We start from the raw sequence: 144179 nt of genomic DNA, 5'->3' as shown, positions 1-144179 counted from the left end.
GCTACAGGGGTACACTGGGGAGAGGAGGAGGGAGCACAGGAGAGAGAGGGAGGGAGAGATGAGAGAGGGAGAGCCAGTCTATGACAGGGTCTCATAAGCAGCGCCTCCCGAGGAGACCTGATCTCCTGCTCACCAACGCTGCCGGGCTTCTTACTCCACAGTTAGCTGCTGGGTCTCTTGTATCAGCGCTACCATTAGGCCTCCCGCTCCACCGCCAGGTCTCCTGTATCCCCGCAGCCTGCATAGAGGCACCGCTGGGACTCTGGCTCTCCACACACTGGTTCCACAGAACCTCCTGCTCCCCAACATGCTGCCGAGTCTGCTGCTCATCCGTGTACAGCGGGAGCCGCTGTCGGATCTCCTGCTCCTCCACGTTCATCCAGCCCCGCCCCCTGGCCTCCTGCTCCACAGCTCACTGGTCGGGGCATCTCCTGCCCTCACCCCCCTGCATACAGACGCTGCCGAGTCCCACCCCTGTGTGCATGTAACCATGTTCCATACAGGCTCAAGCTTGTGTGTCCCCATTATTCCTCAGGCCAGGCCCCAGAGGCGTAGTGAAGGCGGTGCCAGTGGAGCACAAGCTCCAAGCGCAGGAAGCTATCTTGGCGCCGGAGCCGTGCTGGCACCGCCATCTCGCCCGCTGAAGTACTGCCAATTTCTTCTCCCCCTCCGGCTCCCCCGCCGGCTCCCCCGCCGTGTTCGGCGAGATGTGCACAGTGCTGCTATTTAAAAGTCACATCTCCCGCTGGACCGCGCTAGGCAATAGGCGCTTGTGGTCCATCAGCCAATCAACTGGTGGCTGCTGGACCGCGAGCGCCTATTGGCTAGCGCGGTCCAGCGGGAGATGTGACTTTTAAATAGCAGCACCGTGCACATCTCGCCGAACACAGCGGGGAGCCGGGAGCGGGCAGGCGGATTGTACCGCTGCATTGCCGGCTGTGAGTGGGGTGGGGGTGCCACCACACACTGTACCCTGACAGCTGGGGGGACTCCACACTACTCATCCCACCCTCACTCCACACTATCACTCCCTCCCTGCTCTGCACGATCACATCCACCCTCCCTGCTCTGCACAATCGCACAATCACACCCACCCTGCTCTGCACGATCGCACAATCACACCCACCCACCCTGCTCTGCACGATCACACCCACCCTGCTCTGCATTATCACAACCACCCACCCTGCTCTGCACTATAACATCCACCTCCCTCCCTGCTCTGCACTATCACACCCACCCTGCACTGCACTATCACTCCCACCCACCCTGCTCTGCACTATCACTCCTACCCACCCACCCTCCCTGCTCTGCACTATCTCCCTCCCCTCCCCTCCACTATCAATTACTCACACCTACCCTCCCTGCGAGCAATTTCAGTCCCCCTTGGCAACGAGCAATTTCAGTCCCCCTTGGCATTGAGCATGAAGCCCCTGGCATCGAGCATGTAGGCAAGTGCCACTTATGTGTTAAATGTGTAATGGGAATTACGGTTTGTTAAATAGTATGCAATGGGCATTGCAGTGTGTTAGTATGCGATGGGCATTACAATGTGTTCTATAGTATGCCATGGGCATCATGTGTGGCCTTATGTGTAATTGGCGTTATGGCTGTCGCTTTATGTGTAATTAATTGGTATTACAAAGTTTGCTAAAATGTGCAATGGGCCTTACGGTGTGTGGTATAATGTTGGGCCATGCCCACTTTTCACTTCGCAGGAGCCTCACCTACTACAAATTGGGGGGGCGCGAAACATGCCCTTGCTCCGGGCGCCGTGGCACCTAGCTACACCACTGCCAGGCCCTAGTATGTTTGTCACCACATTCCTCCACTAGACAATGTATGTGTCATATATCTATTTCAAACACCTGTGTGCATGTCACCATGTTCCTCCTCCCCCTGGCCCAAGTGTGTATACCTCACCATGTCCCCTCAAGACAGGGACAATTTGACAGCCAATTGAGTGGAGTTTCCTAACCGTAGCGAGACACAGGACTGGTCTGGTGGGGGAACTCCAGGCACATAAATGGGGAACCAGCACCAGCATAAGACAAGAGCTCTGCTGGCAGTGATCAGAGATAATCACTACACATCCATTTATTTATTATTTATATATTTACAGTTTCTTATATAGAGCAGCAAATTCCGTTGCACTTTACAACTGTAGACAGTGATAGAACAAACTGGGTAACAACAGACAGACTTGGAGGTAAGAGGGCCCTGCTGCAAGCTTACAATCTTTAGGGACATAGGAAGGAAACACAAGGACAGGCATCAGTAATAGCATAGCAGTCCCACCAAGTTACAAGTCCAGAAGGGAAGCTATATAATACATAAGTGCCTCAGAAGGTTATGCGTGTAGAACTTAAATATGATAGGCTTGCCTGAAGAGGTGAGTTTTCAGGGAACGCTTGAAGGTTTGGAGGCAAGTGGAGACATCCATCCCTCTGGAGCTTCCTTTGAGAAGACGCGTTACCTGTCCCGAGGGCAAAAAACTTTGTTAAGACCGGCTCTCAGGGCCTTATTCTAGTTCATTCTTTCTGACAAAATCCTTCTTGGACAAAACCATGTGCACTGCAGTGGGGGGGGGGGGGGGGGGGGGAGATTTAAAATGTGCAGAGAGAATGAAATTTGGGTGAGTTATTTTGTTTTTGAAGTAAAACCCCACCCAAATCTCATTCTCTCTGCATATTTTAAATCTGCCCCCCTGCAGTGCACATGGTTTTGCCCATCTAAGAAGGATTTTGTCAGAAAGAATGAACTAGAATAAGGCCCTCAGTTCCCAAACTGCCCTCTTTGAAAATAACCCAATTACAATGTTTTGTACCTGCAGTGTAAATTTTCCAGAGTATTAGTAAACCTACTAATTTAGTAGATAAGAGTGTACCGAGAAATGAACTACAGTAGCCAGACAATTAGGTGCACCTATGGGGCCTACACACAGGCCAATTTGAGGGCATTTTCTAAGCAATCTCACTAGATCGCTTAGAAAATGCCCCTATATTGCTCAGTGTGTGGGGGCCATAGCGATACCTACAGTATTGTCCGGTGCGTCCCTATCGCCCATCGCTGTGTGCTGAGCGATCTTGCTGAAACATTCAGAGTGATCTAACATCGCTCAGAACACTTCTGCAAATCCCCATGTGTAGGCCGCTTTACACAAATAAAGATATACAGTAGTGCAGGTAATGTGCTTGTCAAACTGTACTCATTAATGCAAACTGCCATTATGCTATCATAAGGCTTCGTAATGACCACAATCGAGGCAGTACAGATGGTGTAATGGGTAACATTACTCAGTGGTGTAGCTAGGTGCCACGGCACCAGTTGATTGGCTGCTGGACCGCAAGCGCCTATTGGCTAGCGGTCCAGCAGGAGACATGAATTTTAAATAGCAGCACGTCTCCCAGACACAGCGGGGAGCCGGGAGTGGGCGGGGGAGTGGGAAGGGGAGCGGGTGAGCTGGCGGTGCCGGCACAGCTCCGGCGCCATGCTATCTTCTGGCACCCGGAGCTTGTGCTCCGCCGGCACCGCCCTCGCTCTCCCTCTGGCATTACTGCCCCACAGCACTGAGGTCATGGATTTGATTATCACCATGGCCCTAACTGTGTGCAATTTGTATATTCTCCCCATGCTTGCGCGGCTTTCCGCTTGGTACTCCGGTTTCCTCCAATAGTCGAAAAATATACTGGTAGGTTGTTTGGATCCCAACAGCAAAATTAACCCTAGAATGAACAGCAGGGCCCTCATACCTCCAAGTCTGTCTGTTGTTACCCAGTTCGTTTTAGCTCTGTTTACAATTGTAAAGCGCAACGGAATCTGCTGCGCTATATAAGAAACTGTAAATAAATAAATGTGTGTGTGTACATGTGGTAGGGAATATAGATTGTAAGCTCCACTAGGGCAGGGACTGATGAGAATACTTAAATATTCTCTGTAAAGGGCTGCGGAATATGTGTGCGCTATATAAATAAACTGTTAATAATAATAATAATAATAATAATAATAATAATCTCCAGATCTAAACTCTGAGCTATATTTATTTCCTGCTCCATTATGCTATAATTATTTTTGCTTGCTATTTTCTGCTAATCTTACATCATAAGTTACATAATTGAAATGCTCACTAAATGATTCCAGTTGATTGGTCATTTTACAATCCAATTAAAAAATCTATAGTGTCGGGAAAAGTTACATTTCAGAAAAATTTAAAATCAATCAATGAACAGTAAATAGTACATTCATTTCATATGGAAAAGAGACATCAAGCAAGCCATATGAAATAATTTGTTTATCTTTATTTAATTTCACTAAACTAATCAAAGCATGTTTAAATCTAGTTTGAGGAAGCAGATCTGAGTCACAAAAATGATTGTTCACATTTAATTGCTATGTTTTCTTATAGTAATTCCAACTATCTTTCCTAATGATTTCCTGTATTACGTTTAACAACAGACCGAGTCTGGATTCTGTGTGGTATATAGTATATTTTGTTACATCAGCAGTAATAGTTATGGACCTTTAATGTACAAAAAAAAAAACCATAAGAATATCATGTTAAGATTACAAAAAAAGAAACCTTTAGGAGATAACCTAATGAAAAATAAAAATAGACACTGAACTAATAAGCCTAAAATGGCGCATAAACGATCTACCAACCAGTGGCGGCTCCTGCTATTGGGCTGCAGGACTGCAGCCCCTCCAGTTAAAATCACAACACCAGAGACACAGACAGACAGCACCAGAGCTCCGGTGGTGCGGGCATCCTCCGGAGTTCTGGTGCTGGCTGTCTGTGTCATTTGAAACTTTAAATAATATTGAAGTTATTCAATGTGTGTATTTTACTCTGTACCTGTGTTTGTGTGCATGAGTACATCATTTATTTACAGTAAATGCACACAAACACTGGTACAGAGCAAATCAAACTAATAACCTTCAAATAATTAATGACTGATTGCAACAGAGGTGTCAAACCCAAATTCATCGGGGGCCGCATCAGCAGTTTGGTCACCCTCAAAGGGCCGGTCCCCCAAAAAGTACAAATGACAGAAAACTTGTACAAGGTGTACTTTAAAGCAGTATGAAACAGGACATGCATATAACAATAATGCGATAACAAAAATGGTGGGCCATCAAACACAGAGCTATGCTGCAGAAATGTAATTCCACATCCAGTACTAATTATATTGAGGTGCAGGGTTCAGTGGTAGACAGAGACAGAAGGTACAGAGCTGCCTTAGGGATGCTAGAGGAGGTGACACCATTTTGGGAAAGACATTTTAATGTAGGCTAGCAAGATAGACACGCAGTGACTAGAGGAGAGCATGGCCTGGTGTGTAAATGTCACCCTCAGTGACAGAGATCCCCACGTACAGCGACCGGCCCGAGCTATACACTACTAACCTATTTCAGTCAGCCGCCTCGCACACACGGTTACCGCTACTACCAGCAGTCCAGCACGGATCGCAAGCTGCGTGACGTCCAAGTCCCAGCAACCAACCCCGCAGCTCCGGCGAGAGAGCGAGTGCGCGCGGGGTGGGGGGTGGGTGAGAGGAGGTGGCCTAGGCAGGAGCTGGGACACACTGCCCCTGCGTGCTATCTCCTCGCGCGGGCCACATGACGAGGTCTGGCGGGCGGGATTTGGCCCGCGGGCCTTGTGTTTGACACCAGTGGATTGCAACAAGCAGTACCCAGGAAATTGCAGCCCCCTTCAGTCTAAAGGCAGGAGCCGCCACTGCTACACACTGAAAAATATTTTGACAGTGTAATGTTTTGTTGAATAAAATGCAAATGACTGGATGGACCACAGGGGTCAAACCAGACTGGGGCCCTGGTGTTGTTTGTAGTAGAGCAGAGAATATATATGAACCTATATATATATTCTCTTAACCCCTTCATGACAGAGCCAGTTTGTGCCTTCATGACAGAGCCCTTTTTTTCAAATCTGACATGTCTCACTTAAGTGGGGATAACTTTTTTTTGCTTTTACTTATCCCAGTGATTTTGAGATTGTTTTCTCGTGACACATTGTACTTCAAGTTAGTGGTAAATTTGGGTCGATACAGTCTGTGTTTTTTTGTGAAAAATACCAAAATATCGTGAAAAAATGGAAAATTTAGCAATTTGCAAAATGTTAAATTTTCTGCTTGTGAGACAAATAATCATACCACTCAAAATAGTTAATAACTAACATAGACCATATGTCTACTTTATGTTTCCATCATTATTTCAACTTCCTTTTAATTTTTTTGGACACTAGGAGGCTTACAATATGAATAGCAAATTCTCAAATTTTCAAGAAAATTTCAAACACTGATTTTTTTAGGGATCAGTTCAGTTCTGATGTGACTTTGAGGGACTTGTATGTGAGACACCCCCATAAATGATGCCATTTCAAAAACTGCACCCCTCACAGTATTCAAAACAGCATTTTGGAAGTTTGTTAACCCTTTAGGTATTTCACAGGAATTAAAACAAAGTGTAGGTGAAATTTCAAAATTTCTTTTTTTTTGCAGAGTTTCAATTTTAATACATTTTTCTAACGAATACAGTAGATTTTACTAGAGAAATGTGACTAAAAATTGATTCCCCCAATTCTTTTGTTTTCAAAAATATCCTATATGTGGCCCTAGTGTGCACGTTGACCAAACCACAGGCTTCATAATAGAAGGAGCACCTACTTGATTTTGGAGCCTCCTTTTTATGAGATTTTTTTTTAGGCACCATGTAGGTTTCTAGGCACCATAAGTGCTAAAAGTTAGGAACCTCCCCCACAAGTCACCCCATTTTGCAATCTACACCCCTCAGGGAATTCATCTAGGGGTATAGTGTACATTTCAAACCCCCAGGGGTTTCACCAATTTTGGTACAACTGGGATGTGAAAATGGAAAATTACATTTTTTTACACAAACATGCAGTTCTGGCTCAAAATTTTTCATTTTCACAAGGTATGAAGGAGAAAAAGCACCCCAAAATCTGTGCCCCAATTTCTCCCGAGTACGGCAATGCCTCACATGTGACCAAAAAATACCAGTTGGGTGCATGGCAGGACTCAGAAGGGAAGGAGTGTTTTTTGGATTTTGCAGCACAGATTTTGGTGGAATGAATGGTGGGTGCTATGTTGCACCAATACAGTGGAACCCCCCCACAAGTCACCCCATTTAGCAAAGTACACCCCTCAGGGAATTCATCTAGGGGTATAGTGTACATTTCAAACCCCCAGGGGTTTCACCAATTTTGGTACAACTGGGCTGTGAAAATGAAAAATTACATTTTTTTACACAAACATGCACTTCTGGCTCAAGATTTTTCATTTTCACAAGGAATGAAGGAGACAAAGCACCCCAAAGTCTGTGCCCCAATTTCTCCCGAGTATGGCAATGCCTCACATGTGACCAAAAAATACCAGTTGGGCGCATGGCAGGACTCAGAAGGGAAGGAGTGATTTTTGGATTTTGCAGCTCAGATTCTGGTGGAATTTTGGTGGGTGCTATGTCGCATTAGCAAGACCCCCCAAGCACCAATACAGTGGAACCCCCCCCACAAGTCACCCCATTTTGCAAAGTACACCCCTCAGGGAATTCATCTAGGGGTATAGTGTACATTTCAAACCCCCAGGGGTTTCGCCAATTTTGATACAACTGGGCTGTGCAAATGAAAAATTACATTTTTTTACACAAAAATGCAGTTCTGGCTCAAAATTTTTCATTTTCAGAAGGTATGAAGGAGAAAAAGCACCCCAAAATCTGTGCCCCAATTTCTCCCGAGTACGGCAATGCCTCACATGTGACCAAAAAATACCAGTTGGGTGCATGGCAGGACTCAGAAGGGAAGGAGTGATTTTGGGATTTTGCAGCTCAGATTCTGGTGGAATTTTGGTGGGTGCTATGTCGCATTAGCAAGACCCCCCAAGCACCAATACAGTGGAACCCCCCCACAAGTCACCCCATTTTGCAAAGTACACCCCTCAGGGAATTCATCTAGGGGTATAGTGTACATTTCAAACCCCCAGGGGTTTCACCAATTTTGATACAAGTGGGCAGTGAAAATGAAAAATTACATTTTTTTACACAAAAATGCAGTTCTGGCTCAAAATTTTTCATTTTCAGAAGGTATGAAGGGGAAAAAGCACCCCAAAATCTGTGCCCCAATTTCTCCCGAGTACGGCAATGCCTCACATGTGACCAAAAAATACCAGTTGGGTGCATGGCAGGACTCAGAAGGGAAGGAGTGATTTTTGGATTTTGCAGCTCAGATTCTGGTGGAATTTTGGTGGGTGCTATGTCGCATTAGCAAGACCCCCCAAGCACCAATACAGTGGAACCCCCCACAAGTCACCCCATTTTGCAAAGTACACCCCTCAGGGAATTCATCTAGGGGTATAGTGTACATTTCAAACCCCCAGGGGTTTCACCAATTTTGGTACAAGTGGGCAGTGAAAATGAAAAATTAAATTTTTTTACACAAAAATGCAGTTCTGGCTCAAAATTTTTCATTTTCAGAAGGTATGAAGGAGAAAAAGCACCCCAAAATCTGTGCCCCAATTTCTCCCGAGTACGGCAATGCCTCACATGTGACCAAAAAATACCAGTTGGGTGCATGGCAGGACTCAGAAGGGAAGGAGTGATTTTGGGATTTTGCAGCTCAGATTCTGGTGGAATTTTGGTGGGTGCTATGTCGCATTAGCAAGACCCCCCAAGCACCAATACAGTGGAACCCCCCCACAAGTCACCCCATTTTGCAAAGTACACCCCTCAGGGAATTCATCTAGGGGTATAGTGTACATTTCAAACCCCCAGGGGTTTCACCAATTTTGATACAAGTGGGCAGTGAAAATGAAAAATTACATTTTTCAACACAAAAATGCAGTTCTGGCTCAAAATTTTTCATTTTCAGAAGGTATGAAGGAGAAAAAGCACCCCAAAATCTGTGCCCCAATTTCTCCCGAGTACGGCAATGCCTCACATGTGACCAAAAAATACCAGTTGGGCGCATGGCAGGACTCAGAAGGGAAGGAGTGTTTTTTGGATTTTGCAGCACAGATTTTGGTGGAATGAATGGTGGGTGCTATGTTGCATTACCAATACAGTGGAACCCCCCCACAAGTCAACCCATTTTGCAAAGTACAACCCTCAGGGAATTCATCTAGGGGTATAGTGTACATTTCAAACCCCCAGGGGTTTCACCAATTGTGGTACAACTGGGCTGTGAAAATGAAAAATTACATTTTTTTTTACACAAAAATGCAGTTCTGGCTCAAAACTTTTCATTTTCACAAGGAATGAAGGAGACAAAGCACCCCAAAGTCTGTGCCCCAATTTCTCCCGAGTACGGCAATGCCTCACATGTGACCAAAAAATACCAGTTGGGCGCATGGCAGGACTCAGAAGGGAAGGAGTGTTTTTTGGATTTTGCAGCACAGATTTTGGTGGAATGAATGGTGGGTGCTATGTTGCATTACCAATACAGTGGAACCCCCCCACAAGTCACCCCATTTTGCAAAGTACACCCCTCAGGGAATTCATCTAGGGGTATAGTGTACATTTCAAACCCCCAGGGGTTTCACCAATTTTGATACAAGTGGGCAGTGAAAATGAAAAATTACATTTTTTTACACAAAAATGCAGTTCTGGCTCAAAATTTTTCATTTTCACAAGGAATGAAGGAGACAAAGCACCCCAAAGTCTGTGCCCCAATTTCTCCCGAGTACGGCAATGCCTCACATGTGACCAAAAAATACCAGTTGGGTGCATGGCAGGACTCAGAAGGGAAGGAGTGATTTTTGGATTTTGCAGCTCAGATTCTGGTGGAATGAATGGTGGGTGCTATATGGCATTAGCAAGACCCCCGAAGCACGGTGAAATGATGAACCTAATAATCCATAGATGTGTGGTATATTTTGAAACACTCCTTCATACATAGGCCGGGTTTGTCGGGGCAAGTTTCACAGTGGAAAATAGTTTCCTTTCTTATTCCCTTTTTATAGCAAACTTTGCACCTTTTTTGTGTCCTGCCCTTTCTTGCAGTGGAGGGGATTTCGTTGGGAAAATGCTGCCCTGGTACAATACGGGGGCCAGTACTAGAAGTACTGGGGCCCTCTGCCTGCTGGTTCCCAAATACTAGGCCCTTTATGACTTCCTCTTGAAAGTGCATAAATGTCCCCCTCTGGCCGGTAGAACGGAATAGCACGTAAGCGTTATACAGTGCCATCTGGATGATATACACGGCCAGCTTCTTGTACCAGATATTTGTTTTCCGCAGGGCACTGTACGGCTTCAGTACCTGATCTGAAAGATCCACTCCGCCCATGTACTTATTGTAATCTAGGATACAATTTGGTTTTGAGGTGTGGGTACTGGTACCTCGTACAGGGATGGAGGTGGTACTGTCTCCATGAATTGTTGTCAGTATAAGGACATCCCTCTTGTCCTTATATTTGACCAACAACATATTTTCGGTGCATATTCCCCTGCTTTCACCCCTTCTTAGTACTTGGGCAATGTGCGTTTTGGGGAGGCCTCTTTGGTTCTTGCGCACAGTACCGCAAGCTGCTGTACCTCTTGAACCAAGGGCCTTAAACAGGGGGATGCTGGTGTAAAAGTTATCCACATAGAGGTGATAACCTTTATCCAGGAAGGGGTGCACTAAATCCCAGACAATTTTTCCACTAACACCTACGAGGGAGGGGGGGCATTCTGGCGGTTCAATTCTTGAATCCTTCCCTTCATATACCCTAAACTTGTGGGTGTACCCTGTGGTGCTTTCACACAGCTTATACATTTTTATGCCATACCTTGCCCTCTTACTGGGAAGGTACTGGCGGAATTTAACCCTTCCTTTAAAATGTATAAGGGACTCGTCGATACTAATACATTTATCAGGGATGTATAGCTCTGCAAATTTGGCACTGAAATGATCAATGACCGGCCTGACTTTGAATAGCCTGTCAAAGGTGGGATCATCTCTGGGTGGGCACTGTGCATTATCGGTGTAATGTATAAATTTATGGATTGCCTCAAAACGAGCCCGGGGCATGGCCATACGGTGAAATGGGGTGCTGTACAGAACATCTGTACTCCAATATTGCCTAATTTGTGGCTTTTTTACTATGCCCATATGTAACACCAGACCCCAAAACGTCATCATCTCTACTGCATCTACAGGGGTCCACCTAGCAAATGATGATGTGGGGTTTTGAGCAATAAACTGCTGGGCATATAAATTAGTTTGGTCCACCATTAAATTTATAAAATCATCAGAGAAAAATAATTTGAAAAAGTCAATTTCTCTGAGACCTGTTGAATCAAATTGGATTCCTGGGATGGCCAAAAACTCAGGAACCTGGGGCTCAAAATTGTCTGGTGGTGGGGTCCATACGAGATCAATTATTGGGGGGGGGGGGTCTCAGCTGCTCTACGGGGGCGTCTTTGAGGGGGTCCCTCATCATCAGAGGAGGAAGAGGAGCTTAAGACAAATCCTTCAAATTCCCCGCTTGCCTCACTGGCTGTGTCAGAGTCAGAGGCAAGCATGGCATATGCCTCCTCCACCGAATACATTCTCCTGGATGACTGGGACGACATTTGGGATGACATTTGGGATGCCATTTATATTTTTGTGTTACTGGTAGTGAAATGTTTCAACACGTGTATAGTGTAGGGGGGGTACAAACTTTATTTCAACCCGGGGGGTATGTAGTGTGTAGTGTGTATGTAGTGCAATTTTGATACAAGTGGGCAGTGAAAATGAAAAATTACATTTTTCAACACAAAAATGCAGTTCTGGCTCAAAATTTTTCATTTTCAGAAGGTATGAAGGAGAAAAAGCACCCCAAAATCTGTGCCCCAATTTCTCCCGAGTACGGCAATGCCTCACATGTGACCAAAAAATACCAGTTGGGCGCATGGCAGGACTCAGAAGGGAAGGAGTGTTTTTTGGATTTTGCAGCACAGATTTTGGTGGAATGAATGGTGGGTGCTATGTTGCATTACCAATACAGTGGAACCCCCCCACAAGTCAACCCATTTTGCAAAGTACAACCCTCAGGGAATTCATCTAGGGGTATAGTGTACATTTCAAACCCCCAGGGGTTTCACCAATTGTGGTACAACTGGGCTGTGAAAATGAAAAATTACATTTTTTTTTACACAAAAATGCAGTTCTGGCTCAAAACTTTTCATTTTCACAAGGAATGAAGGAGACAAAGCACCCCAAAGTCTGTGCCCCAATTTCTCCCGAGTACGGCAATGCCTCACATGTGACCAAAAAATACCAGTTGGGCGCATGGCAGGACTCAGAAGGGAAGGAGTGTTTTTTGGATTTTGCAGCACAGATTTTGGTGGAATGAATGGTGGGTGCTATGTTGCATTACCAATACAGTGGAACCCCCCCCACAAGTCACCCCATTTTGCAAAGTACACCCCTCAGGGAATTCATCTAGGGGTATAGTGTACATTTCAAACCCCCAGGGGTTTCACCAATTTTGATACAAGTGGGCAGTGAAAATGAAAAATTACATTTTTTTACACAAAAATGCAGTTCTGGCTCAAAATTTTTCATTTTCACAAGGAATGAAGGAGACAAAGCACCCCAAAGTCTGTGCCCCAATTTCTCCCGAGTACGGCAATGCCTCACATGTGACCAAAAAATACCAGTTGGGTGCATGGCAGGACTCAGAAGGGAAGGAGTGATTTTTGGATTTTGCAGCTCAGATTCTGGTGGAATGAATGGTGGGTGCTATATGGCATTAGCAAGACCCCCGAAGCACGGTGAAATGATGAACCTAATAATCCATAGATGTGTGGTATATTTTGAAACACTCCTTCATACATAGGCCGGGTTTGTCGGGGCAAGTTTCACAGTGGAAAATAGTTTCCTTTCTTATTCCCTTTTTATAGCAAACTTTGCACCTTTTTTGTGTCCTGCCCTTTCTTGCAGTGGAGGGGATTTCGTTGGGAAAATGCTGCCCTGGTACAATACGGGGGCCAGTACTAGAAGTACTGGGGCCCTCTGCCTGCTGGTTCCCAAATACTAGGCCCTTTATGACTTCCTCTTGAAAGTGCATAAATGTCCCCCTCTGGCCGGTAGAACGGAATAGCACGTAAGCGTTATACAGTGCCATCTGGATGATATACACGGCCAGCTTCTTGTACCAGATATTTGTTTTCCGCAGGGCACTGTACGGCTTCAGTACCTGATCTGAAAGATCCACTCCGCCCATGTACTTATTGTAATCTAGGATACAATTTGGTTTTGAGGTGTGGGTACTGGTACCTCGTACAGGGATGGAGGTGGTACTGTCTCCATGAATTGTTGTCAGTATAAGGACATCCCTCTTGTCCTTATATTTGACCAACAACATATTTTCGGTGCATATTCCCCTGCTTTCACCCCTTCTTAGTACTTGGGCAATGTGCGTTTTGGGGAGGCCTCTTTGGTTCTTGCGCACAGTACCGCAAGCTGCTGTACCTCTTGAACCAAGGGCCTTAAACAGGGGGATGCTGGTGTAAAAGTTATCCACATAGAGGTGATAACCTTTATCCAGGAAGGGGTGCACTAAATCCCAGACAATTTTTCCACTAACACCTACGAGGGAGGGGGGGCATTCTGGCGGTTCAATTCTTGAATCCTTCCCTTCATATACCCTAAACTTGTGGGTGTACCCTGTGGTGCTTTCACACAGCTTATACATTTTTATGCCATACCTTGCCCTCTTACTGGGAAGGTACTGGCGGAATTTAACCCTTCCTTTAAAATGTATAAGGGACTCGTCGATACTAATACATTTATCAGGGATGTATAGCTCTGCAAATTTGGCACTGAAATGATCAATGACCGGCCTGACTTTGAATAGCCTGTCAAAGGTGGGATCATCTCTGGGTGGGCACTGTGCATTATCGGTGTAATGTATAAATTTATGGATTGCCTCAAAACGAGCCCGGGGCATGGCCATACGGTGAAATGGGGTGCTGTACAGAACATCTGTACTCCAATATTGCCTAATTTGTGGCTTTTTTACTATGCCCATATGTAACACCAGACCCCAAAACGTCATCATCTCTACTGCATCTACAGGGGTCCACCTAGCAAATGATGATGTGGGGTTTTGAGCAATAAACTGCTGGGCATATAAATTAGTTTGGTCCACCATTAAATTTATAAAATCATCAGAGAAAAATAATTTGAAAAAGTCAATTTCTCTGAGACCTGTTGAATCAAATTGGATTCCTGGGATGGCCAAAAACTCAGGAACCTGGGGCTCAAAATTGTCTGGTGGTGGGGTCCATACGAGATCAATTATTGGGGGGGGGGGTCTCAGCTGCTCTACGGGGGCGTCTTTGAGGGGGTCCCTCATCATCAGAGGAGGAAGAGGAGCTTAAGACAAATCCTTCAAATTCCCCGCTTGCCTCACTGGCTGTGTCAGAGTCAGAGGCAAGCATGGCATATGCCTCCTCCACCGAATACATTCTCCTGGATGACTGGGACGACATTTGGGATGACATTTGGGATGCCATTTATATTTTTGTGTTACTGGTAGTGAAATGTTTCAACACGTGTATAGTGTAGGGGGGGTACAAACTTTATTTCAACCCGGGGGGTATGTAGTGTGTAGTGTGTATGTAGTGCAGAAAAAAAAAAAATACCAAAAAAAAAAAAATTGAAGGGTTAAAAAAAAAAAAAATGGAAGGGGTTAAAAAAAAAATGGAAGGGGTTAAAAAAAAAATGGAAGGGGTTAAAAAAAAAAAAATGGAAGGGGTTAAAAAAAAAAAAAAGGTCCTGCGCCAAAAATTGAGCACAGATGTTGGTCAGTAACGTCCGTCACTGAACAGCGCTCAAAGGCAACAGGAATTTGATCCAAAAAAAAAAAAAAATAGATCAACCCTGTGCCGAAAAAGCTGATCAGTGATGTACGTCACTGATCAGCGCACAGTGGCCACAGGACACACACAAAATCACAGTGTGTGTAAAAAAAAAAAATGTAAAAAAGACCCCACAGCACTCACAAAAAATAAAAAAAGGTGATCAGTGATGCGACACTGATTACCAGTGAGGGGCAGCAGGTGCACAACCTTTGGTGGTACTGACAGGTATATATATAAAAAAAACCTCTGTACCCCCAAAAAGTTGCTGATCACCTCAGATATAGTGATCAGCACAAAAGGCGGGGGCAGCAGACACAAAATTTAGCACTCTCTATCACTCTCTGTCACTATCTCTCTCTATCTCTCTATCTCTCACTATCTATCACTCTATGACACTGCAGCAGCAGCACTGACAGGTATATCTATATATAAAAAAAAACCTGCGCCCCCAAAAAGTTGCTGATCAGTTAATTTATACTGATCAGCACAAAAGGGGGGGCAGCAGTCAGTTATAAAAAAAATATATAGCACAATCTGTCACTATCTCTCTATCTCTCTCTCTCTCTATCTCTCTCTATCTATCTATAGCTCTATCACACTGCAGCAGCACAAAATATAGCACTAGGCCTCTCTATCTCTCTCTATCTCTTTCAGTTATATAAAAAATATATAGCACAATCTGTCACTATCTCTCTCTCTATCTATCTCTCTCTATCTCTCTCTATCTCTCTATCTATAGCTCTATCACACTGCAGCAGCACAAAATATAGCACTAGGCCTCTCTATCTCTCTCTATCTCTCTCTCTCTCTCTCTAACTCTCTCTCTATCTAATAAATCGCAGCAGCACAAGATGTCACAGGATGTCACAAGATGTCACAAGCATAAGCAATATCAATGATCAAGTAAGTATTTTGGATGGGTTCTGGTCAGTATAGGCGGCAGCTGGGCACGGTGACCGCACTGCACGCTATTCCAGACCGGAATGGCGTCTGCAGTGCAGTCACCGTTAGTTTAAACCCCCCTCCATGGCTGTGATTGGTCCGTCGGTCCGACGAACCAATCACGGCCTTTGGGGGCGGGAGGGGTGAGGTGGGGTGACACCAGTGTCACCCTTACACCCCGCGGTGATTGGTGCTGTACTTTACAGCACCAATCACCTCCGATCCCGTGTCACCGGCGAACGTTATTCGCCGGTGACACAGAAAACGCTGTGAATGGCTGTTCACAATGAACAGCCAATCACAGCGATCGCCGACGGGGGGGCGGCATCGCCGCCCCCCCTGGGCATGCACGGACATGTCTGCTGTCAGGGACAGCAGACATCGTCCCTCTGTCACTGCGTCTCTAGACGCAGTGACAGTTTTAAGCCATGACGTATATATACGTCAACGGTCGGGAAGTACTTCCCGGCCATGACGTATATATACGTCAAATGTCGTGAAGGGGTTAATAATCGTCCAAGGTGACATAATATAATTATATTCCCAACTCAGCTGTGTCACAACGGATTGTTGTGGATCCACTGGGGGCGTGGATTCTGACACGGATGCCAATGGTGGAGAAAGAACTGCTGGTCGAATATACTGGCGTCTCATAGGAGTCTCCAAGGAGTTTGGCTATACTCCTAATCAGAGGCGCGGAGTCTAACTGAGTGGCGGTTTTCACCAGGGACCCCCGCAAGGGGATTTGGACTTAGCTGCGTCCACCCAGCAGGTCGCGGCCCTCCAATCAGGAGCCTCCAAGGAGATTAGGATGCTTGCTGGAACAGATGGATATAGCTGTACTCAGGAGACGCTTGAAATAATAATAGAACTTAGGAGACACTTGAAACGTGAACTGAACTCAGAAGGCACTCGGAGGGTTAACAGAACTCAGGAGACACTCGGAGGGTTAACAGAACTCAGGAGACACTCGGAGGGTTAACAGAACTCAGAAGGCACTCGGAGGGTTAACAGAACTCAGAAGGCACTCGGAGGGTTAACAGAACTCAGGAGACACTTGGACGATAAACAGAACTCAGGAGGCACTTGAAGGGTTAACGGAACTCAGGAGACACTTGGAAGGTAAACTGAACTCAGGAGGCACTTGAAGGGTTAACGAAACTCAGGAGACACTTGGAAGGTGAACTGAAATCAGCAGGCACTTGAAGGGTTAACGGAACTCAGGAGGCACTTGGAAGGATAACGAGATGCTTCTGATTGCGAACAGGACTCAGAGAGACCTGGAGCTGTGTACACTCTCACTGGCTGTCAGCAGGACACTGAGCAGAAAGCAGAAGTAGCAGCAGCATTGAAGAATAGGCTGCCTAGCCTTTTATTCCTCCAGGCAGTGATGTCACAGGCCCAACCTCCAATCAGAGGTTATATCAGACCCTGCCCCCTTCTGCCTAATGCCACAAGCAAGATGGCGGCGTCCATCCCAGGAGCCGACTGCAGGAACAGCCGGACCCCCAAAGGATATACCGCCGTCCCTGCCAGTGACACCAAGTCGGGGAAGCGCTGAGTGACGGGTGTAGCACCGCCAGGAGTACAGCGCCCGTGCAGGTGAGTAAAGCACGTGGCACAATGCTCTGCAGAACCGGCGGCCAGGGGACCTGACAAGCTGCCGCATATGTGATCAAATTTGACACAAACTCTCAAAAGATAGAATTCGAAGCTCACTGACCTGATGAACTATTGCTACACAATAACCCATAAACCCTTGTTGCTCCAGACCAGAGCCCTTGAATACCATGATATTACCAGGCTGATACTGCCCTTTACATGCCAACTGGACATCTAGGTGGACCTTTATTCAGTTAACCCATGGTGTCTTTGGTTGGGACGACAACCCAATTAACCCTTCTGTTGCCATTCAGGGCATTATTTGTGTGGATGGCTCTTCATACAAATCAATCTATATAAATATATATATATATATACACATATATATATATATATATATGTGTGTGTGTGTGTGTGCCTATGACATGACATTGACCCCAAATCAGTGTACCATGTTGTACTTAATGCAGATGGTGGCTGTGGAACTTCTAAAATACCACCTCCACACTTTCACTTGAGGCCCTTGGAAAGTGGGCATTGGTGGCAGCGTGGGGTTGGCGGGGAGGCAATAGGTTGAAGTTTGCCTAAGGTGCCAAGAAGCCTTACACCAGCCCTGCATATTATTCATTATCACATTCTCTTGTCTTGTAAATTCAGACATATTAGAGTAGATCATAAATAATGAAATAGAATAAAATAAAATAAAAATCAGATATGTGTATGGATGGCTGGGCGAGCACCAGGGAGGCAAACAAAGAAAACGTCCAGAATTAGTAGACGGCTAAACAGAAAATAGATATATGTGGGGACTTAAGAGGAACAGCGACACCCATACCCCCAATACTAACAGTTACCTGTTCCCAGCAGGAGGCCACCCAAGCGCACTGCCACAATAGGTGCCAGAAACCAGCCTCAGTAGCTGAGCAGCACAACACTTTTATTGGCAAGCTGCTCAATCAGAGGTAATGTCATTCAGGTGCCAACAGGGAGGGGTAAATCTGGTTAGGAAAAAAAACAGTTTGTATCCCAATTGCACACTGAATAAGAAATATACATATAATAATCAGATAATACAGAGATCTTGGTTATGGTAGGGCTGGTCTGCTCCAGGTTAGCACACCCTAACACTTTATTAACATTTATGTTTTTCCCTATCACATTGTATGTATTATTTTAACCACACCTTTACCTCCTTACATAGCACTTATGTGCTTCTTATTAACCCCTACTAATTTTCATTTGTGTGCTGCCCTGGAGTAGTCAGCCTGTGCCGGCATAATGGGGGCCCACACCCCAGACCCACACCCAGTGTTAGGGACCCCCAGTGACAGAGATGCCATGACGTACGGCCTGGGGGCTTAGCCCTATATCTGCAGATATATGCAACCAAGACCTCTGTATTATCTGATTATTATATGTATATTTCTCATTCAGTGTGCAATTGGGATACAAACTGTTTTTTTTTCCTAACCAGATTTACCCCTCCCTGTTGGCACCTGAATGACAGACCTCTGATTGAGCAGCTTGCCAATAAAAGTGTTGTGCAGTTGAGAGAGGCATAGATGGGTCAGCATTAGGAGGGATTGCTGACACCTGAGTGCCATTGGAGAAGCCAGGGGTATCTCCAGGTAAGCTGGCTCTCAGATGTTGTAAGCCATTATCATGTGGCCTTACACTGGGCTATTAGGCCCATAAATTTGTTATTGTGCATGGGATGGGTTTGGGAGTGTGATTCCCTCTTTGTTGGTATGGCTGGCCTGCTCCAGGTTAGCACACCCTAACACTTTATTAACATTTATGTTTTTCCCTATTACATTGTATATATTATTTTAACCACACCTTCACCTCCCTACATAGCACTTATGTGCTTCTTATTAACACCTACTAATTTTCATTTGTGTGCTGCCCTGGAGTAGTCAGCCTGTGCCGGCATATTGGGGGCCCACACCCCAGACCCATACCCAGTGTTAGGGACCCCCAGTGACAGAGATGCCTTGACGTACGGCCTGGGGGCTTAGCCCTATATCTGCAGATATATGCAACCAAGATCTCAGTAGCTGAGCATTTGGAGCAGGCATCCAATGATAGGTTTCCAATTCAATGTAACCTGTTCGGGGTCCAATAAACTCTCTGTACTGTAGGATATACAATTTCTTTAATCATGTTTTATAGCATGCTTGAAATCAATTTAATTACCATATTTCTTATAATTATTGGACTCTATATAATAACTCACCAAATGGTTTATGTCCTTCTTTTAGTTGTAACAAGTAGTATGCTTAGCTTACAGCTGTTTGTCACTGCACTGAATACATCTATAAATCATCATACATTGATGGTAATGGAGAGCCAGCGGGGCCATTCCCAGAGGCGTAAAAATGCCACCACAGACCAAGCAGTGGTGCCCGGTCTCTGCAGATGCCATGCGGCCTGGCCATCCGCCTTGGATGAGACAGATGTTAAAAGTCCTACTGGACTTCTATTGTTTGTCAGGGGAGCACAGCGCATACAAAGCTACCTGGAAGTGCGGATTCTGAGAGTGCTGTGACCATGAAACTCACTGACAATGGGCAAACAAAAGAACCTTGTTAATGAGCATATAACGCCCTGGCAATGAGCATGTAACCCCTGGCAACCAGCAAGAAACCCCTGGCAATGAGCAAGAAACCCCTGGAAATGAGCATGTAACCCCTGGCAATGAGCAAGAAAGCCTTGGCAATGAGCATGTAACCCCTGGCAACCAGCAAGTAAAAAACACTTAAGACTAGTTATCGGGCGCAAATGGACAGATTGTTATAGGGGTATTCCCGATTTTCCAATCAATGACACCCTATAATTTATAATGTTCAACTGTCTATACACCTCAGTAATAATCAAAACAATAAAAATAAAATAATAGATTGCTTTTCCCAAAGAGCAGCTCCCAAATAGTTTACTTGAACCTTGAAAATTGGCTGGATGTTTATCTCTCTTTATCACCCTTGTATTTATCTCTTGTTAAAGCTTAATACATCTGCCCCACTATTTCTTAAAGCAATTAATCATATAGAGAAAACGCTCAGTTAAAAAGCAAACAATCAATTTTGTTCATAAATAAATCATAAACAAAACAATTTTCTAAAAAGCAATTTTCATATACTCTGGTCATAAAAAAATAAAAATGTTTTTGACCTGGTTATACTTTAGTTATCAATGTGAATAACAATCCGTAACATTGACACCAGTCCAGCAATATCCTTAACTAGCAATATATTTGGCCAACATAGTTCTGAATCCATTTTAAATGGAGGGTTCAGGGCCGGCTTAAGGCTTCTCAGCACCCTAGGCAAAACTTCATCCTAATCCCCCCATGCTGCCACCTATACCCACTTCCCAACCCCTTTAGGCATACTTGCCTAACATTCCAGAATGGCAGGGAGGCTGCCAAAATCGGGTGGTCCTTCCAGCTCCATAGGTAGGGTAAGTCCCCTGCTTTCCCTGGAGCCTCCCTTTGACACCCAAAAGAGAGTACAAGGAAGAGTGGCAGCAAAGTAGGGAAGTATGCCTCAAGGGAAAGTACAGAGGTGAGGGCAGAAGTTCCACAGCTGCCCCCTGCATTATGTACAACAAGGCTCTTCATAGACATCCTTGATTTTTGATTGGCAGACTTGGTGGCGCCGGCCCTGGGAGGGATATAGGTTGAAGAGATGGAATAAACATATCCAATAAGTCTTAGATGGTATAGTCAACAGTCTGATGCGGACCAGGGTAGATTAGTCTAACCACAAGTTAAATCTGTTATTGTAGCAGTGCAGATAGCAGACCCAAAATCCATTTGGCAGTACGGCGAAGCTGGCGGGTCAGGGGATTGCCAGCACAGGTGTATGGGCCCCTTTAGGAGTGGTATCCATTGACTGCTGGGAATGCCTGTCCAGTTTTGTAGCTAAGCAGAGTACTACACAGCAGTTCTAGGGTAGTTTTTCTTGCCCCTTTAATTTCATGAACCCAGTTATACAGTATAGATCCTGTATGGCTGTGTGGCTGAGATGGTGTCTCAGTGCTGGTCTGACATTTGTAACAAACTTCACCATGTGTCTGGGGCACTTCTGTATTCATGCAATGCTTTGGTACCTCTTCTGTCACTTATGTGTTGAAGAATCCTTTCTTTATTATAGGGATGTGCACCGGCAACTTTTCGCGTTTTGGGTTTTGAGTTCTGATTACTTTCAGGTTTTGGGTTCTCATAGGTTTTGCCAAAACTCCCCCTCAAGGTTTTGGGTTCTGATTTTTTTATAAAAAGCACAAAAAACGCTAAAATCTCATAATTTTGGTGTTTTTTTTTTGCTCCTTCACTATTATTCACCTCAATAACATTCATTTCCATTTTAGAAGAAAAGAAGGGAAAGACTCTCTCTTTGTTGGGGCACTCTTATAATGAAATTTTAGATTTCAATTGATCAAAGTAGTATTAAAGTATAAGGAAGGGACACACACAAAGGCCCCCCCAAAAAGAAGAACGGTAAGTATTAATTTGGATAATTAGTGCGACATTCGCTTTACATATGTATATGAAAATTTTTAAAATTCTCTTTAATAGTATATTTATTAAAACTAAGCACTAAACACAGACAGACAAAAATACATGTAACATAGAACACTGATGGAGCTTTAATTGGGCTTTGATAGGTAGTGGTAATCAGAATAATTAATTTGATCGGTCCTACGAAGACAAAATATGTTATCTCTAGAAAAGAGAGTCTCTTCAAGGCTCAAGATCAGTATCACACTGAGGTCATAGTCCCCAATCTTGAACTACTTCCCAAAAATGAGCTCAAAAAATAGACGTTCTTAATAGGGATAAGTTTCAAACACACAGAAACAGTAAGAAAAGAAAAGAAGGATTAATGCTGTATTGTGCGGCTTATTGCAGTTAAAGTGACATAGAAAGTATATCTTAATCAAATGATGGGCTTCTGTGCTGGCCCAGGTGTCCACAATGGTGACACGCTATTATCTGGTATAGATTGTCACTTCTTAAATAGTGCCACAATGAACGTCTGCATCAAAACTGTTATTTCTGTATCATACTGTCTGATATACGTCCCTATTAAACAGTCAGTAAAATGTGTATCAAATTATACAGTAAATTAGTAATCACACATCAATCAAAGGATAGCGAAAATATAGTGTACATTTTTAAGTAAATACAATGGAAACACTGTCACCTCTCCCCTAGAGGGTAAGTATACTGATAGTAGAGAAGAAAAGTAAAAATGGAAGAAAAGAGAGAGAAAACCACAATGATGGGGGGCAAGAGATTATGTGGGAGTAGAAAAAGAGAAGAAAGAAAAAAGAGAGGAAAGGGGAGGAATGAGAAAGAGGAGTGTTGCCTCAAAGGTTGACAGTTCACCAACTTTGTATACCTATAGTGTGTCAGGAAGGATGAGTTCTCGCAAAGAGGTCTCCCTCAAATGTTACTTGTCACCACCTGATACACCAGCTGCCATCTGTAATTGATGGGCCTTTGAAGGTATTGTGGGAAGTCAGACCTATGCTCCCTGATTTTGCCCCCTAGGGCTGCTGCTGCCCAGCTATATATACCTATGACCAAAAGGGGGTACAACGATTTCTTTAGAGGGGTCTCCCCCTACTGTGTACTCAGTTGTACCTCAAATTGGTCGGCTTCCTTTAGCAGGTAATGCAAAAAAGGGCTTTTTGAGGTATTGCGGGTGAGCGAGTCCTATTGATAGGGGTTACAGGGAGAGAGGATGGCACAGAAAAAAAAGGAAAAGAAAAGAAGAATTGGGAGAAGAGCAGGAGAGCTGGAAGTACCAGAGAACGATTGTTACCTCAAAGGTGACAAATCACCAACTTTATATACCTACAGAAGGCCAGGAAAGGTGAGTTATCACAGTGAGGTCTCCCCCAAGTGTTACTCGTCACCACCTGGCCTACCAGCTGCCATCTAAGGACGATGGGCCTTATAGGTATTGTGGGCAGTCAAACCTATACTCCCTGACTTAACTCCAAAGGACTGCTGCTGCCCAGCTGTATATACCTATGACCATGAAGTAGTACAACGGTTTCCTTAGTGGGGTCTCCCCCTTCTTGTACTCAGTTATACTTCACCCTGGTCAGCTTCCTTCAGCAACTGGTGCAAGAAGGGCTTTACAGGTATTGCGGGTGAGCGAGTCCTGGTATTTAGGAGTTATAGGGAGAGAGGATAACAAAAAGAAAAAAGAGATATAGAAAATCTCCCAAGACAATAATGGATTGGGATGGTTTAAATTCCCCCGGTTAAGGTTAATATGGTTTTAAATGATGTGTTTCTCAGCTACCTAGCTGAGAGTTATTTGAGAGAGGTGTCTCAGGCGGTATTGTTTCTATATTTCAGAAAGAGGCAAAACAGCACAATATGAAAAGAAAATATGAGAAAAAATAATAATAATATATAATAATAAGTAATAAAAGAAAAAAGGGGTAAATAAGTTGGGGGAGAGGCACAGTGGATACCTATAGTTTCACCCCGGGGATCTGGTCCTAGATCTCCACCGGGTCTGCCGCTGTGACTGGAGGTATGTGAGTCCCTGCTGTCTCAGAATTTACTGATCTCAGGAATGCTGCCGTCAGGTCACTGTATTAGCGGCTACAGAGTCTCAGGATCGTGGTCTCTTTGATGTTATAGATCAGCCGCATAAGTATCAGGATTGGAAGACATCAAACAGATATGCCGGCCGTATTGTAAGTCAGCGTTCCTATCCGCCGCATAGATGTAGTGCTGTGAGTCGGCGTCTCTCATAACACGCCGGATATCTCAGTAAGAGTGTCAGCAGGCAAGCGGGCAAGTGCGCCGGAGTCACCTGTATGCTGTAAAACAGCGTTTCTGTCCAACGGGTGCCGCCGGTCTGCAAGTCTGTCACGAGCGGGATGCACGGGTGTCAATGTCAGGGGGCACTGGGTAGATGCGCTGGTGTCCCCTCTCTGCTGTAAATCAGCGTTGTTCTGTCCACACAAACGATCGTTTCGCCACTGGAGGCTTTCTCAATGTGTAACAGTGAATGAATGTGACGCCCTTAAGTAGCGTCTGGGTCTGTAATTAGTGCTGATTGATCTGCAGCCTAAGAGGGAGTAGAAATTCTCCTTGCTTGTAATGGTAATTGCGGTATGCATATCTATCAGATTACTATGTATGGGTTTATACTATGGAATGAAAATAGAAGAAATGTATAACATGATTATGGAATAATGTAAAGAAATCTGAACAGGGGAAAAGGTCAAATGTCAGAATGACGGGGATGCTACGCTCTGTAATTGGCAGTGCTAGGAGGAAAAACCGGTAATGGATGGAGAATACGGTTTCTTTCTGAGTAGGTCGAAATATAAATAAATAAATAAATAAATATAATAATAATAAGATGGAGAAAGGGGAAAAGTGAAGTTAAGAACAGAAATTACCAGTATTAATTATAAAACTACATAGTTAGTATTTTGCGCGATATATAGGAGAAGTCGACATGAAGAAAAAGATGACACCAACCTATAAATTATAATTCTGAGGGCTATAAATAATAAATATGCCATTACAGACTTGATTGGATAATCTGAAAACGGTCCAAAGGAAGTTAATATAAAACATAAGTACCACATAAAATTTTTGAATATAGTGTTGTTACTAGTGGGGCAAAACGAAGGGTGATGCTGGTCAATAAAGTTTAAATTTATATGATAGAGATAATTACATATGTCGGCTATGTCGTCTACTGTTCTATAAAAGAAAAAGAAAAGAAAGAAATAGAATTTAAACATAGATCGTAATGACTTGGTGCTATCTTAGTAATATCTATTTTTTAAATTTTGCATATGTATGAAAGGTTGATTAGGTTATCAGATATAGGTGATAATAGTGAGTAGTTGAATGAGTGTAAAAAAAAAAAAAAAGGGGGGTGAGGTAGTATTATTATCCTTTGGTGGTAAGAATGTGTACTTACGTGAGTGAAGATTGTTCATAAATTATTTAAAGGGGAAGAAAATGATATATTAATTTCTTGTTTTTTATTTTTTATTTTTTAATTTTTTATTTTTTATTTTTTATTTTTTGGTAGATATAGTGACTAGGAGAAAAAAGATATATAGTGAAACAGGTGAATGGTGAACACTTCTAATATGTAGTGAAAAGAACTGTGAAGGTGTTTTGCCTAGGAAGTGATCTATATGGTGTAGATGCACCATTCTTCAGTAGGTGATCCAAAAAGGTGAGTGAAAGTCCTATCCTAATAGGATGGAGATCTGTGGATGAAAAACTGGTGTGGGCATAAAAGGCCCTAAGAGGGGACCTACCTAACCTACATAAAACTGACTAAGAGGTTTAGAAGGGAAGAAAACGGGAGAAGAGGAAAATGTAAGCAGGGGGATATATTTGGATAAAAGTATAAGAGATGGTTATTAGGTTAGGCTAATGCCTAAAAGAGATGTATTGTAGAAACAGAATTATGATTGGATTATATTATATGGTTCTAGTATGTAAAGAAGGAATTTACTGCAAAAAGGATCCGAATGTGTTGTTTTCATTTAAGCCGTATGGATTTACGGTATTCAATTCGAAAATCCATTTGCATTCCTTCCGTAGGAGCTCTTTTGTTAGATCTCCACCGCGTATTCCCATTCTGATATTCTCCAAACCATAGATTTTAAGTCCCTGTGGGGACCCTCCATGCTTGGTCCGGAAATGCCTTGCTACTGACGTTAGTTTTTTCATTTTCTGGATGTCAGTTTCGGCATTCCGGATATTGCCAACATGTTCCAGGAGTCTTTGTTTTAATTTGCGGCTGGTCATGCCCACATACTTCATATTGCAGGGGCACTCCAAACAATATATTACTCCTGAAGTTTCACAGCTTATGAAGCTCTGAATTTTGAGTGTTTTGCCAAATCTGTTGGTTACCTGGCTTTTTTTGACAATATAACCACATCCTTTGCATTTTCCACATGGGAATGTGCCTGTCACTTTTGGTCTGAATTTGGGATTTCTCTGAAAATGACTTTGTACCAAGTTATCCCTTAGATTTTTTGCTCTCCTCCAACTGAACTGTGGGCCTTTGGAGGTTATAGGGTCGAGGTCTGGGTCCATTTTGAGCACTGGCCAGTGTCGTTGGATGATACCTTGCAAATCTTTCCACTGATCACAATAGTTTGTGATGAATCTAGTGGTTTGTTCTTTTTGGTCTGATTTATTTTTAACAAAGATGAGGTCTTCACGTCTCTTGTTGGTTGCTTGGTATCTGGCCCACTTGACTGACCTTTTGCTGTACCCTCGTTCAATTAATCTGGTGGTCAGCTCGGAGCTCTGTTCCAGGAAGGTTTGGATATTTGAGCAGTTCCTTCTCAACCGTAGGAATTCACCTTTCGGGATGTTTTTAATGGTGGGAGGGAAATGTGCGCTACCTTGGAGTAGGAGGCTGTTTGTAGCTGTCTCCTTTCTGTATAGCTTGGTAAGTAATTGATTGTTCTCTGAGCGATAGATGTTGAGGTCCAGAAAGTTGATTTCATTTTTATCAATACAGTGTGTCAGTTTTAAATTCAGGTCATTCTCATTAAGTCTATTGATGAATTGTAGCAGGCTTGTCCGGTCCCCTTGCCATATGAGCATAATGTCATCTATATACCTGACCCAAGTGATGACTTTACTGGTATATACTTCATTGGCCTCTGAGAAAACATATTCCTTCTCCCACCATCCGAGGAACATGTTAGCATATGTGGGCGCACATGCAGCGCCCATTGCTGTTCCCCGGATCTGCAAGAAATATCGATCGTTAAAGGTGAAACAGTTACGGTTGAGGACAAATTCCAGCAGTTCTAAGAGGAATTCCCCAAAGTCATTGATACCTTCCATTGTTAGAAAATATCTAACTGCTGAGATACCAAGATTGTGGGCGATGCTGGTATACAGGGATTCTACATCCAGCGTGGCCAGCAGCTGATCCTCTTCCAAAATGACATCATGTATCCTGGCCAGGACATCCCTAGTATCCTGTACATAGGATGGTAGTGTGTGTACATGATGTCGGAGATGTTTGTCTATGAAGATGCTGGCTTGTTCTGATATGCCATTGATGCCCGACACTATGGGTCTTCCTGGAGGATTCTGCAGGTTTTTATGCACCTTCGGGAGCATATAGAAGGTCGGGGTTCTGGGATGTTCCGTTTTGAGGAAGGCATGTTCACTTTTTAAGATGGTACCTTTTTTATAGGCTCCGTCAATCAGGCGGTTATACACAATCCTATAGTTGTCAGTTGGATTAAACATCATCTTTGTTAAAAATAAATCAGACCAAAAAGAACAAACCACTAGATTCATCACAAACTATTGTGATCAGTGGAAAGATTTGCAAGGTATCATCCAACGACACTGGCCAGTGCTCAAAATGGACCCAGACCTCGACCCTATAACCTCCAAAGGCCCACAGTTCAGTTGGAGGAGAGCAAAAAATCTAAGGGATAACTTGGTACAAAGTCATTTTCAGAGAAATCCCAAATTCAGACCAAAAGTGACAGGCACATTCCCATGTGGAAAATGCAAAGGATGTGGTTATATTGTCAAAAAAAGCCAGGTAACCAACAGATTTGGCAAAACACTCAAAATTCAGAGCTTCATAAGCTGTGAAACTTCAGGAGTAATATATTGTTTGGAGTGCCCCTGCAATATGAAGTATGTGGGCATGACCAGCCGCAAATTAAAACAAAGACTCCTGGAACATGTTGGCAATATCCGGAATGCCGAAACTGACATCCAGAAAATGAAAAAACTAACGTCAGTAGCAAGGCATTTCCGGACCAAGCATGGAGGGTCCCCACAGGGACTTAAAATCTATGGTTTGGAGAATATCAGAATGGGAATACGCGGTGGAGATCTAACAAAAGAGCTCCTACGGAAGGAATGCAAATGGATTTTCGAATTGAATACCGTAAATCCATACGGCTTAAATGAAAACAACACATTCGGATCCTTTTTGCAGTAAATTCCTTCTTTACATACTAGAACCATATAATATAATCCAATCATAATTCTGTTTCTACAATACATCTCTTTTAGGCATTAGCCTAACCTAATAACCATCTCTTATACTTTTATCCAAATATATCCCCCTGCTTACATTTTCCTCTTCTCCCGTTTTCTTCCCTTCTAAACCTCTTAGTCAGTTTTATGTAGGTTAGGTAGGTCCCCTCTTAGGGCCTTTTATGCCCACACCAGTTTTTCATCCACAGATCTCCATCCTATTAGGATAGGACTTTCACTCACCTTTTTGGATCACCTACTGAAGAATGGTGCATCTACACCATATAGATCACTTCCTAGGCAAAACACCTTCACAGTTCTTTTCACTACATATTAGAAGTGTTCACCATTCACCTGTTTCACTATATATCTTTTTTCTCCTAGTCACTATATCTACCAAAAAATAAAAAATAAAAAATAAAAAATTAAAAAATAAAAAATAAAAAACAAGAAATTAATATATCATTTTCTTCCCCTTTAAATAATTTATGAACAATCTTCACTCACGTAAGTACACATTCTTACCACCAAAGGATAATAATACTACCTCACCCCCCTTTTTTTTTTTTTACACTCATTCAACTACTCACTATTATCACCTATATCTGATAACCTAATCAACCTTTCATACATATGCAAAATTTAAAAAATAGATATTACTAAGATAGCACCAAGTCATTACGATCTATGTTTAAATTCTATTTCTTTCTTTTCTTTTTCTTTTATAGAACAGTAGACGACATAGCCGACATATGTAATTATCTCTATCATATAAATTTAAACTTTATTGACCAGCATCACCCTTCGTTTTGCCCCACTAGTAACAACACTATATTCAAAAATTTTATGTGGTACTTATGTTTTATATTAACTTCCTTTGGACCGTTTTCAGATTATCCAATCAAGTCTGTAATGGCATATTTATTATTTATAGCCCTCAGAATTATAATTTATAGGTTGGTGTCATCTTTTTCTTCATGTCGACTTCTCCTATATATCGCGCAAAATACTAACTATGTAGTTTTATAATTAATACTGGTAATTTCTGTTCTTAACTTCACTTTTCCCCTTTCTCCATCTTATTATTATTATATTTATTTATTTATTTATTTATATTTCGACCTACTCAGAAAGAAACCGTATTCTCCATCCATTACCGGTTTTTCCTCCTAGCACTGCCAATTACAGAGCGTAGCATCCCCGTCATTCTGACATTTGACCTTTTCCCCTGTTCAGATTTCTTTACATTATTCCATAATCATGTTATACATTTCTTCTATTTTCATTCCATAGTATAAACCCATACATAGTAATCTGATAGATATGCATACCGCAATTACCATTACAAGCAAGGAGAATTTCTACTCCCTCTTAGGCTGCAGATCAATCAGCACTAATTACAGACCCAGACGCTACTTAAGGGCGTCACATTCATTCACTGTTACACATTGAGAAAGCCTCCAGTGGCGAAACGATCGTTTGTGTGGACAGAACAACGCTGATTTACAGCAGAGAGGGGACACCAGCGCATCTACCCAGTGCCCCCTGACATTGACACCCGTGCATCCCGCTCGTGACAGACTTGCAGACCGGCAGCACCCGTTGGACAGAAACGCTGTTTTACAGCATACAGGTGACTCCGGCGCACTTGCCCGCTTGCCTGCTGACACTCTTACTGAGATATCCGGCGTGTTATGAGAGACGCCGACTCACAGCACTACATCTATGCGGCGGATAGGAACGCTGACTTACAATACGGCCGGCATATCTGTTTGATGTCTTCCAATCCTGATACTTATGCGGCTGATCTATAACATCAAAGAGACCACGATCCTGAGACTCTGTAGCCGCTAATACAGTGACCTGACGGCAGCATTCCTGAGATCAGTAAATTCTGAGACAGCAGGGACTCACATACCTCCAGTCACAGCGGCAGACCCGGTGGAGATCTAGGACCAGATCCCCGGGGTGAAACTATAGGTATCCACTGTGCCTCTCCCCCAACTTATTTACCCCTTTTTTCTTTTATTACTTATTATTATATATTATTATTATTTTTTCTCATATTTTCTTTTCATATTGTGCTGTTTTGCCTCTTTCTGAAATATAGAAACAATACCGCCTGAGACACCTCTCTCAAATAACTCTCAGCTAGGTAGCTGAGAAACACATCATTTAAAACCATATTAACCTTAACCGGGGGAATTTAAACCATCCCAATCCATTATTGTCTTGGGAGATTTTCTATATCTCTTTTTTCTTTTTGTTATCCTCTCTCCCTATAACTCCTAAATACCAGGACTCGCTCACCCGCAATACCTGTAAAGCCCTTCTTGCACCAGTTGCTGAAGGAAGCTGACCAGGGTGAAGTATAACTGAGTACAAGAAGGGGGAGACCCCACTAAGGAAACCGTTGTACTACTTCATGGTCATAGGTATATACAGCTGGGCAGCAGCAGTCCTTTGGAGTTAAGTCAGGGAGTATAGGTTTGACTGCCCACAATACCTATAAGGCCCATCGTCCTTAGATGGCAGCTGGTAGGCCAGGTGGTGACGAGTAACACTTGGGGGAGACCTCACTGTGATAACTCACCTTTCCTGGCCTTCTGTAGGTATATAAAGTTGGTGATTTGTCACCTTTGAGGTAACAATCGTTCTCTGGTACTTCCAGCTCTCCTGCTCTTCTCCCAATTCTTCTTTTCTTTTCCTTTTTTTTCTGTGCCATCCTCTCTCCCTGTAACCCCTATCAATAGGACTCGCTCACCCGCAATACCTCAAAAAGCCCTTTTTTGCATTACCTGCTAAAGGAAGCCGACCAATTTGAGGTACAACTGAGTACACAGTAGGGGGAGACCCCTCTAAAGAAATCGTTGTACCCCCTTTTGGTCATAGGTATATATAGCTGGGCAGCAGCAGCCCTAGGGGGCAAAATCAGGGAGCATAGGTCTGACTTCCCACAATACCTTCAAAGGCCCATCAATTACAGATGGCAGCTGGTGTATCAGGTGGTGACAAGTAACATTTGAGGGAGACCTCTTTGCGAGAACTCATCCTTCCTGACACACTATAGGTATACAAAGTTGGTGAACTGTCAACCTTTGAGGCAACACTCCTCTTTCTCATTCCTCCCCTTTCCTCTCTTTTTTCTTTCTTCTCTTTTTCTACTCCCACATAATCTCTTGCCCCCCATCATTGTGGTTTTCTCTCTCTTTTCTTCCATTTTTACTTTTCTTCTCTACTATCAGTATACTTACCCTCTAGGGGAGAGGTGACAGTGTTTCCATTGTATTTACTTAAAAATGTACACTATATTTTCGCTATCCTTTGATTGATGTGTGATTACTAATTTACTGTATAATTTGATACACATTTTACTGACTGTTTAATAGGGACGTATATCAGACAGTATGATACAGAAATAACAGTTTTGATGCAGACGTTCATTGTGGCACTATTTAAGAAGTGACAATCTATACCAGATAATAGCGTGTCACCATTGTGGACACCTGGGCCAGCACAGAAGCCCATCATTTGATTAAGATATACTTTCTATGTCACTTTAACTGCAATAAGCCGCACAATACAGCATTAATCCTTCTTTTCTTTTCTTACTGTTTCTGTGTGTTTGAAACTTATCCCTATTAAGAACGTCTATTTTTTTAGCTCATTTTTGGGAAGTAGTTCAAGATTGGGGACTATGACCTCAGTGTGATACTGATCTTGAGCCTTGAAGAGACTCTCTTTTCTAGAGATAACATATTTTGTCTTCGTAGGACCGATCAAATTAATTATTCTGATTACCACTACCTATCAAAGCCCAATTAAAGCTCCATCAGTGTTCTATGTTACATGTATTTTTGTCTGTCTGTGTTTAGTGCTTAGTTTTAATAAATATACTATTAAAGAGAATTTTAAAAATTTTCATATACATATGTAAAGCGAATGTCGCACTAATTATCCAAATTAATACTTACCGTTCTTCTTTTTGGGGGGGCCTTTGTGTGTGTCCCTTCCTTATACTTTAATACTACTTTGATCAATTGAAATCTAAAATTTCATTATAAGAGTGCCCCAACAAAGAGAGAGTCTTTCCCTTCTTTTCTTCTAAAATACTATTAATACTCTCCAGGGAGCACCTCCACTACCTATATTGTTCCGCAAGGACGCTAGTACACTAGCCCGAGTTATTCTTCCTAAACATTGTGGATTATATATACTTTTTTGCTGTTACAGATAATACACGCTAACCTGTGCCTTGGTCTACTCCCAATACCCTTTTCCCCTCAAAGTTAACATTCATTTCCAGTCTATTATGAACACCTCACACCTCACAATATTGTTTTTAGGCCAAAAGGTTGCACCAAGGTAGCTGGATGACTATGATAAGCGACACAAGTGGGCGGCACAAACACTGGACTGATACATCACACTTAATAGCACATCTGGACTGATACGGCACACTTAGCATCACCCCTGGACTGATACTGAACACTTAGGATCACCCCTGGACTGATACGGCACACTTAGCATCACTCCTGGACTAATGCAGCACACTTTGCAGCACCCCATGAATTATACGGCAGACTTGGCTCACCCCTGGAATTATACGGCACACATGCGGGCACCTTTGGACTGATACGGGACATATGGGGGCACCCATGGAATCACATGGCACACATGCAGGCACCCCTGGACTGATACCACACACTTAGCATCACCCTGGACTGATACAGCACACTTAGCAGCACCCCATAAATTATACAGAAGACTTGGCAGCAACCCATGAATTATATGACACACTCGGCTCTCCCCAGGAATTATGCGTCACACATGCGGACACCCCTGACCTGATACAGCACACATGGAATTATACAGCACAGATGGCGGCACTCCAGGACTGATACAGCACACCTGGAATTATATGGCAGACTTCGCAACACCCCTTGAATTATACGGCACTCTTGGCTCACCCCTGGACTGAAACAGCACATTTAACAGCCCTTGCAATAAAATAAAACAACACCTTTTTTCTTTTCATTAAAAAAAGGGCAGCTCCCCTGGTCTGATACAGAACACATGGGGGCACCCCTGGACTGATACGGGACACATGTGGGCACCCCTGGACTGATACGGGACACATGTGGGCACCCACATAATTATACGGCACACATGGGTACACCCCTGGACTGATACGGGACACATGTGGGCACCCCTGGAATTATACGGCACACATGGGGGCACCCCTGGAATTATACGGCACACATGTGGGCACCCCTGGTCTGATACGGGACATACGGGGGCACCCCTGGACTGATACGGGACACTGGGCAGCACAGCTGGACTGATATGGCACACTTAACACCCCTTGCAGGTTAAAATGGGGGCAGCTCCCTTGGACTGATTCGGGACACTGGGCAGCACAGCTGGACTAATTCGGACAGCCCTGTAGTAAAAAAAAAATATATATATATTTTTTTCAAAGAGCCCCTTAGATGTCCCCACAGTAGTCCCATATAACAGCCCCCCTTAGTAGTAGCCTTAGTAATGCCCCCTTAGTAGTTGTAACCTGAATAGTTTTCCACTTAGTAAAGTTTCCCCCTCAGTAGATCCCCCTTAGTAGATGTACAAAAGTTTCTACACCATTAGTTCCTCCTTAGTAAATGTACCTTTAGGTTCCCGATATATAGTTGACCCCCTTTAATTTATGCAGCTTCTATTTGTTCCCCCCCATTAGTTTGTCCCCCCTTAGTTTGCACCGTTCCCCCCCCCCCCCCATACTGTCTGACTTCTACTTGACGAATGAAGATGGCGCCAGAGCTGGGTCTTTTATAGAGATCCGGTCTCGCGAGAATCCGACGCGGGATGATGACGTTTTGGCCTCGTTTTGGACTCTGGAAGATGGCGGGAACCGGCAAGCTCCTCAGATCCAGCCTCGGATAATGTAAAATCGGGGGGTTCGGATCTCTAGGATCCGAACCCGCTCATCCTTACTTTATTATAGTGTCACTGGTGCCTGTTACAACTGAGGGCTTTTAGTACCTAGAGCCTGGGACAATAAACTGTTATGTGAAGCTAAGCCGAGTACTTGTACCTTGTCCAGTGGTTCTAGTGTAGGCAATGTAGGAGGGCAAAACGCATTGGTGCGGTGTCTTTCTTACTGTGCAGGGAGCCCTCTACCTTTTACCTTCAAATACCACTGTTGAGATACTCATCCTGTACCAAGAAGACAGTCACCGGCTGGTGAGCTCCCTACAATCCTGCTCCACTATAGGCTCTGCCTCTTCTGATTCCAAATAGTGTAACTGAATATTGCTGTACAATCAATTGAGCTTATAAACAACAATCACTGCCTACACTAGCAATATCACAGTAGGAGTATTTTCTATTGTGCAAAAAAGGGGAAGCCAACAAATCCCCAGATGTTATCAACCTGGAATACAACAGAAAATTTAAATGAAGGGGAAAAAAATGTGGCGTCCTCACTGATGGGAGGATATGTTCAAAGATAAATAATGCAACCAGTTAGGATGGATCTTACATCTGGAAATGTCAAGTTTTCAAGGTCCAAGGATATCCATGGTAATGTTCTCTACCTCACCATAGGCATATAAAATAAAGGGGAAATGAAAAAATAAACAAATTAACTCAGATTGCCATAATGGAGTTGATTACTTAACATTTGGGTGCCAAGACTAGGCTTGCGTTATTGCCCTGTCCCGGCGGGATACGGTCATTAGGTCTACAGTAACTAGGTCGACAAGCATTGGGTCGACACCACTAGGTCGACATGCAGCAAGGTTGACATGGGTCTATGTCAACATGACATTAGGTCGATACTAGCGTTAGGGCTAGGTCGACAGTCAAAAGGTCGACATGGGGTTTTTCACCGTTTTTTTGAGTCGACACTTGCCGACAGGCGGTATTTCATGCCCTACCATCCACTAGGGCGTGGCGGAAGAATAAAATAGTGTGGCCAGCATAGCGAGGCATCGTGCCTGAAGCATTGCGAGCGAAGTGAGCGATGCAAGGGGATGCATTGCACTTCAAACTGTGTCCATGTTGACCTTGACCTATGTCGACCTTAACCCATGTCAACCTTGCTTGCATGTCGACCTAGTGGTGTCGACCCAATGCTTGTCGACCTAGTTATGGTCGACTAAACGATCCCAACCTGTCCCGGCAGTAACACACAGTCTATCACATTTGCAATAGACATGTTATTAAGCCCAGTGAAGTGATAAAGTATCTGCTAATTTATCACCAGCCAATCAGCTCCTTACTCTCATGGGATGGGGAATGTGAGTGGGAGCACCTTAGTGGTTTTACAATAAAAGCTATTTAAATAGGAAATCCACAAATTTGCCATTAATAAATAGCAAAAGCGGACAAATAAGCATGAGAGTCCACCTTAATATACGGATCAACTTTTAGGGCAGACATGGGATCCCTTCCAAATTCCCCCTTTCCCTTCCCCCAGGTTCTGTCCTCCCACTGCTGCTGATCACCTGGTTCCGGCGTATTGTCGGATCCTTTCCTATAAATGCATGTCGTAATGGATCCGACTTTAATTGAATAGACCCCTGTGTTTAGAAAAAAGGCAGTTATTAGCTCATTGGCTGGTACTTTTATCACTCTCTACTTTAATACTTTTTGAAGCTTAGTACATCTGTCCCAAAATGAGAAAACTCTTCCATTTTCCTCTGCGGCCTGATTCTGTGTAATTCTAATAAATCATATGCAACTGTCTTTGGTCTATTTGTGCTCTCATGAAACCAACAAATTAAACACATCAGGTTATTAAGCTCCAACAACAGCAACTTGGTTAAATAAAGGAAGACGAAATCACGCAGAGGGGACTTGATATGAAAGAGCGGCCAGACTCCGATCTGGTTGCTGTGGTTACCAATAACAAAAATGTCTGAAATGTTGCAATATGTAGTTGATGACCTCTGTCTCCCTGGCTACAGTTTACTTCATGTACAAATAAATGTTTCCTCTGCAGCTAGGATCCTATCTGTGTGCATTAATCACTAATCCGTTACTCCTCATGTGCTGTTTAATGCCATCACTATTTCCGGGGTATTTCCTGAACACATTCATGGTATTGTGGTATAAAAATACATTGTGCGGCCCTTCTCATGACCGCATTGTGAGTTGGGGTAAAACTGCAGACACAGATTTATGCTGATATAATTTGTGGAAACAGAAAACACGTATATACCTGTGAAGTTATGCGCGTCCCCTCGCGGGGCACGCTGCGCTCGCCACGCTTCGGGCTCGGTGGCTCGCTGCGCTCGCCACACTTTATAAAATCAACTCCACGCCGACGTGGATAGTGGGGGGTATGAAAAGGTCGGAGGACCCGTACCGCAGCTACGCTCGCCACGCTTCGGGTTCACGTTTATACTGGGGGTGGCGTGGGGATGCATTTAACATTGTAAGCACCCATTAGGGTGCTTATACAATTTATCATCGCATAGTGGGCTAAAATTGCATCGCAGTGCATCGGGTGTATGGCATGCGATGCGATGAAAAATCGCGTGATCACATATCGGGGGCGCCATGATAATACACAAGTACCACTCCCCCTTTTCATTATCCAATGGACACGTCAAGCACAATCAGAATTGTTGTTTATCCCTCATTTATTAATATAATTACACCAATTAAACTATTGTATGTTTAATGTGTTCATTTCCCTAGCCTACCCATTTGCAATTGTTTATTTTTTTTCTAATCTACTTTTATTAATTTATTATAACAAAAAATGGGCGAGGGGGAAGATCCCTACAGTGCACTAAAGATGGCTGCTCTTGTACAATTTCCCCTTGTTTGTGGGGGAAGAGGAAAATCTAGAGATAGATATTGGGTAGTAGAAGGCGCTCAGTTGAACCACTTTGAATATTGTGTAGGCCCTAAACAGAGCTACATACATAAAAAGACTTATCATACAAAAGTTGGTTATTTATAATAAAAAATTTATCCAGTAATTATATCATAATCCAATAATTGGTTTCACAGTGTAATAAAATCGGTAATCAATGTTCAAAAGATCAAGTTGATAATAAAGCAAGAAGTCCAAACCCTACGCGTTTCGTCTATACAGACTTCATCAGGGGCTTAATCAATTATAGATCTGTAAACCTCTTGTGTGAAATATTTTTGAATCAACAGATAAAAAGGTTTCCTCAAATGCTATGCTTTCTTAAGATCATGGCTCCGTAGGTATCCCTTTAAGAATGACACAGCTTAGAAAATACTGTGGCTCAGTGATGGTTAGGGTATGACCCTAAAATGACACAACTTTGAAAGGCAAAGGACAAAGGACCAGGATGTGCTCCCTCTGATGTCTCCTGAATTAATATTTTATTTTAATATTTTATTTACAAAAGAATTATATTCTTTTTTTGTTTAGAGTAATTGAAAACAAAACAAAAAACCAAGAACAGCAGAATGAAAGATGCCCAATTCTGCATTTTTGACATACAAAATTAAGCAACTCTATAATATATATATACTTTCAATTAAGAAAACATAAAAAAATAAAAAAATGGCTTCATTGCGCCTTAAGTTGTTGAGACGCCATTCGTGGCCTACGACAAAAACAAAGAGAAAATTACGAATGTGAGAGTAACATATTTGCTTTCATTATTACATTTAAACTTTCCTAAATGTAACAAACCAAAGCATTACATCTGTAAATTAAAGTTGAGAAATAACTCAAACATAACACTAAAATTGATAACCTGTAGAATCAAATACAGAGTATATGTTACAAATAATGAAGTACGAAACTGATAATTTCAGCGAAATTACCTAATTCATATTTGTTATTTGAAAATTAGACATAAAATCATCATTAAACTGGTGGTGGCTGTAAGCGCAGCATTATAATTAAATCTCCCTGGTGTGGGAGAGCTATAAGGAGTCATGATTCATGCATGACGGCCTTCCAACTCAGTTAATGTTTGCCAAATCCGGGAATGCCTTATCACATAGGTATCATAGGCACTTCCCAGAAACATGAAATCACAAAAAGGATTTGCATGGATGGGTCACGCACCACCGTTACTTTCAGTGAATGAAACATCTCCCTGTTACGGAACAAGTGTTGATTGTGAACTGGTGCCACAAATGGTATTTGGGTTCCATCTACAACCCGTATTATATGCAGGGACGGATTTAGGGATGAGGGTGCCCCTAGGCACAACAATAATGTTTACTAAGTAGGACAGTTCATAGGGGCAGTATCTGCATGTCCTATCCATTTACACTCTATTTAAGATGGAATATAGTACAGTACAGTGGATATTTTGCAGTTATTGGTACATTTTGGGCTGACAGTACTATCACAGGCATCCAAGTGCCGCCCCCAAACATGTGCCGCCCCTAGGCACGTGCCTCACGTGCCTAATGGGAAATTCGGCTCTGATTATATGGGAGAAGACTGCAACTGCCACAAATTGTTGCTTCCTCCCTTCTAGGGTGCAAACTGGAAGAAGAGACAAGTACTCTCTTTGGTTGGGGGCACTACTTGTAAATCTAGGGGGAAAAAAATCTAAAATATAACTTGGTACTTGTGTATTATCACGGCGCCCCCGATTTCCATCGCAGGGCATTGTACGATGAAAAATCGCTTCGCATCGCATGTGATATGATTGCATGTGATGCGATGCGACGCGATTTCACCTGATTTTTAATTGTACAGGAACCCAGATGCCTTATTACCATGTTAAATGCCCCCCCAGACCCGATTTTTAATTGTATACCCACCCTCATGGGTCATGAGTATGTGAAATGCCCCCCATTGTTAACGCCACCCCACTATGAACGCCAACCCGAAGCGTGGCTAGCGCAGCGAGCCCGCGAGGGGCGGCGGTACGCTTCTTCCGACCTTTTCATACCCCCACTATCCACGTCGGCGTGGAGTTGATTGTACAAAGAGTGGCGAGCGCGAAGCGTGGTGAGCGCAGCGAGCCCCGCGAGGGGACGCGTATACCTGTGAAGTAATGTGCGTCCCCTCGAGGGCTCGCTGCGCACGCTTCGGGCTCGGTGGCTCGCTGCGCTCGCCACACTTTATAAATTCGACTCCACGCTGACGTGGATAGTGGGGGTATGAAAAGGTCGGAGGACGCATACCGCCACCCCTCGCGGGCGCGCTACGCTCGCCACACTTCGGTTTGGCATTGATAAGGGGGGGCCATTAACAATGTGGGAGCATTTTACATATTTATTGCCCATCAGGGTGGGTATACAATTAAAAATCAGGTCTGGGGGGGCCATTTAACATGTGACTCAATGGCAAATCGCGTCGCATCGCATGCCATTGTAACGGCATGCGATGTGACCCGATTTTAAAATTGTATACTCAGCCCGGAAAAAAGGCTGAAATCGGGTCCATCGCATGCCACTGCATACCTTAATTAGTGGTATGCGATGCGATGGGTGCCGTGATAATACACAAGTACCTATAACTTTTATTAATATATACAATTAAAATATTTTAATGAAGATCCAGACAGACAAACACACATTACAGAAATAGTGCTGTGCACTGTAAAATAAGTGACAATACATAGATACTCTTTTATATAAGACACATAGATTTAGGCCTGTGGGGTAAGCAGTGGCGTAACAATAGCCCCGCAGACCCCGCCGTAGCGGGGAGGCACTGTGTAAGTGGGGCTATTGTAACGCCACTGCCGCGCCTGTGCTGCGGCCGGGCAGATTTACTTGTCTGTGCTGCGGTCCCGCTCCCCTCCTTGCTTCTGCTGCTTTGGAAATGGACCATCATAAAATGTCCGCCCGCATACAGCAGACAGTTCTCTGAAACTGTCTGCTGTATGGGGGTGGACATTTTGTGGTGGTCCGTTTTCATAGCAGCAGGAGCCGGGACCACACCTCAGACAAGATCTGTGGGTCCCTGCTGCTGAGCGGAGGGGTAAGGCAAGGGGAGGGGGGGGGGGCATATATGATAGTTATGCCACTCGGGGAAAGTATTAAGTCACATTTGTGGACACAAGAAATTTGTAGCCTGAAAAACATCACGACTATATGCTATATGCGTCACAGGGGGGATAGCCCTATACCCTGTGAAACTCACGAATTCAGACACAAGTATAAAGCCTGCGAAATATCAAAATTGCATGCTGTATACGTCACAGGGGGGGGGGTGACCATGTACCCTGTGAAGTCAGAAATACACCATATTTGACTACTTATAAATGCTCTATATCAGCTAGGTTCTTGGTTAAGGGTGCATATAAAGATTTGGGACCAGATTCTCTAAGCTTCAAAAGTGATAAAATGGAGAGTGATAAACAGCCAGCCAATCAGCTTCTGTCTGACATTTTTCAAACACAGTCTGTAACATGGCAGGCAGGAGCTGATTGGCTGGCTGTTTAGCACTCTCCATTTTAACACTTTTGAAGCTTAGAGAATCTGGCCCAAAGTCACTTCTACCGATATGCAACCCCTTGTATGAATGGAGACCTTCAAAACGTTCAAGTGCTGATATTGTTTTGGTCGACAATATGCTATATACTGATGCCACTGAAACGGAACAATGCCTAATTATTTCACCTATAGTGGGATATTCATTCCGGTGTCACGACTGTCGGGCTGGCCAGACAGCCATGATCCAGTTCCGTTCTCAGCCGGCTCGACTGCAGCTTGGCAGGCGGGAATCAATGTCCCGCCTCTCGAGCGTCTAAAAAGGGGCGTGGCCACGAAATACGGTCATAAATCGTCGAGCTGCGGCCGGGAGCTCGACAATTCTTGGCCGTTCTTGGCAGAATGGGGCCGACTGCTTGTAAAGTCGGGCCCATTCTGCCGAGATCCCTATTCAATGCTGTTGGGGAAGACAGCATTAAATAGGGCCCCGCCGCTAACTCCCCTGTTGAGAATAGAGGCGGGGGATTGAATACCCCCATAATGTAAGGCTACTATTTCAGATGCATGTTAAAGATGGTATCTACGGCACCAGAGTCTAAAGAAGTAACAGTATTGTAATAATATACACAGGAATCAGATTGTTACTTAGTTAAACTAGACATTGTAGCAGAAAGTATTTTGTGTAAAGCTGTTTGTATCAATCCATTTATACATTTATATGAATGGGGAAAAAGGTAGATGGAGCAAGAAATCAAAGGCTGCAGCGGCAGCCTACACGGGATACGGTCATTTGGTCTACAGAATTTCGGTGGACAAGCATTGGGTCGACACCATTAGGTAAACATGGAGATAGGGCAACACGGTTCTAAGTCGACTTGGGTCAAGGTCGACATGGTTCTAGGTCGACATGGCTTTAGGTCGACAGGTCATTAGGTCGACAGGTCATTAGGTCAACACAAGCATTAGGTCAACAAGGTCTAGGTCAACAGTCAAAAGGTCTACATGGGGTTTTTCACTGTTTTCTGAGCCGACATGTGCCGACAGGCGGAATTTCATGCCCTACCATCCACTAGGGTGCTGCACGATGGAGACACAGCATGAGAATGGGAGCGGTCCCAATCCCTCCAAATCCTGAGATGTTGGAGCTGGAGATGATAGTGGAGGGCTGCATTGCATAGGAGGTGGAAGGGGTGTCCCACAAGGACTGCGATATGCCTTTGGAGGCTTTTCAGGAAGAGATACCTGGTCATTTTGTGTTTAATTAATAGATGTTCTAACGTTAGTGGTAAAGCTCTATGTGAAATAGATTTTTCAATTGTCTTCGTCATTGAGAAGGTGACGCCCCCTGTGGAGGGTGTTGAACAACCAACTGTGATGGAGAATACAACAGTGGCAGGAGCAGAAAAGGCCGTCCAGATGGTCAACCCCCCTGTGAAGTCAGTAAACAATCTCCATATGATCCTTATTTATTTATTATCAGTTATTTATATAGCGCACACATATTCCGCAGCGCTTTACACAGAATATTTGAACATTCACATCAGTCCCTTCTCCAGTGGAGCTTACAATCTATATTCCCTACCACATACACATGCGGGTTGGGATCGTTTGATCTACAGCATGTTGGTCGACAAGCATTAGGTCAACAGTATTAGGTCAACATGGGTCAAGGTCGACATTGGTTTAGGTTGACATGGGTGTAGGTCGACAGGTCAACACAAGCATTAGGTCGACAGTGTCTAGGTCGACAGTGAAAATGTCGACATGGGGTTTTCACTGTTTTTTTTAACCAAATGTTGACACAGTCGACATGGACAGAGTTTCCAGTGCACAGCATCCACACTCATCGCTCGCTTTGCATCGATGCTTTGGGCACAATGCCTCACTGTGCTCGGCACACTATTTAATTCTCCCACCACGGCTCAAATAACCGTTAAAAAAACCATGTTGGCCTTTTGACAGTCGACATAGACACCAGGGCCGTAACTAGGGGGGGGGGGGCTGGGGGGTCACGCGCACCGGGTGCTGGAGGGGGGGGGGGGCGCTGTCAGCAGGGGCGGGCTGGGCCGGGGGGCAGGGTGCCATTTGCCCCCCAGGCCGCACTGGCAGGTCTGCGCGGGCCGCGGCCGTTTCCGAGGCCGCCTTACCGTGTTTTGTCTGCCGGCGGCCATGTTCCTGTGGTCCTTTACATGATGTGTATGCGGCGCGGCCACAGGAACATGGCCGCCGGCCTCGGCTCCTCTATTCCCCGGCCAGCGGCAGTGGCAGACGCTGGGTGGGGACGTCATGACGATGACGCCTCCCACCCACGCCTCTGCAGAGAGTGCAGGAAGGCAGGCAGGCGCAGGCTGCAGGAAGAATCGTGGGGGCCGCAGCAGGAGGCCGCAGACCGCAGGATAGTTGAAATTCCTGGAGTGGAGCCACAGCAGGACAGGAGCGCGTGGGAATTGAAATTACACACAGTAAGTTAATATTAAACACTTAAAACGAAATATCTGTTGTTTAATGTATATTAATAATAATGCAATGACACCACAGGCTGCTCCCCCTGTATAATAATTTGTGTCATGGCATTACTATTATTATATTATACAGAGGGAGCATCCTGTGGTGTCATGGCATTACTTTTATATTATACAGGTGGAGCAGCCTGTGGTGTCATTATTATTGTACAGGGGGAGCAGCCTGTGGTGTCATGGCATTATGCCTTTGGTAAAACATCTCCACCCATGATCCACCCACTCATTAATAAGGAGCATCAAGGTGTGTGGCATATGTATAATGGGCATCACAGTGTGCGGCATATGTATAATGGGCATCACAGTGTGCGGCATATGTATAATGGGCATCACAGTGTGCGGCATATGTATAATGGGCATCACGGTGTGCGGCATATGTATAATGGCGCATCACGGTGTGCGGCATATGTATAATGGAGCATCACGGCGTGCGGCATATGTATAATGGAGCATCACGTTTTTTTTTGGGGGGGGCACTAAATGAATGTCTTGCCCCGGGCACCAGAAACCCTAGTTTCGGCCCTGTAGACACTGTCGACCTAATGCTTGAGTCGACCTAATGACCTGTCGACCTAGACCCACGTTGACCTAGAACCATGTCGACCTAACGGTGTCGACTCAATGTTTGTCTACTAACATGTTGTAGACCAAATGACCGTGTCCCATATACGCACACAGAGACACTCTAGGGTTAATTTTGTTGGAAGCAAATTAACCTACCAGTATATTTGTGGATTGTGAGAGGAAACCGGAGTACCCGGAGGAAACCCACGCAAGCGCGGGGAGAATATACAAACCACCCCCACCTGCTGTTTATGTTTTAAATCAGATTTCTGTTATTAGTGGAACAAGGGAATGTTTTTACAATTCAAAATCAATGTTTGTAAAAAGATATAATATACTGTTTTTGAAAAATAAAACCCATTGTGTTGTGTAATTATACAAGCAGGAGATTGTATATTGTTATTTATTGATGTTTCCTTTAAAAAAAGGTAGAGATGAAAAAACATTTATCCCACCACAGAACATCAGGGAACGCTATGGTTTATTTGATTTATATTTATTATGTTGCAAATGTACTGTATAAATGTATTGTGGATGTACATTATCAATGTAGTTGAGGTATGATAAAACTTTGATGAAGGCAAAGCATAAATGTGTTTTATAAGGATTACTGTAAACATGCATCATGTATACAGTACAGGTTATTGGTGTCACTTCATAATGTAACAAGGGGAAACAAGTATGATTTGACAGATATCTTATACAGATGGAGTCCCTCTCTTCTTTGTCCAGCTCTCGCCAGAATGTCCCTGAAGGCGAGAGCCGGCAGAGAGGGGCTCCAATCAGACTGGGACGCATCTCATGCGCACGCGCGTCCCAGTCTCTCAGCGGCTCCACTTCCGGGAGATGGGCAGGGTTAGGGGGGTCTGGGCCGCGATGGGGACTGTCAGTGGTGGACGGCGGTGGGGAGCTCCGTCGCCACAGGGCAGGAGAGCATCTCGTCCGTGCACGCCCGCTGGCTGGCGCGGGGCTTGCGATAGTTTTGTCAGCCCCTGCAAAGATTGAGCACACTTTTGCAGCTTGGGGGTGGGGCTAAATATGCAAATTTCGTCATTTAGCCCGGCCCCCTCCATGAAGACCTGCAATTTGCGGTATTTGCCATACTGGGGTCGGGGCTTGATGACATCTATATCAGGCCCTGCCGCCCAAAGTGCTGCTGACAGTTTCTCCCAGGGAGGAGACGTTAAGAGTAGGAAAGCCTGGGACACAATCAGGTGCAGAAGTTTTAATGATTTGTCTTAGTAATGATTGCACATCCAAAGATCTTGGAGAATATTCACAAGTGTGCATGGCCCAGGACTCCCCTACGTCCACCCCTCTGCCCGCCCTTCCTTGAGGGAACACCCCAATGAGTTTAAAACTCGCCAAAGGCATTCACAAACCCCGACCATAAGGTGATGGGGCTGAATTGGCCCAAAGTCCCATTGACCCACAGCTACACACACATATCATATGTACAGATGACTTGTGGTGGTGATATCGGTGGTCAGAATTCCTTTGCTGTTATTCCAAAGTCGGGAATCCCGACAGGACAAGTATTCGTACTCTCCCACTGCCACCCCCCAAAACCTAACCCTACCTTCCAGCAGCCTAATCCTGACCCTACCACACTAGTACCTAAACCTAACCCCCACCCCTTTCCCGGACGCAAGCTTGTGCTGCCCACATACTTACTATCAGGCAGTAGTCTGGATGCTGGTGTCATTTTATTGAACACTGGCATCCTTCTTAACAGGAAAGCCCCCCCCCCCCCCCCTTATAAATACTAAATCCGGACTAAAATTAATAGATTTCAAGTCCAGATTACCTACCTTTTTTTATAAAGATAAAGAAACCGAAAACCTGCTTTCTGAAACTTGGAAAGCAAACGCACTTTTAATTATATATATACACATCCCCCTTAGGAGCCAGCTCAAGCACCCCCGCCATTTGGACAGCCTGCAGTAGGGGTGGATGGACATCGGACACCCACCATCAAATGATGGCTTGGCATTCACCATTAAAACTTTTGATGAAATGGTAACTGACCATCACATCAAAAGAATTCCAGCGACTTACACCATGGCAGCATGGCCGGCTAGATATTGGACCATCATTAAATGTTTACTTTTCGATGATGTGAAACATCGGATTACCACCATCGAATGGTAAACCACTGCCATTGCAACAAAAACAGCATTGATTGCAATTTCCATCCCCAGCCTACAGCCATGTCTATGCATTGCATTCTAAGCCATATCATGAACGCAATCTGGATGGGTTTTCTGTTCTCCCTCCACGCCCTAGTGCAGTGGTTCTCAACCTCGGTCCTCAGGAAAATGTGCACTGTTGGGGGGTCCTGAGGACCAAGGTTGAGAACCACTGCACTAGTGGATGGTAGGGCATGAAATACCGCCTGTTGGCACGTCAGCTCCCCAAAAAAAGTCAAAAACCCCATGTCGACCTTCCTAATGTCGACCCAATGCATGCGTCAACCTTATGACCCTGTCAACCTTTTGTTTGTGCCAACCTAAGGCCTGTCAACCTTCAGTGCTAGACCCAATGTATGTCGATCTTAGCTGTGTCGGCAGAATTACCATGTCCCATCTGGATGGCTTCTAAAACAGTAAAAACTTGTCTCCCATATACTCACAGCCTTGTTTCTTCAGCTTTAATGAAGCATACATTGCTATGCTGAAAAAAAATCGATGCTATTGGATAAAATGTTACAAAAAATGTTTGTATGCTTTTTATATAGTGCACATGGTCCTCTGCTGCCAACAACTGTGAATAACGGAATAAGTAACTAAATGCTCCTAAGGGACTGTGGCTATTTGTGTTTCCTTTCAGAAGGCTGCAAGCTGCTGGGAGTCTGCCTCTTGCTGCAGTTCTGTGCTGCAGCTACACGCTTCCTCCTCCTTCCCTTAGCTTTGTGTATGTGTCTGAACCGCACCCATTCAGCTCCTGCTTCTCTGGTCATTCAAATCTTATTATCTGGCTCGTAAGAAGCTTTTCTGTCCTGCATACAGGCTCAGAGGTAAGTGCTCATAACCCAGAAAGTTATTACAGTAGACTCTAATGGAGTTGTTTAATGGACTTTTTATTTGTTCTATCCAAAGCTTTCTAGTGTTTTATTTATTCACAGTTTCTTATATAGCGCAGCATGTTCCGTTGCGCTTTACAATAGGAGACAGTGATACAACAAACTGGGTGTTTACAGACAGTCAAAGGTATGAGGGCCCTGCTCGCAAGCTTACAATCTAGAGGGAATCTATAGTGTTCTGCATGTATTACAGCGTGACATGTAAACTGTGCTTTTAGCTGTACATTATTTATATAGCGTGAGTAATTAGGTGGCTAGTGGCTGCCAGATGTGGCTACTACAGATGTTGCCAGCTGCAGGCACATACGGAGCAGTGTGTAAACTGAGTGCTCTCCATGCTCAGACAACTTCCCAGCGGTTAGTGCTGTCTTATGGAGGGGGGCTGCGGGTTTGCAGTTTACATAAAGGTTGACATCTGTTCTATTTGTTACTTATAATCAATATCTGATGGAGTCTAGGAAGGCACCATATCTATGCTGGCCAGCAGTGCGTAGCTGGGGGAGTGCAGCTGCTGTACAGCAACTGCAGGTATTGGGGATTGCAGAATAGTATAGCGATAAGGAACTGTGCCTGTGTCCTTAAGCTCCACGTGCTAGACACTGGGAGAAGCAGTGTAGTAATCACTGGTGACTGTGTGTGAAGGCTTCTCAAAGGCCCTTATTCTGGTTGGTGCGGTAATATCCGCGTGCGTTAGTGCCGCCGATGTTTTGTGTCTGCGCATGTGCAGAGGCGTCTCTGCGCATGTGCGAGTGGGGCGTACGGCCAAATCCCGCATGAAATGTGAACACTCCGAACAGGGGGTGGAGAGGGGCGTGAAGGGCTATTTGGGCGCATTACCATATGCATACGCCCCGCGTTTCATGGGCGTTCCCATGCAATTGCTGGGCACACGTATGGTAATGCGGCCGTGACGCACGTGTAGGGGGCGGACATATGACATCGCCGGATGTCAGCTGCCCGCCCAGATCCCTGCTTTTGCACGGAAAAATGTCCGTGTGGTCTGAGGTTGCGGGAGCTGGTGGACCACTCGGTCCTGCATTCGATGGTCTGCGACCATCGAATGATGGGGGAGGTTCCCTGAGATGGAGGAGGTGTATTCCATGAAAAATACACGTGCGGTCCGTTCAGCCAGCTTCTTACCGCGTAAGGACGGAGTTGGCGATCCGTATGGAAGGCGGGGTTTCGCACGCACGGTCCTGGCCGCATTTTCGGATCCGGCCGCACCGATCAGAATAAGGGCCAATGTCTGAATGAATTGCAGAAAGAATTCCCTTTACCGCGATGAAGTTGTATTGGGTATGGGTAAAAACAGGATCCGGATCAGACCACAGAATGCCGGACCGGACAGGCTCCATTAATCAAAATGAACTGGTAGTGTCCGGTCCAGGGAAGGGGAGAGAATAAAGCCTCGCTGTATGGTCCAGGGATGTAGTAAATACCGGAGCGGTCCTGACCATGTGATCACCTCTTCCCCATGTCCCCGGTGAAAGCTGCCACAGGTTTTTTACTTAGTCCCGTTGTATTCAGCAGGAACTGACATCCATAGCTCTAGGCACAGTTTCTCTTGCTCACACCCATATTTGTCTGCCTTTAATAGCTATGTCAGAAAAGGATTATGACCATAAGTGGACAAGCAATTCAGCATGTCAGCCAATGGTCCTATATGCAATGTGCCTTGAAGTTAAGATGCTGGGGAAAGATCCACACATCACTAGAAAACAAAATGTGTATTACTTTAGTTGCTGTTCAGTAATACTGTTTTCACACCGCAAACCCTGCTCTAACCCGGGTGCCGGACGCGTTCCCGACAGTCGGGATTCTGACAGTCATTTACCCGACGTCGGGATCCCGACTTTCAAAACCCGACAGCCAGGTGCCCGACGGCCACCCGCTATTTTCCCTCGTGGGGGTCTACGACCGAATGTTTCGGAAATGGGTCTGAGCGAGCATTGTGCAGCCCGTTTATTACTGGGTTGTTACCTTTCACACTGAACCTGGTTCACCCATAGTAAACGGTGTCATGTTATTTGTAATGGACTTTTATGGCTCACATATTTGTATTACAGCTAAAAATAAACCTGTTTGTTGATGTTTATGTACTGTACCAATTTCCTTTACAGTGCCAGTGATTTGCCTGGTGATTTCTGCCTCCCCTCTTAGGGGGGTATTCAATGTTGGGTCACAGATGTCAAGCTGGCTGACAGCTATGACCCTGTCCCGTTCTCGGTCTGCTCGGCCGAGAATTTGCAGGCGGGATTCAATGTCTCGCCTGCTGCGGGATGAGAAGGGGGCGTGGCCTTCTTGTCAAGTCAGGCTCATTTGGCCGAGATCCCCTGTTCAGTGCTGTTTCGGAAGACAGCATTGAATAGGGCCCCGCATCGGGAGATGACTGCGGGAGATTGAATACCCCCCAAAATCTAAGCATCTCCCTCCCCTCCTCATCAGTCCATGTTGCCATAACGGTATGCTCTGTAGTGTAGAAATATACCAGTAATGCTTCTCCACTACTTCAAAGGTTAGGTCTAAATTCAAGTGGGCTAAGGGACCTCCTGACGTGACAGGGGAGGAGAGGGGGTGGAGAGAGGAGGAGCAATGTTGGAACTAGGGGCCCAAACGGATTTGCTTTGCTCACCACCCTGACCTTGCTCCTCCCCCCTCCCCCTGGGCATGGAAGGTCCTTTAGGCCACTAGAATTTAGCAACTACCCTACTTTTTTCAAATGCTATTTCTCTTGTATCCTGATTCAGGATTGTTTCATCAGGCAGGGAGACAGCCTATCACCTTCTGTGGCACAGTCATATTTTCAAAATACCGGGTTTGAGGCTTTCACACTGCAAAATGGGTGGGTTTTCAAATGTGTAGGATCCTTCTTTTACCACAATTTGAATGACTGGGTTTTTTGACCCGGTATTTTGACTATGGAGCTTTCACACTGTACCTAGAACTGGGTAGACACTCTTAAAAATAGGCAATATACCGTGTTATAGCTGCGGTGTGAAAGGGGTATAACATATTCACCAAATAGTGCAGTTTCCCTTATAAATATTGCTTTTAATAATGTGATGCTTTGCAGTACATTTCAGCAGAGTAACATAAATAGCAACAGATCGTTTGCAAAACATTTTGAACACATCGTTATTGTTGGTAGTATTATCCTTTATTTTTATAGCACCACAAGGAATCTGCAGCCAGCGCCCAGCACATAAACAAGAAAACAGTGACTTACAGTTCAAGAAAGTATAGGACAAGTACAGGTTTTATAAACATTTGTGCATCAGCAGAAGATACTGAAATAAGTCATAGGGTGGCAGAAAACCAAGGGCATCTAAAGGGTATATGGAGTAGAAGATGGTATAACCCTTTGATTGCCAACATCTCTGATGCGCAAAATATCCTCTAAATATACCAGTGTTGCTCACATTTGTTATATAAATTCAAATAAAAAATTGTTGTGTAAAAAAGATTATATTTCCTATATGGTAAACATGATGTATAAAAATGTATGCTTGACAATTTTCACATCTATTTTGACAAACTCACTTGCTACTCAAAAGGTTAAGTAAGAGAAGGAAGGCTACACGAGGAAAGAGGGCCCTGCTCACGAGGGCTTACATTCTAAAAGGGAGGAGCAGACAGATGGGGGTGACACAGATGGGGTAGACACGAGTGCAACAGAGGGTTAGGATGAGAGTTGGCTATGTTTGGTGAAGACGTGGGTGTTGAGAGCATGTTTAACCCATTAAGTGCCAAGTGAATTTGTCACAATTGTTATTCATCCTAATGACCTGTAATGTTTACCTTATATAGGAAATGTGATCTTTTTTTTTTTTTCATTGTTTTTTTTTTAACACAACTTTTTTAATTTGAAATTTATATAACAAATGTGAGCGACGCTGGCGTTTTTAGCGGATATTTTGCACATCTCTCTCAGATGTTGGCATGCAAAGGGTTAAGCTTTGTGTAAAGTCTGTTAAGGCCCATACACACTGGGCGATTTTGAGCTGAAAGCAGCTCACGTTTACCGTTTAAGCTGCTTTCCGCTCAAAAGTCGCCCAGTATGTACGGCCCAGGGATGAGCGCTGATGCGCGCTCTCGCATCATCCCCGGGCATTGCTGGTAATCTGAGCAGATGAGTGACGGGGGGGGGGGGGGGGGGGACGACTTTCCATGGCAGGATGCTATGGAAAGCCGTCCACCCCATCACTCCTCTGCTGTTTATTCAATAGGACTCCCATCTAGTAAACCCCGATGAGTTTGCAGGCGACATTGAGGAGATAGATGGGTTGGTAGTTGGAGAGGGTGCTTTATGGCCATATGGATTTGTTTGCAGCGGCAACCGTATTTGAATGAAGTATATATGTGTAACTACAGTAAATCAATGTAAGCTTGGCTGAGAGTGAAATGTCTGCTATGTGAATCTCACTTTGAGAAGCGCAGGCGCCAGAGTTCTGCAGTGTCCTGCTTAAATGGTTATTTGTCTGCATGAGTCAGTGGGGTTTATTTACTAAGATGGGATATTATTATGGGCAACCAAGCAGCACAGTCCATTTCTACTAAGTTGGAATGAGAGCCATGCTGCATCCCCTCCCCCCTGTGCACTGTCCCTCCCTCCCTGCCAGCACACCCTGCCGGGTCCCTTTGACCACTGATATTGTGTCCACCACATCGGTCTGTGTGTCCACAGCTTTAGGGTTGCTAGTTGAACTTTTAGTATTTCAATATTGGTTTTGTGTCAACATCCTGCAAATTCGCATTGTGACAATATCTGTCTAGATTATGAATGTTGACATGTTGAATGCTGATAAAACACAATTAACTCCTTATATGGGCCCTGTGTATGTGTCACTGCCGCATTTCTCAGTTTTATCGATGGCTGGCTTGGGAACAAAAAACGGTTGGGATCAGCGAGTTGTGGAATGTAACATACTGTTATTTCCATAAACTGTAGGTGCATCAACAATCATCGATGATGGGCAATCTGCGGTTTGTATCACAGATCAGTTCTATGTCTGGCAATCACAACGCTGGTGTATGGCCGCATTACACTCTCTTTATCACTCTTCCGAAACACAGTTTATGATTATCTTCTATGCGGGAGGCTGTTGTGTACAGTATGTAGCAACCACGTCCTATCTAAAGGGGCCTATACACGGGGTGATTTTTTAGAGCGCTTACAAATTAAGCACGGATCACTTCGTGTGTATGCCCCATACATAGGTGCCGATTTATGTTTTTGCTGGTGGGTGCTCAAGCCAAAACTTTAGAGGAGTGGCTTAATGGGGGAGGGGAGTGGTCACAAAATAATACCTGATATTAGTCATGAAGCCAGATTCCATAGAACAAAAATATCTTTAGCAACAGTTATCTGTGCATCATTTCTCATCCTGAGGCTCCGGATGATAAATATTTCACAGATAGTTGTTGCTAAAGATATTTTTGTTCTATGGAATCTGGCTTATTAGTCATAAAGGCAGAATAGTCAGGAATAATAACTACTAACACATTTATACTAACACATTTATTTAAAACTAACAAAAGCCACAAGCCTGGACTCACTGTAATTAGATGCCGGGCGGTCCCGTTCCTGCCAGGCTACTAGTCTCCATTGAGGACGGGGTCACGGCTCACGGGGACCGGGTAAACCGCCGCCTCCTGCTGCAGCAGGTGCCCCGACGCACTGTGTGATTGCATGCGGAGGAAAGGGAGGGGGAGGATGGCGACGGCACCCGGCGGGTCACGGTGAGCGTGGCGTGACGGAGGTTGTGTAAGTGTGCGCTGCGCGGGGCGTGCACTAGTCTGCAGGCAGGGGAGAAGTTCTGTTGTAGCAGCCGCGGCGGGTATGATGATTCATTGATCAGATTCAGCAGCTGCAGTAGTAGTACTACGGCGACCAGCGGGACTCAGGGGGCGGCCAGTTGCCGACCCTCCCGGAATTTTCGGGAGTCTCCCGAAAATCGGGTCCTTCCTCACGGCCCCCGGAAGGGTGGGTAACCCTCCCGGAATCAGAGGGACCCCAACTGAGCCCCCCGATCGCGGCATTTATATGCCGCAATCCGCGGGTCTCAGGGGAGGGGGCGGAGCTAAAACGGCACAATCGTGTCGTTTTAGCCCCGCCCCCTTCATGGATATCAGTCATTTCTGCTATTTGATGTAATGGGAGTGGGGCTTAATGATGTCACAGTTAAGCCCCACCCCCAAAACTCGTAATGCAAGATTCCTCTCCGGGCTTCTCCCGGAGAGGATTTTTTTAAAGTCGGCAACCCTGCAGTAGGTGCTCATGAATTTCTGTGGGTGCCCAAACCCTTGAGCACCCACAGAATCGGCGCCTATGGCCCCTTACCAATGGAAGTTTGTATGCACGCACTGAAATTAAATAGAATTCTCTAGTATTTTTAATTCCTCTATACTAGCTCACCTCCCTCATGTAAACTCTGTGATCTTATCAAGATCCTGTCATTTCCTGTTTAGATATCTGAGGGCCCATTGTAACTGCATGTTTCAGAGCAAAGGTTTGTAATTAATTACTGCATTCCTGGAGGGGTTACAACGGGTGCAGCTTCCTCCTAGTGATTATTTAGTTCTGCTAGTGATTATTTAGTACAGTAGCTGTGCGATCCTTCTTAAGTTCATGGATTCACACATAACTTAGCAGAAATTGTACTGACTTCTGTAGTCCCCATTTATATCGGCTTAGCAAGTACTAATTATCAACCTATATTGAAAACTGGGTCTATTTTACCTGAATGCATCACGTGCAGCATAGCTGAGCCTTTCACGCAGACATAGGGCGGGATGTACTAAAAAAAAATGCTGTAACAAATCGTGTTTTCTGGGTTTAACACATTTTCAGTCTCCCTATCGCCTATCCTGGTGGGGCTTCGCTACGGAGGTTACTGCTGCTCTCCAACACGGAACCCCTGCAGCCGTCAACTTCTCTGCACATGTGCAATTGGATTTCCCTGTTAGAAACAAGGAAGTCCAGACAGCCGCAGGGATCGCAAAGGGCATCTGTTACCAGCAGATGAGCGGCAGTGGGCAGCGATAATGCATCAGCGCCCGGCCGTACACACTGGGCAACTTTTGAGCTGAAAGGTAAAAGTGAGCTGCTTTCAGCTAAAAATCGCCCAGTGGGTATGGCCTTATAGGCTGAGTACAGATTTGGGGAAAATGTGTCAAAGCTTAGAGAGAGAAAAAAATTAGAGATAAAGTACCAGCCAATCAGCTTCTAATTGTTATTCTATACATATATCGGTGCATTGTTCTGTGTGTATGTATGATCCACTGACCGCCCGTACAGCCTCGCCAGGAGCGGCCAGTGAATGACAGATCAGTGGATGAGCGCATGTACATGCGCTCGCCTATTTGTGATGTCAGTCCCGACGGATCGGGCAGGGTGTATGGAGAACACGCTGCCCGATCCAGCTGTAGATATATCTGCAGATCAAAATCTATGTGACTTCTCACGCTTTCTGCTGTCTGTTGGCACCTGTGTATCCAGGTGCATCTTCTGCACCTAGCATAGGGTAGCTGTATGTTACTAATGATAACAAATACAAATTGGGCATGCAATTCAGATTGCAAATGTAGCCAGTTCCACATCACCCCTAGAATCTGACTGGTTCCCCCATAGTAACATCCCATGTGAAATAGAATTCCCATCTTAGTAAATTTCATCCCTAGTGTCTTAAAAAAAATGCTTTGATTTGTGTTTTTACTGAGCTTAGTAGTGGTCAAAATGGGAATTTAGAAGTGGAACTATGGGAAAAATAATGGCGTAGCTAGGACCACTCCTCCGCAGTAGCTTTTAGGGAATTTTATTAGGTGTAAACTTCATTTTAAGCCTTAATTTTTGCGTAATTTTTATTTTTTTATTTGAGATTTTCAAAACCCTTTAAAACATAGTGTTCATTCTAGGCACCCGCTATCTTTGAAAACCCATGCAGTTCCTCTTCCCTGCCTGGGGTGTCGCTGTCTGCTGTAGTTTTTCTAGCACAGTGTGGTCTGTATATCAGCACTGATATGCAAACCAGACATGTGCTAGAAACACCACAGCAGACAGCGACACCCCAGGCAGGGAAGAGGAACTGCATGGGTTTTCAAAGATAGCGGGTGCTAGAATGAACACTAAAACATTTAATGCTGCAAGAAAGAGAAAAAGTAAAAAAAAAAAAAAAAAGCAAACAACATACAGATATAGTGCCTCTCAGCCAGCCCAGGGAATGGCCAGAACGGGGCGCTCAAGTATTTTATGCGCGCACCCTTCTGGGGGCTTTGGAATCTCTACTGCTTTTTCTACTTAAGTTGTTCGTAATGTGATGGATGGACAGGAAGCCAGCCTCTCGGGGTAGTAACCGACTGTTACATGGGCCTGCTGGGGAAAAATAAAAGAACGCATCTGATTGGCTATTGATGGAGGAGGTAGGAAGACGGGGCATTCGGCAACTAATATTCGTCATTGCTTAACTTTCCTGCAAGGTCCAGCGCTATCGCCCCCTCAGCAGTGTCCTCCAGAGCCATGCGCATGACTGCTTCTCCCAACGGATACCTGGCAATGCCCAGATTCAGCATTGCTGAAGTTGGGAAGGAAGTGTTGGGTCATCATTGCTGGCAATGGGGACCCTACTGCCATCTGCAGCTGGTGAGAGCGGTACAGGGGCAATCAGTGGTGAACCTAGCTTATTTAATAATTATAGTTACTTGCTAAATTCTGAAAGGATGATATAACCCCTTTAGCAAGTGCTAACGGGGTTATGCATTGCTGATAAATTGGGCTATATATGTGTGTGTGTATTCAGAGGGTGCTGCTAAAGAGGAGGAGGAGGACCGTGTACAGAATCTATCTGGGCCCCCTCCTCTCTATCCGGCAGGGCTGTACAATCTAGGCCCTAGGGGGCCCTAGCACTGTCTCTTGTCTACTGTGCATGTGAAAAGTGCAGGATCAAGTATTCAAAACAGGGTGCAGCGCTTGTGGTGGGTGCACCACAGGTGCTCGTGTGTAATATATTATATACTTTTTTTTTTTTAAAGTAAAATAGAAAGCTGAGCTATCCATGCTTCTATGAATTGTTATTCTCCATACTAGTATATGGGGGAGTTATAGTTAGAGGCTGTGGGGGAAATTTACTAAGATGTGAGTTCTATTATTACAACGGATGTTGCTATGGGGAGCCAATCGGAATCTACATCTTATTTACACCTTCTAGAGCTCATCTCCGCAGCAGTCACAGCCATGTTAGCAGATTCTTACAGCGATTGTGGACTTTCAGACTGGTATCCAGGAAGTGCCCCTCCTATGTGTAGCTGCGCTCCCGCCTGTTTCTGCATTTTTATGGCCAGTTACCTCATTCTGCAGAGAGGAGGATTTCTACAAGAGACCTATATGACTCATATACTTAGACTGCCAAAGTACATATGCACATTTCTTTTCCATCCTGCTTTCATAAAAGGAGGTAATTAAAAAAAAAAAAAGTTCCACCTGAAAGTAGTAATTTTAAATAAATATATAAAACACCCTACAACATACTACAATCATTGATCGCCAATACTGAGGGACTCTGAAAAATGAGCGGGTCCTGCAGGATGTTCGGTGATTAACCCCAGAGTGCCCTGGTTGCTGCCACTCTGCTATTTGCGTAGCTCCTCATTTACTTCAGGCATCCTCCTGAATCCAGATTCAGATTCACTTTATTGCCATTGCCCCATAACAGGGCAACAAAATTAAGTTTTAACATCTGTCCGTATTCCAGTATACAACAAACAACTTAATTACAATACATAAAAACTGTTACAATAATCACTGACTAGAATTTAATGCTACAACAGCTGAAGGAAAAAAACTATTCCTCAGTCTGCTAGTTCTTAAAACAGCTAAAACTCTTTCCAGATGGGAAACGTGTAAATAACCCCTGTGCTGGATGAGTCAGATCCCTTACAATATTATGTGCGCGTCGCATACAGCGTTTCCGCTGGATAGCTTCCACTGACGGAAGTGTGATCCCTACAATCCACTCGGCCATTTTAACTACTCTCTGCAGCATCTTGCGCTCCCGTATTGTACAATTCCTATACCACACTGTAACACAGTTGGTCAGAATGCTCTCTATCGCACAGTGATAGAAATTCATCAATATAGTTGTTGACAAATTATGTCTTTTTAGCACCCTTAGAAAAAAAAGGCATTGATGGGTTTTCCTCACTAAACTCTTGGGGCGAGATTCACCAATAATCCCCGGTGCACAGCGCCGGCATTCGCATAGTTAATAATCGCATATGCAGTAACATATGCGATTATTAACGCAAAAGCGATGCCCGGCGATATGCACCGGGTCCCACCCTCCCTGCCGGAACCCTTACACAGCTGTAAGGGCTCCGGTTCCTCCTCCCTGCACTCAGAAGTGGTGCAGGCATTAGGAAATCACTGGTCCGGGCAGCACAGCAGGAGGCTGCCCGAACACAGGTGAGGGGGGTGCGGCGCAGATCGGCAGGGGGCGCGGGGGACGTGAAGGGAAGCCCAAAGGCTTCCATGGGGTTACGCCAAATAGGAACTGGCATAACCCCCCCCAGCGAAGCCCCAGCAATAGGGCTTTGCTGCATATGAAAATGCTGTAAAACCCCCAAAAACTGGGTTTTTACTGCATTTTTAGCTTGCTGAATCTCGCCCTTGGTATTAACTGACCAAGAAAGGACCCCCGAAATGTAGGTACCTAAAAATTTAAAACTCGGAGCACTTTCTACCTCCATCCCATTTATCTGGATAGGAACAACCTGTTTACTTTTTCTCCCTTCTAAAATCAACAATGATCTCCTTTGTTTTACTAATATTAAGTAACAGATTGTTATCACCACACCAGACAACAAGAGATTGTATCTCCTCTCTATAAGCTGTTTCCTCATTATTGCTAATGAGACCTATTAGTGAAGTGTCATCTGCAAACATAATAATAGTATTGGATGGATGAAAAGGACTTAGCACACAGCCCTGCGGCACCCCTGTATTTAGTATAATGGATGTAGAAGGATTGGATCCTGATCTAACAACCTGTGGTCTGTTAGTCAAAAAATCCGCAATCCAGTTGCACAAAAAACTACTAATTCCCAGCTCAGATAGTTTAATAACCAACCTAGCCGGAATCACCGTATTGAATGCTGAACTAAAGTCCACAAACCATAATCGATCATATGTATTGTTTTTGTCTAAATGAGACAGCACCGAGTGTAGCAACAAGGAGATAGCGTCCTCCGTACTCCTGTTCTTACGGTATGCAAACTGATATGGATCCAACAAGGGGGAAAGACTGTCCTTCAAATGAGCCAAACTTTTCATAATAATCGGCGTAAGTGCCACAGGACGGTAGTCATTCAACCCTTTTGGGTTACTTATCTTAGGCAATGGGATAATAGCAGTACTCTTAAAGCATGATGGTACAGTTGACTCAGACAAAGATAGATTGAAAAGGTCTGTAAAAAACCCCCGCCAACTGCCCACACATACCCTAAAAACACGCCCTGGTATACCGTCAGGTCCAGCCGACTTGCCTACATCAATCCGGTAGAGTGCCGCACCAACCTCCTCTGACGACAATACAAGAGGCTGACCACTTAAAGGCAATTTAATTACCTTTTCACAGTTATCTCTATCAAATGATAATGAAATAATTCAGCTCGTCTAAAAAAAGAGACATATGAGGTCACCGAGTTAGTAACCCCTGTCTTATAATCACTAACAACCTGGATACCCTGCCACATGCGTCGGGAGTCAGATTTTTAAAAATGCTCCTCTATTTTGAGCTTCTAACAATGCTTTGCTTTTACAATCCCTTTCTTCAGAATCGCTCTAGCTATATTATAGGCTTGTGCATCCCCATTCCTAAAGGCGATGTTACGAACGTTTAACAGAAGCCGAACCTCCCCATTCATCCATGGCTTCTGATTGGGGTACACCATAATCTGTTTCTGGGATGTAACCTTATCAATATTTATATTGATATAGTCCAGCATAGGTGTCAATGTCCACATGTGAACCACCAGCAACTTGTGGCCCAAATATACTCCAATCTGTATGCTCGAACTTCTCTTGCAGCACAGCATCGGCCCCACTTGGCCAGTCCTTAATGTCTCTTACTTCCGGCTTCACTCACTGTATAAGCGTAGAATACTTAGGGGTAAGAAATAGGGTTAGATGGTCAGACTGTCCCAGGTGGGGAAGAGTAAGCCCCAGCAATATTTGTGTAAACATGGTCTGATATTTTATCTCCCCTTGTGTTACAGGAGACATGCTGTTGAAATTTTGGGAGCACAGTTTTTAGATTGGTATGGTTAAAGTCCACAGCAATTATAAATGCAGCCTCCGGATGAGCTGTCTGCTGCTTACTAATAACCATATGCAGCTCTTTCATAGCGATTTTTGACACTGAATCCGGTGGAACATAAACTGCTGTGACAAAAACAGAAGTGAACTCCCGTGGCAGATAGAATGGTCTGCACTTAACCGTAACAAATTCCAGATCAGCCGAGCAATGTTGTTTCACAATCACAGAATCTGTGCACCCAGATTTATTTATATAAATGCACAATCCACCTCCCCTGGATTTCCCAAAGTCAATGAATGTTCTGTCTGCTCCCATTACACACCGACCCTCCAACCCAATACTGCTGTCTGATCTATCACTGTTTAACCATGTTTCTGTAAAAGAAATCACATTGCAGTGCATAAATCTTTTGCTATGTCTGATATTCAATCTCAGTTCATCCATTATGTTTATAATTGACCTTACAACCAGGAAGATGTTGGGTAGTGGGAGCTGGGTATGCGCCTGTCTCAGTCTCTCCCGCAGTCCTCCATGCTTCCCTCTCCTCTGCTTCCTGTCCCTTCGCCGCCTCCTCCCCTCTCCACCTGGCCAGGCAGTGCGCACTTTCTCCTGTGCTTCAGAGACCTCCGGGACCGTCAGCATGCCTGCCTCCACATCCCCGCCGCTCCAGCCATCCATGCAGTGCAGCACGATCTCTATGGCTCCCCCTGGGAGTACACAATACTGTCACCTCCACGCTCCCATAACAGCCCAAAAGTAAGTAAGTAAATTGTGAGAATACTGAAAGTCCGGAGATGTAGGGCCTCACGATCTGCTTGTGCCGCCATCTTGATAGGTCTATGGTCAGGTGCCCCTCTAATGTTGGTGGTGCCGGGCCTCTCCAGCAACACTCCATCCCCAAATCCTTTAACAAGATCTTTGCATGCTGGTACCCTTGTCTACCAGGTGCTGAGGGACAAGATTGCGCTGTCGGAAGGAGATTACTACTTTACCACCTGCTATCTGCAGTTGCACCCTCCCTATCCCCAGCACTACCTGCCGCTAACCACCTCCTTGCAATCAGTATTGCCCCAGCAGCTATCTGCACTAATGCTGGGTGCACACCAGAACAATTTGGGCTCAATTCCCCCAAGATTTTACCTGCTGCACTAAACATTTGTCATCTACATTGGATTGGGTACAGATCGTGTGCACATCGTGTACTCCAATCTATAGTGCGACCATCGTACGATATCAAGGTAATTGTTTCACGATCGTCGCACGATTATGGTCGTTCTGGTGTGCACCCTACATTAGCCCCTCCATACCCCCAGTACAAGCCCACCTGCTGTTGTCCCTTATCCATCGCTACCTCAACTTCTACCTGCTCGCATTACCACCCAAACTTGTGATAGGACCCAGAAACTGTGGCGCAATCTCTCCAGTTTTCCACATCCCTTTGTTAGATTCTTAAAGCTGAGAATAAATATATTGGGCAGTTACTTTCTGCCCTAAAAGAAAGCACACTTTTCACTATGAAAATAAAGCACTGTAAACAAGAATGAATACTACCTGCTCTACTTATTCACAATCACTGGAAGTGATCGTAGAGTGGTCAGTAGACCTCCCCGCTGTTTTGGCCTCTCTCTTTATGATTTCCAGAACTGCGCCACCCACTTGCAGTGTCCTGTGAAAGCGCGTATCCTCTTCTGTGCATCTTTAGAAGCAGCAATGGTTGCAGTATCTCCTAGGTATAGCCTCCAGTGTGAGTGATTTTTGGATGCCGCCACTTTGTGACCTTTCCGCAAAAGCTTGGCCACGACTGTTTCCTCCAAGAAATGCTCACTTCAGACCCTGCGTCCTATTGTGTGATGCATCCAAGCATGCACGACCATAAATCTGGTAATGTATGTTAAGAGTAGCCATACTATAGCACAGGTAGTGCCTCAGCTATTTAGGTTTGACCTTCTGTGCTCAAACCTAGAAATAACTTGGACTGAGATTGTGCCTTAAGGACCAAGGTAGGGAACACTGCTGTAGAACCTGCTTGTACAAAGCATCCACCTGTCTTCTCTAGAAGGCTTGATGATATACAGTATATTCCCTTGAGTACCAACTTTTTTTTCCTAGTACACTTTTTGCTTCTCTGCACTGGAGAACAAGTATACAAACTATGATCTTGTAATCCAAGCAGAAAGCTGAAACATTTACATGTACATTGCATGCATTGGAAGTTATGCTGTCTGGCCAGAGCACTATCAGTCATAAATAGTGAGTAGGGATGCCAATTCCGGGGCATTTTTTCAATCCCGGGATTGGGTTTGTCAATATAATGAAAAACTTTAATTCCCCTCTCATCCCCTCCCCCCAAACCCAGTGTAATTTCCCCGGCCATTGGTGCGAGAGCCGGGCAGCTGTGCAGGAGCTCGGGTAGCTGTGATTAGGAGCTCGGGTGGCTGTGATTGGGAGCCTGGGTGGCGGTGGTCGGGAGGTGGGCAGTGGTTCAATAGCTTGGCGATGATAAAGTCGGATGCCTGGCAGTAATCTGGCATCAGGTCACACTCCGGGCAGCCACAGAGGAGCGCGCTGGGGTTTGGGAGCAGCCGGGCAGCGTCTCAGCTGGTCTCTCAGTGCTGCCCGGCATTGATTTGCCCATGCGCAGGTCAATCCCATAATCCCGGGATTGGAAGCTCCAATCCCGGGATTCAAATCCCGGTGTTTTAAGGGCCAAATCCCAGGATCCCACCAATCGAGATCCTAGGATTGGCCACCCTAATAGTGATGATTCAAGTAGCATAATAAAGATACAGGACCTGAAGCAGACATGAGCAGGAATCCGTTAAATGGACATGGTTATGCTGCATTGAGATTTGGCCAGTAGGGCGGAGTGAAATTTTTTTTTGAAATTGAGATATTCAAAATCGGCTAGTGTGGAAAGTGACTTGACCTGAAAAAGAAATGTGCAAAAGCATTTTGATCTGAGTCAACATCTTCTGTTCTGTCAAGAGACCTAAAGTTTCGCTTTTTAGGTGAAAATAACAAAACCTAGGAAGAAGCTCCGATCTAGTTAAAATTAGAGATGCAGGCTCTGATTTACTCTGATTTCAAAGCAGGATCTTATTGGCTATCAACTGTCAACAACTGTCATGTGATTTGGGATAGAGTTAATAAGAGTAAATCAGAGCCTGCACATCTCTAGTTAAAATTATGTCAGGATGTCTTTGAGTGGTTCAGTCTTGAGTACGAGCTTGTCCTAGTGCAAAGTCAAAATCCCTGATAATTGACCCATTTTCATATTCACAATTGTGACCATGAAAAAGGGTCAGTTATCAGGGATTTTTTCTCCCGCCAAAGTCAGTCACTTTGCACTAGGACAAGCTCGTACTCTCTTTTACTATACTAAAGTATATTAATAAACCACTCTAAGACATCCTGACATAATTTTAACTAGATCGGAGCATCTTCATAGGTTTCATTATTTTCACCTAAAAAGTGAAACTTCAGGCCTCTTGCCAGAACAGAAGATGTTGACTCAGATAAAAACGCTTTTTCACGTTTCTTATTCAGGTCAAGTCGCAACTTTTTTCCACACTAGCCGATTTTGAATATCTCAATTTAAATTTTTTCACTTCGCCCTAATGGCCAGTGTTTACAAATTGCAGGGAAACTTTAAAGCCCCTCTCCTGTCCTAAAAACACCCTTAAGTTTCCACATGCACCAGGGTAGTGGAGTCACTTCCAACTTCCCTCAAGTTAGATAAACATGCTGTAATCCTGCCCTGCCCAAATGCAAGCAATTTATAGCTGTGTGCTAGGAATATGCGCAGGGACATTTTAACAGCATTGTAGGCCCCAGGCAAAACAATGCAAAAAAATGCACTTAACGCTGGTTAACTGGGGGGGATTACGTCTATCCCTAATGTATTACTAGCACACCTAACGTGCGCTAGTAACAGCCCGCCAAGTTACGCTCGGCGGGGCTGTCCCTGCAATCCCCCCCAGGGATTAACGACCGGGGCGATGTATTAACAGCCTTCAAGGCGTTAATTCGCCCCGGCCGCTTCGCCAGCTCTGGGCTAGCGTTGTCCTATCCCCCACTATGGGGACAACGCTAGCCCTGCGTCTGGCTTGGGCTGCGCTGGAGATCTCGCGGTTTTAGCGAGATCTCGCGCATGCCCAGTAAGCCGGGCAGGGGGGGCGACGGCGAGTGCGCATGTGCGGGGCGGCGAGGGAGCCGATAAGGAGAGCCGTTAACGCTGGGGATAACGGCTCTCCTTATCGGCATGGGGGATGTTAATACATCTCCCCATAACGAGTGCCCGCTTCTCCTCGTTATGCAGGAGAAGCGGGACGTTATTTCAGAAGCGCAAGGGGGGGGGGGGTTAGTACATCTGCCCCAATATTACTAGATGTTAGGGTGGGAGCAGCCAGATGAAAGTCCTGTAATAGTGAATGGGAGCTAGTGATCTGTGCAGAAGAGACGCAGATCTTGTAACACCTGTTCTTAAATTTGATAAACTTTCAGAATCTCCATTGATGGATGTTATCAGTGGAGTTAAGATAAACAGGTAATGTGTTAGCCTAATAATGATCATCCACAAATGAGGTTCATTGTATCATTCTTGCATGCTGTTTAAGAAATGTTCACAAATGAGTTCTGCTTCCATATAAGGTTCCTCCCTGCGGGGTTTGGCTCAGATCCATGCACTTCAGTAAGTGTATTGCTGGCTCAGTCTCACAAGCTGTTGAAGATGTTAACATGCCTCTAATGTGCTGTGGCTTTCTCACAATGGAAAATTTGGCAACGTGAGCGTACTATCAGTTAATACGCACTAGAGATTAGGATTAGGCCATTGCAAACTTTCAGCCCTCGATCTTTAAGCTCCCTCTTCATTGCTTCATGTATTTGGCCTTACTCCTTATTTTAGAGTGCATATGCACCGTAAGGCTAGATTTCTATCATTTATTAGCCATATGTATTAAAGTTATTTCATGCAGACTGCAATTAAAGCGAATGTAAAACATTTAAAAAATCTGTAAAACCTGGTGATACGAAAAAGGTTGGGCACAGTCGTAAACATTGCTGTCTCTTGGCACTGAGATCATGTGTTGTAATCCCAGAGCCCAGGTGTCCCGGTGTCCTCCCATAACCCAGAGAACATATTGGTAGTCAGTGGCATAACTATAGTCCCACAGCCCCTGCGGTGGCAGGGACGCGCTGAGAGGGTGTGGGCGCAGGTGGGGCTGCGGGACTATAGTTACTCCACTGCCGGTACTTGTGTAGTTTCACGGCCCCTGCATGGGGCCGGGCCCGCTTCGCTCGCCCGCGCTGCGGGCTCGCTACGCTCGCCACGCTATTTAAAATCAACTCCATGCCAACATGGATAGTGGGAGTATGAACTATCCATGTTGGCATGGAGTTAAGTAACTTTTTTTTGACCTATTTCCTGGCGAGCGTAGAACCCGGAAGTAGCACCATGCTGGCGCCGTGAAACTACACAAGTACCCCACTGCCTTCTGCCCCTGCCGCCGGCGCTTCTGTCTGCGCCGGGTCCCGGCTCCCCCGACTACTGCTGCTAATGAGAAGTGACACTCAGAAAATGGCTGCCCCCCATACAGCAGACAGTTTTTAAGGTTGCAAGAGGAGGCAGTGGCCTCCTCTAGCAACCTTAAAAATGGGGTGGGGGTGGGGCGCTGCCAACATTTTCAGCAGGGGGGTACCGAATTAATAGTTACGCTACTGCTGGTAGTTTAATTGGACAGACAACATTATCCTTAGATTGTGGGGCATATTTATTAAGATCGGTGAAGTGATAAAGTGTCTGGTTTTTATCACCAGCCAATCAGCTCCTAACTGTGAAGTTACTGACTTGGCTTGAAAAATGACAAGTAGGAGCTGATTGGCCGGTGATAAAAATACAGACACTTTATCACTTCACCGAGCTTAATAAATCTACCCCTGTGTGTCTGTAATAGGCAAAACAAACTGACCGAATGCCTGGTCAGGGTGGGCGCATGACTTTGGCGCCTACTCCATTCACGTCGCTACAAGCGGCCGCCGAGTGACTCCTGGGTCTCCTGGTGGTTGCAAGCCCCAGACTGAGGAGGAGAAGTAAGTAACCATGGAAGGATTTCTCCTCTGTGCCAATAGATGTGTACCCTTACACATACGTTCACAGCCCTGCACATCGGTTTGGTTAATGGGGCTGGGGCGTGCGTTCGGCAAGGCGGCGTTAACACACACACTGGGTCGATCACACGCAGCCCAGTGCCTGAATCGTGCCTGGTGTCTACAGCCACACAAACCATGAGCTCCTCTGTGTAAAGTTCTGCATAACACGAGAGCTATGAACAAATCTAATAATAGAAATGATATACAGTATAATGCAGGATTATATCTTTCCTATGCTACCAGATCTATTGTCCGTTATTACATGGTGGCGGGTCTGCACAGAATTCCCTGCTTTTTATGTTTATGCTAAGTAGCCTTGATGAGACTGACTACTGTACAGCACATGACTAGCAGTCATCTGTCGTAATGCCTATTCATGTAGTTTGACACAATATGAAGCCCCATGTATGGGTTCATGCCTGAAATAAACTCTGTGCAGAGCATTTACATGTATGGAATGTGAATGAGCAGGGTGACTTACTGTAGGGGGATATTTATCAAAGCATTGAAATAGATAACCAATCAGCACCTAACTGCAATTTTTCACACACATCCTGTAAATTGACAGTTTGAAGCAGATCAGTGATTTCTCTCTCCACTTGTACTAAGCCTTGGAGAGGAATAGAGAGCAAAACTACAAACTGATTAGTGCCTGTTATTTTTTTTAAACACTGCCTGTAAGATGGCAGTTAGGGTCTGATTGGTACATTGGAGGTAATTCAGGTTGGCTTGCAAAGCACATTTGGTTTGCTAATGGACAAAACCATGCTGCACTGCAGGTGGGGCTGATGTAATATGTGCAGAGAGAGTTAGATTTGGGTGGGGTTTGTACTTCAACCGGATATCTATATTGCAGTGTAAAAATAAAGCAGCCAGTTTTTACCAAGCACAGAAACCAAAAGACTGCCTTGCCCCGGGCGCCGGAAACCCTAGTTTCGGCCCTGCTTTCAGTACGCTATATACTGATATCCCGGCTGTCAAAGGAACTGCCTAAAGCCCGCAGCCTAACCCTAATTACCCCCCTCTAGTGCCTAAACCAAACCCCCCCCCGGCTGCTCGCTAGGCCGCCCAGCATACCTGCTGATTGGGATGTCAGCTGTATGTATTCCAGCATCTGCATCCTGATCCTTGTAGAAGTTTAGGTGCCGGTGTTCTGACAGCAGTTGGGATGTTGGTGTCGGTATATTGAACGCTGGCATGCTGGTCGCTTCTCATTACCTGCCAACAGGTAAAATCCCTTTTAATATTCAGTCAGATGTATACACCCTGGCAATCTGGGTCTGCCAACATAGTGTCCATATTCCTATACTGTAGTAATAATAAATATGATCATTTATTTATATAGCGCCAAAAGGGATCTGCATTACCCACTTACAGAGTTCATAAACAAGAAAATGGTGACTTACAGTTCTAGACAGTATAGGACAAGTACAGGGTATATATACTTTTGTGCATCAGCAGATGATACTGAAAACAGTCATAGGGTGGCATAAACCCGAGGGATTAGATGCAATAAAAGGAAGTATAGGCAGAGAGGGCACATGAGGGAAGAGGACCCTGCATGTGAGGGCATACATTATAAAGGCCCTTTTAAGAAATCTGTAAGTTGCAGAATTCCTCTTCATTATAACTTGCACTGTAGCCTTGAAAATTTCATAGTATGTATAATACAGGGAAAAGCATACAGTAAGCTAGAGGCATCATTTTACAGGTTGAGTATCCCTGATCTGAAATGCTCAAGACTACGAGTATTGCGGATTTCGTAATTTTTTTTTCATACTCACCTTGGAACCCCAACGTCCACAATGTCCCCTGGTGTCCACGGCGGCATTCGAAATCCTCTTCAGCAGCATCCCCAGTCCCAAGGATGCATTGCGCGGTTGTGCTGGCGATGTCAGCAGCGCGCCCCGTGCAATGCATCCTTGGGACCCGAGTCCGATGGTTACTGTGGACACCGGGGGATGAGGTAAATATAAAAAAAGGTGCGAGGGGGAAACTGAAATATTCTGAAAACCTATGTTTTTCGGAATATTTCATATATGGGATAACCGTGTAAGGGATACCCAACCTGAATTTTTTTTTGTAGTATCATTTATTTCTAAAGGTTACCATTCAACAAATGCAAAACTAACTTTTTATTTGATCAGTTATCTTGCCTATATGTCCTATAATTAGTGTTTGTTGACCTGAAATAAAAAGTTAATTGGTCAGTTGTAAGTGTATATGTATGTACGTACATTCATACAGTGTTTGACTGGGAGGGTAAGGGCCCATTGGGGGTCTGACACCAGGGAAAGGGGGAAGGGGTTAGAGGGGTCTGATACCAGGGGGGCCCTTACCCTCCCAGTCAAACACTGTATGAATGTACGTACATATACACCGGGAGGGGGGGTGCTCCTCTCATCCACCTTGCTAGTTGCACGCCTGAAACTGGCCTCTCATGCATGCCGCCGCACTGGTCAGGGTGCTGTTTGGCACTTCTCCCACTGGAGGGAGGAGGAGAGGAGCTGGCTCCGGGTAGTCCTCAGCTGCTCCGCGGCCAGCAGCAAAGCGAGAAGCACCCTGTGGGCCCCAGAACATGGCCACCAGCGGGTGCACAGCTGGCATGGGACTGGCCAGGCACTTGGAGCCTGCTCGAAGGGGAACAAGGGATAACATTTTTGTCATGCCCCACCCACCTTAAAAGTGGGTTTGGCCAAAATCACCGGGGCCTACCGGTGAATCTCCCAATCCAGTACGAGCATACATACATACATACATACATACATACATACATACATACATACATACATACATACATACATACATGCATACACACATGCATACACACATACATACGCACACACACACACACACACACACACACACATTTTTAGTGCATACCCTCTGTTTTATGTGAATGCTGGTGTACATTTGGCTGGGGTAGGCAAGTTATGGTTTCTATTACAGCAGTAGGAAAATACCTGTAAAGTCAAAATGTAATTATGACAATAAGATTAACAGGAGACCAGTTTTGCCTAATTGTTATACAGTCTGCTCTAGAGGTCATACTGTCTCCCTTTTTATTTTATTTGCATTGGCTTCATTATATGGGGCCTAATTCTGTCCTGATCGCAGGTCACATTTTGTTAGCAAATGGACAAAACCATGCTGCACTGCAGGTGGGGCAGATGTAACCTGTGCAGAGAGAGTTAGATTTGGGGGAGTTATTTTGTTTCTGTGCAGGGTAAATACTCTAACCCAAATCTAACTCTCTCCACATTTTATATCTGCCCCAACTGGTTTTATCCATCTGCTAACAAAATGTGCCCTGAGATCAGATCTGAATTAGGACCATTATTCGGTTTGACCTCCCTTTTTCTTTCTTTTCAAAGGTACAAGAACCATGCCAGTCCAACGCACGAAAATCGTGGTGGGCAACACCAACACCCTAAAGTCTCCAGTTGGGATTGTGCGCATTCTGGCAGCCATCTTTGCCTGCGTTACGTTCAGCTTGGTTGTGCACAGAGGAGGTTATGGCAGTGGAACCGGAGACTTTTGCATGTTCTCCTGGTGCTTCTGTTTCGCCGTCACTATAATAATCCTTGTGGTGGAATTTACAGGGGTGCAAAACCGGATGCCAGTGTCCTGGAAAAACTTCCCCATCACTTTTGCTATGTTTGCTGTGTTGATGTGCCTCTCTGCCACCATTCTGTACCCACTGTTCTACTTGGAAGACAAAAGTTACGGCAGCGAGAGGCGCACCTACCAGATTGTGGCTGTAGTGTTTTCCTGTCTCACCACGCTGGCATATATCATTGAGGTGTCTTTAACAAGAGCCCAGCCGGGAGAAGTAACTGGATACATGGCAACTGTTCCTGGACTTTTAAAAGTTATAGAAAGCTTCATTGCCTGTGTTATTTTTGTCTTCATTTCAGATCCACCGCTGTACACCAAACATGATGCACTTAAGTGGTGCTTATCTGTTTACTGTATTTGTTTTATCCTGTCTGTTTTGGTGATTATTTTATGTGTCGGGGAATGCACCAGTTGGTTGCCCTGTACTTTTGAGAAGTTTCTCAGTGCCTACGTCCTCCTTTCTGTCCTGTTTTATGCTTCCGCCCTGATCATCTGGCCAATCTTCCAATTTGACTCAAAGTACAGGGGAACCACACAACGTCCAAGCGAATGCACCCACTATTTAGGTCGGAATGGATTATGTAATTGGGATAAATTCGTAGCCATTGCTGTTCTGACAGCTGCCAATCTCATAGCTTACATTATAGATCTTGTTTATTCAGCAAGGCTTATTTTCGTCAGTGTATACTGATCTCTTAGGTTTTGCATTCGACCATGTTCTGCTTGCTATTTGACCAAAACAGAATTAACCCTTTGAGTGCAAAGTGAATGTCTCAAAATAGGTATGAAAATGACCAAGCCAACATTGTTATTTATCATGATGGGCTGTAATGTTTACCTTATATAGGAAATAGAATCTTTTTTTTCACACAACATTTTTTATTTGAATTTTATATAACAATGAGAGCGAGGCGGATATTTTGAACATCGCTCACAGAGATGTTGCCGCTCAAAAAGTTAAGGGGGATATGCAATCCAGGATCATGAATGTAGGGCCGTCCCGACAGTCGTGATCCTGGTCCGTTTGCATTTTGATCGACAGCAAATCGGCAGGCGGGATTCAACGTTGACGAAAAGGGGGCGGCGTAAACGGCCATGGATTGTCGAGATACGGCCATGATCGGGACAATCCACTTCCGTTATCGGCAGAACGGGCCTGACAGCTTTTAAAGTCGAGCTTGTTCTGCCATGATGCCTCTTCAATGCTGTCAGTAAAGACAACATTAATTAGGTATCCGCCGCTATTTCCCCCATCGGAAATAGCGGCGGAGGATTGCATATCCCCCTAAATCACTAGTCAGAGAACATACAGTTAAAAGTTCTATGCTTATTTATTCCTGTAACATTATATGCCATTTCTTGACTGGGTCCAGCTGTTATAAAGTGTTTCATTAGGCCAATGGCATCTTGCACTGGTAGCTACTGTATGTAAAACAGGTGTTGTAGTCAATATCCCCCAATAGGGCAATTGTTTTCAATGTTAAAACGTTTAGAGAAAAAAAGATTCTGAATACGGTTCCAAAATTTTTTATGCTCCGTTACTATTGCAAATTTTTTTTTAAACGTCAACAAATGGCTTCAATTATGTTACCTAGATTTTTCAAAAAATGGCGTTCAGGTTTGGTTGGTAAAAACTAAATGCAAATGTGCAAAAATCATAGGTGGTAAATTTACTAAAGTGACCGTTTTTAGTAGGGAGAGATATTGCCTATAGCAACCACTCAGATTGTAGTTATTATCGTCAAGAAGGTGCTAGATAAATGATAAGTTGAATCTTATTGGTTGCTAGGGGCAAGATCTCTCACTTCTAAAAAGATCACTCTTTGGTTTTCCCGACAGATAGAATATAAAAAAACTGCCAAATATCTTTAGTTCTGGGAAGATCCTAAAACTTAAAATATATGTGTCGATGGTAATGATTTTCTACAAAGTGAATTGTATTGTAGGTTTATTCGTCCTTTTTCATTGTTACGGCAAACATGAAATGCACATAGTATAATGCTATTTATTATGTGATGTTTATGTTGATATATTATTACCATATGTCAAATTTAAACGTTCTTGCACAGCATTGGGAACAAAGTGCCATTTGATATTGTTTAAAGATGTTTTATTTTTTAAATGGTTATGTACACTTTTTTATATATATATACACATTAAACCTCACATTAGAGTTGAGGCAGTATGCTAATTATTATAAGAACTTAGAGTTGCTTTCTCTTACCATAACCAACTTTTAGGTTCTTCTATTTATCCAATTGTTTGCTATTACATATGGCTTGTTTTTCCTCACCCTCACAGCTTTCAATACTAACTGCATTGGTCCCATTATTCCTGTTAGACCAGGGCACACACCAACCGAATATAAGCGAGAACCTATGTACAGTATATGGGCATGGTAGCAATGGATTACTTGGCCTAACCAGTCCTCAATAACTACTTACAGTCCCCATTTTCCGGGTCACCTAGCTGGTGCACAGGTTTAGTCATTACTGTCACATTTTCAAACATGCTGCATTAGTTCCTAACCGACACATTTTATGGACCCACCGGTGTCTTGGAAAACATAAACTGTTGGTACCGTAGATGTTGAGGACCGGTTGGGCCACCCATAACTTATCTGTCGGTGTTCAAATGCACATGCCCCGTTTATACTTCTTAGTGATCAATGCAACTCGGTGCAGGATGTGGTGAACATTGCCATCAGCGGTCACAACACCCAAACAGCAGAAACCAAGGGTTATGTTTCACAGTATGAAGCCTTTTAAGCATAATTTGCATTCTTTGATATTTCACACTTCCTCTCTGTAATATAAAGACATTGCATTGGCTGATATCCCTCTGTCATCAACATCCTTTTTAAGATTATTTTAGATTTCTGTGGTTTGGTAAACTTGTCTATTCATCCAGATAAGGTTGGCCTTTTTTCCAATGGCATTTTAATTTCCTGCCGGTCTTTAGATTTTTGTTTTTTCTCGTGGTCCTCCGCTTTGTCTACCTCCTCCTCTAACGACATTTCCATATTCTCTTCTATGTAGTCTTTCAGCTTCAAAGGATTTCAAATGTAGCCTGTGTCTACATCATGGGGATCATTCTGGTTGGCTCGGTAAGCTTACCGAGCATCAGAGTCACCGCCCGTTTGAGCACTCGCCCTGCGCCACCAACGATTCCCCTCTTTAACGTCCTGTGACGTCAGCTGCTCACTCCTGGCAGGCATCGTCCCGTCCGCATAGCCATGGGAACACCCAGTATTTTATGGGGATGTCCGTAAATCGCTGGGCGAACCCCCTTTCCGCTGCCGTCCGCCCCCGGCCCACCCCTGATGTTTGCAAAGAGCTCGGCAACTATGCAAGCCACTGAAGCCATTCACAAAGGGGAACTGTACATGTGCATAATCGATCATGCGCAGTCCCACAAACATCGGGACAGAGCAGAATATCGCAGAAATGTGAGTCAATCAAAATGACCCCCTATGTCCTTCTGCCTTTGCACCTCTGCCTAGTGTTCATTCTAGCACCCGCTATCTTTAAAAACCCATGCAGTTCCTCTTCCCTGCCTGGGGTGTCGCTGTCTGCTGTGGTGTTTCTAGCACAGGTCAGATTTACATATCGGTGCACAGACCACACTGTGCTAGAAGCACTACAGCAGACAGTGACACCCCAGGCAGGGAAGAGGAACTGCACGGGTTTTCAAAGATAGCGGGTGCTAGAATGAACACTATCTGCCTTTTAGACACTTTTGTTTGTGCTCCTCTGCCTTCTGTATGAGTTGCACTGTGCCTAAACCTCAGTAATATTTGTGCTTTATAGCATACACACACTTTCTTTTGTGTCCTTTTTCTTTGATTCATTTGGAAAACAACCATGTTGCAATTGCATTGTTTTTTTCCAGGTCACTTGGCAGATGAATATTTATATATTTAGCCTTTTCCCAGTATTGGCATACACATTTTCTATTGTTCACTTTATAGTGTCCTCATCCAAACCTAAAATTAGCTCTGTGCTACACATGCAAAGTTTCTTTTTGTTTTGCACGAACTGTATCGTTAGTATATGCTTTTTGTACACCAGTGCCTTCTAAATAATATTGTAAACCTTTAAATGTATGCTTTTGTTATTGTTTTTTTACCTGAAGTATTATTTTTGTGTATCTCTACTTGTGCTTTTTAGAAAAGATAAATAAATACATTGGTGTATAACCCTAGACGATGTTTATTTGCATGATACTTTTATATTTATGTCATTTTCAAGCCAAGTAAAGTTTAACGGTAAAATTTGGTTTGTTTCCGATTGCCCTTTCAAATATCAAAATTCCCTAACAGCCCTGGTCAGCTACGTCAAGAAGTGGTGGGTAATTTGTAGAGATGAGCAGGTTTGGATTCCTAGAAACGAAACCGACCGGAACCTCCACATTACCATAAACTCACCATCTGTTATCTCCATGCCTGACACTTTATAAACTTGATTCATAACTTAACCTTAACTTAACACTAAATATAAAGACACAGACACAAGTGTTGGCGGCACCAAAGAATGGTCAAGAAAGGAAAAGTGGGGGTAAACCTCACCATACCATACATATACCGATCACTCTCCCTGCACAACCACCCTTGCAAATGGTGTGTCCATCTCCCGTGCAGAAGCATGGTTCATGACAATCGATGTCAGGGGGAGTGCACCCACTATCTACATACTCACACAACTACTCAAGATGACCGTTCTTTACTGCCGCTGTGGAAAAAGAAATAGGGATGGGAGGGTGGGGATTCTCAAGAAAAGAGGAAGATCGCCCTAGCACGTGATCCCTTCTAGCCTGCCTACTCCTCCCTAAACACCCTGATTGGCTTAACCCCTATCTCATTTACATAACACTTGACCTACTAAAGTGTCAGCATGCCAGAACCCTTTAGTGCAGGCTTGTCCAACGTTGGCCCTCCAGATGTTGTGAAACTACACATCCCAGCATGCTTTGACACAGTTTTGCTATTAGAGAATGCTAAAACTATTGCAAAGCATGCTGGGCTGTGTAGTTTCAAAACATCTGGAGGGCCAACGTTGGACATGCCTGCTTTAGTGGTTTATGCCTCTCCACTGCTAATTCAGCATTTGGATTTTCTGTAGATCAGAGTCTCGACTTTATGGGCCCCATACATCAGCAATCACAATTTATGGATTTCCAGATCCAGGGATTTTTTGGCCAGATAAATGGATTTTACAATCTATCTGACTTTGCCCACACACTACAGATTTATTTCAGTGATCGGCAGATTTTTCCATCTAAAGATTGCATCTTCATATCTGGAAATTGCCCAATCGATTGCTGTTCATAATGTAAATAGAAGAAGAAGACGAATTGGGAATGCCCACACATATAAAAAAGATCTGCAGATAATACCAGATTATTAAACATGTTTAAAAACCTGATTAAGCAATCGATTGGCAATTTTGATTGGGATTGCCAAAAGGGGAAGCCCACACATCTAAAATTAATTGTGGCAATCATCTCCATATCTGAAAATTGTCACAATTAATTGCTGATGTATGGGGCCCTTAAGTCTTCCTGCTCGGCGCAAATCTGAAAACCAGGCAAAATGTATCCTTCCCGACATTGGATCTCATGTTTTGCACTGCATACATTTATTATTTATTATTAGTTATATATATATATATAGCGCACACATCTTCTGCAGCACTTTATAGCTAATGGTTCAACATGCTTGCCCCAGTGAAGCTTACAATCTATATGTCCTACTGCATATACATGCGCACCCATTCATTCTAGGTTTCCTTTTTGTTGGGAGCCGATTAACCTACCAGTAAATTTTTGGACTGTGGGAGGAAACCGGAGAACCCAGAGTAAACGTACTCCAGTACGGGGAAAATATACAAACTCTGCACAGTTAGGGTCATGGTGGGAATCGAACCCATGACCTCAGTCATTACACCGCCTGTGCCTTCCTTGTGATTAACTTAAAGGGGAACTGAAAACAAGAACACCAATAGAGGAACTGTGGGCTGCAGTACTATTGTTTTATTACCAGTTCTGTATATAGCGTTTATAGCGTACACATATTCCGCAGAGAATATTTGGCCATTCACATCAGTCCCTGCCCCAGTGAAGCTTACAGTCCAAATTCGGCCCCTGCCCAATGGCCGAGGTTTGTGCATGCGCATTTCTGTTTGCAGAGCGGTTCACAGCGTGAGTAGGGAGGGCCTGTGGCTTCGCTGGGCCATGGGAATGCCCATCATTTTATTGGCGTCCCCATGAAAACGCTGCGCTTTCCCGGGGGTATGCAGGCATGCAAATTAAAGTCAGTTGAGAATGATTAATTTGCGAAGCATGCAGAAATCATTCGATGGTCAGTGACGATTGCATGATATCTCTTGCAGCAGTGATATGGGAGGATATGTGTCTATATTCCCTACCCTATTACACACACTCACATTCACACTGTTGTGTGTTTATGTGCCATGTAAAACAAACATTAAAATAAAACTATTGTGTGTTCAGGCAGTATGTAAAATGAAATAAAGCCCATTACTATCAGCACTGTGTTGTGTGTTGTATCACCATGTTAATAAATAAATGATTTAATAAAACTGTGAAAAGAAAATTATTCGGATGTCAATGGGTTGCTGCTCATGGTGTTTTGGTCTACTGCGGTGGCTGCCGCCAGTCATGATGGTACTGCAACATCTACTAAAGGTCATCCAGGGACACAACATGTAAGAAAGGGCACCTTACATCTAGGTATTTCCCAATGTTAATGAAAACATCAGTCCTAATATTAAAGGGTAAATATACAGCTGAATAAAAGTGCCAAGAAACCGTTTTTAGGCTCTTTTTGCGAATGGTGGTCCTGCTAGTACTACAGCTATTCCTTGTACTAGAAAAATGCTAATGCAGAATCTGGGACCAAACACAGGCAGGCATCCTTTTTGAGTATTTGTGGGGAATTTTGAAAAAAGTGTGGGGATCCTGGGATTCTGCTGCCTTTATTTCAATGCCCTTGGATCAATCCCTATTGATCCTATAGATATGTTTGATTAAAAGGAGGGCGTGGGGTTTTGAAAAAAATGGCGCTGAATGATTGAAAGTTGGATGTATACTTATCTTTTAATGGGATATTTAGAATTGATGATGGTCCATGCTTGTTATTCGTGTCATGGATGGAAGGTGCATGCAAAGATAAGATAACAATGGGTTGGTGTGTTGATATTCCACTCCAAAAAAAAAGGATTATCTTCAAGTACCAGCAAGGGTGCATACCTTACTTTCACAAAAAGGGGGTACTAAACACATATAACGGTATCTTTAGGAGGTGGTGCATACCCATACTCACAATGAAATAGATGTGATCACTCCTCAAAAGGTTTCTTTGAGGCATTTTCAGTAACCTTAACAAAATACAATCAAGGTGGCTTAATAAGCAAATCTAATCCCCCCCTCAAAATCTATATTTACATAAACGGGAAAAGATAAGTAAGGATGGAAGGAAAATATTGGACCACTAAAAAATAAGCAAGGTACTCGGGTAATAGAAGAAGTAGAGAAAGTGGAAATATTCAATTAATTTTTTCTTCTGTATTTACCAGGGAAGAATCTTCAGAGATTCTCCCACAGATTCAATGATCAGCTCTTGCTTGTTCCCAAACGGTATGTTTCAGTGATGAAATAGTCAAAAATATATTAGTAACAAATCTCCTGGCCCGGATGGAATACCATTATATCTGATATTCAATGAATCCTTAAAATCAGGGACAGTACCAAGGGACTGGCAAACAGCCAACGTAGTGCCAATATGGAAGAAAGGTAGCAAAACTAACCCTGAAAATAATAGACCAGTCAGCCTTACATCCATTGTGGGGAAAATATTGGAAGCAGTAATAAGAGATAGTATCCAACATTTCTTAAAACAGGAGAAGGTGATAAATAAGGCTCTTCATGGGTTCGTCAAAAATAGATCATGCCAGACGAGGAAGTCAGTAGGGGGCGGACTTGAGGAAATCTGTTACTGTAATACTTCTTGATTTCGCTAAAGCTTTTGACACGCTGCCTCATAAAAGGTTATTAATAAAACTAGGTAATTTAGGGATAGGAGATAAAATTTATAATTAGATTAAAAACTGGTAACAGAACAGATATTAGTGGTAAATGGCATGCATTCCAGATGGGATAAGGTCCAAAGTGGAGTCATACAAGGTTCAATATTAGGACCCAACTTGTTTAATATATTCATTAATTATATAGGTAGTGACATTGCGAGTAAGATTGCACTATTTGCGGGCAAAAAATTGTGTAAGGAAATGAACTCAGGAGAGGATGTGGATACTCTACATTGTGACTTAATTAAACTTGAAAAGTGGGCGGAAAGGTGGAAAATGCAGTTTAACGTTAAGAAATATAAGGTAATTCATTATGGGAACAAAAATGAACAAGCTACTTACAGGCTAAATGGAGTTAATATAGGTGTAGAAGAGAAGGACTTAGGGGTCATTGTAGATGATAAATTGGGTAATAGTGCACACTACTCAAGTGCAGCAGCAAAAGCAAACAAGACACTGGCATGCATTAAAATGGGAATTAATTCAAGGGATGCCAATATGATAGTGCCCCTTTTCAAGGCATTGGTGAGACCACACTAAGGGCCGTATTCAATGTTGTGCGAAAATGGTTATGTTTACGATTTTTCGCACCTTTCTCTTCTTTCGGTACAGTGACGCGATTACTAATTTCGATTTTTCGTGTATTCAAAGTTTCGTTTTCGTGGAACGCCTAAATGCGTAAACTAACCAATGAAGTGAAAACTGGGCGTTTCGTTTTCGCTACCCAGCCTCGCCCGTTTACTATATAAGGAAGAGTACTGCGTAGTGTACTGCGTAGTTTACCCTCCATTTTGGAACACTGCGGAGCGCTGATTTGTATCGTGGACTGTGTGCTGGAAAAGCATATCCAAACGAAGGCAGAGCACTGGAATCACTCGCGGTCTTGAGGTTAACCTTTTTTTTAAAACTGAGTGTAATGTAATTGTTTTATTTTGTTTGCAAATGTTTTTTATGATGACAAGTGTGCAGGGATGAATTCCAGTTTTGGGGTGGCCGGTTTGATAGATTTGACAATTCTAAAATGCAATTTTAGAATGTATGTTTTTTGTGAAATTGCGGTTTGCTGTTTTATTGTGCAGGTTTGGGGTGTCTTTTTTTTTGCGCCAAAGATCAGGGTGTGGCTCTTAGCCTACTGTACACTGCTAGTAAGGTTTGTTTGGGGGCTGCAGGGCTGCTGAATGATGTCTTTGGGGTACCATGTGGGGTGAATATTGTCATTGTCCCTGTTTTTTATCCACCACACATCAGGGTGTGGCTCTTAACCTACTGTACTCTGCTTGTAAGGTTTGTTTGGGGGCTGCAGGGCTGCTGAATGATGTCTTTGGGGTACCATGTGGGGTGAATATTGTCATTGTCCCTGTTTTTTATCCACCACACATCAGGGTGTGGCTCTTAACCTACTGTACTCTGCTTGTAAGGTTTGTTTGGGGGCTGCAGGGCTGCTGAATGATGTCTTTGGGGTACCATGTGGGGTGAATATTGGCATTGTCCCTGTTTTTTTGCCACCACACATCAGGGTGTGGCTCTTAACCTACTGTACTCTGCTTGTAAGGTTTGTTTGGGGGCTGCAGGGCTGCTGAATGATGTCTTTGGGGTACCATGTGGGGTGAATATTGTCATTGTCCCTGTTTTTTATCCACCACACATCAGGGTGTGGCTCTTAACCTACTGTACACTTGTAGTAAGGTTTGTTTGGGGGCTGCAGGGCTGCTGAATGATGTCTTTGGGGTACCATGTGGGGTGAATATTGTCATTGTCCCTGTTTTTTATCCACCACACATCAGGGTGTGGCTCTAAACCTACTGTACACTTGTAGTAAGGTTTGTTTGGGGGCTGCAGGGCTGCTGAATGATGTCTTTGGGGTACCATGTGGGGTCAATATTGGCATTGTCCCTGTTTTTTTGCCACCACACATCAGGGTGTGGCTCTTAACCTACTGTACACTTGTAGTAAGGTTTGTTTGGGGGCTGCAGGGCTGCTGAATGATGTCTTTGGGGTACCATGTGGGGTGAATATTGTCATTGTCCCTGTTTTTTATCCACCACACATCAGGGTGTGGCTCTTAACCTACTGTACACTTGTAGTAAGGTTTGTTTGGGGGCTGCAGGGCTGCTGAATGATGTCTTTGGGGTACCATGTGTGGTCAATATTGGCATTGTCCCTGTTTTTTTGCCACCACACATCAGGGTGTGGCTCTTAACCTACTGTACACTTGTAGTAAGGTTTGTTTGGGGGCTGCAGGGCTGCTGAATGATGTCTTTGGGGTACCATGTGGGGTGAATATTGGCATTGTCCCTGTTTTTTTTCCAACAAACATTAGTGTGATAAGTTGAGATTGAACATATTTCACTTTCATTCATAGAAATGTTGAGGAACTCTCAAAGACATTTCAATGAGCAGGAAGCACATTCGGATGATTCCCTGAGGTTATCCAATGAGTCAGGGCAAGACACAGAGGAAAACAATGTGCCCGGTCCAAGCACAAAAGAATGCAACAAATTAAGGAAGTCCAAAAGAAAGGTAATGTTCTCCTCAATTTGTACCACCCCACTATTGCATTCGCATGCACTGTCCATTAAATGTATTTAATTAATTTTCATTTTCTTATAGGCATGTCACAATTGTTGTCCGACTTTACCTGTTATTTTACATTGATTTTATATTTATTGTTTCAATGGCTGCATGTGTACATTATTTACGCAGACTTCAAGAATGAGAAGCCCTCATCTTTCTGAAAATTCGACATCTGAGGAATCGCTAGGAAGATTTGATAATGCTTGGGAGGACAGTGAAGAATTTAGATTGTGGCGATCAAAAATATCATCATCTCGCCGAAAGGAAAATACTTCTGCAAATTCTCAAACCAAAGTAAGTTAAATACTGTATACTTCTTGTTTTTATTTCAAAAGAATGATGCTAATATTTTGGCTTTGTATCTTTTTTATTAGCAAAATGAAGAAACCCATTCCCGTAGGCATGATACAACTGTTCGACACAGGCGTCAAGAAGATGGTCACCAACATGAAATACGTTGTACAGAACCACAAGCTCCAAGGCATACAGGCAATCGTGATAATGATGGAAATTCAGATGCAGGTGGATCACATAATTCTCCCGGAGATGGATCTGCAGAAGAAAACTGCAAGAAGATGCAGAGAGGAATCCGTTTCAATGAGTCAGAAAGCTTTGCCTTAGTTGATTTAGTTGATCGTTACTATGACATGCTATTCGGGCCAAGGGCACAAACTACTGCTCCTAGACAAAAAAGAAAAATATGGAACACAATTGCTGAGAAAGTAACATCGATTTCTGGAATACGCAGGGATGCAAAGCATTGCATGAAGAGATATAACGACTGCCGTCGTCAAACTAAAAAAAAATTAGGAATTCAACGAAGGCACGAAATGGGGACCGGTGGAGGGCCGGAACTGAAAGTGAATTGGCTTTCATGGGAGGAAGTTATAAAAAAAAGATTAAACCCAATCATGGTTACAGGCGTAGCAGGCAGAATTGACTCCAGACGTCAGGGAGATTTTGTGCACGAAGAGGAGCCTTCCAGAAGGAAAAGAGGATCTGTAATGAAAGACAGAAACAATAAAAGAAGGCAAATAGGTAAATACAATTTTATTTTACACTTCAAGTTTCAGGTATGACCCAAACACTCTGGTCTGAGATGAAACTTGATCGAAACTGAGGTTTAAGCCAAATTCTCAAGTATGTATGGCTGCCCATTGTGTGCTGCCACACGCTATACTGCGTCAATGTCACCTGGAAAGCTATTCGTCTGCAGGTTATTTTCGCAGATGAACAGCATTTATGATGGCGTTGCAAAGTGCTCGGCTATGCAACGCTGTCTACACACTATACTTTGTTGATGGGTGGTGTTTTGAACTACTAGCAAAAAAAATCAGTGCTTATTGACCTGATATTGTTACATAATAATTTCATAAGTATTTCTTCTAAATGATAATGATTTTTTAAATTATATTTGCAGATGATCGTCCAGTTATTGGTCAAAGCATTTGTAATGAAACAGCTGTAACAGCACTTCAAAAGAACGCCTTTACACCCAGTAGAACCCAAGAAATGCTAAGCATACCAAGTTGTTTTTTAAGTTCAGCGGAGACTACTTTCCAGGGTTTTGAAGCAAGTTTACCTGAAAAACAAACATCATCAAGAGATTTGCATCAAACTAAATCACGAGGAAACAGTGTTGATTCAGTAGAAAATGCACCAACACCGACTGAAGGTACAATATTTATTTTTCCACAGTTGAATGTCCATGGTGTACATATATATATATATATATATATATATATATATATATATATATATATATATATAGGCAGCAGGGAGAGGGCACTCCAATAAAGGTATAGGGTACCGGGGTGCAGCACTTGGGGAAAAGGTAACAGTGGGTCGATAGTGGCACACACTCGGATTTTAGAAAAAGGTTGACAGACACAAGGTGCTGTAGACAACGTTTCGGGGTTTATTCCGTTCTTGACTTGAAAACGGAATAAACCCCGAAACGTTGTCTACAGCACCTTGTGTCTGTCAACCTTTTTCTAAAATCCGAGTGTGTGCCACTATCGACCCACTATATATATATATATATATATATATATATATATATATATTGAAACAACTCAATTTATAATTTTATTTATAGATGACAATCCAATGAACATTGCAGGAATGTCCTCCTGTATTGATCCATGTTTTAGTCCAGATTTGATCGGAAATAATTCCAATGAAGAGAATGATGAGCATCAAGCAGCTTCTACACCAATTGGTAATTAGTGTTTTGATAAATAACATTCATCTAAAAAACTCTTAAATTACTTATTAAACCATATAACTGTAATTTGTTTAACTTTATTCACAGCAAGACAGCCAAGGGTGCAAGTAACAACTAGCAAAGAGATTCCAGATGCAGAATATCAGCACATCCTTGCTCTCTCTGATCAAATGCAGGATCGACACAAATCATTCCACACTCTTTTACAGCAAAGTATGGGTAGCCTGGAAACTTCATTAACAGAATTAATTACCACAGTGCAAGAGAATGAAGTTAACCGTCAAAAAGACAACAAAGCATCTCAGGATATTATGATAATCATGGCGACTGCGCTTAACAAATTAGTAGAAAACACATCATGTCAAGCAAGTAGTCTAATGCTAATTTCAGAGGCAAATCAACATTCTGCAACATATTTGAATGTGATGGCAGAATGCCAACGTCAGACAGCATCAAGTTCTGTTTTGATTGCCACATCTTTAAAATTGATTGTTGAGAACATGGCCAATAAAGCTCAACGTAGATCGGATTCACAGCATGCTCAAACAAGTCATCAACAGTTAGAACGAAAGACCACTGCCCTTACAGCAGGTTCAGCAACCTATTCATATTCACAAATGTATACGGGGTTTCCAGGAATGTTGCCACCGGGCCGTTATCCTCCAACAGCAACAGTATCTGTGCAACCAATACAATCACCTTCCACGACTGAGAAGCTGGCTTCAAAGATCGCTGAAAATGAAGAGGAGTGTATTATACCACCAGAATAGGGTAACATTTTTGTCCATCTAATTTTTGGAAAAATATCCTTTTGAGCACTTCCCATTCCATCACGGCAGTGCCCTTTGTGCGAGTTCTCACCCACATCCCATAATGGAATGTAGGTGAGAAGAAGTACAGGGTACTGCCATGTTGGGATGTGTTAATGGCCTTTTCAGCTGTATCTGCTTGTACCCACACTTCCCATTCCATCACGGCAGTGCCCTTTGTGCGAGTTCTCACCCACATCCCATAATGGAATGTAGGTGAGAAGAAGTACAAGGTACTGCCATGTTGGGATGTGTTAATGGCCTTTTCAGCTGTATCTGCTTGTACCCACACTTCCCATTCCATCACGGCAGTGCCCTTTGTGCGAGTTCTCACCCACATCCCATAATGGAATGTAGGTGAGAAGAAGTACAAGGTACTGCCATGTTGGGATGTGTTAATGGCCTTTTCAGCTGTATCTGCTTGTACCCACACTTCCCATTCCATCACGGCAGTGCCCTTTGTGCGAGTTCTCACCCACATCCCATAATGGAATGTAGGTGAGAAGAAGTACAAGGTACTGCCATGTTGGGATGTGTTAATGGCCTTTTCAGCTGTATCTGCTTGTACTCACTTTTTACCCACACAACAGCAATTTGTTTAACGCTTTATCAATATCATTTCAGATGTCCATTTGAGGAATTGTGAAGAAAACAAGAATTTCTTTCAAAGGTTAACCAGTTTTAATTTTATTTTTTCTGGAACAAATTTGTTTTAAAATCTCTGACTTTTTCAAAATTTGGGTTCGATGGTCCGCTTTGAACTGCAGTACAATGTTGAGGTTCATTTCAATATTCTGAAGACAACACCCTTTAAAGACAGAAGAAGTTCGCAAATGTTAGAATTTTTTACGAAATAACAGCATTTATAAAAAATAATCGTAATAATGTTAAATTTTCTGTCAACAAGCAGAAATATGAGTACGCTTGAAAAGTTTAATGTCTGGCTACAATAGTAATGTGCATGTGATATCGCTTATAGGTGATACCTCATTTTAGAGTGACAGAATAAAAAAAAGCTTGTTCAGCATCATCAGTTACTCAGGATGACCAACTTGCACTATTGGAAATATCTTTACAGCCACCAGCGTACAAGTTTTTTTTTTTAATAAAAAAAAAATCAGGAAATATGGTTTGGTTTTGGTCAGATGTGCGAAAAGAACGATTGCTACATTTGCAATGAGTGTTGGTGAATGACAGAATATACTTGGAGCAGATAAGATGGATAAATAATAATACAGATGTTTAGGTGGCACAGGAAAATTAGTGTGCAGTGTAACTAGGTTATCCTTGATTATGCCCCCAGCATGCGCAATGCTTTAACCAGTGCATAATAAAATGCAAAGGTTGCCACAAGATCACATGTCTGCAGATGTGTATTTGTAAATATTGTACTACCTACATAGCTACATATCAGAGACCCATACTTTAATTGGGCATGTGCTAACAACAGAGAAAGGTAATATCTATGGGAGTGTGGGTTTGTGGACATTTCCAGATTACCTTGCCTGGAACTAGAGGTTACAAATCTAATTTAAATAACAGCAGCCTACATTTTCAGAAGATTTTCCAGGCCACCCCTTTGGACAAAGTTTAATTTCAAGAATAAAATATAGATAAATGAATCACGTTTTGCCAAAATGTCATCCGTAAATCAAGTTATATGGTAAGGAAGAATATTAACCTCTGTTTCCTGACATTTTTTAAGAACGGAAGCGCACACACTTTACAGGGGGGCAGGGGTTCAGATTAGCATACTCACCAATTTCATCAGCAGAGGAGCAGATAATCCCACCGTCAACAGATCCATCCGTAAAGGTGAGCAGGCAGAAGGGTCATAACTGAGCAGGTCCGGCAGCCACACAGCACATCCTGCAAGGGAAAACAGACGGGGGGCACAGGTTATTGACTGTTTGGATGGGTAGGAGTCTTGACACCGGATTCCCATGCGCACAGAGCGCACACACTTTACAGGGGGGCAGGGGTTCAGATTAGCATACTCACCAATTTCATCAGCAGAGGAGCAGATAATCCCACCGTCAACAGATCCATCCGTAAAGGTGAGCAGGCAGAAGGGTCATAACTGAGCAGGTCCGGCAGCCACACAGCACATCCTGCAAGGGAAAACAGACGGGGGGCACAGGTTATTGACTGTTTGGATGGGTAGGAGTCTTGACACCGGATTCCCATGCGCACTGAGCGCACACACTTTACAGGGGGGCAGGGGTTCAGATTAGCATACTCACCAATTTCATCAGCAGAGGAGCAGATAATCCCACCGTCAACAGATCCATCCGTAAAGGTGAGCAGGCAGAAGGGTCATAACTGAGCAGGTCCGGCAGCCACACAGCACATCCTGCAAGGGAAAACAGACGGGGGGCACAGGTTATTGACTGTTTGGATGAGTAGGAGTCTTGACACCGGATTCCCATGCGCACAGAGCGCACACACTTTACAGGGGGGCAGGGGTTCAGATTAGCATACTCACCAATTTCATCAGCAGAGGAGCAGATAATCCCACCGTCAACAGATCCATCCGTAAAGGTGAGCAGGCAGAAGGGTCATAACTGAGCAGGTCCGGCAGCCACACAGCACATCCTGCAAGGGAAAACAGACGGGGGGCACAGGTTATTGACTGTTTGGATGGGTAGGAGTCTTGACACCGGATTCCCATGCGCACAGAGCGCACACACTTTACAGGGGGGCAGGGGTTCAGATTAGCATACTCACCAATTTCATCAGCAGAGGAGCAGATAATCCCACCGTCAACAGATCCATCCGTAAAGGTGAGCAGGCAGAAGGGTCATAACTGAGCAGGTCCGGCAGCCACACAGCACATCCTGCAAGGGAAAACAGACGGGGGGCACAGGTTATTGACTGTTTGGATGGGTAGGAGTCTTGACACCGGATTCCCATGCGCACTGAGCGCACACACTTTACAGGGGGGCAGGGGTTCAGATTAGCATACTCACCAATTTCATCAGCAGAGGAGCAGATAATCCCACCGTCAACAGATCCATCCGTAAAGGTGAGCAGGCAGAAGGGTCATAACTGAGCAGGTCCGGCAGCCACACAGCACATCCTGCAAGGGAAAACAGACGGGGGGCACAGGTTATTGACTGTTTGGATGAGTAGGAGTCTTGACACCGGATTCCCATGCGCACAGAGCGCACACACTTTACAGGGGGGCAGGGGTTCAGATTAGCATACTCACCAATTTCATCAGCAGAGGAGCAGATAATCCCACCGTCAACAGATCCATCCGTAAAGGTGAGCAGGCAGAAGGGTCATAACTGAGCAGGTCCGGCAGCCACACAGCACATCCTGCAAGGGAAAACAGACGGGGGGCACAGGTTATTGACTGTTTGGATGAGTAGGAGTCTTGACACCGGATTCCCATGCGCACTGAGCGCACACACTTTACAGGGGGGCAGGGGTTCAGATTAGCATACTCACCAATTTCATCAGCAGAGGAGCAGATAATCCCACCGTCAACAGATCCATCCGTAAAGGTGAGCAGGCAGAAGGGTCATAACTGAGCAGGTCCGGCAGCCACACAGCACATCCTGCAAGGGAAAACAGACGGGGGGCACAGGTTATTGACTGTTTGGATGAGTAGGAGTCTTGACACCGGATTCCCATGCGCACAGAGCGCACACACTTTACAGGGGGGCAGGGGTTCAGATTAGCATACTCACCAATTTCATCAGCAGAGGAGCAGATAATCCCACCGTCAACAGATCCATCCGTAAAGGTGAGCAGGCAGAAGGGTCATAACTGAGCAGGTCCGGCAGCCACACAGCACATCCTGCAAGGGAAAACAGACGGGGGGCACAGGTTATTGACTGTTTGGATGGGTAGGAGTCTTGACACCGGAATCCCCTACACAGTTTTGGAATATGGCTAACTCACCAGATTAGACGGAGATGAGATCACTCATCCAAGGTAACCAGGCTTCCACAGAAACATCCTTAAAAGCAGACAATAGAAAGGGATAACCACCAACAACCTGTATGGAAAGTATGTGAAAATGTAAAACAGGACATATGAATTTTCAATCAACAAAAATGTAAATAGATCACATCTCACCTGCATAATGAACAATCTTTTGAAATTTATTATCACTTTAGAGGACTTTTAAATAAAACTTCCAAACACGAAACAGTAATAACAGCAACTGGGCAAACAAACTCAATGAACTGTAATGAACTCCATCAAGAACAAACTCTGTAAAATAAAAGGTAAATAACATTTATGTAGATAAATGATATATTTATATATATATATATATATATATATATATAGATATATAGATATATAGATATATATGTGTGTGTGTTTGTGTACAGATGATTTGTATATACTCACATGAGAAGAAGGTGTCAATAAGATGCCTTCTGGTCTCTGCTCCTTCGTCCATACCCACAGATAATACCGAAGAAAGATCCCCATCCTGGCTAACACCAGCATGAATATTCACCGGCAAACGTCTTGCGACACAGATATTATGCAGAATGCAACAGGCATTAATAATGCCGCAAACTTTTCCCGGTGAATATAAGAGGGTCCCGCCGGAGATATCTAAACACCTGAACCGGCTCTTAAGTACACCGAAGGTCCTTTCAATTACACCCCTCGATGCAATGTGAACCTCCTGGTATCTTCTTTCGGCATCACCTACAGGATCAGGTAATGGGGTCAACAGCCAAGGTTTATTCGGATAACCCGCATCACCTAAAAGGGATAATTGAAAAGGTATTAAACTTTTTTAATTACAGTAGCAACTTAAAAAAAATAATGAAAACTTACATACCCAACAGCCAGCCATCTGGCATTCGACCTTCCTCAAAGTCCAGGAATAGAGATGACTGGCTTAAAACGAAGGAGTCGTGGGTCGACCCAGGGAAACCCACACAAATGTCCAATAATCTCATTGTGGAATCACACACCATCTGTACATTGAGGGAATGGAAGTGTTTTCGATTCCGATAACATTCTTCCGATTCCCTGGGAGGTGTGAGTCGCACATGGGTGCAGTCTATCGCGCCCAACACATTGGGGAATTTCCATTTTTGAAAGAAACCAAATTTGATCTCATTCCATTCGCTGTCAGTGTCTGGGAATTTTATAACCTGGGTCGTTAATTTACGGAAAGCTTTTATGACCTGGGACAAACAGCGGGACATTGTTGGCTGAGAAAAACCGCATGTCTGGGACAAAGTAGGCTGGAAGGTGCCTGACGCAAAAAATTGCAATGCAGCCAGTAGTTTCTGGAAACCACTGACTGCATGATTTGACCGTACCCGAGGTTCCAGGTCAGCTTCCAACAGATCATACAGCGAATAGATATCCTGAGACGATAAGCGAAAGGTACCTATCACTTCCGCCTCAGAGAGACCGTCCAGTACACGCCTAGTACGATACTGGCGTGGACGTGGAATTGAAACATGCACTGACTCACCAAATGTAGACAGATGCTGACCACGATGCTGATATCCACGCCCCTGACCATGATGCTGATATCCACGTGCCAGGCGACGACGTTTGCATCGCAGCATGTATGTCGATAGGACCATGAACATCACAATCAAGTCAGCAAAATACTCCATTATTGTAGGCAGTGATTGAAAAATAATTATTTCTTCTCCAAAAACGCAAATTGCCCTAAAAAAACGCTTCCAAATACAGCTGACTGCAATAAGCTGCTACTCCCTGAAGTCCCAAACGTAGGAGTGAGGCACTGTGAGGGGTGAACAGCATCTTGGGAAAAAATAACATGTGCTTTACCAATGCATGATGGGAAATCAAGTGTATTAATAACAATTTATATATGCCCCTTCTTAGGAAAACAGCAACTTTCAAAGAGGCAAACATTTTTCCAACAAGAATGTTTAGGTTCCGGAGGTTAAAAGGAGGCATCACTCAATAAAAATTTGTATTCGTGACCCATTGGGCGTCGAAATGAAAATGGAGAAACGGATCAAACATGTGCAGATAACAATTTCGTCATCTCACGATTGAATACATTTGTGCGAAAAAGCGAAAAAATCTATAAAAAAAACCACGAAATGTAAGGGTTTGACCAAGCGAAATAAGCGAAACGCAAGCGAAACTTTCGCATGCGTGAAAAATCACAACATTGAATACACGAAGTCTTTTCGTCGCGAAAAAACGAAATTTTTTAGAGAAAAAATGGATTTCGCAAGGGATTGAATACGGCCCTTAGAATTCTATGTCCAGTTCTGGGCACCGCACATTCAAAATGACATAAATGAATTGGAACAGGTACAGAGAAGGGTGACTAAACTAGTGAAATGTCTTGAATCACTAGAATACAAAGATAGGCTAACCAAGCTGAATATGTTTTCACTGGAGAAACGGAGGTTCAGAGGAGATATAATTAGTATGTTCAAATACAGGATTGGGAATGAAATGTTCAGTGTCAGGACTATACTTAGTACACACAGGCATGAGGCTCCAGGAAAGGAATTAAGAGGATTCTTTACCATTAAAGTAGTGAAATTCTGGAACAGATTGCCGGAAGAGGTGGTTGCAGCAACTACTGTTAATGAATTTAAATCAAAACTGGATACATTTATGGGCACTAAGGGAATCACATAAATATGACTTACTCAAGTCAGTAGCTACATGTCACATAGATTGACTGACATCTTTTTTCAACCTTGATTACTATGATTACTATGTAAAATGACTGAACAAAGCAATAAAAAAAAAAAAAAATCTGTGAATAGAAACCATATAATCACGTATACATGTGGCAAGCAAAAAGTGGATAATACATACAAATCACATGAAATTGTGCTTGGCTACACATGGCCCAATTCAGACCATATATGCTGATTATCTTGACTGGGCATGTTCGGTGCGCTGTGTGCATGCACGGTGTCCCCTTGTGAACAAGTCAGCGATGGCTGTTGTTTGCAAGTTTATTGTCAGCCGGAAAGCATTGAGACGCGGTGATAGAAACTGGTGGTGCAGTGTTTACCTGAGCTCCAAAGATTCACATCCTAGCAATCAGGTGTCTAAACCAGGCCTGCAATTTAGTTGTATGTACAATACTCTATCAACAATTACAAAGGAAGTAACATTAACATACAAGTAATCAACAAAAACATAGGACAAACTCCACTTAATAGTATGTTAAAATGCTGGCATCCGCCCTAAAGTCACCCTTCTCCAAGAGATGAAGAAAGTCCACTAGGGAGGCCTATGGCTAAGCCATGCAAGAGTATCTCTCCAACCCCTTCTGCACTAACTGACAGAAAATTAAAAATATATGTATAAAATTGAACATCTTTCAATGGAGAAACCAAAAAGGCACATGAGTAGAATAAGGCAAAGTGGGAAGAGTAATATGGATCTGCCAGTGAGAACATTAAACGCAGGCTTCAAAAGGTAGTGAGGTAAGCCGAAAAGATCATTGGGCTGACCTTCCCCCTGTCCAGGACCTATATCTGTCCCAGGCAAAGCAGCAGGCAATGAAGATAGTAACGGACCAGCTACATCCTGGCCACAACTTGTTTAATCAGCTGCCATTAGGCAGGCGATATTGGGCCATACCTTTCAAGTCTACCGGGAGCCTAAGAAGCAATTTGGGGGTTATTCTGGTTGACTCGTTTGGATGTGAATTCGCACCCTTGCGCGTCAACCAAACCCCGCCTTGCGAATGGTAGCTGGCCGCCACCCATACGCAAGGTGGCTTCACATGCAGGGCTTGCGAACGTAACATCCATTCACATCCTTGTGGTATCTGCCCCCATCATTCGATGGTTGGCGATCATCGAATGATGGCGAAGGCGCATGCAGTATAAAACCATCCTACCATGCAGCAGCCTCTGCAGGTGAAGTGAAGAAATGTGTTCTGCCATCCACAACCACCCGCAGCCAATCTGATAACGACATAAAATAGAGTAGATGTCGCCTTTTCTTTACCTGCTAAAAACGAAGGACGACATAACGATCTTGAACATATAGGCGCATATACACATTCTGTCCCTCATTAACCTGCAGAGCCTCACACACAATATAGTTTGATTGATTGTTCTGTACAGTCAATCCAACCAAGGGTCTAATTCGGCATTGGTTGCTAATCAGAGAATTTGCAAATTGGCCAATTATCGAACAAATGTGCATACTCGGCCCCAAATATCGAAACAAATCTGTGCTCATAGATGTTGCAAAGGAGCCGCAGTGTGACTGACAGGAAACCGGTGTCTAGGGGCGGAAACCTGGCATTTATCACTATTTGCAATGCATTCACAACTTTGTAATGGGCGTCTTTTCTTTCTTCCTGGGCTGCAACTGTAAATTCTCTAATTAGCGATCCATGCTGAATTAGACCATGTATGCAGGCACACACACTTAATGATATGCGTCATTTTCCCGGAAATGACTATTGGTGCCAATATCATTAATTGAGCCTTATTCCGTAATTTCGTAATTCCGGCCGCAGGGCATGCTGGGAGGGATCCGTGACGGATCCCTCACACACCGCTGTGGTAAGAAGCCCATATTCTTCTGCAGGGAACCGCCAGCTTCCCTCCGGTGACACTGCGGATGGAGGTTAGAGAATACAGAAATGCGGTAAAAACCCAGATAACGGAGTTTTTACCGCATTTCTGTAATAGAGAATCCCGCCCATATACTGTATATACTGGCAGATAATCAGTAACTTTAGTAACGCCACTCAGGTGCAAGGGAAGAAAAAAAGATTATGGGGAAGAAAAAAATACATTGATTCCCTTCAGCACAATGATTGGCATTATAACCATTTTTTTCTTATCCAGTATCACCCGTCCCTTTCATGCACCTGAGTGGTATTACTAAACTAACTGAGAATCTGCCAGTATATATATCTCCATATCATAAGCGAATCTAGAATCATGGTATTGGGTGGTCCCAGATCTAGACATAATAGCAGGGGGACCTTTGCGCGGCGTAGCCGCATGTCAAAAAGGGGGCGTGGCCTCATGGGAAGGAGGCATGGCATCACAAAAAGGGGTGTGGTATTACACTTTAGACCTGGGGTAGCCAACTCCAGTCCTCGAGAGCTACCAACAGTGCATGTTTTCCAGATCACCTTAGAGAATCACAAGTGAAGTAACTAGCTCCACCTGTGGATCGTTTAAAATGTTTCAGCTAGTAATGAGTGCACCCGTGCAGCAGCTAGGTTGTCTGGAAAATGTGAACTGTTGGTAGCTCTCGAAACTGGAGTTGGCTACCACTGCTTTAGACCATACACAGTAATGCCCATTACACATTTTAGCAAACTCCATAATACCTATTACACATAAAGCCACATGCCGTAATGCCAATTACACATAAGGCCACACACCATAATGCCCATTACACATTGTGCCACACATCATGATGCCCATTACATACTATATAACAAACCGTAATGCCCATTACATATTTGCCACATAAGTGCTGCTTACCTACGTGCTCATTGCTAGGGGGTTCTTGCTTGATGGCACCATAGTACCCATTACACATGATGCCGCACACCATAGTACCCATTACACATGATGCCGCACACCATAGTACCCATTACACATGATGCCGCACACCATAGTAGCCATTACACATGATGCCGCACACCATAGTACCCATTACACATGATGCCGCGCACCATAGTATCCCTTATACATGATGCTGCTCACATAATGCCCCTTACACATGATGCTGCACACTGTAATGCCCCTTACACATTAAGCCACACATTATGCGTAATGCCCCCACATACCGCCACTTGTAGCGTCCCTTAAGCAATGCCCCCAAAAGTGTCACTCCATCTCTCCCTGCTGCTGCGACTGAGATCAACCTCGAGCTTCAGTGATGCCGAAGGGGGAACTGGCAGCCGTTGAACTGGGTGGGGGTCGGAATTAGCGGGTCCCATGTTATCCTATAGAGAAAACGTTCCAGCTTTGCCTGGCAGTATCTCCGGTTCCCAGGGGGCTAGAGACACGGGGCTGGGCTCGTTGAAAAGCCCCATCCCTCAGCTACAACAATGGGCTAATGGGTGGTGCAGTGCACCCCCGGACCACCCCCTAGATTCGCCTATGCTCCATATGTCTGTCACACTGGATGATTTTGAGCTGAAAGCCACTCAGTTTACTCATTTGAGTTGCTTTCAGCTCAAAAGCCACTCAGTGTGCACGGGGCAGCGATGAGCGGTGATGCACGCTCCCGTATCATCGCCACTCATCTGCTGGTATTACCAGCAGATGTGCAATGGGGTGGATGGCTTTCCATGGTGCTCCAATAATAAATGAGGATTAATCCATATGTCCTTAGAATCACATGCATGTAATAGGAGCCTGTCCCTCTTTAAGTATAAATAAGTGAAATGGTCACAAAAGTGATCATCCGTTTCCAGGGGATATGTTGGAAATATTACTTGATAAATAAATAGTGACCTTACTTTAGTCCATCTTATTAGAAAGTGAATACCAGCTACATAGCAACATTAAGGGGGATATCCAATCGAAATGCAAAAACCACCTGATTACAATTTTTGCACTTCTGAGTCAATTGTCGAATAAGATCCATTGTAGGAAAATTCTGCAAATGCATTTAATGGCTACTCTGGAAGGCAAATGTGGCTTTGCACCTACAAATGTCCCTCAAATTGCCAATATGCAACCTGCCATAAACCATTGCAGGGTAGGATGACCATATAACTGTATAGTCCGACTACGACCATCGGGATAAATCACAATAATAACCTGTTTCTTATTTCCCTATTATAGCTTTATTCTTTACATTGTTCAGCAAATTCTAGGCTGTATTGTTTTGTTCCAAGGACATATATGGTCATTTCCATATCATGTACATTAGAAGAATTTGCTGTCACCAAGTTTTTGGAGAATTTATTTTGTGTAAATGTATTTTTACTGTTACAGTATCTTATTCTTCTGCTCAATGATCAATTTAATAAATTGCCCCTAAGCACAACTGTACAGATCATCCATACATTGTACACTATAGAGAAAAATGGAATTTGTACTCTATGGTGATCCTGCCACCTTCTGGCCCATCTGCGGTATTGTAAACACATGCTCCAATATACGAGACAATGGGCCAAATGTATCAAGCTTCACAAAGTGATAAAATGGAGAGTAATAAACAACCGGCCAATTATCTCTGTCATGTCACAGGCAGTGGGGGAGATTCTCTAAGCTAAAAATGCGGTAAAAACCCCGTAATGTTGTAAGCATCCCCCGCCGGGTTACCGCGGTGGGGGGCATCGCCAGAAAAATCTGGCGATGCCCCATAGAAGCCAATAAGCTTCTTTCGCAACCCTCCGCCGCCCCGCGCCGCCCCCCCCCCCCCGCCGCCCCGCATCGCCCCCTCCCCCTCACCTGTGTCCGGGCAGCACAGCGCAGTGCTGCCCGGACCTGTGACCTCCTCCCTGCACTGATCCTCTTCCGGGTGCAGGGAGGAGGAGAGCCCGGCACAGCAGCAGCAGCGCCGGGTGTGTGAGGGAGGGGGAGCCGCCGGGACCTGCTGGGACCCGGCGACTCTCACCACAAAGGACAGCTCTAAACGCAAGAGCTGTCCTTTGCCTTAATTATCGCATATGTTACAGTATATGCGATAATTAAATATGCGATGGGCGGCGAAGGGGGGCGGAGATTCTTAGAGAATCTCCCCCTGAGTTTGAATAAGGACCACTATAGAGCTTGATACATCTGGCCCATAGACTTGTTAGGTTTTATTTTGTCACATTAGAACATTTTAAATAAAATATCATTTTTAAATACAATTCATACCTTACAACTTTGGCCATCAGGGAATCTGGAATGGCGGGTGTGGCATAGTGCCGTGACCCCTGTTGTTGTCATTTTGGGGGAGTGCTCAGCGCTCCCTGAGCAGCCGGTCTCCCCTCCTTGCACTGTTAGATACCATGAGTGCATCTATTCGGTGATCACCAGCTGCTTTGCAGAGCAGAGGTATGCAGACTTGCCTACCCTCCCACATTCAGCGGGATGCTCCCGACTTTTGCATGAGCCTCCCGCTGCCCCGCCATCCCCCTCATACCTCCCAGTTTTTGTGACCCCTCCATTGAAATCCAGACTGCGTGTGTGCGCACATCCGGAAATGGCAAGTGTCGGGTGTGCCCACGGGAGGGCACAGCTGTGTGTGTGCACTTACAGGAAGTCTCTGCATCAGGAGGAGCTGGAGACTAGAGCAGGCAGCCGGGGCTCTGTTTCACTCAAGCTGGCCCCAACCACCACACACACAGAGCAGGCTCTGGCTCCATGCTTCAGGCCGGGAAACGCTCATTAGGTCTATAACAACTAGGTCGACAAGCATTGGGTCGATGCCATTAGGTTGACATGGGTCAAGGTCAACATGGATTTAGGTCGACATGGGTCTAGGTCGACATGGGCAAGGTCGACAGTCAAACGGTCGACATGGGGTTTTTCACTGATCTTTGACACGACATGTGCCGTCAGGCGGTATTTCATGCCCTACCATCCACTAGGGCGCGGTGGGAGAATAAAATAGTGTGCCGAGCGTAGTGAGGCAACGAGCCTGAAGTATTGTAAGCGAATTGAGAGATGCAAGGGTATGCGGTGCACTTGAAACTGTGTCCATGTCGACTATGTTGACATTCGGGTCAAAAAACTGAGAAAAACCCCATGTTGACCTTTTGACTGTTGACCTAGCCCATGTCGACCTAATGCTTGTGTTGACCTAATGTCATGTTGACCTAGATCCACGTTGACATTGACCCATGTCGACCTTAACCCACGTTGACCTTGCTGCATGTTGACCTAGTGGTGTCGACCCAATGCTTGTCGACCTAGTTGTTGGAGGTATGCAATGTTGTATCATTGTTCTAAGAGAGATGTATGGGATCAGTAGTTGGGAGGCATTCCGCCTCCAGGTGAGTTAGCTTTCAATTTAGAAATGTAGTAATGTATGTGACATTATTATATACAGTAGCAATACACAAAGGTATAACCCAAAGTGGATAGTATTATCATGTAGTGTTAGGATCAACGTATCAAAGACACTGAAGTGGTGGCGACTTAATGATATCTTTGCAAATACTGTATATTTAAGCAAGACTACTAGAACTGAGCGTTTTTGAATTTTATAAATCTGAACCTGCCCACCATTATGGCATCTGAGGCAATCCCGCTGTCATATCTCAAAGTTTTACCTTTTTTGGCACTTTCAAAAATTGCCATTGAAATCAACTGGGGGCCGCTGATTGGCTGAGACAACTGGTGGGCAAAATTGACTGAAAATCAATGTAATTAAGGTTAATAATACACTTGTGCCCTCATTCAGGTTGATACACAAACCTGCAAAATTTGCAGCTTTGCATGTTCTATAATGCCACCCCGCACACATGTAAATTGATGTTTTGCATAAACATCCATTCGCAGGTTGCGTGCGGGTAAAAAATCATTCGATGGTCGCTGTGTGGGAAGAGGGCGGGCAGCTGACTTGCGCTAACATCAGCTGCCCACCCCCCCACACCCACGTCACCAGTGAATTACAATGGGAACACCCATTGAAACGATGGACATTCCCATGGGTGCGACAACGGCCTGCTGCCCCACACCCCCCACCCGCAGTGCTGTGTGTGAGCAGACGTTGAATAATCAATTCACCATTGAATCAATTCACCATTTAGCCACTAAACTGGAATTATGCGTGTCCTCAGGCATACTAAAATTATTCCCAGTCTTGAGCAAAAGTCTTTGGAATATCACAACAAACTTAAACATTTAAATGCAATCAAGTTAAACATAAACAGGTATACATTTCTACTTTTTACTCCATCACATAAATGGCTAAGGGTCAAGCAAGGGTATGTCCCAAGTGGCCCCTATCCCTCCACCACAGGACTCCCATCCCTCTGTGGTACAGGTTCTTCCATGATGCACATGGATGGTACCCTATATCACGGTGTGCAATCTGCTATATCACTGAGCCTGTGGTGTGCCTTTATTATGTCTGATGGACCTCTTTATAGTCTGCTGTATATGAAATTCAAACTCTTCTCCAGTAAGCGTTGTATAATCCTGAAGCTCTGGGCTTCTGGGTTCCAATGGCTCCACTTTTTCTGTCATGGCCACTGCTCCTTTTCTGGTCGGTCGCACTGGCATCAGTCTGCCTGAAGTTTTGAAGCCTAGTAATTGTTTTCTGTTCTTGGGATGTACTCCCGATTTGGTTCAGGGGAAATCTGAGGCCTAGCTATCTCTTCCAGGCTTTGCTGTACTGCCTCACTCTGCACAACTGGTTTCTTCCTTTCTTCCAGCAGTTTACATTGCTTTTGGACGTCAGGTTCTGGTGGTCAGGGCATTTGGTCAGTTCAAGGAGGATCGATGTTAGGCCTATCAATCTCACTGTTAAAATCTTTGGGTTCCTCTCTGCTTGCACTTTGCCGGTAATCTTGCTGGTAGTAGGGTGGAGGCTCTTTATAATGCAGACAGCGCCAATGTTGGCTTTGCTCTGTGGCAGGTCTGTTACCTTGTACCGGGGCTCCATTCGAACTGGTCACTTTCACAGCCTTTATGCATTTCTTTCCATTTGTCAGCTCAAACTCCACAACTTCACCACTACTGAGACTCCTGAAACTGTTTTCAGGATTGGTATTCATATACACTTTGACTGGTATCCGCACATTTGATGAATCTATACCCCTGTGGTACACTGAACCACAGGACATGACCTGCCATTGATTTGTTATCAACGGCATTTCATACACCAGAGCATTGTGCTCTGAATCACTTCAGGTGGACCTCCTCGTATGGGACTTCTTGAGGTCTGTTGGCATAAGGCCTTCTTTGAGTATTGATTTGATTGGCGGGGAGTCGTCTTGACCCCTGTGGAGCATCCCACTGTTGTCAGTTTCTTCTACTGGATTTGAGGTGCCATCTTCCATGTTCATTTTCCATCTGTAACGGACGTATTTCACAAATTATTTCAATCGCTTCCAAAACCGATCAGGCTATGGCCACGAAGGGGGCCTGACTGGCTTGAGCTTGTTGAATGGTGGTTCCTTGAGTTTTCTGGGGCTCCTTAAACTCTTTGAAGGAGCTTGCTCTTTGCGTGCAAGAATCTTCTGCATAGGTCGGTAGCCATGGGGCTCCAACATAGTAGAGCATGAGTGCAGGTGGTATCACTGTGGGTGCTTTAGGCAAACATCTTAGGCTTGTTGTTGAGTCTGCGTACATCTTGCCATTCACAGGGGTATCTGTAATCCTATGCATAGTTGTGATAGCACCCCTGTGATGGTGTGATATCATACCTGTAATCCCTGAGGAAATGGCTGAATCAGGACCTCTTACAATTTCTTCATGCAGGAGTCTGTGGCAGAAGGATTGAAACCCCAAGGAAAACTCCACAAATAGAATGCTACACAAAATAACAGTGACAATAGTTTATTATGCAGGAATATATTGGTCACCACTGCAGAATCAAACTTGGTTAATGTAAAAACGCATGTAACAATAATTTGCATAATACACTGGTAAGATGTTGGGCTCAATCACAACCGCAAATGACACATTGAAAGGGACATAGAAAATATCCTTAGTTATTCACATATATTACAGGTAATGGCACCTACAATTATAATGGTCACAGATAACTAATATGTCATGAACTGTCATAATATATAAACTGTCTACGGGATGGCACTGCACCAATCATGTGCTGGGGAATGTCTTCCAGATGAAAGCGTGAAATGAAGCAAACCTGTGCACAGTATTTGTAATCCAAATTGGTTTTATTGAACAGGCACTTGTTGTGTAAAGAATAAGCTTCCAACAGGTGGTGCTAGGTACAGCATAGGCTTCCGATGGAGGATGTTGTGACTAACAAAACCTCCTGTCTCTCTGTGCTGCTGGCAGTAAGGTTCCTGATAAGGGCTCTTCAGGATGTCTGCAGCTGCTTGCTCTGTACAGTCAACCAGGGGTGTGGTATAACACACCGACAGTCGGGATTCTGACAGTCATTACTCCGACGTCGGAATCCCGACTGCACAGCGGGGGGAGCACAATGAAGCCCCTTGTGGGCTCTCTGACCTCGCCACGCTGTGGGCACGGTGGCGAGCTGTGCTCGCCACCTATTTTATTCTCCCTCTATGGGGGTCGTGGACCCCCACGAGGGAGCAGTCGGGATTCTGACGTCAGAGTAATGACTGTCGAATCCCGACTGTCGGGGAGCCGTCCGCCCCCCTCAACCAGGAAGGGCAATTAACCCCTGCAGCCCTAGTCCATGAGGTCCACAGTTTAAGCACACAAAAAGGGTACCACAGGAGTGGGGTACCACACATACACACTATATGCACAAAATATCTTTAACGATAACCATCATTTGGGATGCAGTCCATTTATTGTCTGTCAAAATACGGACGACCAAAATACCGGCAACCATTGGTACATATACAGACAAGTTCAAAATGTCAACTTTTTGGCATGTCGACATTGTAAATATCTGTATTTTGTCCACGTCAGCATTTTGAACATGTTAGTATTTTGACTCTCTGCTGATGCTTGTCGGTATTTTGACTATCTGTATTTTGAATGTCAGAAATCATAATGAACCCCTACAATCCCTGTTCAGGAAGAGCATGAGACTTGTACAGAACTCACACAGGTGGCTAATCTGCAGCTTCTGTAGCAGCAGAGGCAGAGGTATGCAGAGCAGAACCCTCATTGATACCCCTTTCACACTAGAAAGTGTTTGCGAGCCTGGTACAATATCCCAGTTGCCCTGGCTTGCAAACTCTTTCACACTAGCCACCTGCCATGGCATAAAGCCAGGCGTGTGGCATAATTCGGAGGTGGGCCCAGGGCAGCGCTGGGAGATGTCCCGGGTCTAATCCTGGTCAAGACCCGGGTTGAAATCCTGGAAAGTTGGACCAGGGACAATTTTTTCAGGACCCTGATATTTCTGAGGAGCTACTGTAGCTACCTGCCGCCGCTTATCGGAGAGTCACAGAACCAGCCGCCTGCCACACGGACCACACCGCTGCCCCACGCCACATGGACCCCACTGGCAGCACTACCGGCTGATCGCACCACAGACCACACCACAAGGACCCTGTTGACTGCCACTAGGAGCTGCACACCCCAAGTGCCCCGCTGCCTGCCTCCGCCACACGGACCTCACTGCTGGCTGCACGCCGGTGCAACCACAGGGTCCGGGTCCGATGCGCACGGGAATACGCATGTCAGGGACAGCCGATTTGGTCCAATTTCAAGGCCCGATCCGTTGGAATCGGCTGAAATCGGACCAAATTAGCTCCGTGTATGGGCACCTTTACATGAGAATAGACTGGATGCTGCCTGGCACTTGGTGTAGTGGTAGAGTCAGACCATATTTTGCATTTTGCTGTGAATCCTTAAACCAAGGGGCACCCTCTGAATCATAGTGTTCACTCTAGGATTTTTTTAGGGCAGGGTGGTACCACTGAAGAGGGCACATGTCCACAGAAAGGGGTGCAGCCTCATGACATGCCCCCTTTTTCGTTACTTTGGCCAGGTGCCCAACCACCCCTACATCAGACGTTACCTTACCTTTAATATAACTTTATTTCTGTGACCACAGTTCTATAGTGTGATTCTTGTAACAGTGGTATCACCACCACCAGCTTATACAGAAGGCTAGCATAGGTGTGTGCACATTGTGTGTTAGGGGTGCACAGGAACCCCCTAATGCTGTGCCCCACCCTTATGAACACCTCTGCCGCTACCAATACCAGCAATACCCTTAGCCAAAGACTTTTGCTTTCTAGCACTGTATTCATTCAAAGAAGCGCCCATCAATCAATTATATGTGTGTTTGCATTGTTAATTGAACTAGACCATTGTCATATCACTAAATACCTGCGGCATCCATATATGTTTATGACTTTATTTGCATGTACTGTTACACAGAGTAATTAGAAGATTAAAACTGAAATAGGCAGAAGATTTTGGTGTGGCTGAGAGACTTTTTATACGGTAACGAGTGCCAATAGATGATGGAAGACACGCCTGATTGGCGGTGTTAGATACGCCCAATAGGTGGAGCTATGCACACTCCTTTGACGGTGCACCCCCTAATAAAATGTGCTGCACACGCCTATGAAGGCTAGTTATGTATAATGGACGCTACAGGCTACATACATATGGTAAGACATTACCACCACACAGTCAGTGCGGTATCTAGACATTTTGGTGCCCTGTGTCAGGAAGAAATTTGCTGCTCCTATAGCAAATAAAGGCACAGTGTACACCGAAGGCACACGTAAAAAATAAGGGGCATGGATTTATAGGGAAGGGGCGTGGCCACATAATACCAATAGCACTATAATGTTCATTACACAATTTGCTGCACATTATAATGCCCATTACACATTATGCCGCACACCGTAATGCCCATAACACATTAAGCCGCACACCATAATGGCCATTACACATCACACCATAATGCCCCTTACATTCTACACAGCAAACCGTAATGCCCATTAAACACACTACATGGCACACTGTAATGCCCATTACACAATATGCTGCATACTGTGATGCCCATTACATATTATTCTTACATGTAATGCCCCCAGTACTGTTTATAAACTTAATGCCACCAGTAGTGCACCTTAAACAATGCCCCCAAAAGTCCCACTTAAATTTTGTTCCCAGTCCAGTCAGGCCGGCATCCTCTGCCTTCACTGCTGCTGTGGTGAGAGGAGGAGAGCAGAGCAGCAGTGAGAGATGTGCTCGGTAGGGAGGGGGAGAGGCAATCTACAAGCTCCACACTGCTGCCAGCGGAGGGGCATCTGTCGCTAGAGGGACAGGGTTGGAGCAGGTAAGAGGCAGCTTCTGCTTCCAGCTGGGAGGGGGACGGGTCTGTGTGTCCCAGAGCTGCTGCCAGCCAGAGTGGGATGGGGAGGAGAGGCAGCTTCAATCTCGGGGGGGAGCCGCAGCCATGCGCACAGGGCAGCAATGGACTGCGGCCCACAGATCGGAACCCCGGTCACCGCAGTCCCTGTATCGGGGGGTGACGTGCTCACCTAGGACACAAAAAGAATGGGCCCACTGATGTCAGGGGTGGGCCCAGCCACCACCGTCACTATTGGGGGCAGGACCGGCACCTATGTAGATGTTGGGCTTCCTTTCCCCAAGCTCTCCCTCGCATCGATTGACACCTAACGTGGCGGAGGGGACGTCCAGACCCGGGCCCGCTGTTTTAGGCAAAAGGATTTGCCTAGCGGGAACACTACTTCTATATAACCACATGCACAGGTAAAATGCTCTAAGTAGCATTGCACCCATGTCAGTATCCCAGGGCCTGCTACTCAATGTACATATGCGGGGAAATGTAATAGGGTCCAAGTTTGCAGAGGTTTGGGATTTTGTCTGAGATTGACCATATTTTTAAAGCAGCAGCCATTTACAAGGCAAAATAAACCTGTTTTTTTCCTTGATGGCTGCTTTAAAATTGAGGGCAATCTCTGCGATATCCTGGACCTCCGCAAAGTCTGACCCAGGAGGATTCATCTCTCAATCATTGAGGTGAAACCCACAGGACATGTCCATGCTGAAGTCTTTAAAAGAGTAGAACATGGTAGGACTGTCTAAAGAGTAATTCCCTTTGACAAATTTACAACCCCCATATTGGCTTGTCATTTAAAATTTATTGCAGTAATGTTTTGTTTCTATGTTACAGACACAAGAAAACAATAATGCATCCTCAGGTGAGATTCAGCACTCTCCAGGGCTTTATATGTCCACCTGTGCCACCCCATCCTCCACCAGTGGCCCACTTATAGTAGTCCATACTGGGATTAGGGCAGTGCCAGATTAAGCCTTCGGGGGACCCGGGGCACTTTAGACAGGGGGGCCACCTTGCACTTGTCATTACTGGCCGCAAACTGCATAGGAGAATATTACACTGTCAAAACACAGAGTAAAGGCAGTATAAACTTGGTCAATGGGTAACTGCAGGGGATATATACAGTAGATTATATATATATATATAGCAGTTTTTTGTCCAGAAGGGCAAAATGAGTCGGCACTCCACGTTTTTTTTTCAAAATTCAATTGTATTAAAAAGAGAAATACATTACAACGTGCTCCAGCAGTGTCATCAACGTTTCATGGCCCCTACGGCCATTTCGTCAGGATGTGGGCTGCGGGGTTCAGGTGTACCAGTGCCAGGACAGTATTTCTCTTTTTAATACAATTGAATTTTGGGAAAAAAACGTGGAGTGCCGACTCATTTTGCCCTTCTGGACAAAAAACTGCTGTGTATCTACTTAGGTACGGCACCCCGGACGCTGCTTTATCATCCAGAGTGCCAAAGATTTCGCATATATATATATATATATAGTTAGAGAGATAGAGAGAGAGATGTGTGGTAAGTGGCACTCCTTTGGACTTCACAAAAAGGACTATGCAGACGCAATCAGCTCCAACATTTCAGATTTTACTCAGTTTTCAAGGATAGAACCATTTCTTTGAGTGCAGCACCCGGGCAGTTGTCATATGTATCTTGGAGTGCCGGTAATCACGTATCTATTTATATATCTATATCTATATATATCTATATACAAACACACACATACATACTTGCATGCATACATACATACATACATACCACATGAAAAGCCTGTGTTTGACCCAGTATTGCCTCTGATTAAAAACCCTCCCATGACTAGGCTGCTGCTGCTGTTCTCCATGGGCCTGAGAAGCATGTAATGAGCTCTACCAATCAGAGCTCAGCACAAACGTCTAACCCTCTGCCCTCTGTTGCAAAGTGTCATGGGACTTAGTCAACTCCCAGTAATGCACTGCACATTTGTGCAATCAGTATGCCTTGGCTCCTGATGCTCAGCACCATTAATCATTGTCACATTGGCAGATAGGTGAAGCTCCAGCACTACCCCATTCCCATGCACAAAACCTTAAGCTAAAAAAAAAAAAAAAATGACCAGTTTTGATTTTGCAGTGTAAATGATTGCCACATTAAAAAAACTGGAGATTTCTTACCAAATCTCTCACTTTCTGAATCTCTCATTCTATTAAATCTCACCCTACATCCCTGGCCCCTCTATATCCTACACAACATCACTGACCTCTTTTTACCCTAAACAATATTCCTGACCACTCTTTTTAGCCTACACTACATCCCTGGCCACTTTATATCCTACACTACATCCCTGGCCCCTCTATATCCTACACTACATCCCTGGCCTCTCTATACCCTACACTACATCCCTGACCCCTCTATATCCTATACTACATCCCTGACCCTTTGTATAGCCTGCAAACTACATCCTTGGCCCCTCTATAACCTACACTACATCCCTGGTCCCTCTACAGCCAGGGCCGGCCTTAGGCATATGCACACTAGGCAATTGCCTAGGGCATTTGGAATTCCTAGGGGCATCAGCAGCTTCTGCTGATTAAAATGATATGCAGCATAGGAAAAGAGTACTCGCACAAGGCGAGTTTAGGCAGCGCTTATTTCAATGAATAAACCAATGGGTGTATTAAAGGTATAAATTTTACTGGTTTAAAAATAGCATATAAATACAGTTACACATTTACAAGAATAAAACAATATTAATCATAACTTAATAAAATTGGAAGGTGGGGAAGTAAACGTAAATTGGAATCAATAATGACAATAATAAAAAAGGTATCCCGCCTCAGTAGACATATATAGGGTGGAAAAATTATTTGTAATCACTGAATTGTGGAAAGCAGGTAAGTGCACTTTACCAGCTTGAAGTTCTGGATCCTTTTTGAGAAATTTTCGTGGTAGCTGGGGAGTCCTCACGATGTATGCGGCTGTATATTGTGCCGCTGGAGGGGTCAGGGATCGCAGGATGGAATCAGTCCTTTAATTGGGGTGTGAGACAGATGGTAGATATCTCCAACACCGAAGGGATGTTACTGCAGCGATGTGACCAGTAGTATACCAGCGATGAATGAAATGAGGCTTCCGTGTCCGAGTTGAAAACCTCGCTAGGTTTAGATGTTGTTTACCAGCGGTATCTAGGAGCACGGTGTCCGCCTTTGGATAGAATCCAGTTTGAAGATGAAAAACAAATGTCCACAAAGGAGTGGGTTTCCACAGCGATGTCCTGAGGCAAGGATGGACAGGAGATTCACCTAACGCGTTTCACTGCGTCCTGCAGCTTTATCAAAGGTGTGGGGGACTGTGTACCTGGTTCAGGTATATATACCTTCCTTAATGATTAATTTAGTGCACCTGTGAGATGCAATTTTGACAGTACAAACTCTCAAATTCAACAAAAAACAATATGAAAAATAGGTAGGCAGACATATAACATATCAATTATTGTAAACCATTTAATGTACATTCGAAATTGTGTATAGAAAAGTTCTTTTTATTATATTCAGCTCCGGTCACGTGATTTGCGGAGGTCACGTGATCGGGATGCTGACACACTTAAAAACGGAATATTCATCATATAGGGCAATAACCTTAAAGATTACCGAATGGCTACTAGTGTCATCGGCAGCATAAACATTGTGGACGGCATTGGAAAGCAATGGGACGCACATAAAGCACGCTATATGTAACAAACATGCCTATGGAATGCATATTGCGTTCCAAATACAATGGAGTGCAATCACTTCCGCCTCTACCCCGGAAGTGAAAAGTAGCTTTGAGGAGTGAATAGTCGGGTAGGAGACGTGGAGGGGCGCGGCATGTGACGGCGCTAGCCTCCGTGTACATCTATCATTACAGCGTCATTTTGTGACGAGGGAGGTCACGTGAACGGGGGTCTCTTTTCAGACGGAAATATCTCCTCCCACGTATGGAGCGCACATGCGTTCCAAAGGGCGGGCACGTGATGGAGCTAACGAATCAATATTAGGCATGTGTATACAGTAACTAGATGGAAACATATTACATGATTTGGCCACAAAATATATAACCTATGTTGGAAATCACAATCAAACAAGAGAACCCTAAAAAGAGCGAGGTAGAAGATCAGAAACTGATGTCAATAGTAAAGTTAGTTTTCAATGTTTAAAAACGTTGATGGAGAGAGTTAATAATGTTGGAATTTATTCATAACAATTTCATTGAGCATCAAACATGGAATTTCATATAAACTTGACGTCTTTTTATAATCACAATTAATATAATTCCCCAGGGTGGGGTAGATACGATTATTTTTATCCTTGTTTATTTCTAATAAAGAAAATCACATACGCCAAGATGTACCATCCTTGTTTATTTCTAATAAAGAAAATCACATGCGCCAAGATGTACCATTCCATTAATATATATTTGCAATGGGATACTATATTGTAAGTTCTCTATTTCTTTCCATTCTTATATAAGGGATTTTTTCAGAACCATTCAAATCAAAATTTAATATTTAATTCATGTTGCCATGCTCGTGCATGACCAGAGGGAGTATCAGTCACGAGCACATGAAAAAGAGGGGGATATAAAGAAAAAATATATATATATTATAATAAAATTAAAACCAGTAAATAAATTAGAGGACAATATTGAGCTCCATTGCCTCGTTCAAACCTCTGGGAAAGAGTGAATCCATTTTAAATGTCCAAAAAATCTCCTGTTTACACAGGATACGGAACCTGTCACCACCCCTCTTAGTGGGCGGCACATGTTCTAATCCCATTAGTTTCAAATCCCTGGGATCATTTTTATGACATTCAGAAAAGTGTCTGGAAACACTGTGGAGAAGAGACCCTTTTATGATGTTCCGACGATGTTCGAGGAACCTGGACCTCAAACATCGTGTGGTTCTCCCCACATATTTTAAATTGCACGTGCAGGTAAGTAAATAAATAACAAAGGAAGTATTGCAATTAATAAATCCCTTTATCTTCATTTTATCTGTGGTTGTATTAACTTCCGTCAATTTATTGGTGATAAAATTGCACGTAATGCAATGGTTACCACCACACTTATAGCATCCTGAAGGTTTTATTGGGAGCCAGTCTAATGAGGGGGTCAAAGTTTGAGTTGAATTTTTTGGACATTTTAGGTTACTTGGAGCTAACAATTAAATATTAAATTTTGATTTGAATGGTTCTGAAAAAATCCCTTATATACAGATAGCGCCGGCCTTATTATTGCCGCCTGGACGCCATGGCGGAGGTTCTGGCGCATCGATATTTTTATGGCGCTGGCGTCCGCCAAGCGACATGGTTGCTCGCCATGTAATACAATCTGCCACCACTGGGTGGCTAATGCTCCATCAAGATACAGTCGGAGTGATTCCTCCATTCGCCGTATGGAGCGCGCTTACTATACTGTATGAGAAGCTCGTGCGCGATTAGACGCTCATGCGCGATGAGGTGCTCGTGGGAAATGATAAAGTACAGTACAGTACAGTAAAGTAAATTAAAATGAGACACTAGTGAACGTACAGTACAGTACAAGTGAGCAAATGGAGGAGGCGCTGAAGTCAAAGTGCCTCCTGCCTTTCCAGAGTTGGACGGTATCGACTTGCACTAAAATAAAGTACAGTACTACAGTACATGACAGCAATGGAAAGAAATAGAGAACTTACAATATAGTATCCCATTGCAAATATATATTAATGGAATGGTACATCTTGGCGCATGTGATTTTCTTTATTAGAAATAAACAAGGATGGTACATCTTGGCGTATGTGATTTTCTTTATTAGAAATAAACAAGGATAAAAATAATCGTATCTACCCCACCCTGGGGAATTATATTAATTGTGATTATAAAAAGACGTCAAGTTTATATGAAATTCCATGTTTGATGCTCAATGAAATTGTTATGAATAAATTCCAACATTATTAACTCTCTCCATCAACGTTTTTAAACATTGAAAACTAACTTTACTATTGACATCAGTTTCTGATCTTCTACCTCGCTCTTTTTAGGGTTCTCTTGTTTGATTGTGATTTCCAACATAGGTTATATATTTTGTGGCCAAATCATGTAATATGTTTCCATCTAGTTACTGTATACACATGCCTAATATTGATTCGTTAGCTCCATCACGTGCCCGCCCTTTGGAACGCATGTGCGCTCCATACGTGGGAGGAGATATTTCCGTCTGAAAAGAGACCCCCGTTCACGTGACCTCCCTCGTCACAAAATGACGCTGTAATGATAGATGTACACGGAGGCTAGCGCCGTCACATGCAGCGCCCCTCCACGTCTCCTACCCGACTATTCACTCCTCAAAGCTACTTTTCACTTCCGGGGTAGAGGCGGAAGTGATTGCACTCCATTGTATTTGGAACGCAATATGCGTTCCATAGGCATGTTTGTTACATATAGCGTGCTTTATGTGCGTCCCATTGCTTTCCAATGCCGTCCACAATGTTTATGCTGCCGATGACACTAGTAGCCATTCGGTAATCTTTAAGGTTATTGCCCTATATGATGAATATTCCGTTTTTAAGTGTGTCAGCATCCCGATCACGTGACCTCCGCAAATCACGTGACCGGAGCTGAATATAATAAAAAGAACTTTTCTATACACAATTTCGAATGTACATTAAATGGTTTACAATAATTGATAAGTTATATGTCTGCCTACCTATTTTTCATATTGTTTTTTGTTGAATTTGAGAGTTTGTACTGTCAAAATTGCATCTCACAGGTGCACTAAATTAATCATTAAGGAAGGTATATATACCTGAACCAGGTACACATTCCCCCACACCTTTGATAAAGCTGCAGGACGCAGTGAAACGCGTTAGGTGAATCTCCTGTCCATCCTTGCCTCAGGACATCGCTGTGGAAACCCACTCCTTTGTGGACATTTGTTTTTCATCTTCAAACTGAATTCTATCCAAAGGCGGACACCGTGCTCCTAGATACCGCTGGTAAACAACATCTAAACCTAGCGAGGTTTTCAACTCGGACACGGAAGCCTCATTTCATTCATCGCTGGTATACTACTGGTCACATCGCTGCAGTAACATCCCTTCGGTGTTGGAGATATCTACCATCTGTCTCACACCCCAATTAAAGGACTGATTCCATCCTGCGATCCCTGACCCCTCCAGCGGCACAATATACAGCCGCATACATCGTGAGGACTCCCCAGCTACCACGAAAATTTCTCAAAAAGGATCCAGAACTTCAAGCTGGTAAAGTGCACTTACCTGCTTTCCACAATTCAGTGATTACAAATAATTTTTTCACCCTATATATGTCTACTGAGGCGGGATACCTTTTTTATTATTGTCATTATTGATTCCAATTTACGTTTACTTCCCCACCTTCCAATTTTATTAAGTTAAATATTAATATTGTTTTATTCTTGTAAATGTGTAACTGTATTTATATGCTATTTTTAAACCAGTAAAATTTATACCTTTAACACACCCATTGGTTTATTCATTGAAATAAGCGCTGCCTAAACTCGCCTTGTGCGAGTACTCTTTTCCTTTTCTACTAGTGGGGAGTGACTACCCTCACACCCAGGCAGCAGCTTACATTGCAGGATCAGCTCACTGTCAAAGCGCTTGATTATTCCCAGTGAATTTTCATGATATTCAGCATGCCTATATTCTGTGTGAGTGAGGCTGTATCTGCATATGAAATAGTGTATTCATGGAAATCACTGTAACATAGCATTCCGTATGCAGGTACAGCCACAGTCGCACACAAAATATAGGCATGCCGCATATCATTTTAATCATCGGAAGCTCCTTGTGTGTGCTGGTCATAACAATGCAAATAAGACGAATTTTCAGCAAAAAAGGCACCCAACGTTAGCAGAAGGGCCAGGAGCTGCATGGCCTATTGAGACAAGATGTATGAGGAAACATCTGAATCCAAGCAGAGGCAGAGGTCACAGTATTAGCGGCTGTGCGAGTGCGGTCTGTGGGTGGGTTGGTTGTGCAATAGTGTTCGGCATATGTGTAAGGGGCATTATGTGTGTCATGTATAAATGCATTAATAATGTGCGACATATGTGTAACAAGCATTATGTGTGTCATGTGTATAAGGGCATTAATAATGTGCGACATGTGTAATGGGCATTTTGTGTGTCATGTGTATAAGGGCATTAATAATGTGAAACATATGTGTAAGGGGCATTATGTGTGTCATGTGTATGAAGGGCATTAATAAAGGTTGGCATAATGTGTAAGGGGCATTACGGTTATAAGGACATAAATAATGTGTGTCATGTGTAAGGGGCATTACTGTGTGGTATTATCAGGGGTGCCGAGAGAAAGGGGTAGGGGGTACAAATTACCCAGGCCAAAGCCTGATGGGAGGGCCCAGTGGGGGCCCTGGGCCCCCTCCCCTTAAGTGACAGCAGCAGCTGCAGCTCTTCTCCTCTGCCCAGCACACACTGCTTTGTGCTGGGTTACAGTGTGGCCATGGAGGTGGTTAAAATACAATATTTTCTCAGGATTTTTTTCTAAGGGTATAATTTGATGAGTAATGTATATAAGGTAAAGTGGTACTACAATGTGATGTAACATGAATAAGGGACACTCTCACATGATATAATGTGAATAAAGTTGCACTACTGTGTGGCATAATTTGAATTTGGGGTAAAATTGTGTGGCCATGCCCCTTCCCAGCAAGAACGCACCCCTATTTGGGCTGCGCACCAAATGTGTGCACTGTTTCTATTTAAAATATTGCAGGTAGGAGCACCAAAACGATGACTGCTATGATGAGGGTTGATGGTGCTGGGAAAGGGGAGCAGTGTCAGAGGCGGAACTAGTGGCGGTGCTAGGGGGCACCAGCCAAAATCTTGCCTAGGGCATCATTTAGGCTAGGGCCGGCTCTGTCTACAGCCTACACTGCATCCCTGACCTCTTTATACCCTACACCAGTGGTCTCCAACCTTTTTCGGGACGGGAGCTACTCGCGACAAAATAAACCGTCCGAAGAGCTACTAAATTTAAAAAAATAAAATAAAATCTGCATAATACCCAAAAAAATGCCCTTTACACATTATGCCACACACCGTAATGCCCCTGACACCTTATGCCACACACTGCAATGTCCAATATGTCAAAAACATACCTCCCAACACGAGGCAGAGGAGACATCTGCGCGTGCCGAAGGCACGCGCCCAAAATTAGAGGGCTCACCTACTACCGTGGAACTCCTGCGAGGCTACATCCCCCATTTTTTCCAATATGAGGGCATGGTCAGCTCTCTAAGAGCTGTAGCCACATGTGGTGCGGCCATGGAAAATGGAGATGTGATACACATATGTCCCCAATAGTACAGTGCCAGATACACATGACCCCAATAGTGCAGTCTGTGATGCCCATTATACCTATGCCGCATACTGTGATGCCCATTATACATATGCCCCGCACCGTGATGCTCCATTATACATATGCCACACACATGATGCCCATTATACAGTACATATGCCCCACAACGTGACGCTCCATTATGCAAACGTCCCGCAGCGTGACGCTGAATTAAACATATGCCACACACATGATGTCCATTATACATATGCCCCACATCGTGATGCCCATTATACATATGCCGCACACCGTGATGCCCATTATACATATGCCCCACATCGTGATGCTCCATTATACATATGCCTCACATCGTGATGCCCATTATACATATGCCCCACATTAAGCTCCATAATACATATGCCCCACACACCGTGAGGCTCCATTATACATATGCCACACACAGAGATGCACCATTATACATATGCCACACAATGTGATGCTCCATTATACAAATGCCCCACAGCGTGATGCTCCATAATACATATGCCCCACCGTGATGCTCCATTATACATATGCCCCAATGTGATGCTCCATTATACATATGCCCCACTGTGATGCTCCATAATACATATGCCCCACTGTGATGCTCCATTATACATATGCCCCACCGTGATGCTCCATTATACATATGCCCCACCGTAATGCTCCATTATACATATGCCCCACCGTGATGCTCCATTATACATATGCCCCACTGTGATGCTCCATAATACATATGCCCCACTGTGATGCTCCATTATACATATGCCCCACTGTGATGCTCCATAATACATATGCCCCACTGTGATGCTCCATTATACATATGCCCCACTGTGATGCTCCATAATACATATGCCCCACTGTGATGCTCCATTATACATATGCCCCACCGTGATGCTCCATTATACATATGCCCCACCGTGATGCTCCATTATACATATGCCACACTGTGATGCTCCATAATACATATGCCCCACCGTGATGCCCATTATACATATGCCCCACTGTGATGCTCCATTATACATATGCCCCACCGTGATGCTCCATTATACATATGCCCCACTGTGATGCTCCATTATACATATGCCACACTGTGATGCTCCATAATACATATGCCCCACACACTGTGATGCTCCATTATACATATGCCCCACCGTGATGCCCATTATACATATGCCCCACTGTGATGCTCCATTATACATATGCCACACACCGTGATACATCATTATACATATGCCACACACCGTGATACTCCATTATACATATGCCACACACCGTGATACTCCATTATACATATGCCACACACACTGTGATGCTCCATTATACATATGCCACACTGTGATGCTCCATTATACATATGCCCCACCGTGATGCCCATTATACATATGCCCCACCGTGATGCCCATTATACATATGCCCCACTGTGATGCTCCATTATACATATGCCACACACCGTGATGCTCCATTATACATATGCCCCACATCGTGATACTCCATTATACATATGCCACACACCGTGATACTCCATTATACATATGCCACACACACTGTGATGCTCCATTATACATATGCCACACTGTGATGCTCCATTATACATATGCCCCACCGTGATGCTCCATTATACATATGCCCCACCGTGATGCTCCATTATACATATGCCCCACACACCGTGATGCTCCATAATACATATGCCACACATCGTGATGCCCATTATACATATGCCACACACCGTGAGGCTCCATTATACATATGCCACACACAGAGATGCTCCATAATACATATGCCCCACTGTGATGCTCCATTATACATATGCCCCACCGTGATGCTCCATTATACATATGCCCCACTGTGATGCTCCATAATACATATGCCCCACTGTGATGCTCCATTATACCTATGCCCCACTGTGATGCTCCATTATACATATGCCACACACCGTGAGGCTCCATTATACATATGCCCCACCGTGATGCTCCATTATACATATGCCCCACCGTGATGCTCCATTATACATATGCCCCACCGTGATGCCCATTATACATATGCCGCACACCGTGATGCTCCATAATACATATGCCCCACAGTGATGCTCCATTATACATATGCCCCACTGTGATGCTCCATTATACATATGCCCCACACACTGTGATGCTCCATTATACATATGCCCCACTGTGATGCTCCATAATACATATGCCCCACTGTGATGCTCCATAATACATATGCCCCACTGTGATGCTCCATTATACATATGCCCACACACTGTGATGCTCCATTATACATATGCCACACACCGTGATGATCCATTATACATATGCCACACTGTGATGCTCTATAATACATATGCCCCACCGTGAGGCCCATTATACATATGCCGCACACCGTGATGCTCCATAATACATATGCCCCACAGTGATGCTCCATTATACATATGCCACACTGTGATGCTCCATTATACATATGCCCCACTGTGATGCTCCATTATACATATGCCCCACTGTGATGCTCCATTATACATATGCCCCACTGTGATGCTCCATAATACATATGCCCCACTGTGATGCTCCATAATACATATGCCCCACTGTGATGCTCCATTATACATATGCCCCACACACTGTGATGCTCCATTATACCTATGCCACACTGTGATGCTCCATTATACATATGCCCCACACAGAGATGCTCCATAATACATATGCCCCACCGTGATGCTCCTTAATACATATGCCCCACTGTGATGCTCCATAATACATATGCCCCACCGTGATGCTCCATAATACATATGCCCCACCGTGATGCTCCATAATACATATGCCCCACTGTGGCGTCGATGAGAAAGTGCGCTGGGGACGTCAGGAGGACGCGGCATGAAGTCACTTTCAGACCTCCTGCCGCCAAGTGAGGATGGAAACGCTACGCGGCAGGAGGTCACTTCCGCCACGTCAGGACCACAAAAGCAGCATTAAAACACTTTCTGACCTCCTGCCGTCAAGCAAGGTACCGCTACGCGGCAGGAGGTCACTGAAACAGCCCCGAGCTACTGGAAAAGTCCCGGCGAGCTACCCGTCGCTGCTCCATAATACATATGCCACACACCGTGATACTCCATTATACATATGCCCCACTGTGATGCTCCATAATACATATGCCACACTGTGATGCTCCATAATACATATGCCCCACTGTGATGCTCCATTATACATATGCCACACCGTGATGCTCCATTATATATATGCCACACTGTGATGCTCCATAATACATATGCCACACTGTGATGCTCCATTATACATATGCCCCACACACTGTGATGCTCCATTATACATATGCCACACACCGTGATGCACCATTATACATATGCCCCACTGTGATGCTCAATTATACATATGCCACACTGTGATGCTCCATTATACCTATGCCCCACTGTGATGCTCCATTATACATATGCCACACACCGTGATGCTCCATAATACATATGCCCCACTGTGATGCTCCATAATACATATGCCCCACTGTGATGCTCCATTATACATATGCCTCACCGTGATACTCCATTATACATATGCCCCACACACCGTGATGCTCCATAATACATATGCCACACTGTGATGCTGCATTATACATATGCCCCACTGTGATGCTCCATTATACATATGCCCCACTGTGATGCTCCATTATACATATGCCCCACTGTGATGCTCCATAATACATATGCCACACTGTGATGCTCCATTATACATATGCCCCACACACTGTGATGCTCCATTATACATATGCTACACTGTGATGCTCCATTATACATATGCCCCACTGTGATGCTCCATTATACATATGCCCCACTGTGATGCTCCATTATACATATGCCCCACTGTGATGCTCCATAATACATATGCCCCACTGTGATGCTCCATAATACATATGCCCCACTGTGATGCTCCATTATACATATGCCCCAATGTGATGCTCCATAATACATATGCCACACTGTGATTCTCCATTATACATATGCCCCACACACTGTGATGCTCCATTATACATATGCTACACTGTGATGCTCCATTATACATATGCCCCACTGTGATGCTCCATTATACATATGCCCCACACACTGTGATGCTCCATTATACATATGCCACACTGTGATGCTCCATTATACATATGCCCCACTGTGATGCTCCATTATACATATGCCCCACACACTGTGATGCTCCATTATACATATGCCACACTGTGATGCTCCATTATACATATGCCCCACACACCGTGATGCTCCATTATACATATGCCCCACCGTGATGCTCCATTATACATATGCCGCACACACTGTGATGCTCCATTATACATATGCCCCACTGTGATGCTCCATAATACATATGTCCCACTGTGATGCTCCATTATACCTATGCCCCACTGTGATGCTCCATAATACATATGCCCCACTGTGATGCTCCATTATACATATGCCCCACTGTGATGCTCCATTATACATATGCCACACACCGTGATGCTCCATAATACATATGCCCCACTGGGATGCTCCATTATACATATGCCACACACCGTGATGCTCCATTATACATATGCCCCACTGGGATGCTCCATAATACATATGCCACACTGTGATGCACCATAATACATATGCCCCACTGTGATGCTCCATAATACATATGCCCCACTGGGATGCTCCATAATACATATGCCACACTGTGATGCTCCATAATACATATGCCCCACTGTGATGCTCCATAATACATATGCCCCACTGTGATGCTCCATAATACATATGCCCCACTGTGATGCTCCATTATACATATGCCCCACTGTGATGCTCCATTATACATATGCCCCACTGTGATGCTCCATAATACATATGCCCCACTGTGATGCTCCATAATACATATGCCCCACTGTGATGCTCCATAATACATATGCCCCACTGTGATGCTCCATTATACATATGCCCCACTGTGATGCTCCATAATACATATGCCCCACACACTGTGCGCACACAGTTTTTTTTTTTTTTTTTACCTAATGTAGTCTGAGCAGAGGCTGTGGCGCAGGACCTGAGCAGAGGCTGCAACATCAATCACGCTAAGCAGAGGCTGTGGCGTCGATGAGAAAGTGCCACACTGTGATGCTCCATTATACATATGCCCCACTGTGATGCTCCATTATACATATGCCCCACACACCGTGATGCTCCATTATACATATGCCCCACCGTGATGCTCCATTATACATATGCCGCACACACTGTGATGCTCCATTATACATATGCCCGGGATGCAGTTGATTTGCCGGCGGTCGGGATCCCGGTGGTCGGGATCCCGACACTGGAATCCCGACCGCCGAAATCCCGAAACTTTCTCCCTCCGTGGGTGTCCACGACACCCATAGAGGGAGAATAAAATAGCGTGCCGAGCGTAGCGAGGCACCGGGCCCGCTGCGTGGCGAGCGCAGCGAGCCCGCAAGGGGGGGCGATCCATGTCCCCCCCTTGTCGGGATTTCGGCGGTCGGGATTCCAGTGTCGGGATTCCGAACGCCGGGATCCCGACCGCCGGGATATCATATCGGATCCATATGCCCCACTGTGATGCTCCATAATACATATGCCCCACTGTGATGCTCCATTATACCTATGCCCCACTGTGATGCTCCATAATACATATGCCCCACTGTGATGCTCCATTATACATATGCCCCACTGTGATGCTCCATTATACATATGCCACACACCGTGATGCTCCATAATACATATGCCCCACTGGGATGCTCCATTATACATATGCCCCACTGTGATGCTCCATTATACATATGCCCCACTGGGATGCTCCATAATACATATGCCCCACACACTGTGCGCACACAGTTTTCATTTTTTTTTTACCTAATGTAGTCTGAGCAGAGGCTGTGGCGCAGGACCTGAGCAGAGGCTGCAACATCAATCACGCTAAGCAGAGGCTGTGGCGTCGATGAGAAAGTGCGCTGGGGACGTCACGAGGACGCGGCATGAAGTCACTTTCAGACCTCCTGCCGCCAAGTGAGGATGGAAACGCTACGCGGCAGGAGGTCACTTCCGCCACGTCAGGACCACAAAAGCAGCATTAAAACACTTTCTGACCTCCTGCCGTCAAGCAAGGTACCGCTACGCGGCAGGAGGTCACTGAAACAGCCCCGAGCTACTGGAAAAGTCCCGGCGAGCTACCCGTCGCTGCTCCATAATACATATGCCACACACCGTGATACTCCATTATACATATACCACACACCGTGATGCCCATTATACATATGCCACACTGTGATGCTCCATTATACATATGCCCCACCGTGATGCTCCATTATACATATGCCCCACTGTGATGCTCCATAATACATATGCCACACTGTGATGCTCCATAATACATATGCCCCACTGTGATGCTCCATTATACATATGCCACACTGTGATGCTCCATTATACATATGCCACACACCGTGATGCTCCATTATACATATGCCCCACTGTGATGCTCCATAATACATATGCCACACTGTGATGCTCCATTATACATATGCCACACTGTGATGCTCCATTATACATATGCCCCACTGTGATGCTCCATTATACATATGCCCCACTGTGATGCTCCATTATACATATGCCACACACCGTGATGCTCCATTATACATATGCCCCACTGTGATGCTCCATAATACATATGCCACACTGTGATGCTCCATAATACATATGCCCCACTGTGATGCTCCATAATACATATGCCCCACTGTGATGCTCCATTATACATATGCCCCACTGTGATGCTCCATTATACATATGCCCCACCGTGATGCTCCATTATACATATTCCACACTGTGATGCTCCATAATACATATGCCCCACTGTGATGCTCCATTATACATATGCCCCACACACTGTGATGCTCCATTATACATATGCCACACTGTGATGCTCCATTATACATATGCCCCACTTGATGCTCCATTATACATATGCCCCACACACTGTGATGCTCCATTATACATATGCTACACTGTGATGCTCCATTATACATATGCCACACACCGTGATGCTCCATTATACATATGCTCCACCATGATGCTCCATTATACATATGCCCCACACACTGTGATGCTCCATTATACATATGCCCCACTGTGATGCTCCATAATACATATGCCCCACTGTGATGCTCCATTATACCTATGCCCCACTGTGATGCACCATAATACATATGCCCCACTGTGATGCTCCATTATACATATGCCCCACCGTGATGCTGCATTATACATATGCCCCACTGTGATGCTCCATTATACATATGCCCCACACACTGTGATGCTCCATTATACATATGCCCCACACACTGTGATGCTCCATTATACATATGCCCCACTGTGATGCTCCATTATACATATGCCCCACTGTGATGCTCCATTATTCATATGCCCCACTGTGATGCTCCATTATACATATGCCCCACTGTGATGCTCCATTATACATATGCCCCACTGTGATGCTCCATTATACATATGCCCCACTGTGATGCTCCATTATACATATGCCCCACTGTGATGCCCATTATACATATGCCCCACTGTGATGCTCCATTATGCATATGCCCCACTGTGATGCTCCATTATACATATGCCCCACACACTGTGATGCTCCATTATACATATGCCACACTGTGATGCTCCATTATACATATGCCCCACTGTGATGCTCCATTATACATATGCCCCACACACTGTGATGCTCCATTATACATATGCTACACTGTGATGCTCCATTATACATATGCCACACTGTGATGCTCCATAATACATATGCCCCACTGTGATGCTCCATTATACCTATGCCCCACTGTGATGCACCATAATACATATGCCCCACTGTGACTCTCCATTATACATATGCCCCACCGTGATGCTGCATTATACATATGCCCCACTGTGATGCTCCATTATACATATGCCCCACACACTGTGATGCTCCATTATACATATGCCCCACTGTGATGCTCCATTATACATATGCCCCACTGTGATGCTCCATTATACATATGCCCCACTGTGATGCTCCATTATACATATGCCCCACTGTGATGCTCCATTATACATATGCCCCACTGTGATGCTCCATTATACATATGCCCCACTGTGATGCTCCATTATACATATGCCCCACTGTGATGCCCATAATACATATGCCCCACTGTGATGCTCCATTATACATATGCCCCACTGTGATGCTCCATAATACATATGCCCCACACACTGTGCGCACACAGTTTTCATTTTTTTTTTACCTAATGTAGTCTGAGCAGAGGCTGTGGCGCAGGACCTGAGCAGAGGCTGCAACATCAATCACGCTGAGCAGAGGCTGTGGCGTCGATGAGAAAGTGCGCTGGGGACGTCAGGAGGACGCGGCATGAAGTCACTTTCAGACCTCCTGCCGCCAAGTGAGGATGGAAACGCTACGCGGCAGGAGGTCACTTCCGCCACGTCAGGACCACAAAAGCAGCATTAAAACACTTTCTGACCTCCTGCCGTCAAGCAAGGTACCGCTACGCGGCAGGAGGTCACTGAAACAGCCCCGAGCTACTGGAAAAGTCCCGGCGAGCTACCCGTCGCTCGCGAGCGACGGGTTGGGAACCCTGCCCTACACAATATCCCTGACCCCTATGTTTAGCCTACACTACATCCATCGCCCCTCTATAACCTACACTACATCCCTTTCCCCTCTATATCCTACACTACATCCCTGGTCTCTCTATACCCTACACTACATACCTGATCCCTCTATATCCTACACAATATCCCTGACCCCTCTGTTTAGCCTACAATACATCCCTGGACCCTCTGTATCCTACAATTAGGGTTGCCACCTCAGTCATTGGGGATTCCTGTAGATACTCTCCCCCCTGTTAATAATGCGCGCCCGCTCCTGGGAAAGTGGGCGTGGCCTAAAAGGACATACATCTGAGACATATATATATATATATCCCTGGCCCCTCTATAGCCTATACTACTTACCTGACCCCTCTGTTTATCCTACACTACATCCCAGGCCCCAATATACCCTACACTACATCCCTGATAAAAATAAAACAAAAGGTAAAGTGGTCAAAGTACACTGAGACACAGAAATGTTTGGGGGAGTGAGCCATGGTGTAGGAAAAAAATGCTGTAAATGCTGGTAAATGTAGTTCTTCACAACTAAACACTCATATTATCTTTATACTAATGAAGCATGTAGAGGGAGACACAATGGGGAAATTTACTAAGACAAATATGCCTGAAATTTCCGGGATTTACTATGGCCGATATACGCTGTTCATATTCTTTTCACAGGCATATTCATTTTAAAATGCATACTACATCAAAATAATAGGACTCATTGAGCCGGTCCTGGTTCCAAAAATACGGGGGACAAAAAGCATAGGGGTCCCCCGTATTTCTGAAACCAGCCCCGGACTCTTGGACCGATCCTGGATCCAAAAATCTGGGGGACAAAAAATCTGGGGGTCCCCCGTATTTTGAAACCAGCACCGGGCTCCAACAGCCCGCGGTGTCATGCCACAGCGGGGGGACACTTTTTATATAAGGTCCGCCGGCCGAATCATGAGCACCGTGGCTGGTCAGCCTTGGACGGGGTACCAGGAGCAGTGGCAAACGCAGGATTTTCAGAAGGTGGTTTCCAGAGGGGCGGAGCAAAGCACAGAGATGGACACTTAGGTGACCCAGTATATGCCGGGTCAGTTAAAGTATTATAGATAGACCAATATATATATATATATATATATATATATATATATATAGCGTGGATAGATCAGGCGGCACTCAAGGATTTTCAATGCAAAACCGTGTTTATTCCTCCGACATGTTTCGGGCTATTGCCCGTCCTCAGGGATCCCTGATCGCCGCAAACTTTTAAACCAGCGAGAATCAGAGTGGATATTTAAACTGAACACTTTGTCTCCATTGGGATTGAACGAAAAAATTGCATGGAATGTATTCATATGATTGGCTATATCTCCGGAGTGGGACAACTGACCGTGTAGCCTTCTTGAATCTCCGCAATCCTTACCATTTATATATTGACCTTGCATAGCTCTATTAATATTAATACATATGAGTTCGCTATTATAGCATTTAAAAATTGCATTTAAAAATTGTGTAATTATATTTGACTTGCATAATGAATCCAATTTTAACCATGCACCAAGTCACGTTTTAGTAACAAGTAGCTGCTTAACATATGTTTTATCACATAATATTGATATATTTTCACATGTTGTCACTTTTTTATCCAACTAGTTATTTTGTTGGTCATACTCAGTCTGTCTATAGCGGGCGGTGGTGAGGAGGAAGCGTCCAGCGTCACCTTGACAACGGCCGAGCAGAGTGGGGCGGAGTCGGGTTTCAGGAAGCAGACCTCACACACGCCGGCTCCCTTAGACACTCTAACACGCAGCAACTTATAGGTAAGAGAGCTCACAGCTCTGTTCTTTCTTTGTTTCTTCTTTAGCACTATTGCACTTTATTGCACGCATCCTGATGAAAAGACCGATCCGGTCTTGAAACGTTGATGGCTTAATATGTGAACTTTGCACAATATACGTGATTTGATTTACTACCAACTGAGTGCCGCCTGATTCTTTGGTGTAGCAGTACCCAGGGAATAGTGCTGTATAACCCTACTGAGGAAGGCACCAGTGCATTCACCTCTTCGACGAGAGTGCCGGACAACCAGACCTATATATATATATATATATATATATATATATATATATATATATACATACAGGGGCATCAACAGCAGTGTAGACCCCTGGGCATAGCAATGTATTGGGGCCACTACTGATCCTCCAGCGGTAGGGGTGGGGGAAGCTTTGATGTCCCACAGGTGGTAGGGGGTATTATATCAACTGCTCAGCATGTAGGGCCTGGATCAGTAATTTCCACTAATTACCCCTTTACTGCACAGATGGTGGGAGATGAGGTGGGAGAAGGGGGCACTGGGCTGAATGAAGGGGCCCTGACACATAACTTCCAGGGTGGTAGAGGATGTTTAATATGCAGAGGAGGGGCGTATAGTGGAGTGGGCTTATTATTCATACTTTTCTGGTGGGAGGACAGCTTGTTTGACTGTAGATATCTCCAGTTCCCAGAAATACATTTATTAGATTGTAATGGATTTAAAAACTAGAGAATCCCACCTACCAAATGGTATTGGGGACTAGGGAATCAGAGTTCAGGAGACAGAGCAATCTGCCAACGAGAATATAAAACTACATACCAGGTGTGTGGAGCTGGAGCAGTAACCAGCTGCTGGAAGGCTGATATCTCTGGTTCTGGGAACAGTAGAGACAAGCTACTAGTGTCCTCCAATGAGGGAGATTCCCAGCTTTCCGATTATACCCTCAGAGAAACTCTAAAGGGCCCTACATACGCAGAGATGTGTGCCAGAGATACATAACGGGAGATTCAGCACAAGAGATTTCACTCTTGTGGCTCATTTCAGACAATGAGCCACATACAGAGAGATTTATGTCAGAGATTCAAATTGGGAGATTCAGCACGGGAGATTTCAAATCTGTCACAGAAAGTGAAACACTGCACTTCATCACAAAAATGTTATTATTACTGAACATTACTTATAATACTTTAATAAGTATTCTTTCACCTCCCCCTAATATTGCCCCCCCCCCCCCCAAAAGTTAATCATTGGTGGCTAGTGGTTCCCCCTTCGCCGACCGACCCCCCCATATGCAAACTTTTAAACATTGGTGGTACAGTGGGAACGGACATAAAAAAAAATACTTACCAAGTCCGGGGTCCAGCGTCTCGTCCTGTCATACAGACAATCATTTTGTAAAATAAAAAAATGGCATGGGGTCCCCCCCCCAGGCATGACCAGCCCCGGGCTTTTTGAGTGGTCCTGGTTCCCAAAATCCAGAGGACAAAGTGCGTGGGGTCCCCCGGATTTTGGGGACCAGCACCAGGCTCTTGGGCTGGCCCTGGTTTCCAAAATACGGGGGACAAAATGAATAGGGGTCCCCCGTATTTTGGAGACCAGCACCAGGCTCCACTAGCAGGGGGTGTAATGCCATAGCCAGGGGACACGCTTGATGGTGTCCCGTGGCCAAAGCATTACCCACCCTAACTAGTCAGCCCAGGCCGGGAGTTTTTGGTGAGGTGGGGACCCCCCAAATAAGGGGGTCCCCCCTCTCCAGGGCACCCCAGGCCTGGGCTGCAGCCCGGGGCTATCCCCTGCACCCCTGGGCGGTGGGTGCAGGGTTGATAGCTTGTTTTAACAGTAATATTGTCTTTTACAAGTCCCAGCAAGCCTGCCCCACATGCTGGTACTTGGGAGAACCACAGGTACCAGCATGTGGGGCATTAAAGGCCCGCCGGTACCTATAGCCCCCCTGTAAAGGAAATATTAAAATAAAACACACAAACACTGGTTTTAAAATATATTATTAATCTGATTCTTCTTTTTTCACCCAGGGGAGCTCAGCCCCCCAGGGCTTCTGCGGCATCTTCACCTGGGGGAGGCAGCTGCCTAAGCTCTTTTGCATGGCTGCCGCCTCCCAGGGCTTCTGCCTCTTCAACTGTGTTCTTCACCTGGGGGCGGCGGCCTTTTAAGCTCTTTTGCATTGGCCGCGCCTCCCAGGACTTCAGGAGCTCTTCTCTCCTTCTCCGCCGTCGGACTGACTGCTCCTACCCCGTCTCGAGCTGGCTAATATAGCCAACTCTAGGGGGCGGGGCAATGACGCGGCGAGCCGTGATTGGCTGGCCGCGGCCATTTTGAAATTAATTTTTTTTTTTTTTTTACATTTCCGCCCCGCTGCCGCCGAGAGGAGAGGTGAGGTGGGGGTGGCGATGGGGATGGGTGCTACTGCTGGTGGGGGAGGGGGGTCAGGGGTGGCGGCGGCGGGTTCTGCGGCGCGGGGTGCGGCGGGTCTGCGGCGGGTCTGCGGCGTCCGCAGTCGCTCGGCCCTGCTCATCTGCCCGCAGCCACACATGCGGGAGATGAGCAGGAGCTTTCTGAGCGACTGCTCTGAATTGAACAGCCCGTCCGTTCTGAATCTATGACAGATTCAGAACGGCGGGTGCGCGCATGTAAATCGCTGTGTGGGCTATATACACAGCGATTTACATGCATCTTCAGGCATTTTCTGAGCGATTTGTTAGAATCGCTCAGAAAATGCCTGAATATCGTGCTGTATGTGGGGGCCTTTAGTCAGACAGAACCTGAAATATCTGACTGGGAAGAGCAATTAACAGGCTTGGATGGGGACCACTGCTTTGAAGTCAGATATCTCCGGTTCCCAAGGACCGATTTTTAAAATTCTTGTACCCATGGAAAGAGGGGACCCTCAGCTTTCAGCCTAGGGCCCTTAGAATCCTGGGGGGGGTTCTGGGTACCCAGAAACCCCCCCTGCGTGCGCTACTGGGAGGTAGCACCAGTGACCTATACAGAACTGGGCACAGTATCTAGATGAGGCCGCACCAGTGACCTATACAGAACTCGGCACAGTATCTAGATGAGGCTGCATCAGTGACCTATACAGAACTGGGCACAGTATCTAGAGGAGGCCGTACCAATGACCTATACAGAACTGGGCAAATATCTAGAGGAGGCCGCACCAGTGACCTATACAGAACTGGGTACAGTATCTAGATGAGGCCGCACCAGTGACCTATACAGAACTGAGCACATTATCTAGATGAGGCTGCACCAGTGACCTATACAGAACTGAGCACAGTATCTAGATGAGGCCACACCAGTGACCTATACAGAACCGGGCACAGTATCTAGATGAGGTGGCTCCAGTGACCAATACAGAATTGGGCACAATATCTAGATGAAGCCGCACAAGTGACCTACTGTATACAGAACTAGGCATAGTTATCTAAATGAGGCCGCACCAGTGACCAATACAGAACTGGGCACAGTACTTTTTTTTATTTTTAAATTTCAACTTTATTTTCATTTTTCTTTTCTTTACACATAAAAAACGTATGTTTAAAATAACAGGAATACCTTACATACAATACCCTTCAGTTTCCCCATACCAGAACCATCCATTTTATACTGTTGTTTTACAACTGATCTTTACATCAGGGGGGCGAACTCCACCTCTCCCGCGTCTTTATAGTTTATTTAATTTTGTTTATTATTTATTCGTACCTTATTTGGTCCTTACTTATGTCAACCTTACTATATACTTTCCATAATTAGTGTTTTGTTTCTTCAGTGTTCACCCCTTCACTCTCTCTATTTGGGATTTAACTATTTCTACATACCTACTCCCTGTGTACTATCACCTCCTTTCATCTACTTCATATATGTGATCTTCTCAAATCTTATTTATTCTATTCTTGAAATAGTTTCTATGTGCTTCAACTTTTATTTTATCTTATTCTAATATATGTGAGATTCAAGTGCCTATTTCTTTAAATTTCATTATTCACTCTATTGCGTCCTATTTATTCTATTCTTGGACCTTTTTATATATAATTTCTATGTACTCTATCCTTTTATTTTATCTTCTTCTAGTGTGTGTGAGGTTCACGTGTCTATTTCTTTAAATTTCATTTTTCCCTCTATTTTCTTCCCCCCTCTTCGGGAGCCGTGGGGTTCGCCCCTCGATTTACACTTATTCCACCTGTATCCTCCCATAGGGAAATTTTACTTTGACTAGTTCCAGTCAATTTTATTTCATTCCAAGGTTTTTGGCATGCATTCCGGTATTCTTTACATTACATCTTACCATAACATTTATAACTAACTTCTATCCCTCCTCCCCCCTCCCTCCCCTCTTAGGTTGATTTTTACTTTTCTTGCCTTCACCTTCCTGCCTCATATTATAGTCCTGGTTGCTTTGGTCTTCCTTAACTATTGAGACTCCCCCTTCTACATCTTCCAGTTGTTCCAAACCTTATAAAAAGTGGTTATCTTCCCCCTTGCCATGTACGTGAATTTTTCATGTGCCATAGTAGTATTTATAAGGGCTTTCCAAGTATCTACATCAGGGCCCTCTTTGGCCATCCACTTTCGGGCTATACAGGTCTTGGCCAGAGTAAATGCTATAATAACAAACAGTCTTAGATGTTTTTCCATCGCTCCCTTCTTTATATTAGACAGTACGCAAGCGGAAGGTGTACAACTTTCCCTAGGGACTCCTCTATCGACCAGTGCTTTAATCACATTTTCCCAAAATTCAGTTACCTCTGGGCAGGACCAAAGCAAATGCCAAAATGTGCCTATGTTGTTTGTACATTTGGGACAATTAGCACTATCTCTCCCACCAATTCTATATAATAATTCTGATGTCATATACGTTCTGTGAACTATAAACAGCTGAATCTGTTGCTGACTCACTTGGTTGGTTGCCAACCGTACATTTGCAAGAGTCTCCTGCCATTCCTGTTCGGAAATAGGACCTAGGTCTATCTCCCATTTAGACTTTAATTCCACCAGATCATACCTATGGATTTCTTGACCAAGAGCCCGATACATATAGGATACCTCGTGTCTCCCCGGGCATCTCTTCAGCAGTTTTTTAGTCGCCGCATGTTCTAATTTCGGGCTAGCCCTTCCAAATTGAGTATTGCAGGCATGGCGCAGCTGCATATAGCTAAACAGGTATTTAATGGGGAGGGAAAATTCGAGCTTAAGGGACTGGAATGACCTTAACTCATCGTTCTCATATAATTGTCCCAAGACTTTGACTCCTTTTGGTCCTCATATCTTTCCTACTTGTAATTTCCCTAGTTCTGTTAAAGCTCTAGCTCCTTCCAGGGGCGTTTCAGGGTCTATTCCCTGGCTTCCCAGTAGTCCCTCCACCTGTTTCCACACTAGACTCATCTGTCTAATAATTGGTGGCCATTTCCGTCTCGTATTGCCACTCAGTAGCATCTCTAAAGGTGTATGCCCAGAGGTTAAAATCCTTACTATCTCTCTAAAACCATCCTCTTCTGTCCCGCTTTGGATCAGTATTCTTAGGTGTGCCAATTGTGTGGCTAGGTAGTACAGCCAGAGGTTCGGCAGTGCCAGTCCTCCCTCCCCTTTTGGCCGAGTTAAGGTTTCTAGTTTTAATCTTGGTCTTTTATTAGACCAAATTAAGGATGATATTAATCCTTCTATTTGGCGAAAAATCCGTCTTGGGAGGTATACTGGGGAGTGCTGTAGCACATATAGGATCTTCGGCTGCACTATCATCTTAACCAAATTGATTTCCCCCGTTATCGTCAAAGGGAGACGCCCCCAGGGTTCTATTTTAGATTTAATGTACTCAATTTGCGGGGTTATGTTTAATATTTCGAACCTTGAGGTGTCCCTAGTGACCCTTATCCCTAAATACTGGAACTCCTCAACCCATTTAAGTGGAGCCGGGGACATAACCAATGGAAGACATGGGCCCTCCAGGGGTAATATGCATGATTTACTCCAATTGATGTTGAGGCCCGAGTATCCTCCGAATCTCTCCACTATCCCCACCACCCCCGGCACTGCCTCCAGATGATTATGTACAAACAGCAGAATATCATCTGCATATAAAGCTATTCGGTCTTCCTTTTTCCCAATATTAATTCCCTTTATTAATCTACTTTTTCTTATGAGGCATGCCAGGGGCTCGATGGGCACAGCGAAGAGACCCGGGGACATCGGGCATCCCTGCCTTGTGCCCCTTTTAATCTCGAATCTAGGGGATATATAATTGTTTACTGAGACTCTTGCAGCTGGACGGTAATATAATAGTTTGGTCCAATTAATGAACACTGGGCCAATCCCTATCCACTCCATGGTTTCCCATAGATAGGTCCATTCGATAGTATCGAAGGCTTTAGCCGCGTAGAGTGAAATGACGGCCGCATCCTGCCTCTCCTCCTGCTGACCTTGCAGATGGAGAAACAGTCTTCTCAGGTTGGAAGTTGTGGACCTTCCCGGCATAAATCCGGCTTGATCACTATGTATAACTTCTCTTAGAACCTGACTCAACCTATTTCAAAGGACCTTAGCCAGAATTTTAACATCATTAGTTAACAGGGATATTGGCCTGTAGGATTCCACCTCTTGGGATCTTTATCTTTTTTTAAAATTACTGTTATTAAAGCTTCTGACATTGAGCCAGGAAGTTTTCTATGTAGATAAACTTCATTGAACAAAGTCAGGAACCTAGGGGAGAAGAATCTACTATACTTCTTATACAGTTCTTGGGGTATCCCATCCATTCCTGGCGCTTTTCCCCCTGGAATAGAGACTATTGCCGCATCAATCTCCTCCAAGGTTATGGGGGCGTCTAAAATTTCCCTAGAAGCTAGGGACAGAGTCGGATATTAGCTAGATAGCTTCGGATCTCCTCTGGGGTATGTGTCTGGCTGGATTGATATAGTTGGGAGTAGAATTGTCTAAATTCCTCGGCTATCTCAGGTGTCTGATAGACTGAGCTTCCTTCTTTTACTTTTATTTCCGTTACTGTATTTGCAAGTCTATCCTGTCTTACAATGCCCGCTAAGAAACTCCCAGGCCTATCCCCTTCAATATATCTTAAATGCCCTGCGTATAATTCACGCATTTTTTCCTTTTCCGCTAGGCATTGTCGCCAGGCCTCTTGGGCATCCCTCCATCTTATTTTATGTTCCTCGGTGCTACTAAGGAGATATACTGATTCCATGGTACAGCAGTTTTTTTCCAGCTCCCTTTCTTTAGCCCGAAATGATGCCTTTCGGCCTGCTATCTCCCTTATCAAGGTTCCCCTAACACTGGCTTTGAAGGCATCCCATATAACTTCGATGGGTGCTGAACCATTATTGGTCGCAAAAAACTCATACCACATAGCTTCAAATTTCTCCCCAGACTCCAGTTGTGTCAGCCAGAATGTATTTAATTTCCAGAATGTGAATCCCCTTTTATCACCTAGATCTACTTTGTACATTATTGGGGAGTGATCTGAAATACCCCTTGTTAAATAAGTGATTTCCTGGGTGTTCGGGATCAACTCTTCAGACACCACTACTAAGTCTATTCTTGAGAATGTATCGTAGGATCTCGAAAAGCAAGAGTATTTCTGTACATCCGGGTATTTTTCCCTCCATACGTCCCGTAACCCCATTTCCTTAACTGTTTCTGAGAACCCTGTTTTCCGTATTACGCCTCCCATACTCCTTGCCCTCTTTCTATCCCGGATTGGATCTATTACATTGTTAATATCCCCCAACATAACAATGGGAACATTTGGATATAGTGCCATGAAGTCCGCTGCTGCTCTCAATACGTCATAGCTGAATGGTGGTGGTATGTATACCGACATCAGCAGCAGAGTCCTAGGCCCAATCCGACATTTTATAAAAATGTATCTTCCCCATTGATCAACTGTGATCTTATCCATAGTGAATGGGACCCCCCTACGTATCAACACTGAGACCCCCCTGGAGGTGGAGGTGTGGGTCGAGTGGTAAGCCCACCCTATCCAAGTTTTTTTTTAATGATAACACCTTACCACCTTCCAGGTGGGTCTCCTGTAAGCATATTATATCTGCTGCCTGCTGGCGGATATTCCTCATGACAAGGGATCGTTTTATTTTGTTGTTCATTCCTCTCACGTTCCACGTGAGGAAGCTATAATTTACCGACATTCAACTTTTCGCTTGAACATATGACCAGGGGTAATTAATTTTATCTCAATAACCATTCCATCACAACATAAGGCTTCCTTACTCCCATTTTTCATCAACCTAACCCTTTCCCTCCCCCCTCCCCCCCCCCTCCCACCCCCCTCCCTGCATGCCCTCCCTCTCTTTTTCCCATGACATGCTTCATATCCAATCCCGCCCACATCAACCCATTCCCTTTCCTATTTACACTGTGTTGAATTGAGGCAATCAATATAATGGCTACAGGTTGGGGGCTCTCCCCCGCTCCCAGAACCATTATGCTCACAGGATCCCCAGTGAGGCAATTAATCTTTTTCTATCATGGAGGAGTCATTCTCCAATTTCTCCATCGGAATATGAAGCAGGAGACCGTAACCCAGTCGTATTCCTGTCACCCTTTATACTAAGAATATCATTTACTATCATAGCAAAAAAAAAAAAAACCCCTCTTAGTTTCAGCAATTAGTGAGGCCCATCTGGCCTATCTTACATCACCCTTTACTCCTTGTCCTGACACGTTAAATAACATTCATTATACATTTGCCTGGAGATTTAAATACCAACTTAACTACTACTTCTTTTGATGTTTTAGGAAAAGATTTAATTTCCCCAGTGGACCCCCCAGGGCCAATCTAATGGCTACATGTTGGGGGTTCTCCCCCACTCCCAAAACCATTATGCTCACAGGATCCCCAGTGAGGCAATTAGTCATTTTCTGTCAGAGAGGGGTCACTCTGGAGAATCTCTGTTACAATATCAAGCAGGAGACAATAGACCAATCACATTCCCGACACCCCCTTTAAACACTCTCATTTATGGGGGGAGGGGGGGAAGGGGTGGGGGGGGGGAGGGAGCGGGAAAAAAAAAGGGGGGGGAGGAAAAAAGGGGGGGGGGAAATAGAAAAGGGGAGACAGAGAACACGTTTTTACTTTTTTACATATTTTACACCTCACATACTTAATCATTTCCCTGCCCCGGGTTTCAGCCTATAATTGAGACCAATCTGGCCTCTACTCTACTCCTTATATGACAAGTTAGCTAGAATTCATTGCACGTTTGCCTGGGAATTTAGAGTCCAGCCAGGCTGCAGCTTCTTTTGGTGTTAGAAAAAATTTGGTATTTCCCTCATGGACCACCCGGAGCTTAGCCGGGAAGAGCACTGCATATTGAATCTCCAACTCTCTCATGCATTTCTTGATCTCATAGTATTGTGCTCTTTCCCGCTGAACCCCGATAGCATAGTCCGGGAACACTGAGATCTTTGTAGTGTCCCATAGTAATGGACCTTTGAGTCTAGTTAATCTGAGAATTGTGTCCCGGTCTGAGTAATGGAGTATTTTTGCAATATAAGTTCGGGCTGGTGCCTCCGGGGGAGGTGGTCTCATAGGGACACGATGGGCTCTCTCCACTGAAAAATATTTAGAAAAGGCCTCTTGCCCATATACTTTTATTAACCAGTTCTCCAGGAACAGTTCTGGATTTGCTCCTTCTATCTTTTCCGGCATCCCTACAAATCTCAAATTATTTCTCATGAAACGTCCTTCCATATCCGTCATCTTTGTATTGAGTGATTTAAGTTGAGTGGCCATATCCTCAATTTGTGCTGCCAGAGGGGTCACTGTGTCCTCTAATACTGAAGTGCGGTTTTCCACTTCTTTGACTCGCTCTTTAACCCTCTGGACTGACTGTTTAATCACGTCGAGGTCCTCTTGCACCTTCTCAATTTTATTAGCCAGGCGCCCCTCGCTTGCCGCGAGGGCATCCAGCACTTTTTGTATAGAGGATTCGCTTTGTTCTGACTCTGGAGGGGTAATCGGAGGGGAAATCCCTTCTCTGGTAGTAGGTGTTGGGGTGACGGGCTGCCTTGAGAATTTTGCCAGCTTATTAGCTGCAGCTGTGTTCTGAGTTTTCCCCATTTACTATTTTGGGGAAAAAACTATTCTGCTATTTGCGTTTTTTGGGGAGAATCCTCCTATACTCGGAGGAAGGAGACAGAGGGGGAGGGCGGGTGTAGAGTGTCTTTTTATGGCCTTTTAGATATATAATAGTATAGGTCTCAGTCCGAGCTTTTATTTTCTGATTTGCAGAGATGTAGTTCAAACCTCTATTTTTAGAGTTTTTTAAGTGCTTTATAAAGGAATAAGAAAAAAAAAATGATGCAAGGTTACTCACATACAACACTGGCCCCTATGTTTGACCGGGGAACACCACTCAGCTCCAATCTTTCCTGCTAGTACCAGGCCAAATCCTGTTCCTCTGGACGTCTCTCACCCGTCCCTCTTCTCCCCTTCTGCTTTGGAAGGTATTAGCACCGCTCTGGCTGCTGTGAGTGTTGTCCGGCTCAGTCCTCTACCAGCCAAACCCGCACCTCCTGCTTCACTCTCTTGCTCCCAGGCGCAGTTTCAGATTCTTTCCGGGGTCACCACTGCACTGGGTTCCCCTGCTCTGTCAGCAGCCGCCTCGCTCACTCGGCGGTACTGCTGTACGTCTCCGGCTTCCAGCCCCTCACACTCGTCAGCCTCTGACGTCCCCTCCGCTCCCTGCGTCCTCCGTCCTCTCACTTGTTTCAAGCCGCCGGCGCCCTGGGCACTTCTCCTCCTCTCTCAGCACCGCGCCACAGGTGATACGGCAATGCTGCTATCTGACTCCGGCTTCCAGCCCCGTGCACTCGTCAGCCGCTTGCGTCACCTCCGCTCACGGCGTCCACCTTCCTCTCACGTGGTACAAGCCGCCGGCGCCCTGGGCACCTATTCTCTCCTCTCCACGCCGCACTGCACAACGTCACAGGTAATAGGAGCAGATAGTGAAGGGGACAGAACTCCTCTCTTTGCCGGGATTGATCCTTCCTCACTGGGGAGCTCTGCACAGGATCATTGCCATTATTATGGAGCGGGAGAGAGCAACGACCTATGTCTCAATCCCTACCCTCCGTAGCCACGCCTCCAATCGGGCACAGTACTTTAGACGAGGCCGTACCAGTGACCTATACAGAACTGGATACATAACTAGAGGAGGCCACACCAGTGATCTATACATGGGTGCCGGATGGGTTCCCTATAGTCGGGATCCCGACAGTCATTTACTCGCAGTCGGGATCCGACTGTTAAAACAAAGACAGACGGGTTCCCGACGGCCACCGGCTATTCTACCTCGTGGGGGTCCACGACCCCCATAGAGTGAGAATAGAATAGGCGGCGAGCATAGCGAGCCACCGTGCCCGCAGCGTGCTCGCCATGCTGTCTGAGTCTGGCCAGTCGGGATCCCGACGTCGGGCTAATGACTGTCGGGATCCCGACTGTCGGAACCCTATACCACACCCCTATACAGAACTGGACACAGTATCTAGATGAGGCCGCACCAGTGACCTACAGTATACAGAACTTGACACAGTATCTAGATGAGGTTGTGCCAATGACCTACAGTATACAGAACTGTACACAGTATCTAGATGAGGACGTTTCAATGACCTATACAATGGCTTTATTCTTTCTTTCTTTCTTTCTTTCTTTCTTTCTTTCTTTCTTCCTCTGATTCCTCTCCTAAGGCACCAAGCATCTGCCTTCCTTATTGCTTTTTGTATATTGCTTACCTGTAAACCTGAAATATTGATCTATTAATTCAGTGAGCCAGGCAGCATGATTTTTTTACATGATCTACCCCAAGTAGATCCATGGTCTTTGGGATCTTATTGCTGGGTTTGTGATATTCTATAAATACTTGTGGCTCCATCAACCATTCTACTACTGGTATAAGGTACACTGTTTGATAGTTACAGTATTTGCTTCTTCCCTGCTTCCACTTTTTTGCAGTGGTATTACATTCCCTCTATTCCAGTCCTCTGGAATTGTACCTGTAGATGGAAACTGGTTGACTATATAGTTTAATGTAGCTACCAGCACACCTTTAATCTCTTTTAGGATCATTTGATTTATCCACTTTCCATTTTGAGAGTTCTGGTAGGACCTTCTCCTCTGTAAATGTTCTTGTAGTTACCCAATTTCACTCCTTCTGTAGTGAATATGCAAAAATAATAACTTTGATCATCTGCTATTGCTTTGTCTCCATCTGATCTGCTATCGATTCCCTCTGTGTATTATTCCTCCTGTTGTGATAATTATTTCCTTTATTCTACAGGTTTCCCTATCCAGGGGTAGAGGCAAAAGCTCTGCTGCTGAGAGTGACCTGTCACCAACTGCTGTATTATAACAGATGAGCTTTAGAGAGAGGGGTAGATGGGCATTTCTTATAGGACTTTGTGTAATCATCCACCAATGGGCTTAGTTATAAGAGAGATCCTTGACACTGGCACAGGGCGCTGGGAGACATGTTCCGGATCTTCACTTCAGCATCATCACTGCACCCCTCCCAAATACAACATCTGAGTTAAGGGTTGGTGCTTCACAAAGAGAGGGAAACCTGCCACACCGGGTTCCTCTGACCCTCCTCATCTTTCACCACAGATTACATATTCCCTAAGATTCGCATTCCGAATTGAAAAAGCCACACTGAGCGCGGCGAAACGCGTTTTTGAGGAGTTCCTGAGCACCACAGACCGAGGACTGGAGGGACAAGCACATATTTGCAATTGTCAACTTGCATGTCCCATCCAACTACGGTCCCGGCAAAGTTGGTGGAGACGGCACAGAGAGTGTTTCTTCTAATTACAAGGAAGGGTGAGTATACTCGAGATGGGGTACTCAGAGTAGAAACAGGCGCCTAGTGGGGTGTTGTGCCAAGCTGCTCCAACTAAGGGGTGTCACCCCTCTAAAAATATGTATATAGAAACCAGAAAAATGTGGAGCGCTAGTTCGGATCAATTGAATATTACAATGTTAATTTATTAAAAGAAGATAAAAATACATGAGTAGCAATGACAATAATAAATTGAAATGTGTATCAATCGCGAAAATGGACAATAAAGGTTAATACTTATTATGTCTGGAACACTGCTTGATTTGTATTGTTCCCAGGGAGGTGGTGACTCCTTGAATCACTTGGGGGTATGTCACTTGGAATGCCGTACCGGATAAAGAAATTTTGCTGGAGGATGTTCTTATTCACGATTATTTCTGGTATCCTCACGATAAATGCAAATTTTTGTAATCCCCAGTGGGTTAGTCCACACTGGAGGAAGATCTTGTTCAGTTCTTCCACTTCTGAAACTTCGCTCCTGATGGCTGAAGTGATGATGATCCTTGCTAGGTGCAGGAAGGTGTCACACTCTGTACGCACTTATCAAAATGAACTTTCAGGTTGTGCAAGCTGTTTAAGTGAGGATTCAAGGATTGAAGACTGTTGGATTGTGCTTTTAGACAGCATTCTTCTAATTACTGCTAACCTGGAGGAGTGAACGCACAGCCCAGCAATTCGGGCACCGTCACAACAGGAGTGTGCTCTCACCCCCCAACGCAGAACGTACCCGCTGAGAACAGTCAGTTCCTGCTTTCCATTCGGCCCACTGGCCGGTGCATCAGCTTGGAGCTCGTCAGACGCCGCAAGGTGTGAGCGGTGGTGCGTGTTTCCAGTGACCAATTAACTGGTCATTTCTATTAGCGGCAGCCCAGCACGAAGGTCTGGCAGTCGGTGACGGCTGCTCCCACATCTACTGAGATCTGTCTACCAACAGTGGATTTCAGAATACCGCTGTCATCCCCAAACTACTATTATTGGAGACCCAGGTGTGAGTACATACCAACTAACTTACCCATTATATATTGGTAGGACATAAAACCTTAAAATTGTTGGGACACTTACTCTTCGTTTTGGGACTGATAGAAAACTGTACAAATCTGTGCATTTTGACGTGTACTAGTCAGGACATAGCAAATACGGGTAACTAATACGGATGTTCAATTGTATGTGTTTTTTCCTGTGGTCATTTTAAATGTACCCTTTTTTTGCATGCATGCAATTAATTAATTTTATTGTTATTTATTAAAATAAATTGTCTTTTGTGTACACACAGCGCCCACTGTTTTTTTCTTCGATATTCCCTAAGATGTCCATAGACAAGTAATCATGCAAAATAATGACAGCAAGCATGAATCTTAAGATGACCTTTACCCTTTGAAAACTGTCCGGTGCCTCTAGTGGACTCAATGTGGGGGACATGCGGTCTTGATTTGGACTGTCTCCCTTGTGCAGGTCTGTAGTCTTGGCATTGTCCAATGGCAGCACAACATTTAAACATGTATTTGTATCATCATGCCCAGACTACTGCAATGCCATCTACCCTGTTCTCACAGCAAAATAAATTCACTGCTTACAGCTGGTACAAAATGCAGCTGCCATTATATGACCCCATCTGGCCCCATCCAAGCTACATAACACACATCCTCTGCCCCCTCCACTGGGGAATTGTCGGTACTTGTGTATTATCACGGCGCCCACAAAATCGGCCGCAAATCGCATGGAAAAATCGGATGCGATTTTGCGGCCGATTTTTGGCCGATTCTCGACTGATTTTTCACTTTTTCCGGCCGATTTGCATGCTGTTCCATCATTGCACACCTTGCACACCCCCGATTTCCATCGTAGTGATGAATGCCATGCGATTCATGTGAAGCGATTCGATTTGTAATTGTACAATCACCCTGATAGGTGCTTACAATGTTAAATGCACCACCATTGTTAACGCCACCCCCACTATCAACGCCAACCCGAAGCGTGGCGAGCGTAGAGACCCCGCGAGAGGCGGCTGTACGCGTCCTCCGACCTTTTCATACCCCCATTATCCACGTCAGCGCAGAGTTGATTTTAGATAGTGTGGCAAGCATAGCGAGCCACCGAGCCCGAAGCGTGGCGAGCGCAGCGAGCCCCGCGAGGGGACGCGGAATACAAAGTATTCCATAGGACACAAGGCATGTGTGTGTGTGTTCCCTGCTGCTGCGGGCAGGTGAGCTGGCTGGTGAGTTTGGACGGGCAGGAGTAGGCGGAGCAGCAAGCGGCAGGGAGGGTGGGCGCCGGGCGGACTAACTGACAGTCAGGTCAGTGAGAAGGGCGGCGGACATTACTCACCGAGTCACCGCCGCCGCGCTTCCGTCGGCATCCAGCGGCCGCAGACAGTGCAGCATTGCCCAAAACAAATATGGCCGCCGCATCTGTGCATTTAATATATGCATATATGCGGCGGCCATATTTGTTTTGGGCATTGCTGCCGTTGGTGACCAGGCTGGGCTGCGGCCACTTCTAACAAAGGTAAGCGGCCCAGCCTGAGTGAAATCTGGTCCGGCCCACCGGGAAACGGCCCGGTTTCCCGTGGGCCAATCCGCCTCTGCTCTACTCAATATCCCACCAGTATCTCCGTGGCCTCTGTATTACATAAAATGCTTTTCTGTGCCTCATTGTCTCTGTGCGGTATTGGGCTCCCTCCCTCCCATGCCTTGTGTCCTATGGAAGCAATAAATATGATCACTCCGAATAAGGCCCACTATTTATTCCATGCATTCTCCACTTTTACCACAAGATGTCACTGTCAGTTATATATCCCATTCTTCAACCTAGAAACAGTATTGTGTATTACCAGTTATATATCTAATGCTGTGTACACACGGGGAGATATATTGCTCAGCCATATATTGCTGAGCAATATATGGCTGAGCAATATATTGCTCAGTTTCTCCTGTTCATCAGCGACCAGAGATGGTCGCTGATGAAAAAGAAACTGCCAGGGGGAGCCCGGCAGTGGTAATCAGCTCAGTGGCAAATGCAGGATTTTCAGAAGGGGGTTTCAAGAAGGGTGGAGCAAAGCACGGAGATGGACACTTAGGTGACCCAGTATATGCCGGGTCAGTTAAAGTATTATAGATAGACCAAATGTTTATAAATAATAATATAAATATATATATATATATATATATTATAAATATACATACATATAGGGGCATCAACAGCAGTGTAGACCCCTGGGCATAGCAATGTATTGGGGCCCCTACCGATCCTTCAGCAGTAGGGGTGGGGGAAGCTTTGATGTCCTGCGGGTGCTAGGGGGTATTATATCAACCGCTCAGCATGTAGGGCCTGGATCAGTAATTTCCACTAATTACCCCTTTACTGCACAGATGGTGGGAGATGGAGCGGGAGAAGGGGGCATTGGGCTGAATGAAGGGGCCCTGATACATAACTTCCAGGGTGGTAGAGGATGTTTAATATGCAGAGGAGGAGTATATAGTGGAGTGGGCTCATTATTCATAATTTTCTGGTGGGAGGACAGCTTGCTTGACTGCAGATATCTCCAGTTCCCGGAAATAGATTTCTTAGATTTTAATGGAATTAAAAACTATAGAATCCCACCTACCAAATTGTATTGGGGACTAGGGGATCAGAGTTCAGGAGGAAGAGCAATCTGCCAACGAATATATAAAACGACATACCAGGTGTGTGGAGCTGGAGCAGTAACCAGCTGTTGGAAGGCTGATAGCTCTGGTTCTGGGAAAAGTAGAGACAAGCTTCTAGTGTCCATCAAAGGGGGAGAATCGCAGCTTTTGGAATATACCCTCAGAAAAACTCTAAGTTATACAGAACCTGAAATATCTGACTGGGAATAACAATTAACAGGCTTGGATGGGGACCATTGCTTTGAAGTCAGATATCTCCGGTTCCCAAGGGCCGATTTTTACAATTCTTGTATCGATGGAAAGAGGGGACCCTCAGCTTTTAGGAGAGGCCCTTAGACTCCTGGGGGGGGGGGTTCTGGGTACTCAGAAACCCCCCCCTGCGTGCGCTACTGTTCTGGGTACTCAGAAACCCCCCCTGCGTGCGCTACTGTATAGCACTGGCTTACTGACACATTGTATGTATCTATAGCAGTTCACCCTGTATAGCACTGGCTTACTGAAGCATTGTGTGTAACTATAGTAGCCTACCCTGTATAGCACTGGCTTACTGACACATTGGGCGAAATGTAATAGGGTGCGATTTTTTTTTGCGATTTTTCCCGCAAAATATGCCGTTTTCGCCCATTTCCCGAAAATCGCATATTTTATAGGGTGCGATTTGCGGGAAAAATCGCATATTTTAAAGGTGCGATTTTTAGTTAGACTAAAAATCGCATCCAGATGTTTTCCCATTAAAAAGGATAGAAGTCGCATATTTAATGGGTTGCGATTTTAGTAAAGCTTACTAAAAATCGCAAAAAAAATAGACCAGGTTCTGCCTGGCGCTTTTATCAGAAACATGCACAGATCATTGAGATCTGTGCATGGTTCTGTTGTAAAAAAATAGTTAAAACAAAAAAAAAGAAAAAAAAAACGGCGTGCGGTCCCCCCCCTAAGCATAACCAGCCCCGGGCTCAAAAAGCCGGTGCTGGTATCATAAAATCAAAGGAACAATCAAGTTGGGGTTCCCTGGATTTTATAAAACCAGCACCAGGCTCAAGGTCCGGCGCTGGTTCCCAAAATACGGGGGACAAAATGACTAGGGGTCCCCCGTATTTTAAGAACCAGCACCGGACACAACCAGCCAGCAGGGTAATGCCACAGCCGGGGGAAACTTATTATATAAGCTCCGCGGCCAAAGCATTAACCCCCTGGCTGGTCAGCATGGGCAGGGGTCCTGGGGAAGTGGGGACCCCCCCAATGAAGGGGTCCCCCCCTCCAGGACTTACCAGCCCATGCTGATAGTCCAGGGCTGTCCCCGATGCCCCTGGGCGGTGGGCATCGGGCTGATGACTTGTGTAAAAAAAAAGGATAAAAACTATTGTTCTTTACTGGCGAACTATGAGTCCCAGCAAGCCTACCCCGCATGCTGGAACTTGGAGAACCACAAGTCCCAGCATGAGGGGCATTAAAGGGCCCGCTGGCACTTGTAGTTCTGCAGTGAAAAAAATAGTGCACAAAAATCACACTGACACCCTGTAAAATAAAACTTTAATACACACAAAACACACACACACTGATACTTACCTACCTTGAGCCCGTAGGTCGGTCCCTGGATCCTGGGTCCGGGCTCCGGGGCTCCAGGGCAGAAGAGTCCGGTTCCGGGGCCTTGGTCCTGGTTCCGGGGCTGGTCCTGGGGTTCCGGGGCTCCTGGCGTGAAGAATCCGGGGTCCGGGATCCGTGGTAGTCCCCAGGGGTACCTAAGGAGGCAAATCCTACTCACCTGCTCCCCGGCGGCGACCTCCGGTGACAGCTCTGCTCCAGACTGGTACCCGGCTTGAAGGACTTTGCCCGGCGCTGAGATGTTTCCTCTTCGCCGTCTCTGCACAGAATGATTTCTCGGCCAATCAGGAGCCGAGAAAGACGGCTCCTGATTGGCCAGAAATCATTCTAACTAGAGACGCCGACGAAGTAACATCTCTGCTCTGGATGCGCTGAGATGTTACTTCGTCGGCGTCTCTAGTTAGAATGATTTCTGGCCAATCAGGAGCCGACTTTCTCGGCTCCTGATTGGCCGAGAAATCATTCTGTGCAGAGACGGCGAAGAGGAAACATCTCAGCGCCGGGCAAAGTCCTTCAAGCCGGGTACCAGTCTGGAGCAGCGCTGTCACCGGAGGTCGCCGCCGGGGAGCAGGTGAATAGGATTTGCCTCCTTAGGTACCCCTGGGGACTACCACGGATCCCGGACCCCGGATTCTTCACGCCAGGAGCCCCGGAACCCCAGGACCAGCCCCGGAACCAGGACCAAGGCCCCGGAACCGGACTCTTCTGCCCTGGAGCCCCGGAGCCCGGACCCAGGATCCAGGGACCGACCTACGGGCTCAAGGTAGGTAAGTATCAGTGTGTGTGTGTTTTGTGTGTATTAAAGTTTTATTTTACAGGGTGTCAGTGTGATTTTGTGCACTATTTTTTTCACTGCAGAACTACAAGTGCCAGCGGGCCCTTTAATGCCCCGCATGCTGGGACTTGTGGTTCTCCAAGTTCCAGCATGTGGGGTAGGCTTGCTGGGACTCATAGTTCACCAGTAAAGAACAATAGTTTGTATCCTTTTTTTTTACACAAGTCATCAGCCCGATGCCCACCGCCCAGGGGCATCGGGGACAGCCCCGGACTATCAGCATGGGCTGGTAAGTCCTGGAGGGGGGGGACCCCTTCATTGGGGGGGTCCCCACTTCCCCAGGACCCCTGCCCATGCTGACCAGCCAGGGGGTTAATGCTTTGGCCGCGGGAGCTTATATAATAAGTTTCCCCCGGCTGTGGCATTACCCTGCTGGCTGGTTGTGTCCGGTGCTGGTTCTTAAAATACGGGGGACCCCTAGTCATTTTGTCCCCCGTATTTTGGGAACCAGTGCCGGACCTTGAGCCTGGTGCTGGTTTTATAAAATCCAGGGAACCCCAACTTGATTGTTCCTTTGATTTTATGATACCAGCACCGGCTTTTTGAGCCCGGGGCTGGTTATGCTTAGGGGGGGGGACCGCACGCCGTTTTTTTTTTTTTTTTTTACAACCAAAATCGCATATATGAAAATGCGCACATTTTCAGGACTGAAAATGCGCACATTTTCATGACTAAAAATCGACCTAAATCGCGGCAAATCGCATTTTTTGCCGCTAATTCGCATCTCATTACATATGCGAATTAGCATAAAAAATGCGATTTTTAAAGGTGCGATTTCTGGCGAGTTTGGAACTCGTCCAAAAATCGCAGCCTATTACATTTCGCCCATTGTGTGTAACTATAATAGCCTACTTTGTATAGCACTGGCTTACTGACACATTGTGTGTGTAACTATAGTACCCTACCCTGTAGAGCACTGGCTTACTGACACATTGTGGGTGTCTATAGCAGTTCACCCTGGATACCACTGGCTTACTGACGCATTGTGTGTAACTATAATAGCCTACTTTGTATAGCACTGGCTTACTGACACATTGTGTGTGTAACTATAGTAGCCTACCCTGTATAGCACTGGCTTACTGACGCATTGTGTGTAACTATAATAGCCTACTTTGTATAGCACTGGCTTACTGACACATTGTGTGTGTAACTATAGTACCCTACCCTGTAGAGCACTGGCTTACTGACACATTGTGTGTGTCTATAGCAGTTCACCCTATATAGCACTGGCTTACTGACGCATTGTGTGTAACTATAGTAGCCTACCCTGTATAGCACTGGCTTACTGACACATTGTGTGTAACTATAGTAGCCTACCCTGTATAGCACTGGCTTACTGACACATTGTGTGTAACTATAGTAGCCTACCCTGTAATAGCACTGGCTTACTGACGCATTACATGTATCTATAGCAGCCTACCCTGTATAGCACTGACTTACTGACATATTGTGTGTAAGTTTAGCAGGTCACCCTGTAATAGCACTGGCTTACTGACGCATTGTGTGTAACTATAGTAGCCTACTCTGTATAGCACTGGCTTACTGACACATTGTGTGTAACTATAGTAGCCTACCCTGTAATAGCACTGGCTTACTGACACATTGTGTGTAACTACAGTAGCCTACCCTGTAATAGCACTGGCTTACTGACACATTGTGTGTAACTATATTAGCCTACTCTGTAATAGCACTGGCTTACTGACGCATTACATGTATCTATAGCAGCCTACCCTGTATAGCACGTCTTACTGACATATTGTGTATAGCTATAGCAGCCTACCCTGTATAGCACTGACTTACTGACATATTGTGTATAAGTTTAGCAGCTCACCCTGTAATAGCCCTGGCTTACTGACACATTGTGTGTAACTATAGTAGCCTACTCTATAGTATGAAAGTAATATAAAGGTGTTCAAATCGTGCTTAGAATGCATCTTGGTGGATGAAGACACAGGGATGGTGTCCCCACACCATATAAACACATGAAAGAAAAAGATCATATGCAAGACCATATGAAATTGTGTCTCGTTCATCAGCGCTATCAATAGATAATACATCCCTATGAAGGTATATTAGTCTCCTCTTCTCCGCCTCAAACTGGTCTATACAGTAGAGATGACCGCAGTATTGAAAGGGATTCTTGTTATATATGGATACCCATCACCGAAGATGCCTGCCTGAGTGGGGAGAAAATACCATACATCCCTATATTATTAATTTATTTATTAGCAGTTTCTTATATAGCGCACACAGATTCCACTGCACTTTACAGAGAATATTTGAACATTCACATCAGTCCCTGCCCCAGTGGAGCGTACAATCCATATTCCCTACCACATGTGGATTGGGCGTCTCCTCTTTTCCGTTTGTATGAAATAAAGTGTGGCCAAAATCGATAATCATCTGACTATACCACTCTCCAGTGGTGTGTACATAAGGAGAGAGATAAGTGTGCCACGTGTGCTGTTCATCAAGGCTTGTTGGTCTTTTTGTATGCTGTAAACTGTATTGTCAGGACATAATTACCCATTTCCTTGTCTGCACCAAATAATCTCTGGACTTGAAGTGTTCGGAAGAAGCCTGCTGTGTCTGTAAGGAGGATATTTATCAAAGATTGGAGAGAGCTAAGTTACCAACCAATCAGCTCTTAGCTGACATTTTTGAAACACAGGCCGTAACATGGCAGTTAGAAGCGGGTTGGCTGTTTTTATCTCTTTCCAACCTTTTTCACTTGGATAACTTGTTATAATTTATTATCCACGTGGCCTACAATTGGTAATGGTAAAGTATGGCGAGGGAGGCACCATACGAGGGTACTTGGTACACTAATTGAGGGTCTATGTCGACTGTTGTTGACCTAGGCACTAAAAATCTTAAAAAGTCATGTCGACCTTTTGCTTGTCTCAAACTTTAGTCCATGTCAACCATAGTGCATGTAGACCTTTTTACTGTCGACCAATAGTGATTGACCTAATGACCATTGACCTAGTTATCGTCGACCTACTAATACACTTTTTGACAGACAGAAATGCTAATATTGCATTGTGTGTATTATTTTAGCACAAACTTGTTAGGAAGATGCAAAATATCAGTCACTGTGAACAAGGGGCCTCACTGCAGCGCTTTTGTGAAGTGGCCATTTTGTTTCCTGAGGTAACATTTTGAATGTGCCGCAACCTACTGTATGAACACCCCAGGCATTTGTAACATTACTGAAATTACAGGATTTTAATGGCTGTTTTAAATACTGCAAGGACCAAAGCAAGGAACCCTCTGAGATGTGTGTAAACAGGAGAATGATAAAGACCTCAGTAGAGGTGGAAACGCGTCGGAGGGGCCCAGAAAGTTTCTGTTTGGTGAGCATCGTGGATATCTTTACCCGTGTCCCTGGATCTCAACGGAGATGTACCGGTACCTGCTTAGAGTCCTTGGATACCTTATGCGATCGATGAGAGCTGCCTAAACTCAGTTCTCTACTTAGAGGGTAATTATCCACCTGCATCCCACCAGTACTTGGCCCATTATTGTTTTGGTGTGTTATTTGTGTTTGCATGTTTTATATTATATGATATTGGATTACTTATTAAAAAGAACTTACTTCACTATTGGATATCTTTGTGCCTTTTATCCTGGTCTGCAAACCCACGGTTAATACCGAGGAAGCAGATTTGTCTACACAGGAAAAGAGGAAAAAAGGTGT

At 44.6% G+C, this 144179-nt stretch overlaps 2 protein-coding genes and 1 long non-coding RNA gene across 4 annotated transcripts; 2 read left to right on the top strand and 1 right to left on the bottom strand.

The window, feature by feature from the left end:
- Nucleotides 1-46776: 46776 nt before the first annotated feature.
- On the top strand, nucleotides 46777-73272 carry LOC146042553 (myeloid-associated differentiation marker homolog). Its single transcript, XM_083162604.1, has 2 exons — nucleotides 46777-46927; nucleotides 68826-73272. Exon 2 carries the CDS (start codon nucleotides 68837-68839, stop codon nucleotides 69758-69760), a length of 924 nt encoding a protein of 307 aa, XP_083018730.1. The 5' UTR covers nucleotides 46777-46927; nucleotides 68826-68836; the 3' UTR covers nucleotides 69761-73272.
- Nucleotides 73273-80402: 7130 nt separating this feature from the next.
- LOC146042552 (uncharacterized) lies at nucleotides 80403-83469 on the top strand. Its single transcript, XM_083162603.1, has 5 exons — nucleotides 80403-80786; nucleotides 81169-81423; nucleotides 81847-81969; nucleotides 82063-82746; nucleotides 83409-83469. The coding sequence occupies exons 1-4, from the start codon at nucleotides 80513-80515 to the stop codon at nucleotides 82743-82745; spliced, it is 1335 nt and encodes a 444-aa protein (XP_083018729.1). The 5' UTR covers nucleotides 80403-80512; the 3' UTR covers nucleotide 82746; nucleotides 83409-83469.
- A 2992-nt stretch (nucleotides 83470-86461) lies between these two features.
- Nucleotides 86462-87781, bottom strand: LOC146041843 (uncharacterized). Of its 2 annotated transcripts, XR_014463618.1 has the most exons (4): nucleotides 87595-87781; nucleotides 87150-87515; nucleotides 86871-87008; nucleotides 86462-86790 (listed from the first exon to the last, which is right to left on the bottom strand). It is a non-coding gene; the product is annotated as an uncharacterized LOC146041843 (long non-coding RNA). The 2 variants fall into 2 exon arrangements; XR_014463617.1 differs by having other exon boundaries at nucleotides 87150-87781.
- Nucleotides 87782-144179: the final 56398 nt, after the last annotated feature.

The sequence above is a fragment of the Crinia signifera genome, chromosome 19 (genome assembly GCF_055691185.1).
Source record: "Crinia signifera chromosome 19, ASM5569118v1, whole genome shotgun sequence".
NCBI classification, from domain to species: domain Eukaryota; kingdom Metazoa; phylum Chordata; class Amphibia; order Anura; family Myobatrachidae; genus Crinia; species Crinia signifera.
This window is presented reverse-complemented; position numbering and strand designations above follow the sequence as displayed.

Bases quoted from the DNA above. Each gene is read 5' to 3' on its own strand.
- LOC146042552 (XM_083162603.1), top strand. From the start codon at position 80,513: ATGAAGAGATATAACGACTGCCGTCGTCAAACTAAAAAAAAATTAGGA. The intron at 80,787-81,168 runs GTAAATACAATT...TTATATTTGCAG, and splicing joins CAATAAAAGAAGGCAAATAG to ATGATCGTCCAGTTATTGGT. The intron at 81,970-82,062 runs GTAATTAGTGTT...CTTTATTCACAG, and splicing joins AGCAGCTTCTACACCAATTG to CAAGACAGCCAAGGGTGCAA.
- LOC146042553 (XM_083162604.1), top strand. From the start codon at position 68,837: ATGCCAGTCCAACGCACGAAAATCGTGGTGGGCAACACCAACACCCTA.